The sequence below is a fragment of the Elephas maximus genome, chromosome 19, assembly GCF_024166365.1.
Source record: "Elephas maximus indicus isolate mEleMax1 chromosome 19, mEleMax1 primary haplotype, whole genome shotgun sequence".
Lineage (NCBI taxonomy): Eukaryota > Metazoa > Chordata > Mammalia > Proboscidea > Elephantidae > Elephas > Elephas maximus.
In genome coordinates, this window is record NC_064837.1 from 71733792 (window position 1) to 71851069 (window position 117278).

Consider the following 117278-nt stretch of genomic DNA (forward strand, 5'->3'; position numbering starts at 1 on the left):
GACCCCTTGCCCCACCTGGAAAGATGGGACTCTTCTCACAATCGCGGGGACCCACCTGACCCTCGGGGGGCTGTTTGAAGTTGCTGATTATTTGGTGGGGGGGGCACTGTGGAGCTCGTCTCTCTCCTAGATCTGGAACTACCTAGAAAAAACTTAACTCACACTTCTTTTTAGGAGAAAATATTACTAGAATGTGAAAGGCTTTTAAAATGGTTTTTTTTATTTGTTTTCTGTTAATAAGAGTAATGGTACCTGCTCAGGCTTGGTCAACGCAGGAAAAGATGCAGAAAAACCGCCTGCCACCGCGCGGCTCAGATTCAGGCTCTGCTACAGGAAGGGCACAGCCTCTACGTGTTTCCCACTTCTGAGGCTGAACATTCTCAGGTCCGCAGGAAAGGTGGAAACAGTGAGATGAACACCTGCACGGCCGTCTTCTGGATTCAGTGATCACTAAAGTAGCATTTCAGCTGTTTGCTCTATTGATTTATAAGTTTTGAATATTCATTTATATATTATATATAATTTATGTACATTTACGTTTGTATAATTTGTGTCTATGGTATATAATTTGTACACATTTATATTTATACACATAATTTACATGTTTATATATTCTATTTGTATTTTGTTTATATATTTATTATATTTTTTACTAATTCATCTGCATTCATATTCTCTATTTTCTATTCTTATGTGCTTATACTCATATATATTTATAAATAATACAGTCTATATATTACATATGTATTTATATTTACGTGTTGTTGTTGTGGGCCTTCAAATCAATTCTGACTCATAGCTACCCTGCAGGACAGAGTAGACCTGTCCCATAGGTTTTTCTAGGCCAGGTCTTTCTCCCTTGGAGTCTCTGGTGAGTTTGAACCACCAACCTTTACGCTAGCACCCAAACACTTAACCATTGTGCCTCCAAACCAAAAAAAAAGAGAAACCAAACCTATTGCCATCAAGTCAATTCCAACTCATAGCAATCCTATAGGGTAGAGTAGAACTGCCTCATGGGGTTTCCGAGGGGTGGCTGGTGAGTTTGAACTGCCAACCTTTTGGTTAGCAGCCAGTCTTTTGGTTAGCAGCTGAGCATCTTAACCATTGAGGCTCCTTGTATTTATATACCCAGTGCCATATGTAATTTGTATTTTTATTAATATATTTATATATCTTTGTAATAGGTATAAAATTTGTGTATTTACTTATATATTGTTTTTATATATAAATCGTGTATAATTTATATTTATTATGTTCTGAACCAGCAGTTCGAAACCCTATGGGGCAGTTCTACTCTGTCCTGTAGGGTGGATATGAGTCGGAATTGACACAACAGCAACGGGTTTGGCTTCTGGTTTATATATTTATTTATAATTTATAAATAATTTATATGTATTTATTTGTGTGTTATGTATATGCATATATTTATATATTATTTACAATTTTATGTTTATGTATTAATATATAAATTGCATATATAAATTTGTATATAATTGTTTATATATTAATTTGTTTACTTATGTATTATATATATGGAGCCGTGGTGGCACAGTGGTTAAGAGCTTGGCTGCTAACCAAGAAGTCAGCAGTTCGGATCCATCAGCCGCTCCTTGGAAACCCTGTTAGGGAGTTCTACTCTGTCCTATAGGGTTGCTATGAGTTGGAATCAACTAGACGGCAGCTTTTAAAAATATATATAATTTATATATTTTGCATATTTATTGATTATATTTTATTGATATATTTGTATGTAATTTATGGATTTATTTAATATATTAACATATTATTTGTGTATATAACTTATATGTACTATATGGAGCCGTAGTGGTGCAGTGGTTAAGAGATTGGCTGCTAACCATAAGGTGGGCAGTTTGAATCCACTAGCCACTCCTTGATAACCCTATGAGACAGTTCTACTCCACGCAATAGGGTTGCTATGAATCGGAATCCACTTGACATCAATGATTTTGGTTGTGGTTTTTATGTAATACGTGTTATTTATTTATGTATTATATGATTTTTATATTTACTTGTATAATATATACTTACATATAGTTTTATTGATTTTATATTATATGAAAGAAGGTCTGGTGGCACAGTGGTTAAAGTGCTCCACCGTGAACCGAAAGGTGAGTGGTCCGAACCCACCAGCTGCTCTGCAGGTGAAAGATGTGGCAGTCTGCTTCTGTAAAGATTACAGCCTTGGAAATGCTACTGGTCAGTTCTACTCCTTCCTGCAGGGTCACTGTGAGTTGGAATTGACCACATGGCAATTTTTCTTTTATTATATATTATATAATTTTTATATTTGTGTATTATATGTGTATACATACTTTAATATAACAGTATAAATGTTTTGGAATTCCCATTCTTTTCAATTTTATCCATAATTTGTCATGATCCACACAGTCAAATGTTTTTGCATAGTCAATAAAACACATAAACATCTTTCTGATATTCTCTGCTTTCAACCAAGAACCATCTGACATCAGCAGTTATATTCTCGTTTCATGTCCTCTTCTGAAACTGACTTGACTTTCTCGTAGTTCCCTGTCAAAGTACTGCTGTAACTGTTTTTTAATTACATTCAGCAAAATTTTACTTGCGTGTAATATTAATGATATCGTTGGATAATTTCTGCATTCGGTTGGATCACTTTTCTTTGGAATGGTACAAATATGGATCTCTTCTAGTCGATTGGCCGGGTAGCTGTCTTCCAAATTTCTTGGAATAGATGAGTGAGCACCTCCAGAGCTGCATCCATTTGTTGAAACATATCAATTGGTATTCCATCAGTTCCCGGGGTCTTATTTTCGCCAATGCCTTCAGTGCAGTTTGAACTTCTTCCTTCAATACCGTCAGTTCTTGATCATATGCTACCTCCTGAAATGGTTGAACATCGGCCAATTCTTTTTGATACAGTAACTCTATTCCTTCCATCTTCTTTTGATGCTTCCTGCATCATTCAATATTTTGTCTGTAGAATTCTTCAAAATTGCAACTTGAGGCTTGAATTTTTTTTTTTTCCATTCTTTCAGTTTGAGAAATGCCAAGCATATTCTTCCCTTCTGGTTTTCTGTCTCCAGGCCTTTGCACATTTCATTATAATACTTTACTTTGTCTTCTCACGCGGCCCTTTGAAGTTTTCTGTTCAGCTCTTTTACTTCATCATTTCTTCCCTTCACTTTTGTTACTTGACGTTCAAAAGCAAGTTTCAGTATCTCTTCTGACATCCATTCTGACCTTTTCTTTCTTTTCTGTCTTTTTAAGGACCTTTTGCTTTCTTCATGTATGATATCCTTGATGTCATCCCACAACTTGTCTGGTCTTTAGTCATTAGTGTTCAAGGTGTCAAATCTATTTTTGAAATGGTGGGAAAAGATTCACATTCAGGTAGGATACACTCAAGGTCGTGTTTTGGTTCTCATGGACTTGTTTTAATTTTATTCAGCATCAACTTCAACTTACATATGAGCAATTAGTCTTCTGTTCTGCAGTGGACCCCTGACCGTGTTCTGACTGATGATATCGAGCTTTTCCACTGTCTCTTTCCACAGATGTAGTCAATTTGATTCCTGTGTTTTCCATCCAGTGAGGTCCGTGTGTATATTTGAGGCTTATGTTGTTGCAAAAATGTATTTGCAATGAAGAAGTCATTTAGAAAAAAAAAAAAAATTCTGTCATGGGATCTCCAGTGTTGTTTGTATCACCAAAGCTGTATTTTCCTACTGCAGATCCTTCTTTGTTCCTAACTTTCACATTTCAAATCACCAGTAATTATCAATGGATAATGTATGTTTGATCAATTTCAGACTGCAGAAGTTGGTAAAAATCTTCAATTTCTTCATTTATATATTGTATTTATACATTTAGATAGTGTTTATATGCACTGGGGTTTTTAATATATATAATTTATTTATTATGTATAACTTAAAAAAACTTGCATATATTTATACACTATTTCTAGGTATATGTATATATAATAAACATTATATAAATATTTATTTGTTATATTTACATATTTTGTTTGCATATAATTGATGTTTTACATATTTCATACATTCATATATGTATACTTATTCATATGCTATTTACATCTATTTTTCTATACATTTTTTATATATAAATATGTATTGGAAACCCTGGTGGCGTAGCAGCTAAGAGCTACAGCTGCTAACCAAAAAATCCACCAGGTGCTCCTTGGAAACTCTATGGGGCAGTTCTACTCGGTCCTATAGGGTCACTGTGAGTCAGAATCAACTTGACAGCAATGGTTATGGGTAAATATGTGTTATTTACATAGAAACCTATTTTATTATATAAATACAATATATATTTCAATACATATTTAAAATATATATTGATTTATAAGTATATTGGGAAGAAGATATGGCAGTCTGCTCCCATAAAGATTACAGCCTTGGAAGCCTTATGGGGCAGTCTACTCATCCTATGGCGCTGCTATGAGGCAGAATTGACTCAAGGGCAGTGGGTTTTGGTTGTTGGTTATAAATATTTTGTTTATCATTTATCTTGCTGCTGTGGTAACACTTCCCCCCGAATACCTCAGCAAGCATCTCCCCAAAACCAGGCTATTTCTTTCCAGAGTCTCAAAACGGTGAAATTAACAGTGATTCCTTAATGTTCAAGCCTATTCAATATTCCCAACTGTTCCCAAAATTCATTCTCCAGCTTTTAAAATTTTACCAGGATTTGGCTGGGGACCCTGCCTAGCCCTGGCGGCACGTCGGTGGTGTCTTTTATTCTGGGGCTTCTTGTCCGAGCCCTGAGTCTGGAACGCCTGGCCAGTGGCCATGTAGACCGTCCATCCCTACACGTCTGCATTCTGAAGGCTGTGTCTGGCTTAACACATTGGGCAGGAAAACCTTGTAGGAGCCATGGAAGCAGCTGGTGCTATGCATCCAGAGCATGGGAGTTCCCACTGTCTGGCCTCAGGGGTGGCCCAGACTCCTCCCTGGCGTGTCCCCGGCCTCCTCCCCCAGCTGAGCACCTATCTCCGGGAACACAAGGACCCTGGTAAAAGACAATCAGTGGCTCATCCAATTTGAGATGCTTGCTTCTGATATTTCCCCAGTGGTTCACTTAACATCGGGTACGGGTTAGCGTTTGCTGTCACGTCTCGTACTTTGGGGGGCGATGTCCGAGCACCGCAGCCTGGGAGGTGGCCTTCAAGGGGACTGCTCCAGCACTCCCCCCCATCATCCATTTCCAGCAGAGGTGCCCCTCACAGGCGGGAGCGCAGTCCCCTGGGCAGTGCTGTTTTCACACTTCAGGAGGGTCTGTGCTTCTTGCTTCTTGTGTCCAGGCTTCTGGAGTTCAGCTCCCCAGGTCTGCAGTGGGTGCTCAGGACCAGGATGAGGGATCAAGGAGGGCGGGGGTGGAAGGAAGCTGACTCCTGCACCTCCTACTTGGTGACCACAGACAACTGGGACGAACCACATCCAGGCCACGCCTCAGTGCCCGCTCTTGGGAGCAGTTTTCCTGCCCCACTTGTGGGTCTGCTGTGCCCAGTGCTCCCCACCTCCCCACCCCCCGCATCACTAGGCTCCCTGCTCCTTGCTGCCTGGTGGCATGGGGGGGCGGTGTCAGCCCACCACGTTTTCACATGTGAAAACGAGAAAATCAGGTGTCTGAGGAGGCCTCGTGCACAATGGTGAAGCGCTTGGTGGTTCAAACTCTGCAGCTGCTCCACAGGGGAAGGATGTGGCGGTCTGCTTCCGTAAAGATTTACAGCCTGGGAACCCTATGAGACAGTTCTATTCTGTCCTATCGGTTCGCTGAGTTGGAATCAACTCGAGGTCAACGGGTTTGGTTTTTTTCTGAGGAGGCCAAAGACGAGAGGCTCAGAGGTGACCTGCTCGTGACAGGCCAGCCTGTGGTCTGCTTGTGTGCCCTTGCTAAGCTACTGCCTGGTTCTGCTCTAACAGTGAGTCCTTAGGAGGTGGAGTCTCAGGACTGATCCAGATAAAATCAACTGTCTTTGCTCTTCCACCACCCTAGCAGCCCTCTGTGGCCAGCGCCTGTCCTCACCGCCTGCTTCTGCCCAGACCACAGAAGCAGAAACCGGGCTGCTCTGTGGTTCAAGCAGCTTGCGGAGGGAGGGGCAGCCTGGGAACTGAATACGGCACCCAAGGTAGGACAGCTCCAAATTCCAGACAACCAGCCCTTGACTGCTCTACTGCGGGGCCACTGTGTCTTCTCAAGCATTTGCTAATTTCTCCCAACCTGCAAAAACCCAGGTTTTAGAGGTTAACACCTTCTCACCGTGTGGAAACAGAAAAGAAAAAAAAAAAATTTTTTTTTTTTTAGGTGAATTCAGTTGGAAAGAACCTAAAGTCAAGAGGGGACTGGCTAGTGAATTAGGGCACACCTGTGCCACGGGAAGTGCCCCTGCTGGGCTGGCCGTAATACCACGCCGTGGAGTGAAGTGGAGAGTTAGCACAGGAGACATGGCCACCCGGAACCTTCTGTCTGCAGGCACTCACTCTCAGATAAGACTATAAAAACAGCAGCTGTCGCGTCGACCCCACCCCACGGCAACCCCACGGGGGCAGAAATTGCTCCAAACCGCTTTCGATGCTGAGCTTTTGGAGTAGATTGCCAGGGCTTTCTTCCGAGGCACTTCTGGGTGGACTTGAACCTCCAACCTTTCAGTCAGCTCTTGAGCATGTTAACCATTTGCACCACTAAAACTCCATGGCTATATACCAAAAACCTGTTGCCATCGAGTCGGCCAGGCCCAAGAGAGCTGGCCTCTCTCTCCACATGCTGAATGCCTCCGCAGACATAGGGAGAGAAGGGTGAGACCCCCATCGGGCCTGGCCCACAAGTGTCACGTTTGTGGGCCCCAGAGCCACCCTTGATCCACCTGGCCTGCCCCAGACCGAGCAGTCGCTCTAGATAATTGTGCTGACGTCACCGTGGCAACCTGCCACCTTCTCTGCACAGAGAGGGCTTGGTCTCTAAGCAGCACCTCCCGCCTGGCCCTGACTTTGGCGTGTCAGGCCTTCCCTTCCAGCCAGGGGTCCCAGGCAGGGTTACTGCTGAGTCCTCGTGTGCCCCTCAGCCTCCTCTCCCGCTCCAAGCCCACGGCCCATGAGGGGAGTCCCATCTGTAGCCCTCCTGGGAAGCGAGAGGTGGAGGCTCCTCCCTAGGGACCAGTAGCTGCCCCTGGAGACCTCGTCTTTCATCTCTAGCCTGTGGTCACCCTTCTCTGACCGCTTTCCTGGGTGCGCGTGAAATGTTTGGTGCAGGCCTGAATGCAAATGCTCCTGAGGCCCACCCACCTGAGGCCCACCCATCTGCAATAGACATCCAGGTGCACCAGATCTCTGGCCCAATGAGCCCACTGGTGGCCATTTTCCCCACAGACATGCCTGCCCGCAGGCAAAATGATGCAGAAACCAGGCTAGTCACACTCCAGGCACCTTTGTACTTGGTGACCCTGTAAGCAACCAACTCCCTCCGGGGGGGCCGGGCCGCCGTGCCACCGTGCCGCCGTGCCGCCGTGCCAAAGGCAGCTCCCTGTGCGCCTGGAAGGCCCTCCTGGACATGGCATTAAGTAAGGAAGGAAGCAGAGAGCAGGGTGTGAAGCCACACATGTAAGCAGAAACACGGGTGTGCATATGTGTGTACTTCCTGGGTGATGTGTAGAATGCCTCTGGAAAGATCTGTGAGATGGCAATGTTTGATGCTCTAGGGAGAGGAACTAGCCGGCTTAGGGCTGGGCAAGAGGGGATATTTTTCATCACACCCTTCTGGGTCTTTTGAATTTTGAACCATGTGAACCTGGTGAAATAAATAAAATGAAAACTTTTAGGAAATGTTAGCCGAGTACAAGGTGTCTTTCTGGGATGATGAGAAAGTTTTAAAAGGAGAGGCAGCGGGTGCCCTAAATAGCGAATGTGCTGGCTGCCACCTGCTATGGATTGAATTGTGGCCCCAAAATATGGGCTGTAAATCCTAATCCCACACCTGTGGTTACAATCCCATTTGGAAACGGGTTTTCTTTGTTATGTTAATGAGGCAGTATTAGTGTAGGGTGTACTTTGAGTCAACCTCTTTTGAGATACAAAGGAAGCAGGTTAAGCAAGGAAGAGAAGAAGCAGATATGTGAGAAGACAGATGCCAAACCATAGGAAGATCACCAAGGAGCCAAGGAACAAGGACCTTCCCCAGAGCCAACGGAGAAAGCCTTTCCCTAGAGCTGGCACCCTGAATTCGGACTTCTAGCCTCTGAACTGTGAGAAAATAAACTTCTGCTCATTAAAGCCACCCACTTGTGGTATTTGTTACAGCAGCACTAGATAACTAAGACGCCACTGAACTATTCACTTTTACGTGGTTAATGGCATGTTATGTGAGCTCCACCTCAATTAAAACGAAGCGTCAGCTGTGGACATCTGTTAGAAAGTGGTGCCCAGGGAACACAACAGAGAATCCCTGAGGGAGCAGAACAGTGGGATGCAGATCTCAAATTCTTGTAAAAAGACCAGACTTAATGGTCTGACTGAGACTAGAAGGACCCTGGAGGTCATGGTCCCCAGACCTTCTGTTTAGCCCAAGACCAGAACCATTTCCAAAGCCAACTCTTCAGACAGGGATTGGACTAGACTATAAGACAGAAAATGATACTGGTGAGGAGTGAGCTTCTTGGATCAAGTAGACACATGAGACTATGTGAACAGCTCCTGTCTGGAGAGGAGATGAGAGGGCAGAGGGGGTCAGAAGCTGGCCGAATTGACACGAAAAGAGAGAGTGGGGGGAAGCAGTGTGCTGCCTCATTAGGGGGAGAGCAACTAGGAGTACATAGCAAAAAAAAAAAAAAAACATAGCAAGGTGTATATAAATTTTTGTATAAGAGACTGACTTGATTTGTAAACTTTCAGTTAAAGCACAATTTAAAAAAAAAAAAATTGTGGCACCGAGCTCTGGCTGGCCCTTGTGGGGCCAGGGTCCATTATTTGCTGAGTGGATAGGCAGAATGGGCCTCCTCAGGAGGGTCTGGATGGTGTCCCACTGAGCACCAGCCCCTGCAGGGTCTGTGCTTCCACGAAGTGGTCCGGTTTCAAGTCAGGGGTCCCCTGGGTCCCTCCCCTTCTCCCTGCCACTCTGCAGGTGGGGGGAGGGGGGAGGGGGAGAGTGGTCAGAACCCCCGTTCAAATAAACACATAGGCACAGTGAAGTTCTTTGGTTGTCTTTTTTTATTATTATTTAAAAAAAAATATTTTACAAAACAATATCATTCATCATATATTTCTTGCTTATTTTCCTTTTTTAAAAATTAAAGTAATAAAAAAAGTTACTTTATAAAATAATACAAAAAGGTAAGAGAGGTTGGGGCAGGCTGGGAGGGGCCTCCTGGGCTGAGGGGGCTGAGGAATCCAGTGCTTCTGGCTCCCCCTCCACTGCAGGCTAGAGGCTGGGGGGAGGCGATGGGCCAGGAGGGTCACCAGGCCACAGCTGGGCCAATGCAGGCTACCTGAAGGCAGTGGGAGGGGGCAGGGAAGCAGCTGGGGCCCTGTGTCCTGGAGAGGCAGAGGGCCTCGCGGGTGGGGTGGTGTGCCAGGGACCCCTAGCTCCCATTGCTCAACATCCCCAGCAGCTTACTGGGCTCCAGGCCCTGCTGCTGGGCCACGGTCTGCACGTCGAAGCCCATGTGCATAAGGAACTGGGCCACGTTCATCTCCTGGCCCGTGAACTGGTCCCGGATGGTGGGGCATGAGGGGTTGCAGTGGGGCCAGGGGCAGCTGTCCACCAGGTGGACTGGACAGCCCTTCAGGGGTGCCCGGCTGGCCTTGTGACTGTCGTGGAGGCTCCTGTCCCAGCAGTGCAGTGCGCGGGGCAGTGAGGTGCCTTTCACCTGGACGTCCGTCCAGTGGCTGCGGGCAGAGACCCAGGCGGGGTCACACGGGAGCCACCCAGGCTGGGGCAGCACTGCCCACTAGAGAGGGGGGCAGGAAGAGGTGAGCAGGTGGGTGGGGTGCAGGGGTGGCTGTGGGTGTCGGAGGAACAGGGCCGGCAGACAGACCTGCGGATGATGATCTCATGCGAGAGGCAGGCGGGGGCAAAGCTGGCCCTGGGGGGAGTCGCAGCGTGAGCACCACACCCCAGCCCCTTCCTGCCCCCAGCCCCTTCCTCACCTGTGCCCACAGGCATACCAGCTCCAGGCCCTCCCCAAGCCTGGCCTCTGCCTGGTGATGTTCCCGCCTCCCTTGCTCAGCTCTAGGGGTCTGACTCTGGGCCCGCCCGTGCTCCTTCTGCTCTGAGGGCCTACTGACCATGATGGAGGCAGTCCTAGGCTTCATATAGGCTGGCATATCTGGGCCTTGATTTTTAAACCGGGGCACTAATTGTGCATCTGTAAGGGCTGGGCTGGGGTTGCCTACACTCACACCACATCCTTGAGCGTGTCCCGCAGCTGGCGGCCCAGGTTCTGGATGTACAGCCACTGGCCCTCCTGCACCGGCTGCCCAGTGAGGTGCACGTTGTCCACGGTGAGTTGCGCCTCATCAAACAGCCACTGCACCACGAACACTGGGCCTGGGGGGGCACGGCTCAGCCAGCTCCTCCCCGTGGGGTGCCACCGCCACCCCGCCAGTGAGCACCCTCCTCCTCCTCTAAAACCTCCCGCTACAAGGCCCCACCTTAACCAATTACCCTTGTTAAACCCCTCATGAGGACCCCCCTTTGCCCAGCCTTGGCCCGACTCTCGGGGACTTGGCTGTGACCAAAGGTGGTGATGACACCCCATTTACTGAACCTCGGCCCCTGTATCACCACATGGGACCTCCCCACCTCCCAGAGTCCAGGGCTAGGGAGGATCAGGCCCAGGGGCCCATGGCAGAGACGGCAGCACCAGAAGTCTGGCCCAGACTGCCTGTTCTAAAGTGCACTCCTGACTACAGGGTGACCAACAGTCCTGGTCTGCAGGGGCCAAGCAGTCTCCCAAAATACGTGGATTCGCAGTGCTAATGCTGGGAGAGTCCTGAGCAAACTGGGCCAAGTTGGTCACTCAGGTGCAGATCTGGCCTCTTCCCTGGTACAGGATCCAGGTCCCCCTATCCTCAGCTGCCTGACTGGACCCAGGCAAGGATCTGTAGGCTTGGCTGCTGAGTTCTTAGGAGAGGCAGAGAAGTCAAAGTATTGACATCCTGCTGCTGCCCTGCACGCCCCTGACCCCCCATTCACTGCCCATGCCCCCCAGCCCCTCACTTATATTGCCCTGGGCCCCCAGGCCCCCCACTCACGGCGCAGGGTTGGGTAGACTTTGTATCCGAAGAAGCAGTTCCACTCCTCACCCTCCTTGAACTGGCGCCGGCAGCGCTCAGGGACCATCCCTTTCCAGTACCTGGGGCAACAAGCAGGGGTCAGGCTATGCTGGGACCCCAGCAGCTCTGCCACCACAGGCTCTACCATTCTGGACTCTGCTCTTTGCACTGGAGCACACAAACCCCGCAGGGTCCCCGGGGGCGTGCCTGGGGCCTGAGCCAGGCGGGGATGGGTACCTGATGCCTCGGCGGATGGCCTCAGTTGGGGCACAGGTGACAGTATCGACGCAGTCTGTACGGCGGTACTGCTTGTTGTCCAGGAACCAGCCCGAGTCAGCCAGGCCTCGTACCTGGATGGCCGGGTAGCCCAGCTCCTCCAGCTGCTCAGCCACGCGATCCACATTCAACAGCACACCTGTGCCACCGGCACTGTGTGGAAGGCCCATGGTGAGGCCAGGTGGCAGGGAGGGACTCCCCCGGGCCCACACCCCAAGCCAGCACCCCGACGACGGGCAGGGATCCCAATCACAGGCAGACAAGGTTTACTGCAAGCCTGTGAGCAGAAAGTTCTCCAGACACTCCCCTTTTCCTCTCTCGTTTCTTCCTCTCTACTTCAGTTTCCTTATCTGAAAAGGAACTGTGTGGCCTCAGGCCCTTTCGTCCACTCCTCAGACTTCTCCTGAGTGCTCCCCCACATGCCTGGGGGGAGGTGGTTCTGAATAGATGTGGTCCCTGCCTTACCAGGCTCCAGGGCCCAGGAGAAGGCACCTCAATCCACAGCTCACCACCCAGCCAACGCTCAGGTGAAGGCAGCCCACACCTTCCCTCCCATCCAACCACCACAGAACTTAGCAGTGCTGCTCTTCCAGCACAGACCACTCGGAGCCCCTGTTTCTCTCTGGGCCCAAACCTCTAAGACACCCTAACAACGCCTGTTAGCTCACCCACCCTGGCCCTCCAAGCCAACTGCCCAGGCTTGGCAAGGCTGAAGCCTCCGGGATTCATTACAACGGGCCTGCCCAGTTGTGAGCTTGGCCCCAACCGCCCCATTCCTATCTCCTACACAGCCCAGCTCCCGTTCCCGACGCCTCCCATACACAGCCTCCCCTCCCCCTCCACCAGGCTCACCTGCTCCCCGCCAGGCTCACCTGCTCCCCACCAGGCTCACCTGCTCCCCGCCGGGCTCACCTGCTCCCCGCCAGCAGCAACACCCTGGCCCCACTCAGCCCTTTGGCTAGGAGCTCTTGCACCACCTCCCGGATGATGAGGGCACCCATAAAGGCATACTCATCTGCATGGAGGAAAGGGGGGCTAGAGTGGGTCCCTGGGGCCTGGACAGAGAGCAAGGCCTCCCACCCCCAGGTTGATGTGAGGGGGGTGGTCTGGCTACAGCCAGGGTATACTAGAGGGAGGTGGGTCGGGTGCATGAGGCCATACAGGGGCTCCCTCCCCAGGGAACACCCCAAGAATAAGGACACCTACAGGGTGAGGTTCGCAATGGACACGCAGGTGCCCTGGTGGCCCCACCACAGGAGTTTGAGAATGAAACAAACCGCACCCTCCCTGCCCCGTCTTTTCCAAAATCCAGGGAAAGAGAGAGAGTGAGAGAGGGCACAGGACTCACTCTTCTCAGACTTGGAGGACGTCCCGCTCCAGACATCACTGGAGCAGTAGGGAATGAACCTGCAACAAGTAGAAGCGTCAGGAAGGACCACCCCCAGGAAGGACCGCCCCCAAGGACCACCCCCTAGGAAGGGCCGCCCCCAGGAAGGACCGCCCCCAGGAAGGACCGCCCCCAGGGCCACCCCCTAGGAAGGACCACCCCCCAAGGACCGCCCCCCAGGAAGGACCACCCCCCAGGAAGGACCGCCCCAGGAAAAACTGCGGCCCACGTAGGAGGACTACCCCCACAGGTAGGACAGTCTCCCAGCAGAACCCCCCACCCAAGCGCCCCTCGCACCCCTCTTACACCATGTTCGCGTTCCACCAGTGCGGATTTTCCTCCGGCTGCGAGGATAGGATACCTGTGCCTGAGGTGGGGGGGACAGAGGGGGTGAGTCTTTCCGGCGGGAGACGGTGTGCAGGGATGAGGACTACGGAGCGAAATGGGGGAAAGTGGGGACTCCACCTGGTCCCAACAGAGGGTGGCCGTGGTGCCAGCCTGAGCCCGGTGACTGGGGAAGTGGGAGATGGGGGCACGTACAGGCTGAGTTACCCCAGGGGGCACCCGAGGGCAAATGCCAGTGATATCTGACATGACCCCCGACCCCGCCGGCGGCTTCGACCCAGGGATCCGCGAGCAGAGCAGCCGCTATCGGCCCCCCAAAGTTAGCGGAACAAAAATGAGAGGGTGAAGGCGAGAGTCTCCTGACTTTATAGGAAGTGCCGAGAACAGCCAAGGCCGGCCGGGAAGCGCAGGTGGGGGCTCCAACTGGGGGACTTCTTCGAGGACTCCCAAATGTGGGCCCAGGACGCTGCTGCCCTCTCCCCTCCAGGAGGGGCCTCCTCGGCGGCGCGCGGCGGCGTCTGCGCCCTGCTCACCTGTGCGAGTGCGCGGCCAGTCCTTGGAGCTCATGAGGCGCCGCATGGTGTCGTAGCGGGAGTCGCAGTTCTCCCGGTTAAAGCAGTACCAGCCGCCTGCGCGCAAAGCCACCACGCTCAGGACCCTGCCTGGGGGGCCGCGCCGGGGACCCGCGCCCGCCCCGCCGCCTGTCTCAGGGACGCACCTTCCAGGAAGAGCAGCCACCGCCGGCTGCCCTTGGACTCCTTCAGGTAGTAGCTGCGAGGGAGGGCGGGCGGGCGGGCGGTCGGACAGGGCTGCAGGGCCGGGATCGCAGCGCCCCCAGCCCGCGCCCCGCTCCGGGGAGGAAAGCGTTATTCCACCTGTCGCCCGGCGGGTGGGCGCCAAGGCCGCAAGGGGGCGCCAGCGGCCAGCCCACGCGGAGAGAACAAGCCGGGCGAGCGCCGGCGGCCGGTCCCTGCGGGTTCCGGGAGGTGGCGCTCGTGGGGCGGGAAAGGCTGCGAGGGGCCGTGTAGTCCGTGGAAAATCCCCACGGCCCGCCCGGCGCGGAACCCGCGGTAACTTTGGCGTGCCCGGCCGTCGGGGGGCCTGGATTGGGCTCCGGGTCTTCGGAGGCGCTCAGGGGCACCCTCGCTAGAGGTGTGTGCGTGGGGCAATGCGGCTCGGGGAGCAATGGGGTGCGCCAAGGGGGCGCGAAACGGGCGTCGCAGCAGTGCCATCGAGGCCGACCTAATGGCCCGCTCCTTGGGCTGTCGTCCACCCGCGGAGGGCCTGGGCGCCCATGCCTCATCCACCCCGAAGCCTGGCATCCTTTCTGCGTGTACCTTGGGGCTTGGGGTGAGTGGGCGGGGTGGGTTAATGCTGCACCGCCTCCTTTGGTCCTACCTGCCCCTGCCAAAGGAGCTGGCTCTGGGATCACTGGCGGTCCTGCCCTCTTCCCGGGACAGGGAGCAGGCGGCGGGGGTCAGGGGGAAAACAGGGCTTCCCCACCCCCGTGTCACCTCCTCCTGCTGAAGCGGGGCCACTGGCGAACGGCGTTTCCCCGCCCAGGAACCAAAGGACACGCGCAGAGGGGCTGACACGGGTGGCCGAGGGGTCAATGTCCCGACTGGCCAGGGCCGAGGCCTGCAAGCGCTGTCCTATCCCCGCGCAGGGCATCAACTAGCCGCCCCCCAGCACCGCTGGGCGTTAGATGGGAGCTCTTTCCCCTGGAGGCGGGGAGTGGGTGCAGAACTGCCCGTAGGGAGGGTCCTGCTCAAAGCCCCGCGTGCCCCTGCGAGGACGTGAGGGCTGGAGGGTGCAGTGAGGGCTGGAGGGTGCAGGGGCGCGGGCGGACGGGCGAGCTCTTACCCCGCCGGGCTGCCGTCGTTGCAGGTAACCGACGTGTTGAGCAGGAGGTGCAGACGCAGGTCCTCATTGAGCTGCTGCGCAGAGCAGGGGTACAGGGACTGCGCCAGGCTCTTGACCTGCGCCATGAAGCTGTCCATGTTGCCCTCCACGGCCGTGAAGTCCAGCGGGAAGCTCTCCACCGGCTGTCCAGCCGCCTGCGCCGCCTCGGCTCGCAGCGGGGGCGGGGGCGGAGGGGGCGGCTGCTGTCCTCGGCGCCGCCAGGTCTTCCTGCCCTCGCCGCCGCCCCAGTGCAGCAGGCTTAGCAGCAGCAGCAGGCGCACCCCTCTGCCCATGGCCGCGCCGCTCCGGTCCGCGGCCACCTGCAGAGAACCGGCGGCTTGAGGGGCGGCGCGCTGGGCGTCGAGGCTCGGGCCGGCGCCGCTCAGCCCAGGCAGCTCGCTCGGCCCCGCGGGAGGGCAGCACAGGGTCTGGGCGCGCCGGCTCGGGCCGCGCCAATGAGCGCCGGGGGCCGGGCTGGGCGGGTTCGCGAGCCGCGGCGGCCCGGGTGCCCGCGCCTTAGAAGTGCCGCCGCCGCCGGGCGCGGCGAGGGGGAGGGGGCCGCGTCGCTGCTTTCTTGGCGGCTGCGTCGCCTCTTCCTCCCAAACCGCAAGCTGCCGGAGGGGCTGGGACTGCCCCGCCGCGGCCGCCGGAGGCGCTCCCGGCCGGCTGGTGGGGGGCAGCGCGGCCCGGCGGCTCCGTGCCCGCAGCCAGCCGGCGCCGCCGCCCCCGGGCCCGCTCGGGCCGGCGGCGAGCAGGGCTTTCCCGCCCGGGGAGAGTCCGCGACAGCGCCGCGGGCCGGGCCCGACGGGCGGGGGGCCAGGCGCCGCGCTCACCTGGAGCCGCCCGGCCTCCCCCACGGCCCGGGCCTGATCGCTGCCCCGAGCAGCCAGCGGGGCCTCGGACCCGGGCCCGTTCCCTCCGCCCCAAACGTCCCCGCGCCCGGGAGCCCGCGCTCACCGCGGCTGGCCCCGCGCCGGCTCCTGCGTCGTCGGCCTGCGCCGCCCGGCTGGTGCGCCCGGCTCGGCTGCGCTTCCCCTCTGGCGCTGGCGCGGAGCCGCCCGGGACTTTTATCCAGCAGGGCCCCCGGGATCAAAGCGGCGGCGGACACAGGGCTCCGCGCCGAGGGGCCGGCAGCAGCGGCGCCAGGGCCTCTGGAGGAGCGGACAGGTGCGGCGCGAGCCCCGGCGCCCTCGGCCACCCGCGGGAGGGACCGGGCGCCCTGGCTGGCGCCGTGGGGGAGTTTCCCTGGCCCGCTCCGGGGTGGGCAGATTCTGGGGCGGCTTCGGAGGATAGAGGGACGCCGCCGCTTACCGAGGTCGGCGGGCCGTGGGGTTGCGTCCTGGGCCGGCCCTGCGTGCGACCCCCAAGAACTTCGCGGTGTGGCCGTCGCTGGGGGTGGGGGAGGGGTGGGGAGCGAAGAAGCTGCTGGCTTGGTCTCCGCTTGATGACCTCCGCAGAACGTAGCGCTTTCTAACCCCATCGCCTGGCCTTTGAGCGCCTCCTCTCCCCACCCTGAGCTGGGGTCACTGGGGACAGAACGGCTTCCTCCTCAGAAATCCACGTGGGCAACTGTTTGCTCTGGAAGCTTCCTACCGGGTCCTGGGGGGTACAGGGGGTAGAAAGCAAAACATTTATTCACCCTTTGCCGGTGAGGTGCCCTACCCCTACCTGGACCTTTCCTCATTTATCTTCTCTTTTATGAGTATGGGGTGGGCAGCGGTCCTTGCACCTATTGCAGAGACAGGAAAGAGGCCTCGCCTTTGGGGCAGGGAGTAGGGGGGACAGGGGTTTTTGGAGCCTCTCCTAATTCAGGTGGTCAGGAGGCTGCTTCCCTACAAGTGGCTCTGCCTGCACCTGTGGTACCTCCTGGGGCGGGGAGACTGGCAGATGGGTGGCTGGAAGTGTGGGGTGATGGCAGCAGTGAGGAACTCTCTGATCTGCTCTGTCTCCTGCCAGAGTTGCACTGGACCACCCTTCTCGCTGTCCTGGACCATCCTTGCCATCGTGGGCCACCTCTCCTGCCAGGCCCCAGGCTGAATGAGCCAGAAGGAGGAGATCTCAACACCACCCTCCTGCTATACACCAGGCCGCTCCAGCCAGGCCCTGGCAGGACCAGGGAGAGACGAAGCAGCTCTAAGGGTGTCCCAGTAAGGACTTGAGGGGTGAAGGCACTTTAACATATACAGCAAAGCCTAACAACAGATTAGGTGCCTGGAGTCTGCCTGGGCTGGGATCCTCAGCCAAGGTGGAGGGAGGCTGTAACCCCAAATCTTCACAATAGGCCCTGTCCTTCTGGCCAGTGGTCGTGAGACTCAGAGACACCAACAGAGCTGGGGTTGGTGCCTAGCTGCTGTCCCTTCATTGGTGGTCAGCTCAAAACCTTGCTTGGGACTGGCCAGAGACAATAGCTTCCAGCACAGTCCGGTTTCCTGGTGTGCCCCTCACAGTCTTGGCCCCTGCGTGAAAGCTGACTGCCTGTACAGGATGTTTTAGGCAGATTTCACATTGGGTGAGAACCTGCCCCAAGTGCCTTCTGCCTTCCAAACCAGTTGCCATCAAGTCATTTCCTGCGCATGGTGACCCCACGTGTGTTAAAGTAGAAGTGTGCTCTGTAAGGTTTCAATGGCTTATTTTTTTGGAAGCAGATTGCCAGGCCTTTCTTCTGAGGTGCCTCTCGGTGGACTCAAATCTCCAACCTTTCCGTCAGCAACTAAGTGCGTTCCCTGTTGACACCACCCAGGGACTCTGTGCTCTAAGAGCTTGTTGTCCTGAGTCCCGAGTAAGTGAACACTACTCCCCACTACGTGGCACAGCTGTGTGGGGTTCTGCTTCCTGCCATCTGGCTTTGAGCCACATCCTGGCTGGCGATCTTGGGCCAGGCCATTGACCTCTCCAGTGCCTCCGTTTCCTCTTGTTTCAAGTGGGGCAGTGACCGTAGTCCCATTAGCAGGCCATTGCACTGATCACAGGAACTGATGTGTGAAAGTGCTCAGCACGGGGCACAGCAGAGGGCAGCGCGGTTGCCAGCGGAATTTCAGAACAGCAGTCCCACACACAGTTCCAGGGCTCACTGTAAGGCATTTAACCTGCACACTGAACCAAAAGGAGTTTGTGTTTTGGTTTATTCAACATCAATAACACAAGCAAAGCAGGGCTGGACCCTCCTTTCCCAGAACTTCCCTGCCCTTCGGGGTTCTACCTCCCCCACTCTCCTCTCCTGCAAAACCCCACCCACTGGGCAGATGAGGCCGCAGCCCTGTGCTAGGGGACAGGGCCCCGGGGCTCCTTGGCTGCTCTCACTAGCATCCTACTCTTGACCCAGACAGGCTGGCTCTGCCCTCTGCTCCCCCATGACCCTCCTGACCTCTGGGGCCAGCTCCACCATCTGCACTGGAGGTGCAGAGCCCCCACCCAGGGATTTCAGCTCCCAAGATCTGGTAGGATTTCCAAGGAGGTTGGGCACAAGGTGCTGGGGGGATGCCAGAGATCAGACTGCTCAAAGCTACTCCCGCTGGCCGTCCTAAGAGTGGCTTTGAGCTGGCCAGCAATGGAGGTCCGGACAGCAGATGTGGACTTCGGAATGAGCAGAGCTGGGTGCAGATCTCAGCTCTGTTAACTTTAGGGCTCCAGGCCCTTGGATTCAGGCTGCCAGCGCTGAGGTCAGCGGGCCTCTGCAGCTCTGATGTGTGGTAAAGGTGTACCTGGGCTCAACTTCAATGGGTAAGACTGATCAGGGACGGCAGGCTGGGGACAGGCCACCAGGTGGCGGGGGACAGTGAGGCCAAGTGAATGGAGTGCTCTTGCCATTGTATGCACTGGGCATGGCTTGTGATGGTCCTGCTCTGGAAGCCTCCTGTGATGTGGGGGTTTAGGGGGTTTAGTGCCCCATCTCTTCGTTAGACAAATGTCTGCTGAACTTGTCCATCAGGGGGTGTGGCCATGGCTGGATGCCTGCTCTCTGTGTGAGGGTCCTCGCTCTGCCTCTCACTGGGCTGTGCTGGGTCTCCCAGCTTCAGGCTCCTGCTCTATAAAATGGGCACAAGAACAGTCCCTGCCTCACAGGGTCATTGGGAGCATCAGACGAGGCAGCACGGACAGAGGGCTGCGCTTGGCATGGCACGCAGTGAGCTTGTGGTGAGCAACACGCTGAGATTACTCTGGGCATGGTGGATGCCAACAACCCTTGTGAACCCAGGTGGGCTGCTGCCCTGGGTACCAGGTGCTGAATAGGTGCCAGTGACCCCCTAGGGGACCCAGGTGGGCCAAGTTCCCAGGTACTAGGTGCTAAGGTGTCAACGATTCCTCAGGAACCTGGGTGGACTGCTGCCTCAAGTACCTGGTGTTGAGGTAAGTGCTGGTGATCCCTCGAGGATCCAGGTGGGCCGAGGTTCCAGGTGCCAGGTGCTGAGATAGGGACTGGTGATCCTTCAGGGACTCAGGTGGGCCGAGGTCCCAGGTACCAGGTGCTGAGACAGGGACTGGTGATCCCTCAGGGACTCAGGTGGGCCGAGGTCCCAGGTACCAGGTGCTGAGACAGGGACTGGTGATCCCTCAGGGACTCAGGTGGGCCGAGGTCCCAGGTACCAGGTGCTAAGATAGGGACTGGTGATCCTTCAGGGACTCAGGTGGGCCAAGGTCCCAGGTACCAGGTGCTAAGATAGGGATTGGTGATCCCTCAGGGACTCAGGTGGGCTGGGGTCCCAGGCACAAGGAGGCTGGCAGAATCTCTGGGAGGGCAGAGACACAGGCTGGGGACAAGGGGCAGGATCAGCATTCCATTGCCCTGCTGCACTGGTCCTTGGGAGCCCCCGCCACAGACATAGGCACCACAGATGCTGGACTAGGGGCGCCTCCCCAACTGAGCTCAGATCACGTGCCAAGCCTAGCTGCAAGGGAGCCGGGGAAACCAAGAGCCTAGAAGGGGGTTGCCCCCCTAGCAGGGGCATTCCAGATGCGGGATGAGGGTCCAGGGGCCAGTCCACAGGCCTCCCCGCCCCGGGGAGGAAATGCGCCTGCTTCTCTGGGAAAAAGACTCAGAGAGGGAGAGTTTCAGAAACTAGAGTTAGGGTCTGTGCTGGGGCAAGTTCCTGCCTGGTTAGTGATGCTGAGGGAGAGGGAGGAGGGCATAGTGGACAGGGGGTCAGTGGCCCTCAGAACGCTGACCTGACTAGAGCCTTTGCTGGACATGGTTGCTTCGTGCTACTGGCCACTTTCCCTCCAGGGCCCCTGAGGGCCCGCAGTCCAGGGCTTCCCAGCATGGGCTGTTCTGCCTCCAGCTGCTACCTGCTGTCTGGGGCCCAGCTGCTGCCGGCTGGCCTCAGCTGCCCACCCCACACAGCCACCTGGGCATCCTTGCGTCCTGACTGCTAACCTCTGAGGCCCAAGTGGGCAGGAAGCAAGACAACCACCGCTCTCTCCCAGCGGCTTTTTCCGAGGGGGGGCTCTCCACCCCAGACCTGAGAGGTCAACCCCAGTTCTCACGGGGAGCCTCAAGGCTAGAGGATGCAATCACAGTCTGGGCTCCCAAAGCCCCCTCCCAGTCCCCCATGTCAGAAGGAACCCCTTCCATCCCAAGGACCTTATGAGCAAAACTCTTGTGAGGAGTGTACCAGGGCAGGAAGAGCTGGGCGAGGCCACGGTCATTGCGGGACCCAGCCTGTAGAGGTAGATAGGGAGCAGGGCCACCAGGCCAGCCCACTGCTCCAAGGAGAGCTGCCCTCCCTGACCCCAGCTCTGGCTCCCGGGAACCAGGTGGCCCTTTGCAGGCCTGGTGTGGGCAGCCTCGGGAACCCTGGTGGAAAGGACCACAGCCCCACCCTAGGACTCCAAGCACATGGGGGTCGGAACCCCCTCACCCAGGAGTGAGGGGCCCCAAGCCAAAGGGGGCTGAGTCCTGGATGTTCCCCAAGCCTCCTCCAGTGGTGGGCAGAGGACCACCTGGGTTTCTCTGATCCCAGCCTCAGACCCCACTGGTCATTAGGCAGAGTGCCCACGCCTGGCACCCCTGGCGCTGCACTCCTCATGTGGCCTTGCCCAGCAGTGGATTCGGGAGCAGGACACTTTTGGATGTGGCCCTTGGCCGGCCTCAGCTAATGGGCTCACCCAAGTGTCAGCATTCACCAAATGGCCACATTCTAAGCTGAGGGGGGAGGGGTGTGGGATGGAGGGGTCAGGGGTGCCCCAATGTGCCCACCGGGTCCGAGGACCTTCACACTGTGAGGGGGGCTATTAGTGAGGGCCCCACACCCAGCTCCTCTGAAGTCCTAAGGAGCTGCAGGGCACTGGCCGCTGCTGCCCGGCTGGTCCCCATCCCTCACAGCCTTCAGGGCCCCACGCTCCCACTGCCACCAGGGCTTTGGGCCAGGCAGGGCCAGCGGCCATGTGACCTGCCCCTGCCCCTCCGCCCTGTGATCCGTGGCCTGGGGGAGGCGAGGCGGCACAAACTCTCAGATCTGCCACCGGGAGCCTCTCCGTGACAGCGACTTCAAAGGGGCCGTGGGGCGAGGGGGCGGGAGGCCTCTCTTAAAGGGCCAAGCCACCTCTAATTCAAAGCAGAGCCTGGGACAGCTGTCTGGCAGCCGCCTGGGGGGCGGGGGTGGCAGCCGCGGGGCAAAGGGGCCGCATGACTCCGGCTGCTTCCTTGACCCCTTAGATGTGGTGGGTGGGTGTGACGGCAGAACCAGGACTGCTGTGAATTCCTCATACTATCTCACTTCCCTCCCAGCCCTCCACCTGGGCAGCCTGGGCTCAGGCCCAGGGGAAACTGAGGCTGGGCACCATGGGTAGGGGGGCAACTTGAAAGCCAGATTCATTTAACGGAATAAAGGATGTGATTGCGCCTACACACCTGCATTCTACATGTGATGCTTACCTGCTCCAGGTGTCTGTACCTCAGGGAGGCCAGGGGCAAACCAGACACGTGCTGCTGCTGGGGTAGGGGTCCCTGATGTCATGCATTAGTTTGCCAAGAGTCTGTTGACTGTGTGCTGTGTGCTGAGAATTGTCCCAGGCTCAGGGATGTAAGATTAGACAGATGGACTTGACGGGGCTTGTCTCTTGGGGTAGGGGGAAGCGTCAGGAGAGAAGAGGGGAAGGGTGAATTAGCCAGAGGATGCCGGTGAGGGAGGGCCCTGAGGAGGTGAAGTGAGGCAGAGTCCCCGAGTGACAGGAGCTGAGGAAAATCATTCAGGACAGAGGCTGGGTGTAGTGCAAGGTGGCGGCACTCGAGGCCCGGGCTGGTGCTGGGAGGCCCAGCAGCATGGCAGCCAGGAAGAGCAGTGTCATCCAGGCCTCTGGGGGCCAGCCAGGAGCCTGCTTTCTATTGCGGTGGGAAGTGACTGTATAATCGACACTATAGATAATCCCCAGAAGGATCTGTGTCGGAAAACTTGGGGCAAGAACAGGTTAAATTAAAGATGGACTTGGCTGGATTGAGACCCTGGGGCAGGATCTGTGGGTCCTCCATCACCACTTCCTTCCCTAACGAGAGCATCCTTTCCCCATAAGACAGGTAAGTGGAGTGTCGGTCCCCAGGCCACCTGGTGCCTCTAATCCCTAACATGTGATCTGTGGTCCTGTTCAAACAACCCGAACTCACCCATCCACAGACTGGGACGTCATTTCTTTGGAAAATAAACTTTGGTTCCGTTGTCAACACCCAGGAGAATAACCCCCTGAAGGGCATGGTGTGTCCCTCTCAATTTCAGCTGTCACCACTACTTGTTTCCGGGCTTTTCCAACACCCTTATCAGAAGCCCAGCGTCCTGGGTCCCTCTGCTTCCCGCCTGCCCTGGGAAATCACTAAGAAACTTTGGTCTCTACACACTTGGCTGTGATGAATCTTATTTCTAATTGAACTTTCATTGAGGTGATCGTAGATGCACATGCAGTCCAGTCGTAGGAACTAACAGGAAGGGGTCCCTCTTATGCTCCACCCATTTGCCCCCAGGGGTAACACCTTGCAGAGCTGTAGTAGGAAGCTTTACCACTTGTTTAGACAAGTGCCTTCTCTACCGCAGTCGAGACACAGAAGGTCCATCCGCAGGGTCCCTCCTGCTACCCTTTTCTAGCCACGACCCTTCCCCACCCCCACCCCCCACACTTCATCTCTACCCCCTGGCGACCCCTAATCTGTCCTCCATTTCTAAAATTTTGCCATTTCAAGAATATGATGAAAATGGAATCATACAGCATGTGACATTTTAAGTCTGTCGTTTTTCCACTCAGCATAAGTCTCTGAAGATCCACCCAAGGTTTTGCGTCTCTCAGTACTTCTTCCTTTTCATGGCTGAGTAGTATTCTGTGATGTGGACGTACCAGTCTGTTTAACCATTCAGCCGGTGAAGGACATCTGGATTGTTTTCAGTTTTGGACTATTACCAATAAAGTGGCTGTGAACCTTTGTGTACATATTTGTCATTTTTTAAGATAGCAAACTGGGTCTCGTGGAATTCAGACTTTCTGGAGCCATTGAGGCTGGAAGAATGCCGGAAACTATTGCCCTGAGATAATCTTTAAATCTTAAACCTGAAACCAAAAATATCCCCTGAAGTCTTCTTTAAACAAACAATGGTTTAGCTTAACTAGAAAAGAATGTCTGCCTGGAGCTTTGAACTCTTTCAAGATCTATCCATCTAGGAACAAACTGACAACAGCAACCTGAAAGGTTAGATAGGAAGCTTAAGGGGCCAAGAGTTTATGTTAATAGGGGAAGAAAATTCAGAAAAGGAGGGTTAGAATGGTTGCACAACTCAAAGAATGTAGTCATTGTCACTTAATTGTACATGTAGAAATTGTTGAATTGGTATATATTCTGCTTTGTATGTTCTCAACAACAAAAAATGTAAAAAATAATAAAATCGGAAAAAAAACAAAAAAACATAGGAGCTGCAGAGAGAGCCTCCCTTCAGGCCCTGCTCTGAGCAGCCCAGAGCTGGGGAGGGGGCCCTCCCAGTGGTGACCTTGGACCCCAGGATCGCAGCCACGGCCTCCATGTGATCATGTCCTGGAATCTGGGCAGCTCAAGGCTGGTCCCTGACAAAGGTGCCAGGCCCCAGTGAGAAGCTGAGAGAGCACAGAAGGCCCACTCTTAACAAACCAGAACCTCATGGCTGACCTGCAGCCTCAATGAGCAGATGAAGCTCCTTCCTGCTGGGGGATTTCAAGCCACCTGAAATTTTGGCTCTGGCCCAAAATCAACCCCTGCCCAAGGGAGAGCCATTTCTGGGCCTTTCTCTGTGTCCTGGGGCTTTTCAAAGGCTGCTGCAGGTGCAGCCCCAAGGCCCCTCATCCCCTCACATATCTCTGTGGTTTGTTCTCATCACAAGCTGGGGCTTCTCAGGGGATATCTGGGTTGTTTCTACCTGGCGTTCCCCAAGTCATGCTCGGCCAGGCCGCTGAGGCGGGGATGGGCCTGGCTGAGAGCCGATGCTCCCTGACCGAGCCCATCCTCAGGGGCCGATTAACCAGTAAGGAAGAGTTTACTTGTGTTTACTTACTAACCTGTAGTGCACATTTCACAAGGGTTTCACTACATCTTTGATCAGTAAGTAAGGACAAGAAAGCCCGTGTGTACTTTGCTTATTGGGTACTCTGGCACACCCACCAGGGAGGCATGTGGACCGAAGGTGGCAGCTGCAGGGGAAGGTGTGTTTGGGGAGGAGTCACGGGCCCATTCCTCCCTTTTCGGCCTGTGCCAGGCTCTGCGTGCTGGGAGGTGGTGCACCAAGGGGCCAGGGCCCTGTCCCAGGGAGGAGACCCCTGGCCTATGTGTGCTGGACACAAAGGGCGATCTTGGTGGAGATAAGGCTCCAAGGGACCCTGAAGGGTGATGTGGTGACATGCCAGGCGGGGCTACTTGGGTAGCAAGGGGACCTGGCTACCACATCTGGTGGGCCAGAGCCTGGTGCTTGACACCCAAGACCGTGTGGGGCCTTAATGGACTGCAGGGCAGGGTTGGGAGAGACTAACCAGGCAGTGGCACCCAGAAATGCCCCCAAGGGTGCCTCCTCTGAAGCTCTGCCGTGCACTGGGTGCCACTGGACAGTCACACCCACCGAGCAGGTCTGAAATGACAGGACCAGGAGTAGCAAGGAAAGGACAGCTTCTCAGCAGCTGATGGGTTTGGTAGAGTCCCCCAAAGTTCATGACCACCAGGAGCCTCAGAAAGTGACCTTGTTTGGAAACAGGGTATTTGCAGATGTCATTAGTTAAGATAAGCCCATACTGGAGAAGGTGGGTCCTGATCAAATATGACTGGCGTCCTTATAAGAGGAGAAGAGGACACGCAGAGACACAGAAGTCAGAGAGTGGAGTAACATGCCACAAGCCGAGGAGCACCAGAAGCTGGGAGAAACAAGGAAGGGTCCACTCATGGAGCCTCTAGAGGGAGTGCAGCCCTGCCCACCTCCCGGATTTGGACTAAAGGCTTTCAAAACTCTGAGACAATAAATTTCTGTTGTTCCAAGCCATTCCATAGGTGGTGCTTTGTTACAGTAGTCCTGTGTAACTTGTACATGTGGTAATGGCGGGCTTCACCAGATGAACTCCTGAGCTACCGCACCCCCCCTCCCCCGCCCAGTACCTGAAATCCTGTGATTCTCCCAGGACCACAGGGGCAGGGTAGACTGATGGTGACCTGCTGACGTTTGCGGTGGGGGAGAATCAAGAGCTGAAGAGAATGCTGTGCCCCTTAAATAAGGTCACCTGACATCCCAGAGAGCGTGTGGATGGGTGGAACCACAAGGCCCCCTAAGCTGAGAGCGCCTCAGGCTCCATGTTTCCCTGAGGCTTCCTGGTTTTCTCAAACGTAGGAGTGAGTGTCTGTGGTTGTAAGTTTATAGGTGTGTGTGTGTGCGCATGTATATGGTGAACAGAGTTGTGATGGCTCCCATGGAGTGTGGTGACATGGGGAGGGTGGCCAGTTGGAACCTAGATTCCTTCAGCGGAATTAGGAACATGATTTCTCTTGCATATCTGTGTTCAACCTGAGATGCTTACCTGTATGGCCTAATAATGGCACACAGAGTTGAAGGTGAACAAGAGGGTTGCAGATGAGCAAGGCCCAGGGCTCTGGGGAGACAGACGGGCAGGCAGACACATCCACAGTGCGTGATGAGCCCAAGGCTGAGCTGGGAGAGGACAGGGGCCTGGGGCCAGGGGAATTACAAAAAAAAAAATCCAAACCCACTACTGTCGATTCCGACTCACAGTGACCCTACAGAACAGAGTAGAACTGCCCCATAGTTTCCAAGGAGCACCTGGTGGATCTGAACTGCTGACCTTTTGGTTAGCAGCCCTAGTAGTTAACCACTACACCACCAGCGTTTCCAGGGGCCAGGGGAATAGGGGGTGGGAATTGCCAAGGTGAGCTCGTGGGGAAGCAGCTTGTGCAAGTGTTGGAGATGGAAGCCACCAGGTACTGCAGGCTGCAAACGGTTCCTTGTGGTGGACCACGTGGTGCACGCCCCTGAGGTGGCCTGCTGAGGTGGAGGGAAGGGTGTGGGCAGATTCACCAAGGCCAGAGCAGGGAGGTGCACTGCTGGAGGCAGCCAGAGGGAGGGGAGGACCCAGGCCTCTGTTCTTTCCTTGTTCAACCACTAATCTGCCAGGTAAACAAATGCCCTGCCGTTGCTGAGGCTGAAGGCTTATGCTAGGGGATCATGGGGTGCAGGTGTGTGGGGTGCGTCTTTGGGGAGCTGGTATCTAACAGGGTGAGGACAGAGCAAAGGGAGAACCGGGCATAGCCGGACCAGGCAGGAAGGAGATGTGGAGCAGGAGAGGTGTCCCAGGAGGGGGGTGCATAGGACCTGGGATGCCTCCTGGGGGTGATGGCTTCGTGAGAAGTGGGTGAGGAGTCCAAGGGGGAGGGGAGGATGATGTCAGCATGCCAGCCATGTGCCAGCTGAGGTCCTGGCGCTGGGATGTCCCTGGCCGCACATCTGGGGGCCAGATGGGGGATGAGTGCAGGGATGCGAAGGAGGGGAGCATTTGGGAGTCCAAGAGCCTCGTGGGTGTCCTCCACCCAGCACAATCTATGAGAAGTGACCAGGATTGGAAAGGTGGAGGCACAGACAGAAGGATGGTCATGTGGGAAGGAGTTTTGGGTACAAGGGTGCCTCAGGGAGCATTTGCTGATGGAGCCATCTCCCTCAGGAGGCAGAAGGGGAGGAGGGAGAAGAGGGAGGACCTTTCTTCTGGAGAGAGGGGAGTGGGCCGCAGAGGCAAAGGATCACCAGGGAAAAGCCTGTAGAGGGGAGTGCAGAGGGCAGCCCGGGAGAAGAAGGCACCCGCCCGCAAGCAGGAAGGGGTGGGGGAGGGGAACGGCCGAGGTCCTCGGGATGCCAGCGACTGTTCTGGGTGCTTCTGCCCCCATGCGGTCACTGCCAGGTGGACCCTTGGCTGCCACCCCAGGGCTGGCAGAAGATGGCGCTAAGCTGAGAGTGATCAGTGGTTCCACGCATGAGGCCTGACCCAGGCCCCCTAAGGCGGCTGCAGACAGGTGGTGGGCACAGGGAGGGCACGGGGCGACCACTAGGGGCAGTGGGCCTGGACCGGGGCCCCAGGTGCTGAAGTGGATGACACTGGGGAGGGCAGAAACTCAAGGAGAAGGAGGGATGGAGGTGGCGACTGAAGGGGGTGGTGGACGCAAGCCGGGTGCCGGGATGGGGGGCGCTTCGGGAGCCAGGGGCTAGGTCCGGACAGCCTCGTGCTTGGGGCACCGCGTGGCGCCGGGGGGTGCAGGGCTGCGGCCACACGCGGACAGCACGGCGGGAGGCGCGCCCGTTGCGGAGTGACCGCGGCTCCCAGCTAGAAGCTGCAGCTGCGCTGCTCGGAGGGCGGGCAGGGCGACGCACTTAGAGGCCGACGCAACGCACTTAGAGGTCGACGCAGAGGCCACGGGCGGGGCGCCGGGACGGGGGTGGGGCCTCCGCCGGCCGGAAGCGCGCGCGCCCCGCCCCTCGGACGCGCGTCCGCTGGCGCCGAGACAACAGTTGGACCCGAGCGGCGGGTCACGTGAGCGGAAGATGGCGGCCCCGGCAGGCAGCGGGGGCTCCGCGGTGTCGGTGCTGGCCCCAAACGGGCGGCGCCACACGGTGAAGGTGACGCCGAGCACCGTGCTGCTGCAGGTGCGCCGCGGGCCGGGGCGGACAGGTGGCCGGGCCGCGGGGCGCTGGGCGGAGGAAGCCGACTCCGGGCCAGCCCCTTGCGGTTGGCCCCGGAGGACCGCGGGGGCGGAGCCTCGAGCTTCGGGGGCGGAGCTTTTGGGCGGGGCTGCAATGTCCAATGGGCGGCCTCCTGGAGCTGCGGGCCCGCCCACTGCCGCCGCCTGGGGCTTCTGCGGAGGGTACTTTCGGGTCGTGCCGGGGGCGGTACCCTAGGGGTAGTGGGCTGGCGCCGGGCTGAGGGTGGTGGGAGGGCAGCATCTCTTGTCGTCCCCTCCAAGTACCCCGTTCTTGGCGAGCCCCAGCTTCCGAGGGCCCCAAGAAGAGTGCAGCCCCAGGCACCTGTCCCCATCTGAGGGCGACCATCTGGCGTCTGAGCCCCGTCTCCCCCCGCGGCTAGATGGATTGGCGTTTGTGCTTGGAAACGATTTTTGATGAGTCATTTTTGCACTTTTACCTAGATTAGATGAATTTAAAACTATTTATCTGTTTTCAAACAGTCTTGGGGGCGCAGTGGTTAAGAGATCGGCTGCTAACCAAAAGGTCGGCAGCTGGAATCCACCAGCTGCTCTTTCGAAATCCTATGGGGTCGTTCTAGTCTGTCCTGTAGGGTTGCTATGAGTCGGAACCTACTCGATGGCAGTAGGTTTGTCTGTCCCTGCTGTGTAGGGGACAGACACCCAATGACACAGTCTGAGGCCCACAGGCCAGGGTGGTGATGGGAGACGTGCGAGAGGTTGAAGAACACGTGTGTGAAAGCAGCTCAGGCAGGGGCTCCCCAGGGGCTGTGAAGGAGCCTGGCACACATTGAAGCTGGCTCAGATGTGGAAGGGGCGGGGGCATTGTGTGAGGCCAGGGCCCCAGCTACAAAGTTTGGGCTTTATTTTTTGTGCAGGGGTATTGTGGAGTTTGGAGAGGGGATTCCCGAGTGTGTGTCCTGGCAGAGCTGGGCGTGATTTCAGAGCCACAGTGAGGAAGGGGGTAGAGTGAACGGCCTCTGTGGGGGAGCAGCCAAGGGACTGTGAGTGGGCAGTCCCTCGGTGGCCTTGTACCGGGTTCTGTGCCTCACTGTCTTCTCCTCTCACTTTAGGTCCTGGAAGATACGTGCCGGCGACAGGACTTCAACCCCTGTGACTACGACCTGAAGTGAGTCTGTCCCACTGCTCAGCCACTGGGTCTAGGCGCTCAGCTGGGCTGCCTGGGCTCTCGGGAGAAACGTGGTTGTGGTGCCAGCTATTCTGTTAATCCTCTTTCTTTATCCTGTTTACTGAGCAGCTACTATGTGCTGGCATGATGCCAGGCCCAGGGAGCCAGTGGTAAAGGGGGGAGGCTTGACCTTGACCCTCCCAGAGGGTGTAGGGTACAGGGCACAGATGCAGAGCGTGCTCACACACAGACGGCGTTTACAGGTCACAGAGACCTGAGCCAGAGTGCTGCTATGGGTGTGTGAGTACATGTGTGAGTGAACGTATGTGTGTCTCCACGAGTCAAGTGTGAGCGTGTGTGAATGTATTTGAGTGAGCATGTCTGTATGTGTTTGTATGTGGACGTGTGAGTGTGTGTTTGATTGTACATGTTTGTATTTGAGTGAGTGTGAGGGTGTATGAGTGGGTATGTGTTTGTACGTAAGTCTGAGTGAGTGTGTGATTGTATATGTTTGTGCTTGGAACACGTTTGTGTGTGAGCATATATGCCTGTACTTGAAGTGTACATGTGTGATTGTATACGTTGAAATGTGTGGGTGGCTGTGAGAGATAGGGCTTTAGATTACCTTTTCTGAGGAGGGGGCATTTAGGCTGTGACTGAGCCCAGGGTTCCAGGACCAGAGAGGAGAGAGGCCTGTGTGGCTGGGCAGAGTGTGTGAAGGCTGTGGGGGGCCAGCAAGGAGTTTGGATTTTAGCCTGAATACTGTGTCTTAGTGCCTCTGTTTGCTTATGCTTCTGGGGGGCTGGGCAGAAAGCTAGCTGGTCATGCAGAAGGGGCCGTCAGCAGGCTGTCTGCCCCTGGAGTTACATGCAGTTTTCCAAAGAAAGGGGCCTTCCCCACTCTCACATTAATGGGATGGGGTTCACACCCATGTGTCGAGTTGCCCACTGTGAAGCCTCTGGGGACGGTTTCTAGGTGGAAGTGTCCAGGAGGCATCCCATTCTTCCTGCCTCCTGTCCCAAGCCCTAGAGCCTCCCTCAGCCAGGTTCGCCCCAGAGGATGCTGGAGTCTGGAACTGTGCCTGTATAGGGCCGAGTGTCTTCCCTGTGGTGGCTGTGACAGGGTATGCCATCCATTGGCGGGGTCCCCGTCAGAAACGTCTTGGTCAGGTCTCTTGCAACACTGATTTTTGTTGAGTCTTCCTTTCATCCACCAACTGTGGGATTTGTCTGGAAGATGCCACTGCTGTAGGGCAGGCCGTCGAGCGTGTGTGTGACACATCCTTGTCCCCTGCCCTTGGCTCTCTGTGGATCTGCTGTCCCCGTCTTGCTGCCATGGCAGCTTCCAGACTCACTTTTGTAGCCCATTTCTCAGTTCTTCCGAATCCCCTCGAAACCTGTTTGTGATTCAGGAAATCATGAATTGTTTCCAATAGTCTCTTGGCCTCCACGCTGTCAGCTGACCCGTTTGTATATATTTGGATTTCACACACATTCTCTCTGTCTCTTTGTAGTTTTTCCCTAAAGTTTTATTAAAAATGGAGTGCAGAGTTTGGCTTTTGTGTGGCATGAGCAAGTTTTCGTTTGTTCTTCCTGTGGTTCAGCCTGCTCACTATCTGTCTCCCTCAGAACTGAGACAACCCAGCAGCAGGTTTTCTCAGATGCCAGTGACCCCTGGGGTCGACAGCAGTAGGCCTTGTTCTTGTAGGGCTCGGGGCGGGGGGCGGGGCACAGCGTCAGGGGGGCCCTGGGGGTTGTGGGATCAAGAGGGGTGTGGAGCCGGGGGGCCCCGGAGGGGCTCAAAGTCAGAGGGGCCTGGGGTCAGGAGGTGTGAGGCCAGCCACTGGCCAGTCCCCTCTCTGCACGCTGTGAAGGGTCCATGGAGCGAGGCAGCACCTGGGTCTCCTTGTCCCGCCACCTCACTCTCCCTGCATATTTTTCAGGAGTGGGGTTGCTTCCTTGTTCATCATGGCCAAAGTGTGAGCTTAGCTGGACCTCAGGCACCTTCTCTTAGCCTGGCTCAGCCTGGGCATGGCCATGGTTGGCCCTTCTCATCAGAGCTTCTGGTTTACAAAGCAGGGCTAAGGGTGGCCAGTGGTGCAGGTCTGACCCCAGAGCCATCTCTCTTCACACCCCCAGTTGCTTCTGAGAAACCCCGTGCCCTTGGGCCCAGGGGCCTTTGAGTCCTTTGTTGGCGGGAGCCACGCTGGCCTTGTCGTCTGTGGCCAGGCCCTCTGTCCTTCTCAGTAAATGTGTGCAAGGTGGGGTGAGGAGATGGTGAGCTGCTCCAGAGCTAGAAAAATAGCAGAAATATCAGTTCAGTCCCTCAGCTCTGGTTGCTGTGAGTGCCAGGCCTGACCCTCAGGACTTTGGGCCAGGTTTTCCTCTGGAACCTCTGCTTCCTGATGCTTGTTTTTGAAGTTGTGGCCCCACCTTGGGGACAGCAGGAAGCTGGCGTGATGGGGAGGTGCTCGTTTTGGCTGGGGGCCAGCAGTGCAGGTGAGCATGGCAGCTGGGTCTGCTCTGGGATGCAGCTTTGGGCCCTGGAGATGGAGCATTGTTATTCCAGAACATTCGAGGCAGAGCCAGGCTTGGCCCCCTCGGTTGTTTTTTTCGAGTCTGGCCTGGGCCTGGGCCTGGGCAGGGTTCTGAGGCTGAGGCTTCTGTGTTGTCCTGTGCTGGGGCTGAGCTTCCCTTTCCTTCTGGATGACCTGCCTGGCCTGGAACTTGCATGTTGTCCCTGCAGGTCTCAGGTGGGAACTCCCTGTTGCTGCAGCCCTGGAGGACCAGAGTAGGGCCTGTGAGGCAGAAGCGAGTGCCCCCCACCTGGCACCATTCCCGGAGGGTTGTGCCAGCCTGGACGGGCAGTGCTAGGCATTGTGGGTGGCCGTGGCCAACGTGCTGTGGTCTGGTTTGCAGGTTTCAGAGGAGCGTGCTTGACCTTTCCCTCCAGTGGAGGTTCTCCAACCTGCCCAACAACGCCAAGCTCGAGATGGTGCCTGCCTCCCGTAGCCGAGAGGGCCCTGAGAACACGGTAGTTGGGCCTCCAGGGGTAGCAGCAGTGCCTGGTGGGGTGTTGGGGCTGTTTGGACCATGGTGGGGGTAGTTCATCAGGGTCAGTGGGTGGGACACTGTGCCCTGGGGTCATAAAGGCTGGAGCTGGCCGGCCTGAGTCAGCCCCAGGCTCGGTAACAAGCCGGGGTCTCGGTTGGTGTTGTCTCACTTGGCTCCATGCATGTCACAGGATGAGGCTGGTTTATGGAAGCTGAACGTTGGCAGACTGATACTGTGCGGAGTCCCTAGGTGGAGGTAGCAGTGAACATGCTCAGCAGCTAACTGAAAGGTTGGAGGTTTGACTCCACCCAGAGGTGCCTTGGAAGAGAGGCTTGGTCATCTACTTCTGAAAAATTAGCCAGTGAAAATTCTACAGAGCACAGCTGTACTCTGACATGCACACCTGCGCACCACCCACGTGCATACGTGCACATATGCACACACGTGCACAACTTTGTGCATGAGTACATAAGTGTAGACATGCACACAGGAGTATGTCCACATGTACACACAGATAGTGCACACACAGGTACACGCACATGCATACACATCCATAGTGCATATACACGCATACGTGCACACGTGTACACCTGTACCGTGTACCTGTGCATATGTGTACATGTGCACGTGTGCATAGTGCACACAACGCACCCGTGTACACACGTGTAGCGTGCGTACACGCGTGTGTACACCTGTGTTGTGTACATGTAGATGTACACACATGTACACATGCATGAACACATGAGTAGTGGACACGGGGACACGTGCATAGTGCGCGTACATGTATACGCACGCACATGTACATCTGTACGGTGCACATGCGTGTGGACGTATGAGTATGCGTTTACTCATATGTATACAGGGTACACGTGTCATGTACACGCACAAGTACGCGTATGCATAGCGAGCCCCCACATACACATATGTACACGTATGGTTTGCAGAGCGTGCAGAGTGGCACCTGCTTATCTCCGCAAGCCAGTCTCAGGGTGCTCATAAACTTCTGGGAGGCCTGGAGGGGCGGGTGGCCTCCCACCTGTGTCTGAGAACCGGACTGCCAACTTGGTGCGCCCCCGGACTCGGGCCTGCCTGCTGGCTTCCTTCCTGGTGACGTGCTTCCTGCTTGCCCCTGCAGGTTCGCATTGCACTGCACCTGGACGATGGCGCCCGGCTGCAGGACACCTTCTGTGCAGGCCGGACGCTCTGGGAGCTCCTCAGCCACTTCCCACGGACCAGGTGAGCAGTGGGCGCCTTCGACTGGACACTGCCTGATCAGGCCACTTAGAGCCAGATACTGAGCTCTGTGCTGGCCGAGCTGAGCCTTCTGGTGCTTTGCGGTTTTCCATGGAGGGGAGAGAGGTGGGGGACGCTGTCACCAGCTGCGCCTAGCAGCCCCCTTTCCCACGGAGGCTCCCAGGCACTTGGGATGTGCTCAGTTCTCCAGTGCAGACTCAGGTGGCCTCTGAGGAGCCCTCGAGCAGCAGGGGATCGAGGGCTGGTGCCCTCCCCCTACTTGCCTGTCCCTGGGAGGAGCTGGGTACTCTGGGGTCCTGGGGTGGAACAGCCCTGGCCACGCAGTGATCTCAGCCTGAAAACCCGTAGGGTGTAAAATGCACTTGTAATGAGAATCCTTTGTCTTTAAAGAAACCTCAGTGATGGTCCGTGTGTGTCCTCTCTGGTCGGGCATGAGTGGTGTAGGTGATCCTGAGTGGGTCGGAGGGGCAGCGCTTCTGCTTCTGGCGTTCTGTCGTGGGGTGAGCATCTCTGACCCCCGTGAAGTTGTCAGCTAGCAGATGGGGGGACTCCTGCTGTGTGGGCAAGTTCCTCGTGAGCAGCATGGTGCCATGACAGTGAGCAGGGCCCAGTACCCACTCCAGCTGCCCATAAGGGAGACGCAGCTTCCCTGGGCATGCACATGGCCCCAGCAAGCAGGCACCATGGGGGAAGATGAGCCTGCTTTGGGCTGGTGGGAACCCTCAGGCCACCTGGCCCTGCCCCAGTCGGCCGTCTAAGTGGCCTGCTTTTTCTGAGCAGACCGCCTGCTTGTGTCCTTTGAGCAGCATTCATACCGTCACCTGGCAGTGCTTTCTGTCTTTTGTGGCATGCTGGCTCGTGTCTCCATGCTGTCCTTTGCACAAGGAGCTGGGGCCAGTGCCTTGGGACTCACAAGCTGAGCCCCTGGCGGCCCCTCCCCAGCTCCGAGGAGCCTGGGCCCAGGTGCCAGGACCACCCCTCCTGCTCCCTCTGCCGTGCAGAGAGGCGCATCCATGGTGCTTGCTCTGAGGTGTTACGGGGCCTGATGGCTCTGATGCTTCTGGAGGCTACCTTCCGTGGTGTGTTCTTGATGGGAAGTGGCTAGGGGTGTCAGGTGGCACTTGTGGAGGGCTCGAGGGCAGGAGGGGCCAATGGAAGCTCTTTAGGAGCGACTAATGTCGTAAACCGTGTGAAAACATTCTTTAAAACTGGAGTGGAGAAGGACGACACGGCTCCTAAGTTTAGTGGTGACAGGAGGTGACCGGGCGAGCATGGTCAGGCCCAAGATCCTGAGAGCAGGGCCCCTGCCGCCACCGCGCCCCACACAGGGCTGGAGAACATCTGGGTGTCTGCATGCCGGTGCGCGTGTGTGCCTGTTCACGTGTGTGCTGGTGTGCGTGTGTGTGCACTTTAGGCTATAAATAGGATTGCTTTGAATAGCAATTTGTGCCCTGATCCTGTTTGCTTATGGGCATGTGGTGAGTACCTTGTAGAGCATTCTCAAAGTGTCATTTTTTTGGCTGGCTCGTCCCCCGTGTGGAGTGTGGCCTGATTCGTGATGAACACCAGGCAGTGGTGGTTTCTGCGTTGTTGTCATCAGGAGCAGAGCTCAAGTAGACCGTTTGGCAGGAGATCTTTCCAGGCCCACAGGAACTCCCTAGAATATGCCCCCAAGGAGAATTGCTGCCCCAAAGCAGCCTTACGGCCCCGACAGATCGAAGCTGTGTGTGTGGCTGGGCCCCCTGCACCACTTCCTCGGGTGGACGCAGCTGGGCTTTTCTATGGTGGTGGCTTGTCTGGGTGGGGTTGTGTGGTTGTGTGGATGACCCTGCCCTGGGCCCCAGCATTGGGAGCAGCATCGGACCCAGAACCACCACGTGGGCCCTGTGGCAATTCCAAATTTTCCTGTGACCACGTTGAAAAGGACAAAAGACAGGTGGGATTAACTTTAGTAGCAGGCTTACCTTAACTCGGCGTATCCCAGATGTCACTGTCTGAGTGTGCGGTCAGTACTAGAAGCTCTTGCTGATACGGTCTCTGACTTGCTGCTCGGAATCTTTGGGTCTGGTATGTTTCACCCCCATCTCTCGTCTACCTCTGGACTAGTCACAGGGCAAGCACACAGGAGCTGCTCTAGGCTGGTGCCGCCACTGGACAGCGCAGCTGCAGCGGGACTGACCACAGGATGGGGCTTGGGGCCACCTGGTTAGCACTTTGGTGTTTTCCCTGTAACCCGAGGGTCCCACCTTTCGAGTGCCAAAAGCTGCTCTGGTTTGAGGGGCTGGACCGGAAGGAAGCTTGTGCGTACCGGAGACACTTGGGGTGAGGATGCCGGTTCCCCCCTGGTTTGTCTCTCCAACACAGCCTGCCTGGTGTTGCTCTCTGTCCAAAGTCACCTTGGCCACTGAAGCCAACTCTGCCCCAGGGAGGACTTTCCTGCTGGCAGACGCTGGCTGTGTTGTGGACCCCACCCTATGGGCCCAGGTCTGGTGCTGCTCAGGATCCCCCTGCCCAAACCTCCTGCCCCTACCCCTGATGCCTAGCCCATCTCAGCATCCCTCATCTTGCTGGCCTGGGACCCTCGGTGGGCCAAGTGGGTGGCTGTGCTCCGAGGCAGCCATCAGGCCTGGGACAGGCGGAGGAGGAGGGATCGGGAACCCTACTGGTTTTAGTTTTTTGTTGTTGATTTTGCACGTATCGACTCAACAATTTCTACACATATGGTCCGACGACATTGATGACCTTTTTCGAGTTGTGCAGCCATTCTCGCTCTCCTTTTCTAAATTGTTCTTTTCCCACTTACAGACTCTTTCGATAAACTCAAGTCTATGTTTTGTTCAGTTTTCCTTAACTTTTACCTGGTTTTTATGTCTGGTTGTGTGGTAAAATGTGCATAACAAAATTTACCATTTTAACCAGGTTGGAACATGTAATTTGGTGGCATCAAGCACACTCATTGAATCCCTGGGTGGTGTACATGGGTAACGTGGGTCCCAGGGCACCCTGCTTCTGGTGGGAACCAGCCTATGGTCACTCAGGCTGGTGTGTATGATTGGCCTGGAACCTTCCAGGTAGCCAGAGGTGAGTGCTGAGTCCTCCTGCTTGGAGATCCTCTGGGTGCCCGCGCCTCCCTTGGCATGTCTGGGGAGGCCGTTTAGGAGTCCTGGCCCCAGGCTCCACCGCCTGGACCTCAGGCACCCTGCAGCCCCAGCACTGTATCCTCGTGGCCCCGGGATGAGGCCTTGTCTTAGCACTTGATGTTCCTTCTGTTGGTCTGTGTGGTTGGCTGGCGGTTCCAGTCCTGGTGTGATAGCTGCCAGGTTTTCCTTGGGACTCCCCATGTTTGCGCCGGCCATCTTGATCAGCACCAGTGATGGCACACACAGGCCTCAGAGGCCCGGAGGGCGGCCGCTGTGCCTGGACCCTGAGCTCTGGAGGGAGGAAGTGCATCTGAAGCCACACAGCAGCATGACTGCTTGGCTGGTCCTCAGGGTCAGGCCTAGTTGGTCCTTGCAGGGCCGGTGGCATCTAGTGGGCTCTGTGTGCCCCCTCTCCTGCACTTCCTGCTTGGAGAGCGGTGTTCTGTGGTCCTGGTGGGTCTCAGGTGCGGAGTCCTCAGGAGGGATTTGTGGGGAGGTGGGGTGGGGAGGAGAAAGCAGCACCATGGCGCTCACATGTGTGAGAGGTGGGGGAGGTGTCCTCAGCTGTCACTGCTGCCAAGGGTCTGGAAGTGGTTGCAGCCACCCTCCCCTTGTGTGCCCAGCTCACACATGACATGTTTAGAGCCCCCCAGCTGGCCCAGGGCCTCATCTGACTGCTTGCCGGCTGGCTGAGGAGCCACACTTCAAAGACGGTGAGTGTTTGATGTGCCGGTGGCTGGCCATTTGTGATTTATGTCATGCCTGGACATGATGTCCGGGGAGGGCTGGCCAGAGGAGGGGCCGTGGGGGGCATGGTGTACAGCTCCATGACCCAGGGCTCTTCCCAGCATGTCTGTTCACCTGCTGTCTCTTGTGTGGAAGAAAGTAGACTTTCTCTTCAGCCCTGGCTGGTCTGAGCGTCTTGTTTCCCAGAAGGCCCCCACCTCCTCTGAGGCTTCCTTAGCGCTTCCTGTTGGGGTTGGGCATGGATTCCTGGGGTACAGTCACAGGGGTCCGTTGGGCCAGTTCTTGTCTCCTGGAAGGAGGGCGGATGTGAGGACTCGCTGATGAGTGGATAACAGGAGAGTACCTTCAGGCTCTCGAGCACAGGGACAGTGTTTGGGGTGCATGCTGGGCCCTGAGTGCAGGGAGGGTGCTGGAGTACATCCCGGCCCCGAGCTCAGAGCGGGTATTTGGGGTACATGCCAGGACCTGAGCTCAGGATGGGTATTTGGGGTGCTTGCTGGGCCCCGAGCTCAGGGAGGATGTTTGGGGTGCATGCTGGGCTCCTAGGGTAGGGAGGGTGTCTAGGGTGTGTGCTGGGCCCCTAATGCAGGGAGGATTTTGGGGTGCACCCTGGGCCCAGAGTGCAGGGAGGAGGGTGCCAGTGTGAGTGGAATTCACACTCTCTGGGGAGCCAGGCAGTATAGTCCTTGGAGGGATGGTCTCATGATGCTGGAACCTTCTGGGAACAGGCTTCATTGCAGTAAAGTGGGGGAGGGGGTGTGTCTGTGTGGAGCCCCAGCCTCTTCTTTTGGGTCAGCCCCGGACACCAGTATCCTTCCAACCTGGGGTCTGTGCTGTTGGGTTCTCAGGGGCTTAGGTCGTTTGGCGCTGCTATTTTTTTAAGTTGTGGTGAAATACAAACAACATGCAGCTTAGCTCTGTGTTTAAGTGCACAGTTCAGTACATTCTCAGTGTTGTGCAACCATCGCCACTAATTCCAGAACGTTTTCATTTTACCCAAGAGGAACCTCGTGCCCGTTAGCAAACACTCATCAGTATCCCCAGCAAACCACACCCCCCACACCCTAGGCAACCCCTTTTGCCTTTATAGATTTACGTGTTATATTTTTTGGGGGGTAGGCGTTTCATACACAGGCAGTCCTCAGGTTAGGAACATCTGACTTACATGTAGCCTGTGGTTACAAACCAACTCCGTAAAGCTTACTGTGTTAGAAATTCAAGGTACGTGTAGCAGTTCTTAATAACAAACAGGCACTACTTTGCTGCACGAATTGAAACGTTACTGCTTTGTTATTACGTTAAAGACGTTGGAGCGTATCTGTGTCTTTTTTAGTTTGTTAATGCGTGGAAAGGTCAACTGCATACTGTACGCTAAGACAAGTGTTTGACCAAATGACATCGGATGTGAACTGTAGCTAACTATTCCCACTTACGTACAAATTCAACTTAAAGACAGACTGAGGAATGGACCTTATTCGTAATCCGGGGATTGCCTGTAAGTGGCTCATACAACATGTGGCTTTTTGTGTCTGGCTTTTTTCACTTAACATAGTGTCTCTGAGGGTTATCCGTGTCGCGGTATGTACAGCACCTCGTTCTTCTTTATAGCTGAGTGATATTCCACTGTATGGATGGGTTATGTTGTATTTGCCTGGCATCTGTTGATGGGCATCTTATGGCATGTATCAGCATTTCATTCGTTTTTATGGCTGAGTGATATACCATTAGGAAGCCCTGGTGGCGTAGTGGTTAAGTGCTACAGCTGCTAACCAAAAGGTCGTCAGTTCGCTTCTTGGATACTCTATGGGGCAGTTCTACTCTGTCCTGTAGGGTCGCTATGAGTCGGAATTGACTCGACGGCACTAGGTTCGGTTTTTCGGTTTGATATCCCATTGTGTGGATGGACCACGTTGTGTTTGTCCATCATCAGTTGATGGATGCTGTGATGGTTGAGGTTGTGTGTCAACTTGGCTGGGCCATGAATCTCAGTGGTTTGGCAGTTATGTAATGGTGTATTCATCCTGCATGATGTGATCTGATGTGATCAGCCAGTCAGTTGTAAGGGGAGTTTCTTGCGGGGTGTGGCCTGTATCCAATATATATATATGGATGATCTGGTAAAGCTCGCTTTGTCACTCTGGATTCTGCATCTGGCTTGTCATCATCTGACCTCCAGTTCTTGGAGCTTGAGCCAGCAGCCCACTGTCTTCCCTGCTGATCTTGGGTTCATCAGCCTCCTAAGCCTGGGAGCTAGCAGCCTGCTATCTGACCTGCCAATCTTGGGTTCATCAGCTCCTGCAGCTACGTGAGTCAGGAGGAGCATCCAGCCTGACACCTGACGCACAGCCTTGGGACTTGCCAGCCTCTACAACTGTGTGAGCCATTTCGTTGAGATAAATTTTTGTATATATGCAGTCCTGGTGGTCTTTTTTTCTATGGGAATATGTATGGTTAACTGGTTTTGCTTCTCTAGAGAAGGCAGCCTACAACAGGTGTCTTCAGGTCCGTATCAGCACTTCCTTCCTTTGTACGGCTATGTGGTGTTCAACTGGAAGGAGTATAGCCAGAATGCTCCTTGGAAGTGAGGATGACAAGACTTCATCACGCTTAACTTGGGGCATGTTATCAGGAGGGACCAGTTTCTGGAGAAAGACATCATGCTTGGTAAAGTGGAGGGTCAGCAAAAAGGAGAAAGACCTTCAACAAGATGGATTGACACAGTGGCTGCAACAATGGGCTCAAACAGCAATGATTGTGAGAATGGTGCAGGACTGGGCAGTGTTTTGTTCTGTTGTATGTGGGCTCGCTGTCAGTTGAAGCCGACTCGATGGCACCTAATAGTAACAACAACTGTGTTCAACTGTGTGGATGGACCGCGTTGTGTGTGTCCATCTTTGGCTAATGGGCGCTTCCTGAGCTCATGTTGATTCTGTCTCAAGTCACAGTTCACTGGCCTGGAGCCATTGCTGGTTGTCCTGATGCTTCTGGCGCCCTTGCCCTGCAGCTTTGCCTTTGTGTTGCTCATTTCTATGGGGTCTGCCTTTGGCTGTGGCATTTAGTTCTGGAAGGACTCTTGCTGCTTTCACCAGGGTGTGAGCTCGGATCAGGGCTGTGGCCAGTGCCTGTCTGAGCCTGAAGCTCAGGGAACACTCATCCCATGGCAGCCGCTCCCACCCAGTGAGCACCTGCCGTGAGCTTCCTGTTGTGTGCTTGTGACTCCCAGCTGGGCCAGGTTCGGGCCCTCCCTTACCAGTGCCTCCTGGGACCCGCTCTTGCTCTTCAGGGTCTGACTGATGAGGGGGCATGGGATGGCCCAGAGACACAGCGGCTGAGCCAGTGTGGACACAATGCTGGTGACTGCTTTACAAACAGGGCTGTTCCTGCTATGTCCTGTCCTGGGGCCCCCGTGACTTCAGGGCAGGGGGGTGATCGGGGTTGGGCTTGGAGCCCCTGAACTTGCTGCATCCCCCAGGGTGGACCCAGGAGCTTTGGGACAGCACCCTCCTTGGGCAGGTCATAGGTGAAAGCTCTTGTGGCAGGTCCGGGACTGTTACCTTGCTGAGCTCAGCCCCCGACAGCAGCTCCTGTGGTGGCCAGAGCCACCGTGGCTGTCTGTTCTGGGGCTGCGTCCTGGCTCTGCCCCTTCATGGCCGCTCTGAGGGCCTCACCTCTCCCCCTAGTGGTGCCAGACTCAGGCGGGGACCCCTGGGTCCATTGGTTCCTGCCCCTGCAGTGGTTGTGGGGTCACAGGGGTGGCCCTGGGTGGGCTCTCCCAGGGGGCAGGGTGGCAGGGGCTGCAGTTTCCTGCACGGAACCAGCGGTCAGTGTGATGTTCCTTGTCTCTCCTTCCAGGGAGTGCTTGGAGCAGCTGGGCGAGGTGACCCCTGTCTGCGTGTACATGAGGGATGAGGTAGGTGAGCGCCTGCCCGGCCCCCTACCCACCTCCTTCCACCCTGGAAAACCTACTCTCCCCAGACCTGCCTTGCAGCGGTGGCTGGGGGCTTGGCTCCTGAAAGCACGGTGTGTTTCATGGAAAAAAACGCCCAAGCCGCCCCACTGGAGCGCCGCACCCCAACCTCCCTCAACGCCCTGTTTGTTTTCTCAGCTCCTCTCAAAGCCCGAGAGTCACAAAAGTGGTTTCATTTTAACAAATATTTGCTTTGCTCTGTGTTTTGATCTTTTTCAAAACTGAGAGTGGTGTGGGGCGGGCACAGCCCTGGCACCAAGGCCCTGCCGTCCGCACCCAGCCCTCGCCCGGTGCCCCGGCCTCACAGTGGCCTTTTGTTTTGTCCCTGGCAGGGTACCCCTCTCCAACCAGGGTGGCCGCCATCACTAGGGGATCCAGTGGACCCTGGTATGGACGGGACCATCCCGTTTGCCCACAGCTTGACATCCCCAACCAGGGCCCCAGACAGACCTGCGTGTCCTCTGGAACTGTGAAGGCGGGGGCTGCTGAGTTGGGAGTAGGCATGGCTGTTGGGCTCTCGGCCTTGGGGTAAATGGGGACGCCCAGTTACCCTTTCCTATGGAGGACCCAGGGAAGCCTACTGTGCTGCCCAGCCAGCCCGCAGAGGCACGTCCCCTCCTCAAGGGCAGCCCTTCTGTGTCCCCATCCCCTGTCCTCAGAGGGCTGGAATGAGCTGATTAGAACCAACCAGAGGGGGCAGAGTGGGGTCCTGAGGATGCTCCCTAGGAGATGGGGGTGACAAGGGCCTAGTGGGACACGTAAACCATGGGGAGGGGCCCTGTAAGGCAGGTGAACATTATGACCTGAGGCCTTGGGAAAGGGGTGCTGTGCAGCCTGCGGTGCCTGGTGGGGAGGAGGGTGCTCCACTGTGTGCTGGGCTTGGAGTAAGGTGGGCTGGCCTGGGGGGTCCTTGGGAGTTGAAGAGAGCGGGCACAGGCCTTGCCGGGTCAGGGTTATCTGTGTGCACTGGGGGCCACCAAGGGCTCCAGGTGGGAGGAGGGGGCACCCCATCTTCGAGGTCCTCACAGGCTCGAACTCCAGGTCTGACAGTTGGGAGGGCGTTTAACAAGGAAAAGCTGAAAAGCGCTTGCAGGTTATGTGGTTTTCCCGGGGCTAGTCCCTCAGGCTGACTGGCTTGGGGCTCCCATGAGTCCTAGGGTCCTAGTGTGAGGTCCATCTATCCCAGGGTCACCTGTCCTGGGGCCCACCTGTTCCAGGCACCACCTGTTGTGCCTTGGGCACACTTGTCCCGAGCTCCCCTGTCCCAGGCTCACCTGTCCTGGGCCCTACCTGTCCCGAGCTCACTTGCCCTGGGGCCCACCTGTCCTGTCTTGACCTCCCACAGGTGACTGGCCCGGCTGCCTTGCAGAGGACGACATTGCAGTCCTTGGGCCTCACTGGAGGCAGTGCCATCATCAGGTCAGGAGAAGGAAGTGCAGCTTCCGGGCCCTGGAACTGATTCTGAAAGTTTTTTTTTGTAAAAAATGTGTCTCAAAGAAAAGGGAAAAGGGTTCAGAGTAAAAAAAGACTCACTTCTCACAGCAGCCCCCACACCAGCCCGTTCATCAAAGGCTGATGCCCTCTGGGCCCTCCTGTAGGTGGCCTCATGTGGGATTTGTGGGGGTGGGCGTGGCGGGCTCGAGGGAGCTGGTGTGATGCGGGCAGGTACCCGTGGGCCGCACAGGGCTGGGGTGCAGCTGTGCAGCCCTCAGATACCCCTTTGGGGTCCTTCTCTCTCCTGGCATAGATGAAGTTGGTGGGGAGGCAATGGCTGTGCAGGCCGTCTAAGAGGCCGTTGGTTTGGTTGTCACTAGTAGGTGTGGTGGGGCTCCACACTGGGATGAGGCCTACACACCCAGCGCCTTTGCTTTCTGGGCCTCCTCCCACAGGTTTGTTGTGAAGCCAAGTAGCTCAGCCAGCAGACCAGAGTCCGCAGGCGCCAGGAGCAAAACTCCAGGAAGCCCAGTACCGTCCACCTCCACTGACCAGGCTGCCGGCCACCCTGTGCTTCCCCTGGACATTGGGGGGCTCAGCGGAGGTGATCTGAGCCGCCCAGAGGATGCAGGCCCGTCCAGGATTGGCCACACGGATGGCCAGGGCCCAAAGCCAGCGGACAGTCAGGCACAGCCGGACACGAAAGTGCCCTTGCCAACCCCTTTTGTTCCCTTCTCTGGCGAGGGCCAGCGTCTGGGTGGCCCTTCTGGGTCTGCACACTCCCTGATGTCACCATCCACCAAATCAGCCAAGTCCGTTTCTAGCCCTGGAGGCCCTTCTGAACCAAAGAAGTCGAAGCCTGGCCTGGAGTCCCCGCAGGAACCCAAGCCGGTAAGGGGATGTTGGGGCCTTGAGGGGCTGGGATCCCCTGGATGGTTCTAGGAAGGCTCTTTCCTAACCATGGGCAGCAGCCTTTGTGGCAGCTACAAGTGACCTCAGGCCTGGTCAGCCCGGTGCTGGGACAGGCCCTGGATGCTTTTTACTGTTAGGGTGATGTCTTTTTTGTTCAAATTAGCTATAGCAAGGTGCCCGTTTAAAATGTGTGGTTTGATGGGTTCTCACAAACACACAGACCCAGGTAACCAGCATCAGTCAAGATGTTGCTGTTCCTGTACTAACCTCCCCTCCCCCCCAGTTAGCATGTGGGTTTTGAGCCCTTTTTGTTCCTGGTGGTGACTGGGGCAGCTGCCTCTCCATCCTTTTGCTTGGTCTGGTGGTCTTGCTGTGGCTGCTTCAGGTGTTGCTTGTCCCCCGCTGAGTGTGTGACCTCGAGCCAGCCCCTACTGCCCAAGAGGTGTGGGGGCTGTGGGGTGATTTTAACGTCACCCTGATGGAGCAGGAGGCAGGAGGTAAATATGCTCATTGTTGGGAGACCTTTCATGAGCTCTCAGATGCTAAGTGGGTGAGACATTGGCTCCTCTGTGGGGCCTTGCTCTGGGGAAGTTCTCTGGCTGTGGTGAGCTGGCTGGGAGGAGAGTGCAGCTGTCACTGGGCCGGGTGACAGGCCAGCGGCCGGTCCATGGGGCCCTGTGTCCAGGCCCTGGAATAACAGTGCAGGCTTGCTGCGTCCCCATTAGTCGATTCCCCTGGGGTGAGGTGTGCTGCACACGGCTCCGCTTGTGGCTGGGTGGCACGGAGCTCTAACGCCAGCCCCATGCCTTCCGTAGTGTGGGCCCCCGCCCCATCCAGGCTCTGCTGCTGCGTGCTCTCCTGCCCGTGGTCAGGCCCACCCCACCATTCCACTTTTCTGATCACATACTGATGGGTGGGGGGTGTCGCCAACAGCCTGGGGATGGCACAGAGGGCGAGCTCCCCCCTGGTGCCTACCACAGGCAGCAAATGCAGGAGGCCTCTCTATGGCTTTGTGGCTCTCGGGGTCACACAAGTGCTACTTCCGCCCATGACCCCTTCCCCCTCTGTACCCTTCCCCTGCATCCCCTCTCCCCTGCTGACCCCTGCATCCCTTCTCGCCTGGTGACCCCCTGCCCCTCGTGTCTCCCTGCCCCCCCACACTCCCCCCTCCCCTGGCACCTCCCTCCCCCAGCATCTCCCCTTCCGGGGTATCCCCCCCCAGCATCCCGCCTCCCTTGGCGTCCCCCCTCCCCCACATCCCCCCTCTTCTGGTGGCCCCCCTCCACTGGCACCCCCCCCGCCACGTCTCCCCTGCTGTCTGATTTGCACTCTTAGCTGGCTCTCTGTGGCCTCCAGCTCCTGAGGGCTGTCTCCTGTCCTCTGTGGACCTGGTAGCCGCAGTCGTGAGGAGCTCTGGAGGGGAGATGTGGCCGGGGCCTTGTAGGCTGCCTTTTCCTGCAGGGCGATGCCTGGGGTGTCTCTGGGGCTTTTCCAGTTGGGCTTCAGTGAGTCACACAGCAAAGTTTCCGTGGGCCCCTGGGGAAGCTGTGGTGTGGGCTGGGCGGCCTTGCCAGCAAGGCATCTCCACGGGGCTCGGCCACATGCCACGCTCCCACGGCTACCTCATGTGACAGCCCCTTCAGAAATGCCCCCAGAGCCTCATCTCTCTGTCATGAATAAAGTCGTCTTTACGGACTTTTCCAGAATGTCCCTGAACATCCCTGACCCCTCGCCCTCCTTGGGCTTCGTGCCGTAGAGGGCTGCAGGTCTTCCTTCCTGATCCAGCCAAACAGGGCTCTGCTTCTGGTGCGCAGCAGGGAGGGTATCCACGGGGAGCACACATTCACGGTAACCGCTGGTGCAGCAGCCTGGCACCCTGGGTCTGGTGCCTGAAGAAAGAGATGGTTGAAGCGAGCCTTCTGCCCCAAGTCATGGATACCAGCGAAGGCTGCGGCCTGGTCTGTCCCGCAGCCGTGCGGTCTGGCACTGCTCCGGCTCTCCATGGTGCTGCCCTTTGGCTCAGCGTCACTTTGACCCATCTGTACTTACACTCAGTACCAACTTGAGATATTACTCTGTTGTGAAGGAAATCCTCTCTCAAGAGCTGCTGCTTCCCATGGTGCGGAGCCTCTAGTGGAGGCCTCAGGAAGTGCCCTGAGCCACTGTTGGGAGGTTGCTGGTGGGCCCTCACTGTGCGGCTGGCTGGTACTGCCATCCACATGTCTCTCAGCAGCCAGTGTGGCTCCTGTGCTGACCCCCATGAGGTCAGACTCCAGGGAGGGGGCAGGTCTGAGGGAAGTGATGCCCAGAGCAGCAGAGGTGGTCAGAGGCTCAGGTGAGTTCTGGGTTGAGAGCACCCTGTGGCTGTGGGTTTTTTCTATGGGTTTTTGTATTTCCGTAAGTGATATTGTACGTAGCACCCCTCCCCACTTTTTTCCCTGCTCATCACCATGTTTGTAAGACCCATTCTTTACCTGTCTGTTCCCCTGGCTCGTCACATTTTCTCTTGAGTGGGAGCCTCCACTGTGCTCCTCCTTCCGCCAGTGAGGGGCCCTTGGCTGCTGGGGCTCCCGCTATCCCACACAGCGCCATCGGGAGTGTTCCAAGGTGTCCCCCGCTCTGGGCTGTGGTGTGTGTGGGGGAGCTTTGTTAGACCACTGGGTGTGTGATTCTTCCCCTGTGCTCACCCCTTCCCCCGCAGCCTGGCGGTACCTTTGCCTGTGCTCACTCTCCGACTTCTAACTCGTGCCAGCGTAGGTGTGTGTGATTGCCTTTTGTACTGATTACAAATTACGTTTGTGTTTCTCGGGTTACTAATGAGATAGAGCACCTCTTAGTAGATCTGTCAGCCACTTGGCTGAGTTGTCTCCAAGTTACTGGCTCACGTTTCCTTTGCCCAGTCTGCTTTTTGTTAACTTGTGAGAGCACCTCATGTATTCCAGCAGTTACGGGCTCCTCGGTGTAAACCGTTGTGATGTTGGCGACGCGTCCCCACCAAGCAGAGGTCCTTGATGCTGGATGGTCAGACCCATCATGATTTTGTTCCTCTAGTTCGTGCTTTGGAGTCTTAAAAAGTCCTTGTTACCCCAAGGTCACAAAGATATTTCCTGGCATTTTCTTCTGTTAGCTCTGGGATTCAGTCTTTTTTTCAACGGTCCACATTCCTCCTGGGGGTCACCTTGGTAGATGAAGTGAGATAGGGATCAGTTTATTTTTCTCTACATGCTGAACCAGTTTGCTGTGAAAAGCTTTTATCGAGTTAAGAAAGCTGTTTTCTAGTCCTTTTTGAGAATTTTAGCGTAAGTAGGTTCGAGCTTCATGAGGTGCCTTTTCCGTGTCGGTTGAGACAGTTGTGGCTTCAGTCATGAGTGTGGCAGGTTTTGTCCTGGGCTTCCCCATCAGCCGTCTGTGTTCCAGGGGTCAGTCCTGCTTGACTGTGGCGCACTTCTGTTTTTGTTGTTGTTAGTCCCGGTGAGCCTTATCTCAGGTGTTTGCGTCTGTGTTCCAAAAGTAAAACGACTGCGTGTCACTTTCACCCACTTGTGGACTCAGGACTGGCTGGCATCATATGTGATCTGGGTGCCTGCCGCCTTTTCTGTAGAAGAAAGAGGATTGTTCCGGGAGGCTATTGTCACTGCTGCTCCAGACCTTGTACCTATGCCTGGCTCGTGGTGGGAGTATGTGCGGACCAGCCAAGGAGGCACACGCATGCTGTCGTGGTGTGCCCTGTATTACCTGGGCCGTGTGGCGCTGCAGGTGCTACGTCTTCTCCTCTGGGGACACTCGTGGGGTCCCAGCCCTTTCTGCTCTGTGGTTTTCTGCCCCTGTGGAGCCATCAGCACTGGCTCAGACCCTCGCCTACATCCACCCTGCAGTGCCCTTGAGAGAGCCCGGCGTGAAGACGTGTGATGACCTGTGAAGAGATGTGAAGGTGTGTTAGGGTGGGTCCTGCACAGCCTGCAGATCCGCAAGCATTTGTGACTTCTCTAATAAACCTTACGAGCTTCGTTTGGTGGCTCCCGAACCTCACCCACGGCCATGTAGGTGATGTTTCCAGGGTGCAGACAGCCCGCTTTCTCGAGTATGCGTCAGTACGGGCCTGGTGCTGGCTTTACCCTTTGTGGCAGCACCAGCTTTGTGGTGCCTTCATGGGAGGGTCCTCCATGGAGCCCCTGCCCACTGAGGGGCTGGACGGATGGATGTGTGTCCTTGTGGCTGCCCACAGTATTTACTGTGTCGGTGGCCGTGGCACTGCTAGGGGTGGTGCTCTGGGCTCTTTGTGGGTCTACTTTGCCCTCTGCTGGGACCCCCAGCCTGGCCTATGCCCAGCGCACACTGGCCGCCCCAGCCATGTCTGTGAGGGACGTGCAGGGTCCATGGGAGCCGAGGAGGACCTGGGCTGCAAGGGCAGCACTGAAATCCTCACTGCAAGGCTCCAGGTTCTCTCTGCACTGGGCTGGGCTGGGTCAAGCTGCTGCTGCACAGGGTGCGGTTCCAAGGTGGGCAGCTGCCTGAGTTCACTTGGAGCCCCCTCCTGACCATCCCCCCACTGGCCCTTCTGCCAGCCGCTCCTCTTGCCCACCTGCTGTCCCCCCTCTAGCCAGCTGGATTTTGGGCAGTCTTGGGTTCCAGCATCCCAGGGGCAATGTTCCCATCCCCAGGCCTGTCCTCAAGCTGAGTGTGTCCTCAGGCCTTAGGGATCTGGGCTTTGCTCTCCCTGCTTCTTCCCCTGTGTCTGCCTGTGGACGGGTCTGGCTTGGGTTTTTGGGGTGTGCAGTGTGGAAAAGAGGTGAAGACGCGCTAGCCTGAGGGTAGGGACGAACACTCTGCCAAGCGGGCGTCCAGCCCCCGTATCACTGTCCTTCTCCGAGTCAGGTTATTTCCTGACTCGTATTTTGCTGGGTTCTGGGTTTTAAAAACTCTCAGTTTTTCTTGTCTCTGCGCTCTGCCTGTGCTGGTCCCCTTTCAGGCTTCGAGGTATTGGGTGGTCACCACTGAGCTGGCAGAGGCCTTGGCATTGACACCCAGCCCTGGTCTACTCGAAGCCCTGGCCTGGCCCTTGAAGATGCCCGCACCTCCGTTGGCGGTGGAGCCTGCAGCTGAGAGGCCTGCCCCACCCGGCCCTGCCCCACCCTGTCCCGTCTCGTCCCAGTCAGTCCTTTCCCTTGCCACAGAGGCCACGGCCGCTCTGGCATCGCAGTGTACACCGGGCCTGGCCCCAACTCCTGGCTCCTCTTCCAGGGCCCCTGTGTCTGCCCCTCAGGGCAGGGCTGTTCCTCCTCTGGCTCTACCCTCTAGGCCGGCCCAAAGCCCACCGCCCGACCTGGCCAGGACCAGCTCCCCACTGTAGCTGGGGATTTGCTGGTAGCTCCCAGGGGCTTACCCTCACCCAGCGGGTGGCTGCTGTCCCAGGCCTTGAGGGCGGGAGCGGCCAGGGCAGGGAGGGCCCCCCGCCCCGCTATGCCACCGGCAGTGTGTGCTTCTGCCCATGCCTTTGATCAGGCCGTGCGGCTGATTGATTACGGAGCGTGCCTGCCGCCACTGCACCCATCACTACCAGCCACACCCGGAGGGCGGCCGGCCACACGCCATCTGCTTTGTGTCCCTTTCAGGGGAGGAAACAAAACAAAGCATTTTGGGGGAACTTCAAAGGTGCACTTTAGTAATCAGGACAAGTTTCCAGGTTCCCTATTAACGTCCTGTGTGTGGTTTGGACTTCAATAGGTCGGAAGGCAGCGGGGGCGAGCAGGCAGGCTCGCAGGCCGGGATGGTTTGCAGCCCGGCGGCTTTGCCTTTGATGTCGGGACGGTAATTATTAGAAGGTCGTTTGACTGTGATCAGAGCCGGGTGGGGGGCTGAGCCGGTGGCACCCCCTGGCCTGTCCTTTGAAGTTCCTGTCTCCCTGCCCCCCGCCCTCCTCCGTGGCCTGGCAACTGCATGTGAGCCGCTCATGGGTCAAAGGTGGGTGTCCTGCATTGCTCTCGAGATGGGGTCCTCGGGTACTTCTTTGGCACGGTGCACCCCAGGCTCATGGGCAGGGCTCAGCCTTAGCCCCACCGCCCTCCACTTGCCAGGGCTAAACATCAGGGCGTGGAAGAAACAGCGTGTGTGCCAAGAGTGGGCGGCCTGAGTATGCAGTGGGGGGCAGGGAATGCCACGGGGCATGGAGGAGGGAGGGTGGTGCCCATGCCTGGAGGGCTGTGACATCTTCTTGGGGGCTGGTATCTCTGGAGAGTCTAGGCCTCATGGTTGAGGACCCCTGGCTGCCTACCACCCCTCCTCCACCTGGCCTGGGGACTCCCCCGCAACATCCCTCCGTGGTGCTGGCCCCCTTTGGCCAGACCACAGTGTAGGCCCCAGGGTGGGCAGCGGCTAGGCTGGCCCAGGCACTGGGCAGCAGCTGGAGGGGCAGGCGTGACAGCAGCGTGGTAGCTGAGGGCCTGGCCCAGTTGTCCTAGAGCACCCCAGAATGTCTCTGCACTGCGGAACATCCCTGCAGCAGTGCCAGGCGGCTTCCTGCCACATGAGGGCCTGGGTCGCCACAGCCCCAGTTGCCCATCTAGCCCAGGTCCCACTTGTCTGGACTGAGGGGCTCTCTCCTGGGACTGTTTGTGTGTGATCGCAGACCTTGGGGTGTGGAATCCTTCCCAGGCAGCCTGGGGTTAGTTCACTGTGCAGGCAGGCCTTGTGGGGCCAGGCTCCGTGCCCTTGTCTGCATGTCCCCTCTAGGGAGTTTACTGTGTCCACGTGGAATGTGGCGGCCGAGCTACGGTGTGTCGGAGATGCTGAGCTTCAAACGGCAAGCTTGCCACAGCCAGCCTGTGTGTTCACTGGCTCTTGCCTTTCTGTAAATGCTCTTACCGCTTCATGTTAACTTAAACATTCATCCACAGTGGGAAAGAGAAGAGTTCAGGCAAGCTCTCACCACTGCTAGGTTTCCGTGAGCACACGGGCATCAGCTGCGTGTGGCCCCCTCATCACTGATCCATCGTAACGGCCTGGGATGGGCACAGAGCCCCATGTGGTGTGGGCCCCAGTCTTGTCCTACCCTCGCCCCGCCCCCGTGTGCACCAGGGCCTGGCCAAGTGGGTCACACCGATTCTTGCAGTTTACGTTCTAGCCACCCAAACAGGTGATTGGGAGCAGCGTGCCTGGAGGCCGCAGTGCAGGGCGGGAGGCAGAAGTGCCCTGGTGCCAACCTGACCCCAAGCCCCTGGCCCCAGGGCACCTACCCTGCCCTCTTAAGTTCTGGGACGCACCACAGCTCATGGGGACTGAGTGGCTTCAGGAGCTGACCCTGTGGGCATGCTTGGCGCCTCCTGTCCCCTGGGGCCTGTGGCTGGCTGGGGACTTTAGACCTGCTGCAGGAGGTGAGCCTCAGAGACCTGAGAGTGCTATAGTCCTCACGGCCTGGCCTTTATGAGGCTGGCCTGTACCGGAGCCTGCTCCTCGGCCCCCTAGCCTCTCCCGCTGCTCCTCCAGGGCTTTGATGCCTCCCCACCCTGGCAGCGTGAGTAACGCGGAGATTTGGCCCAGGCTCTGCGGTGATTCATTGAAGCCCAGCGCCTCGGGGAAACAACACATTTTCCTCCTCCCAAAACCACCGTTAGAGGACAGGGGTGGGGGAGAGGGAAAAACAAGAAACCCTCACAGTAAACCCCGGAAAGCCTGGAGTTGAGGTCACTTCTGGGTAGTTCCTGACATTTTTCCCCTGTGTGTCATCGTGTCCTGGAAAATTCCTCTTGCGAGGAGGAAATGCAGCTGCCCCACATGGCATGAGCCTCTGTGAGCCATGCAGCCAGGACACATCCACCCGGGCATCTGGAGCCGATGGGGCTGGGCGGCCGGGCCTCGCAGCCATGCTGGTGTGGGTGCGTGATCACTGACAGTGTGACAGCTCGCTGGCTGCACATGGCGGGGGGTTACGCTGGCCTCTGCCCTGCCCCGCTGTCCTGCACGCCCCCCACCCCAGGCTGTGGCTCAGGGTTGGGAGGGGGCCTTCCCCCCCTGCACCTTGCTCTCCCTTTCTGGTATCTGTGGTCCTCGAAGGCCATGAGGCAGCACAGGATGAGGGTGGCCTGGGTGTCTTCACATGGTCCTATGTTGGTAGGAAACAACCACCCAGACTAGGCTTAACACAAGAGGGACTTGGTCAGCAGGGAGAGGCTGCTCTCGGGTCCTGGGCAGGATAGAGGCCGGCTGCCCTTGGGAGCCTGCAGAGTCCGCAGTCACACCTGAGTGCTCAGAGCACTGGTGTCTGCCAAGTCAGAGCCAGCAGGACCCAGAAGGGTGGCACGGGGCAGCCAGGTGCGGGCGCAGGTGGAGGAACCTGCCCAGAGAGGCCGTCCAGGCTGACCTGGGACAGAAGGGACACTTTGAAGATGGCCGTTTGCTCAGCGCGCCACGGGCTGGTGCCGAGTCCTGTGTGACTCCAGCGTTGTCACTGAAGATGAGGCCTATTCTTAGGAGATGCCGCTCAAGGGTTTAGGGGAAGGTGAGACCTGCAGTTTTGTCTCAGGTGGTTCATGGAGGTGTGTGCGTGTGCACGTGTATGTGTGTGCTTAAGTGTAATAGTGTTTGCGTGTGCGTTTGAGTCTAAGTGTGCATGCATGTGCCTGCGTGACTGTAATAGTGTCTTTGTGTGTCTACGTGTGCCTCTGTGTGTGTCTGCCCGTGCCTGTGTGAGTATAATAGTGTTTGCATGTGTCTGAGTCTTCGTGCGTTTGTGCAAGTCTGTGTGATAGTGCCTGTGTGTCTGCATTTCTGGGTGCCTGCTTGTGTATCTGCTTGTGAGCATAATAGTGCTCGCCATGTATGTCTGTGTGTCTGCGTATGAAATAGTGCCTGTGCATGTCTGCGGATGTCTGTGTGTGTAATAGTGTCTGCGTGTGTGTCTGCTTGTGTCTGCATGTGTGCCTGTGGGTCTGCACGTGTTCCTGTGCATGTCTGTGTGCCTGCGTGTCTGCATATTGTTCCTGCGTGTGTATCTGCATGTGTGTCTGCTTGTCTGCGTGTTTGGGTGTCTGTGCGTGTGCCTGTGTGTCTGCATGTCTGCGTGTGTGCCTTGTGTCTGCTTGTGTTCCCGTGTGTATGTCTGGCTCCACATTTGCGTGTGTGCACGTCTGTGCATGCGTCTGTGTGTCTGCACGTCTGTGTGCATGTCTGTCTTCATGCATGTGCATGTATGCATGTCTGCGTGTCTGCATGTGTCTGCACGTGTCTGCATGTGTGTGTCTTTGTGCACATCTGCCCGTGTGTCTGCGTGTCTGTGTGTCATTGCATGTGCCTGCGTCTGTGAACATCTGTCTGCATGTGCCTGCATGTCTGCACACCTGTGTGTCTGTGTGTCTGAGTCTTCGTGCACCTCTGTGTGTCTCTGTGTTAAGAGTGCGCTTGACAGCTCCGCTTCCTCCTGGCGGTGCAGGGTGTTTCCAACTGGCTCTGCCACAAACACCCGTCCCTTCTCCTGGGATGTGATCCACCTGGGGCCTGGATGTCTAGCCAGCCATGAGATGGGGTTGCCTGACCCTTTAGACGTGGTGGGTAGTTCTGTCAGCACTTGTGGCACTGGCCTCTGTGGGCACGATTGTGCCCCAGGAGTGTCCATCCTAAGTCACCCTCCGGCCCTCTGAGGCCCTGTGCATGGGCTGGAGTCCTTGCTGCACCTAGAAGCAGCAGGTGGAGCTTAAGGGCAGGGCCAGATCAGAGGAAGATTTTGTCAGATTGTTTTCTGGCCAAAAGTCAGTAGCCCTTGGGCAGCAAGGGCTGATCCATCTGGCCTCTCCGTTCTGGAAGTGGCCAGAGTGGGCTGTGGGGCCAGGGCGTCAGCACTGCCTGGGGTGCCTGGAGGAGGGGTGAGGCTAGAGCGGCTGCATACTCTTTAGGACGGCATGTGCTCTGTCCAAGGCCGGTCCTGGGGTCACTGGTATGCCCAGGCTGTGTGGACTCAGTGCCCCTTGGGGCCAGGATGGTACAGCCACATGAGGCCCCCACACGCCCGTGTGCCAGGGCCCCGGCCCAAGTGCTGTGGACACAGTGGCCTGGCTCAGCCTGTCTGCTGCCCCCCCAGCCTGGGTGAGGCCCTGGGCCTCTGGAATGCAGGGCTGTGGCTGTGGGGGGTGGCCTGGCGCCCAGCACGTTATAAAAAGCTTTGGTGCAGATGGCGTGTGGCAGCCAGGATGCTTGTAGCCTTGAAAGGCCAGGCCAGGCAGCCTGGGCCTCGCCGGCCACCTGTGAGCCCCTGGTTGCCTGTCCGGACTAGGCCTTTCCAGACAGCACCAGGTGAGGTGAGATTTGGCCGTGTGTGGCAACTTCAGGGACCTGCCAGCCATGGGTCCAAAGGGTGAGGTGTCCAGGGCTCGGTTGGGGGCACCGACCCCTCCCTAAGTACATGGGGGTGCTGTGCCTGGATGCTGGGCGGCCCTGGCCTCCCACTCACCTGCTAGCCTGCCAGCTCTGGGTGAGGCCTGAGGGAGGGCAGGGCCTGCAAGGACACATAGGGATGGGCCTGACCTTTGATGCAGCAGAGGCAGCAGCGTGGTGTGTACGGACAGGAAAGAGCCTTTAGAGTGCCCCCCTGCCTTGCGTCAGAAGGCAGGATGGGTGGGGTCCCAGTCCTAAGGGAGGGAGTGTGGGGGACTGGCAGGAGCAGACAGGAACCCTGGGCCACCTGCCTGCCCTTGGGCCACTCAGGCTGGTTTGTCAAGGGGAGACAGGGCAGAGGGCACCCTGTGCCTGGGATGACACAGCCTTGGCGCCGTCTCACCACACAGTTCCTCTGACCCCTCCTGAAACCACCCCCCGAGCAGCCCTGCCTTGTAATTTTCATTGCTGTTGCTGCCAATTAGGAGCGACGCTGTCCCTTCCCACATCCCAGGGTGGGCAGAGGGGAGCACAGTCGCTCCCCCCCACTCCGTGAACCCCATGACGTGGACGGACCAGGCGCACTGTTCCCTGAGTTTGCCCCTGCCTCTGGGGACCATGATTGCAGGCAGCTGTCTGGACCTCTGGGGTCCCATACTGCTGGGGCCAGGCTGGCCACTTGGCCTTTGTCCCAGCCCCTCAGGCCAAGGAGGCAGGGGTCAGGTGCTCCGCTCCTGGAGTGGGGTCCTGGCCAGCGGCTGAGTGGGGGTGTGGGCTGTGGGTGCTGACGGGGTGGCCCTGGCCAGGTCCTAGCATCAGCTATGCTCTGCCTGGTATAGCCTGTGGACCGAGACCCCGTGGTGTGCCACCCCGACATGGAAGAGCTGCTGCAGGCCTGGCCTGAGGAGCTGCCGGACGAGTTCTTTGAGGTGACCCTGGATGACGTGCGGCGGCGCCTTGCCCACCTCAAGAGTGAGCGGTGGGTGCTCCTCAGGTCGCCCTACCCGGCTGCTTTCTTGGGATGGTGTCCCAGGTCCCGTTCCATCCCCGGGTTCCCATGCCTATGCTCGAGCACCTCCAGGGGGAGCCAGCCTGGGAGAAGTCCTGAGTCCAGCACGCTGGGCCTCAGCTCCCTTCCCTGTGCCACCAGGAAGCGCCTGGAAGAAGCTCCGTTAGTGACCAGGTCCTACCGTGAGGCCCAGATGAAGGAGAAGTTGGAGCGCTACCCCAAGGTCAGCAGGTGGCCGGGGTGGCTGAGGTCAGGCTGGGCTGGATCTGTGGCCACCCTTGGGGTTTGTGGAGCTCATGGGGCCCAAAGATGGGGTAGCCGTGAATCGGGGGCAGACTTGACAGCCGTGGGTTTCATCAAGGTAAGTGTCCAGCATGCTGAGTTTGAGAACAAATGCTGGTGCATTTTTAAGAACGCAGACAGCCATCTGCATGTGCTGGTCCTGACTGTTCATCCTCCCCAGCCTGTGACGCTGGCCAGTATGGGGATGTCAGGGCCAGAGGGGTGGCTAGTGCCTCCCTGCTCTCCACCTGGGGGTGGGGTGGGGTCTGGCCACTGGGGGTGGGTGCTTCGCTCCTCCCAACCCAGGCTTGGCACTGACTGTCCCTCCCTGGTGACGCTCCGCCTGTCCCGGCCCAGGTGGCCCTTCGAGTCCTGTTCCCTGACCGCCACATCCTGCAGGGCTTCTTCCGGCCCAGCGAGACAGGTGAGGGCCTGCCCCGTGGGTGCCCTGTGCTCTCCCTGACTGGGCTCTGGGGAGACTGGGCAGTTTTGGGGTGGGGCTGGGCAGAGGGTCAAGAGGAGGGTCATGGGCGAAGGGTAGCAGGGCCGGGCGTGAGGTCATAGGATGGACAGAGGGTCAAGGGGCCACTCATGCTTCCTACGTGCCGGCCCTGCCCAGGGAGCCCTCGTACCTGTGCTCATGTGCACGTCTGTCCTGGACGTGGGCTGGCTGAGGGCATCCCATCGCCCAATAGTGGGGTCTCTGGCCTGGGGTTGCAGCCACTAGGAACAGAGCCCTTGAAGACAGGGAGGGCACCCAGGCCTCGGGGGGCTGTCCTCTCCTACCTGGAAGCTCCTGTGCCCAGATGTAGGGTGAGGTGAGCTCCCAGGTTGGGGCAGCTTGAGGAAGAAGCAGGTGGGCCAAGCTCACAGCCAGATCTGGAGAGTGGGAGATGAAAGGAGGACCCCAGGCCTGGGAGGTGTCCCCGGGAGTGGGGCAGGAGCCTCCTGCGTTTGACCCCCCTCCCCTTGCTCCCCAGTGGGGGACCTGCGGGACTTCGTGAGGAGCCACCTGGGGAATCCTGAGCTGAATTTCTACCTGTGTGAGTACCTCCTGACCCTGCTGGCCCACCTGGCTTCCTCTGCCATGACCCCACACACCCTGCCCCAGCCACACCACCCTGGCCCCAGGGCAGGTGGTGGGTTGAGACACAGCCTGACTTTGAGGGCTTGAAGCAGCTTTTCCCAGACAGTGTGGGTCAGGGTGGGTGGCTGTCCCCAGGTGGCTGCAGTGTGTGAGGGTGCCCGGGGCCTGGGGGAGGGGCAGAAACAAGAGGCTCCCACCCCCTGCTCCCTTGGGAACCTCTGCTGCCCAGCTTGGCCTCTTCCCCCAGGGCTTCCTGTCATTCCCCGACGGGCAAGCGCCTCCTTCAGCAAGTGTCCCACCCCCCTGGGTGATTACAACGGACCTGCAGCCTGGACCCTGTGCCCACCCTGTTGCCTCTGGCTTCCTCATCCCTGCAAGCCACTCCAGCAGTTGGGGGTGCGGGGGTCTGGTGGTCTCAAGGGCACGGGGGGTAGGGGCTTCCTGACACAGACCCACCTTCTCTCCACAGTCATCGCCCCACCAAAGACCGTCTTGGGCGACAACACACTGACCCTCTTCCAGGTACCTGGACCAGCACCTCGCTGCGGGCCAAGGGGGCACTGCCTGGTGGGGACAGTGCAGTGGGAAGGCCTAGAGTCTGGTGCTGCCTTCAGCCCCCAGGCCTGTGCTAGGGCCTGCCCCCTCTGGGGAGAACCTAGGCAAGGGCAGGCAGCGGAAGCAGCTCCTGGCACCACCCCAGCAGTGGACAACAAACCTTTGAGAGCTCAGTGGGCAGATTAGCAGGTCAGGCGCCTCTGGAGTCCATTCTGACCAGCTCTTCGCCTCCTCCCCTTCCTGTCTGGCCCCGGGGTGGGGACACTTGGGGTTGCTCTGAGTGGCTGCTGTCCGTGGGAGGGTCTGGGTGGGGCAGGGCAGTTCTCCCCTAGCCACCAGCCTACCCTCTGTCCCCACCGGCCCACCAAACCCACTGGCCTCTCCTGCTGCTGCGGGTGCCCCTGCTGCCCACCCGACTTGGAGAACGTGTGCCCTGCTGGGCCGCGTCCAGAGTGGAGGAATGTCTGTCCTTTGCCCTGTGGGAGCACGGTCTGCTGTCCCAGCCCTCTGGCCTAATGGCTTCTTCTTCAAAGTCTTCTAGGATCATTTAATTAATAACAGGGCCTGGCTGCGGGCAGTGGAGGGGAAGGAGGGGGTAGAAGGGCAGGTGGGGAGCTCACCCAGGACAGCCTGAGCAGAAGCGCCCAGGGGCGAGGGTGCAGAAGGTGACAGCAGGGTGCCCTAGCCAGCCCCTGAGGCCCCCAGGAGCTTCTCCCGCCTTCCCTCTTCCCAGTTGGTAAACAAGGACCCCCGCCTTGGGCTGGCTGAATCGCTAGCTGCCCGGCCTGTGCCTACCTGGTTCCAGGTGACTCTGCTCCCTGCGACCACAGCTGTCTCCTCTTGTCCGTCAGCTCAGCGCAGGCCAGCATCACCACCAGGCTGCCACCAGAGGAGAGCTGGCAGGCCCAGGGGGAAGGGGCCTTCTTCCTTCAGGGCAGGGCTGATGGCCCCCAGCTTTCATGGCCCCGGGGTAGGGGGCAGGCATCCTCTCTCTGGGCCCAAGGAGGGCAGCCCTCCCCCATCCCACGTTGGTGCAGCTGTGCCAGGATGAGCCTCTCCTTGTCCCCCGTGTGTCCCCATCTGCCATCCCCCATCCGCATCCCCCCTTCTCCTGTCCACCACCCCAGGGTCCTCTCTCTCACACCCATCTGCTCCTCCCCAGCTAGTCTGACTGGGACAGCCCATCCGCGTAGTCCTGCTGGGCAGGGGGTACAGGCCCGGGGAGGAAGCCCTGTTCCCTTCCTTGTCCTTGGCTGGCAGCAGCCACAGGTGTGAGGGAGAGGGCCTGTGGGGTTGCAGAATGAGCAGAGAGAACCTTCTGGGTGGTTTGTGGTCTGCCGTCCACTCTTCTCTCAGTTGCGTATGTGGGCAGGCGCTTCTGAGGACTGAGGGGAGGAGGAAAGGCCGTAAGACTGGGCTGGCTGGGGACCCTGAGGGTGAGCCTGGGTGCCCCTCTCCATGTGCAGAGCAGAGGCAGGGGCAGGGCAGGGAGGTACCCACCAGGGTGGGCTTGCTGGGAGGACCCCACCGCCAGACCCTGCCTGGTGCATGCTGGCTAAGAGCTCCATACTTGCAGGTGAGATAACAAAGGGACCCAGCAGCCTTGTCACCCACAGAGGGCACTAGCCTGGGACCCATGGGGCTTCTACTGGGGTCTCCAAGCGTGTTGCATGGTGTCAGTTCCTGTGCCCCCGCTTCCCCTGGGGTGGTGCTGAGTGGCCCAGGCCCCAGGACAGGCCGGCCTGGCAGGGTGGCCTTTTTGGGGGTATTGACGTGGACTAGGGGGGCAAGAATGAGGCTGTGTTTGGACAGAGGCTGGATGCTCTTAGGGGTCGGCCTCTCACACTGGGGCCTTTGGATTGAGGGAGGAGGGGGCTGTGGCCTTGCTCTGGGTATGCGGAGGGTGTGAGCGAGGGAGCAGGATCCACTCTCTCCTTCCTAGGAAACCTGGTTGGGAAAAGGGGGTCCATCCTTGGGGGGATGCCTGCACTCGAGGAGGGATGTCTGGGGGCTGCAGTGCCCCTGGCTGTCCCACCTGGGCTTCTAGGAAATGCCGCTAGGACCCAGGCATCCTGGAGTCCAGACCTGACCCATGCTAAGCTCTGGCCCTTGAGCAAAGTGCTGTCAGTGGACAGGGTCCCACCTGCTGACCCTCAGGGAAGCTACGGCACTGCCTCTTCCCCCTTCCCGTCCTCCTCCCTGGCTCCCCAACTCTCCTGTGGGTCCGGGCTGAGGTCCCTGGGCTCCCGCGGTCCCCCTTGAAGCTCAGGGCACCCAGCTGCTCCCTCCATCAGGCTTTGATCCCAGCCTCAGTTGGGTCTCAAAGTGTCCTCTGCCTTGTGTCCCTCGGCTGAGGGAAGGCTGAGGTTTCCTGTTCTCGGCAGCCTTTGAAGCTCCTCTGGCTAATCTTCTCGTCCCCTCCCCTTCCCAGGCTGCCTCAGAACACTTTAAGAGCAGCTGCTGGAAAGCTGCGCCCCCAGGTGGTGTCCCCTTTGGCTCCATTTTGCTCCATTCCTCCCTTGGGTGCACGGAGGCTGGGGGTGGCAGGGGGGCTCCCCCCTCCAGCCCAGTCCTGGTGGCTGGGGCCTCGGAGCAGCAGCCCAGGGCTCTGGGGTGCCTGTGTTCTCTCTGCCCCCACAAGTGTGCCAATCCAGGGCGCTGTGAGGGGATCCTGGCTTCAGGCCTGTCAGAGAATTGGAGTGTGGGCTCTGCCAGGTGTAGTGAGGTGCCTGGGGTCTTAGCTGTAGCCTCTCTTATCCTGGGACCCCCCCCAAAGCAACCTGGCTCCAAGAGGCAGCCCCCTGTGCCCCTGGGCCTACTGGGGTGAGGGTCGTCTGTATGCCCACCACATCCCTGCAACCTGACAGGAGGGGACACCCGCTGCCCCCTTGGGGGCCTCTCAGCCCAGTGGTCCATGAAGTGCTGCCTACACCAGAGCCCCATCAGGTCTGGGCCAGGCGGTTCTGTGGCCTTGGGACCGCCATCCTGCTGGTCTGCAGCAACTGCAAAGAGAGCTGAGTGACCAGGAGAGCTGGGGGCCTGCAGCAGGTCCCCACAGGGCAGTCGTATGTGCACCTCAGGCCTGCCACTGTCCAGGGCCCCCAGCGGTGCTGTCTGTTGCCCACCACACAGTGCAGGCCTGTTTGCCCAGCATCGTGGGGAGTAGGGGGGTGGGGCAGATATGTTACCTCATGAGAACAGGTTAGAAAATATCAGAAGTCACACTCAGGATCCCCATTTCCAGAGGGCAGGAGGGTCTCCTGGTGGAAGGACGCTGGCCCTGGTGAAGTGGGGTCGGCCAGCTGGGGGACGGAGACATAGGAAAGGTGACAGATGCCCAGGGGCACTCCGTATCTGCCCCACTCCCTGCGGACCTCATCATGGGGGTTGGTTTGGCATCCAGCCTTGCCTTGGCACCCCTTGGGACTTGTGTCCAGGGGCAGGTGGCCCCCTCACTACGCCTCTGGGTGGAGGGCTTGCCTCCCAGGCGCAGCCCCATGAAATCTCATGGAAGTAGGGGTGTGCTCAGTCTGCCTCACATGGCCCTGTGTGCGGCCCGGCACCTGAGCCTCTCTGCCCCTCCTGCAGGCAAACCTCTTCCCCACGGCCCTCGTCCACTTTGGAGCAGAAGAGCCCATGGGTGAGTGCTGCCCACAGGTCAGGCCTCCAGCTCATCATGCCCCTGGGAGGGCGCCCTCAGTCCCTGCACAGCTGACCTGGGGTGGGAGGGTGGGACAGTGGCCCCAGCAGCCATGGCTGGGGAGCAGGGTGGGCCTGGCACAAGCTCAGTGCCTGAGTCTGGCCTGGCTCTACAGACCTCTACCTGGAGCCCAGGCTGCTGGAACACACCATCTCCCCGTCCTCAGCTGACCTGCTGGTGGCCAGGTGAGGCCCGGCCCGGGGTGGTGGGGTTCTGGGTGTGGCCACATCCTGGCTTTCCACCTCTAAATCCAGGTGCATGGCCAAGGCTGCACGCCCCCTGCCTTTGCTGCCGACCCCTGACCCTGGGGCCATTGAGTCTGAGCAAACCGCTGAGGAGGTACTGGGTCTCCCTGAGGCCACCCCGGGGCCAGCCCAGCCCATGCGGAGAAGCCTGGGCAAGGTGCCCAAGTGGTTGAAACTGCCAGGTATCTGGAGGGGTTGAGGGGCCCAGGGCAGGAGTCCAGGGAGGGCGCTCATCCTGTCTGTGCTTGCAGCCGGCAAGAGGTGAGAGCCAGGAGCCAGAGGAGCCCCGCCGGCCCCGGACCCCCACCCTGAGTGGGAATAAAGCTGGCGTACTTCTTGGGGTCTTCCTGTCATCCTTTCTGTGCTGGGTCGGGGACTGAGAGCTTGTCCCACCATTGCTGCTGGCCAGGATGAGAGTGTCCCAGCAGCTCCCTGAGGCCAGAGCCCCTGCAGCCTGGCTGGAGTGGGGTAAGGACCTTGCAGATGGCTGCTCAGGTCAGGTCCAGGGACCCTCCGTGAAATAACTGGGCAGCTGACAATGCCCAGGCCTCCTAATCCCTGGTCTGGGGGAACAAAAGACCTTCCTGGCAGTTGTCAGTAGCCACGGAGTGTGGGAGAGACTCAGGCCTGGTACTTGAGTCTCCTCACCAGGAGCTGCTCCCTTGGGTCTAATGGCTTCCACATGCCTCCAACAACGCTTTGAAGCCTAGAAACGGGGAGGGGGCTGGGAGGCTTCACGGGCAGGCAGCTGGTCACAGGTCACTTCTGCCTTCCTGGCATCCTGGTCCTTCCCCAGCAACAGAATGGTGTGACCCCCTGCTGCCCAGCCCCCACACCCCCTGGGTTGTTAGCAACACCCAGAGGCAGCTCCCTGGTGGCTGTGTGATAGGAGGGGGCACTTCTTGAGTTTCCAGCCACTGAGGGGCATGCACACACGCATGCTGGTTGCTACTCTCTTCTGAAGACAGATGGGAGGACCTGGGGGCCTGGAGGAGGCTTTGAAGCAACTGCATGTGTGGAACTAGGACACTCCTTTATGAAAACAATTTACATCTCAGGGAAGCACCGTGTGAGGGAAAGTCACAGACCAGCTCTGATACCAGAGGGCAATGCCAGAGTGTGGCAGGAGCGCCGGGAAGGAGGCAGCGCTCTGTTAGTCTGTGCAGATTGGTTGGTTTCGCCAGTCTTTGTTCCACACATAGACCCCCACTGGGTCCCCAGGGTGTGATGTGGTCCAGGTGGGAGGCTCTGGTACCAGTGTCTGTAGAGCTGGGCTGATCAGCTCTAAGCCCCTCAGGTCCTCCCCTGCCTGAAACCAAAGGCCACAGAAGACAGCACACACTGGTCCTGGAACAGGGATGCCAGAGCCTGGGCATAGGCAGGCAGGGAGCTCTCTAGAAGTCCAGCAGCTGGAAGGCAAAGGGGGCACTCAGAGCCTTGCCACCTGGCCCACCGCCCCTCAGCGTCTGTTCCCTGCTGGGCCTGTCCAGGGAATCAGGTGCCCACATACCAGCTGAGGGAGCACCTTCTCCAGCTGGTCCACATCCACGCAGGGCAGGTCCTCTGCCTGGGCCTGCCGGACCCCACGGACGGCAGCCTCTGCCATACACAGGGAATGTGAGAGACCAGGGAAGCTCAGGGCCTCAGTGGGGAGACCTCACCCACCCCATGTGTGCCCAGCTGGCACCCCTTGAATGGTGAGGTTGGCTCCCATAAACGGGGTTTGTCGGGCAACACAGCACTCAGGCACTTGTGGGGAGCTGGGGAAAATGGGTCCAAAGAAACCCTGGGCCAAGTCTGACATGGACCCATGGTGGCCCACTCACCTATGACGAAGATCCGCAGCATCTCAGCCACAAGCTGCAGGGCGTCTGTGCTCACTGTGGGGAGGGGGGTCACCCAGGCCACATCACTGGCCAGGAGACAGCTTCATCCCCTGTGGGGCATCCCTTGCCCGCCCCCCCCCCGGCCTTGGCCAAAGCACTGGGCCTGTCCTGAGGGCAGGACTATTGTCCCTGGACATTGGGTGCCCTGGCCAGCCACCCACCGTCGCTGAAGTACCTCTGGTTTTACTGTCCCTGAAGTGGAGATACAGCAGCTTGCTCACCAGCTCCTGGAGGGGAGAGCAGGCACTCAGGCGGTTGGGTGCCCAAACTGGAGTGCCAGCCAGGTGTCAACTTTTGGACAGAGACTGGTTGTGATTCCTAGCTCAGATGCCTATGTCAGTGGGACTCCAGGGTGGCAAAGCACTGAGTGGATGGGGCTGTCCTGGGGAGAGTCTGGGGCCAATCACGAGGGCCTATTAGTGACGCTGGAAGAAGGGGTTCTGATGTCCCCTGTGGGGAGGTACCCTGTGAGAGAACAAGAACCCAGATAGATGGTGGACAACTGGGGGTGGCCCAATGCTGCCTGCTTGCACCCCAGGGAGTGAGAAGGAACTAGAGAAGAGTCCCGAACATTCCTGTACCTCCTTAGGCCTCATGAGGCAATCCTTTTGTCCAGCCAGAGGACAAGGGGCCTCTCCCAGACTGGGGTGTCCAGGTGGCTCCCACAGGCTGGGGTGCCCCCAGCCCCATCAGCACCACTTGTGCCAGACTCAGCTGGGCACCTGCCTCTTGGAGCCAACACCACCAGCAAAGAAACACCTGGGCAGAGGGTGCAAGTCACGGCTGCCAGCAGAGTGGGCAGGAGGCTTATGGCAGAGAGCATGTCGTGCGGTGGCTGGTGTGGCTGGAGTGGGGTCAGCCAGGAAGGGCAGCGAAGGGCTGGGCTGGAAGCTGTTGCAGGGCTCAGAGGGAGAAGCAACACCACTAACACTTGGACGGACCCCTTTGTGGCCATGTGGGTGGACAGGCAGGAGGCTGCTGAGGGCATCAGGCACAGAGGAGGGGTGGGCAGGAGTACTTGATGGATGAGGGACGTGGGCTGAGATCCCCTGGGGCTTGGCCTGAGCCTAGCAGGCCTTGGGCTCCCTATAGGGTGGGAGGGCTATGGACAGCACATATACTTTAGGGGGGCAGGGAATGGGGTTCACTTTGGGATGTGTTAGGTATGAGATGTCTGAGCAATCTAGCAGGTAGGTGTCTGGCACTGAGGAACATTATTTGAGAAGTTTGTAGCTACTAATCAAAAGGTCTGCAATTCCAATCCACCAGATGCTCCTTGGAAACGGTATGGGTTGGTTCTGCTGTGTTCTTTTCACTATGAGTTGGAATCGACTCCACTGCAAATGGGTTTGGTTTGGGTTTTCTGCGTGTGGGTGGCATTTAAAGCCAGGGCAGGGACCGAAGAGCCCTTGCAGGAGCAGCGGGGTTGGGGGCAGACGCAGAGTGGGTGCTGTGCTGGGACAGGAGCTGGGGACAGGTGAGGTTCCTCTGCAGGCCCAGAGCACCTTAACAGCTGGAGAAGCGGGAGCTGGTGCATGGACACGGGGCAAAAACGTGTGTGCCGGGCCAGCCCCAGTTATCGGGGAGCGAGTAGTCCCTGCCAGGCGGCCCCCTGCTCCCCACAGGTGGAAGCCCTCTGCCGCGTGAAGCGCCCATGGGCTTAATGCCCCCTGCTCTGGGGCCAGAACCGGCGGCACAGAGAGTGGAGCTGCAGAGGGTGAGGCCAGAGGTCTGGACGCACTCAGCCTCTGTTCCATAGCTCGCAAGAGCCCTGGTGGCCCTGTGGATGCTTGTCCGGTGATGATCACAGCTTCAGGCCAGGGCCCTGGGCCGTGGATGCAGCCTCCAGGCACAGCTCCAGGGAGCTGGGAGGTCTGCCAGAGGGCCCTCCCCTCTCCGCTGGGCCCTTCCGGACCATATCCATTTGCAGATGGTGGAGATCCCACAGATTCTAACAATCCCTAGAGATGGCCCAAGCGGTTGGTGACTTTTCCCTCTAGATTATTAAGTCCTTCAGTGTGGGGGCAAAGCCATGTTTGAGGATGAGAAGTGGTTCGAGCAGGAGACAAAAGCCGAGAGAACTCCCTGGTGGGCGCAGGGAGTGTGGACTGAGGGGCCAAGGCCCCTTCCCCACCTCAAGGGAACTCAGGGCCTTTTCACCTTCGGGAGAGCAGCCAAAGAAGGCTCAGCCCTCACAACCTGCACAAGTGTGCGGGGCACCGGACCCTTCGCACAAGGTGTGTGCACATGGCACGGCGCAGACCCACGCCCATGTGAGCTCACACGCTAGGTGCAGTGGTCAAGGGCGAGGTCTGGAGTCAGACTGCCTGGTTTTGATCTAGTCATCTCTGTGGCTTAGCTGCTGTGTGCCTCAGTTTCCCCATTGTTAAACCGAGGATCATGCTCGTACCCAGCACAGGGTGGTGTGAACACGGTTAACGTGTGCCAGGTGCTCACGGCAGTGCCCGGCAGACATAGGTGCTGCGTGCGTTACCAAGACTGAAAGGCCCTGTGAGCCCCAAACACGCCAGCCGGCACAAGAGCAAAGGAGGCTGCCTCTAGAGGGTTCAGCTCCGCGTAGATGAGACGCGGAGCACGGGACGGCCGCTGTCGACACTAAGGGACGGGCGGAGCCACCCGCGCCAAGTAGTGCTGGGTAGGTCCTGCCCGGCCCCGGCTCGGAGCGACACTCCCTCGTTCGAGGACCTCCTCTTCCCTTAAAGGAGGCCCGTGGGTGCGGGGCGGGGGCACCCACCGCCCCCTCCCCACCAGGGCAGCAATTCTGGACGGCGTCGGCCGGCAGCGCGGGGCCTGGGCCGCCTGGCTCACGCGTGGGGTCAGGTCGCAGCAGGGAGGCGGGGCCGGCTTCCCCTCCGGGCCGCGGCTTCGCCCCCGGCCTCGGCCCCCTGGCCCCCACCGACCCCGGCCCCCCGCCTCCGCCGACCCGGGACCCCGGCCCGGCCGTCCCCCTGCCCCCTCACCTTCCGAAATCCGGCTCCGGCACCCTCCATGACTGTCGCCTCTGCGCGCGCCCCAGAGCCCCCACCCCGCCCTCCCAGCCAATGATTCCGGAGCGCGTCCTCCCGGAGCTCCGCCCCTCAGTCTAAACCAATGAGCCCGGAGCGCGCACTCCCGGAGAGCCCGCCCCTCGTGCCCATAGCCAATGATTCCGGAGCGCGCCCCATCCCTTCCCTCTCATTGGCCAGCGGTGAGACTCTTCTGCGCGAACCCCCCTGGGAGTTGTAGTCCCCACCGGCCCCCTTCCCGGCGAGCCCCGCTCTTCCTGGATACTGAGGCGCCGCGGCCGCTTCGATCGCCGTAGGGAGCGAGTCCGGGCGTCGGCCCCGCGCTCGAGGGCTGGGCCGGGGCTGCGGCTGCAGGGCGCAGAGCAGGGGGCACGCGAGCAGAGGCCCCGCTGGCGAGGCCCCGGCCCTGAGTGCCCTCCTGGACCAGCCGGCGGCGCCCCCAACCCGGCCCGGCGGCTGCCCCCATCCCGGTTCGGTGGGCGCCCAGCACCCGCTTCTCGCGCCTAGAGAATCGGCTCCGCTTGTTTCCCACCCCTCCGTCCCCGTGCCTGCTGGGGCAGCGTCTCCTGCACACGATCCGAGGGTCCCGCGCTGAGCTGGCGGGGGACCCTAGACGGGACCCTAGACGAGAGAGGGTCCCCCGCGTCCTGGCGGGCCGCCTGCGGCCCCGCGAGCACCCGGACATGGAAGAGTTCCGGCGCGCCTACAGCCGCCTGTGTCAAGAGCGCGGCGCCGAGCCCCAGGAGGCCGTTCTGCGGCGGCTGCAGGAGCCCCGGAGGGGCCGGCTGGACCTGGCCACCCAGAGCCTGACGGCCGACACCTGCCGGGCCCTAGGCCGGCTACTGCAGAGTCAGACGCTGTTTACCGAGCTGGTGCTGAGCGACTGCATGCTGAGCGAGGAAGGTGGGCGCCGGGGCCTAGGGTTGGGTCGAGCCTTGGATCCAGCATCCACCACCTGGGCTGATCCACTGGGAGTCCCTACACATACCCAGTCTTTCCAAGTAGGATGCTTCCTTGTGAGCGGTTCTCTTTCTTAGTTAAAGCAACCTCTTTTTGAGTGAGCGGCAGCTTCTTTCCTGGAACCTGGGGGCAGAGAGACACTGTCTTTGTGACAGGGAAGCTCTAGTGTCTCCAACTTGGCAAGTCGTGCTAGAAACACTGGCAGCCGGTGGGGGTCTCCCACTGACTGAGCAGCAGGTGAACATGCCGTCTTCCCTGCAGGGGCCAGACTGCTGCTTCAGGGGCTCTGTTCCAACACAGTTGTGCGGCTCCTGGACCTAAAGGTGAGGGGCCTTCGCTCCAGACACGCCCCCGAGGTCAAGATAGAGTGGGGATGAGGTGTCCCTGTAAATGGACTTGCATTCCAGGTGTGACCTGGAGGTCAGGATAGAGTGGGGACAGGATGTCCCTGTGAGTGGGCCTGAGCTCCGGGTGCATCCCCCAAGGGCAGCACAGAAGGGGGACAAGGTGTCTTGGTTAGTGGGGTGTCCCTGTGAGGGGACCTGAGCTCCAGGCATGCCCCCCGAGGTCAGGACAGAGGGATGGGGTGTCCCGATGACCTGGGGGCTATATGGTGGCCAGAGGTCATGTCTGTAAGTGTTCCTGGCACTTAGGGTCTGCACACTCATCCTTGTGAGCAAGTGTCCAGGTATTCACACATGTGACCTGATGAACCAGCACCAGGAAGCCCCCACCCACCGCAAGTCAGCGGAACTGGTCCCTGAGAGGAGCCGCACCTTCGGTCCAGAGCTCACCTCGGGCTGAGACAGCGCTACAGGCCTGGTCCTGGTGGCGGGGTGACTGTCCTGTCTTTCCCGTCCTAGGGTAATAATCTCTGTGGCATGGGGGCTGAGGTGCTGGGGAAGCTCCTGCGGCAGAACAAGTCTCTTCAGAGGTGAGGGGCCGTCTGGCCACACCCTCACCCCTCTTCTCTGCCTGGCTCAGGAACGGCCCCAGAGGACACGGCCTGTGGCCAGAAGGGCTCATCCTTCAGGCCACGAGCAGTGGTGGGAGCAGGCAGTCTAAATGGATCACGAGGCTCCATACCCCTGCACAGTGCCCCAAGATGGGCCGCCCCCTCCTCTAGCCTGGGCCCCAGGAGCAGGGGCAGCCTGCTTCTCTGGGCCACACCTTCACGGCCACCCTTCTGTAGCCTCACCCTGGAGTGGAACAACCTGGGCACCTGGGAGGAGGCCTTCGCCACCTTTTGCACAGGCCTGGGGGCCAATGCCACTCTTCGGCAGCTGGACCTCCGCAACAACCAGGTCAACCACAAAGGAGCTGAGGAGCTGGCCCTGGCCCTGAAGAGTAACTCCAGCCTCCAGCAGCTGGGTGAGGCCCAGGCGCAAAGCCTGTAAATGACTACGGCCTCTAGCGTAGGGACCATGATGTCTTGTGGCTGCACCCTGTTGTCTGTCCTAGCATTCCTGCTCTTCCTCTGTCTTTTGGGAAATGAGAGTGTGGAGGACGGGCTTGGGAGGAGGGGGCACCCCAGCCTTGGCTCCTCTGGTCAACAATCTGCCTTGCCCCAAAGGAAGCCTGGTAAGTGTCTGGGCTGGGCCAGCTCACTGCTGCCCCAGGCATGCTCTATCCATGATGACGGGTCTCCTTGCAGATCTGCGCTGGAACAACATCGGCCTCCTGGGGGGCCGGGCCTTGGTGAACTGTCTCCCCAGCAACAGAACTCTGTGGAGGCTGGAGCTGGCCGGGAACAACATTCCCAGCGATGTCCTCAGAGCTGTGGGTACGAGTAGCACACAAGCATTTAGGAGTGAGGTGGGAACTGTCTTCCAGGGAGGAAGGGGAACAACTCGGGACACGCAACTTGCTTTAAAAATAGCCTGACTTAGAAGTCATGAGGGAAAAGGAAATGCTAAGGAAAACAGCAGCAACAGCTCTCTGGCCATTGGGCTGCCTCACCGTAAGGGCCCTGTCCCCTCCAGCGCTCCCCAGCCTCCAAGTGGCTTCTCTGAGCTCCTCCCCCAGGCACTGCATAGGGTGGTGCAGGCTGGTTGGTAGACATGAGACAGTGCCTCCCACAGTCCCCCAGTCACCCAGGCTGGTGGTCACTTGCTGCCGCAGCGCCCGAGCAGTCTCTCCCACCCCACCCCCGTGGGTAACACAAGCCCACCTCCGACAGAGCAGGCCGTGGATCACAACCAGGATCGGCAGGCAGCCTTCCGAGAGAGCCAAGCCCGCACCCACATGCTCAGCAAGGAGGTACACAGCCTGAGAGAGGAGAAGTCCAAGCAGGTGTGTCCACCGCAGCCCCGACCATGCGCTGCCCCAAGCAGGCTCCTCCCCTCCTCTTGGCCCTGAGCTGAGAGCCCCCTCCCCTGGGCGCTCTCGGGTGGTCTGGGTCTCCAGGCACCCTCTGCCGATATACGTCCTCTGAGTGGGGGCGGGGCCGGGGACGCAGGTGGGCGTCTGTTCTCCTTTCCAGCCCAGCCAGGCAGCCGGCAGGGCTCCGCATACTCTGACAGGCTCGGCGGCTCTGTCCACAGTTTCTGGATTTGATGGAGACCATCCACAAGCAGCGAGAAGAGATAGCCCAGAGTAGCAGGTGAGCGACGGGCAGCAGGGGGAGGGATCGGGGCAGGGCTTGGTCTCCGTCTCTGGTCTCTAGTCCCGGCTCTGACTCTCCGTAGACTGACTTCCATGCTTCTGGCCACAAGACAGGGGCTGTATCGTGTGCCTTCTGTGGAAGCTGGCCACACGGTGGTTCCTGCTGGGGTGGGGCAGGTGTCCAGGGAACAGCAGTGGCTGCTGTTGGAGCAGAAGAGCCTTTCAAGGCACCAGTGTTGGGTGTCTGGTGGATCCTCTTCTCTGCCCCCAGGACTTCAGCTGCCCGTGTAGGCCAGCTGCAGGATGCCCTGAATGAGAGGCATTCCATCATCAACGCTCTCAAGGCCAAGTAAGGGAGTAGGAGGGCACTAAGAGATAGTCTCAACGGCTGAGGGAGCATGTTTTGGGGACTGAGGAATTGGCACAAAACAATGTGCTAAGTTACAAGCACTGGTGGAACTGTGCCCGTGGAAGCAGAGTGGGCTGGGGGGCCACTCCAGAAGGGCTCCCTAGAGGAGGCGTCAAGATGGGGCCTGAATGAGGGCCAGGCGAGGGTGAGAGGGCGGCAAGGTACGTGCAAGGTGTCTGGTGCTTGTCGTGGAGCTGGGTGGGGTCTGCTGATACCTCAGCCAAGGGGTCCTTCGCAGGGAGGGCCAGCCTGTCCAGGGAGTGGTACTGAGGGTGTGGGGGGTAGACGGCCCACAGGACCCTCAAGTCATTGGCCGGGGTGGCCACCTTGCCCCCCGCAGGCTGCAGATGACCGAGGCTGCCCTGGCATTGTCAGAGGAGAAGGCTCAGGACCTGGGGGAGCGGCTGGCCACTGCAGAGCAGGAGCAGCTGAGTCTGTCGCAGAAGCAGTCCAAGGAGCGGAGGCTGGAGCAGCAGGTGGGCCGGGGCAGGGGTGGTGGGCAGGTGGCATGCAGGGGCAGGGTGACTTAGTTGCTTCTCACCATCCTTACTCCAGGAAGCCACAGAGCGCGAGTCCAAGCTCCTCAGGGACATGTCTGCTGCTAGTGAGAAGAACCTGCTGCTGCGGAACCAGGTGGGTCGGGGTGGGGGGGGCGCCAGGGGCAGGTAGATGGGGCTGAGGTGCCCAGGTGGGTGGGTGGGGCCCTGGGTGCCTGGGGGCGGGTGGGGCTCTGTGGGGCAGGGAGCTCGAGCCCCCCACCTTATGGCTCTGCATTGCAGGTGGACGAACTTGAGCGGAAGGTGAAGTCCCAGCAGGAGCAGCTGTTCCTAGCCAAGCAGGAGCTGACCAATACCGCTGCGGAGCTGAAACTGCGGGCTGTACAGGCTGAGGGTGGGCCTTGGGACCTGGAGGGGTGGGAGAAGGGCGCCTAGGGTGAGGCCCCTGGGGAGTCTCACCACCTCTCCCTACCACACCTCCAGAGCGCCTGGATGCAGAGAAGAAGAGATTCAAGCAGAGCCTGGAGGCTTCGGAGCAGCTGCGCATCAGAGAGGTGCCTGTTTCCCCACCAGGGCGACCAGCTTCTCTGATCTTCCCAAACTTCTGGGATGTCTGTAGCGCGGGTCCACAGACGGGTCTTCTGCTGCCCACCCTGGGTGTTGGGATAATGGTTGGGCAGATATCAGGCCCAGTACTACCTAGTGGTGATATGAGGGGAACCCCAAACGCTTTGTGTACCCCAAGGTGCAGACGAGCCATTCAGGTTGTGCCCACGTGAGGCACATGTTCTGGGGTTGCCGACCTGGGTGGCTCAAGCGATGCCCTCCATCCTCCTTGCTAAGCCCTTTCCCAGAAGGTCCAGGGGCTCCAGTGTGGGTCAGGGGGAGCCCCCTCTCACCCTGGCATCCGGCAGGTGGAGCACATGGCCCGCCACGTGGAGGAGAGCGAGCGGGCCCTGCAGGAGCGGGTGCAGAGGCTGGAGGCTGCAAGGCTGACCCTGGAGGAGGTGTGTGTCCCTGTGTGTCAGTCAGGGAGGGGGCAGGGCCTTGTCAGGGCCCAGCTGGGGCCCTCAGAGACTTAGGTGTTCTCGGGTGTCTCTTGCCATGGAAAACCCTGCCCGGGAAGGAGATGTAGAGGTAGCCTCATGACTGTTAGAAGTCTGGTGGCTGGGGTGAGGAGCAGTGGGTTCCTGGTGTAGGGGGAGGCGGGGCAGTCAGGGCCGTGGGTGGTGTCTGCCATGCAGGAGCTGAGCCACGTGAAGGCGGCTGCACTCAGCGAGCGAGGGCAGGTGGAGGCAGAGCTTATTAAGGCCAAGACCCAAGTCCGCCTGGAGGAGGTGCGTGCACCCACCGCTAGTCCCCTGACAGATGAGGGAGGGAGCCGGGAACACGCTGGCCAGGCCAAGGCATCAGGGCACCAAGCCGGACTCTGCAGGGGGCTGAGCAGTCTGAAGCTCTGGGGTCCTGGTCCTATCAAAGTGGGGTGCAGGGAGCACATGAAATCAGAATGCCTGTCCCCCAGCATGACACCTCGTGCCCCCAGCAGGCAGCACGGTGTTCTCAGTCAGCCTGGCTCTGGCTTGAACACAGCCCTAGACCAGCTTGAGCATGTAATCTCAAGCCTGTGGCTGAATTAAGAGGGGGACCATCAGGCAAAGTTCACCTGGGATTAAAGGGGCAGCCCAGAAAAGGGCACTTCTGAGAGGCAGGTCCAAGGTGCACAGGCCCAGGACAGTACAGCAGTGACCTGAGCCACAGTAGGGCAGCCAGGTTGTGGATGAAAGCTGTATGCCATCACTTCACATGTTGAGGGTCTCTTGAGCAAGCTCAAGGCATCGGCCCCGGGGCAAGGGAGGGCCCACGGGTGCTCACCGTCCCCTTCCGGTGCAGCAACAGCGCCTGGCCCACCTGGAGGAGAAGCTACGGCTGCTGGCACAGGCACGGGACGAGGCCCAGAATGCCTGCCTGCAGCAGAAGCAGGCTGTGGCTGAGGCCCAGGCTAGGGCCAGCCAGCTCAGCCTGCAGGTGGATGGCCTGCGGCAGCGTTTGGAGGAGCTGCAGCAGGTGGGGCGACGAGAGGGATGGGGAGGTGTTCCCCAGCTGCACCTCATCCCCGCGCTCACCTCCGATAGCACCCCACCCCTTGCTGGCAGGAGCTGAGCAGCAAGGACCAGGAGAAGGTGGTTGAGGTGAACCGGGTGCGGGTAGAGCTGCAGGAGCAGATCGGGCACCTGCAGGCGGAGCTGACGGCCCAGGACGGGCTGAGGGAGAAGGTAGCTGCCCTGGAGCGCCAGCTGAAAGGTGAGAAGGTCCCCGTTGTGCCACTCTCCCGTAGGTGCCTGTGGTGGCCGGCACCCTTCACTGTCTCCTCCCTGCAGTGATCTCAGGTGACCACCGGGAGGCGCTGCTGGACAGAGAGAGCGAGAACGCCTCACTGCGGGAGAAGCTGCGGCTCAAGGAGGTGGAGATAGCGCGAATCTGCGAGGAGGAGGCCCAGAGGGCCAGCTTCCTGCAGAACGCCGTCCTGGCTTACGTGCAGGGGGCGCCCCTGCGGGCCCTGAGCCCCCACAAGTGAGGGAGGCCAGGTGGCCCCGGAGAGGCTGAAGCATAGTGCCTTCAGTGTCTGGAGATAATAATAGTGTAGAGAGAAAACTGCCCCTCTTCCCTGGCCTTAAGCAGCGTGTGCGCCATGCAGACAGACAAATGGACAGCTGAGTCCCTAAATCATCAGCGAGGCCTCCTCCCATCTGCCCAGATTGAGCTGGGGAACCAACACATCCGCCACCAGGGTGCCTGCCCCAGGACTGGGTGATCAGAGCCCTGAGTCCAGAGGGGCCCCTTCCACACCTCGTCCCCACCCCTGGAACCGTGTGCCTTTCGAGGGTGTCTGGTGGAGGGACGGCCTGAGCTAGCTCCCTGCCCGTCTGTAATCGTTTTTACAAGGTAGTCAAGACCACTGGAGGGCCAGCCGTCTGCAGCCCGGACTTGTGTGACTGTGGTTTAAAATACAGGACTTTTGCACTTTGTGATACATTTTGGCTCCATCTTTTTCTCCCACGGCCGTGGGGGACCCTCTGCCTGGACCCTGGGTGTGGTCCACTGCTGGCAGAGATAGGACAGGGGGCAGGGCAGCTGCCCGCCTTTGGGACACTGGCGACCAACTGCAAACCCCCAGTCCTCATCACCTGCCTCAAGGCTGGACAGAGAGTGGGTGTGGGGGGGTGGAGGGTGGGTGCGTGGGTTTCAGCTCCTCGGGTCTCAGGTGGTCTTCTTAGAAAGACTACAGACATACCTCCACAACAAGCACACGCTCAAGCTTGCCCAGAGCTCTGGGGCCACAAGTCAGAGCGGAGAGTAATGGGCGTGCCTGCAGGGAGCCCCCAGGGTCTCCTGCTCGGCCCTCTCCTTTGACTGTAGATTACATGGGACCCGGGAGCTCTGTGCACCAGGACCCCGGTCCCTAACCAGACCCTGGGGTCTCGGGGACAGGCCGGAGGGGCACTGCGTCCCGCCCCCTCCGCTCGGGAGTCGAGGGCCAGGGCGGGAGCTGAGCCTGCGCCCCCCGCCCGCGCCGCGCCGCTCGGCTGTCTCCGCGCCCAGCACTCGGCGGTGCTCGGCTGTCTCCGGCCGCTCGGCTCGGCTCTCGGCTCGGTCCCGCGGCCGCTGCGGCGCCGGGCATTTCTCCGCAGCTCGGCTCGCGGCCGCGCCCGCCGCCGCCCGGCCCCGGTGCCCATGCAGGCCATCAAGTGCGTGGTGGTAGGCGACGGGTAAGTGCCGGGCTGGGGGCCCTGCGGCCGGGACCGGGCGGGGGCGGCCCCGGGGACCCTGCTGGGCTCCGAGCGCGGCTTCGGGGCGCGGCCCGGGCAGAGGGGCCGCCGCGCGCTGGCCGAGGCAGGGGCGGGGTCGGGCCAACCACCGGCCCCGGGTACGGGCGGTGCGTGCCTAGGCCGGGGAAGCCGGGAGCCGCAGGCTGGGCGTCGGCAGGCCTCCCGGCGGGCCCACCTGATGCTGCCGGCCCTCCCCGGGGGCGCCGCTGCTCGCCGGGCCCCCGGAGCCGGTGCCCAGGACGAGGCAGGTTCTGCATCCGAGCCACCAGCCGGCCCTCTGCATGGATGAGGCCAGGCCTCTGCCCTGGGTGGACCCTCAGCCTGCGCCCCCTGCCCTCCCCACCATGCCCCTATTCTGCCTCCCGGGGTGCCTGGCCCAATGTCGGACGCTGTGCCGCACCCACCACCCCGCCCCTCAGAGACCGCTTGTCCAGGCCTCCTCCAGCTCTAGGTCATTGCGGGTCCCCACCCAGACACCTAAGCCGAGCCTGTGGCTCGATGGGAGGGGGTAGCTGCTGGTGGAGGGGCCGGCGGGCAGCAACGTGGCTTGTCGGTCCACAGCGCGGTGGGGAAGACGTGCCTGCTCATCAGCTACACCACCAACGCCTTCCCCGGAGAGTACATTCCTACTGTGTGAGCCGGGGTGCCAGGGCGGGCTGGACGGGCCACCAGGGCATGCTAGGGTGCCCAGGCCCCTCCCTGCCCTGACCCCTGTGTATTCCCCAGCTTTGACAACTACTCAGCCAACGTGATGGTGGACGGGAAGCCGGTCAACCTGGGGCTGTGGGACACTGCGGGCCAGGAGGACTACGACCGGCTGCGACCGCTCTCCTATCCCCAGACCGTGGGTGCCACTGCCTCTACCCCTGCACCCTGGGCCAGCTGGCACTGGGGGCCGGGGGCCTGAGGTCCCAGATGGGCTGGGGGTGGGGGTGTCTCTAAGGATGCATATGGGTCTTGGGGCTGGGCCACTGGAATATCCTTCCTTGCTCCCACCTGGTTCTTTGCCTTGCCCAGGACGTCTTTCTGATCTGCTTCTCCCTGGTGAGCCCGGCCTCCTTTGAGAACGTCCGTGCCAAGGTGAGCAGGGCTGGGATGCCACCCTGTAGGAAGAGGTCCCCAGGAGACTGGCCCTGGCAGGGCAGAGGGCACAGGAGTTTCTTGCCTAAAGATCTCAGACAGGCCAGGTGCCCTTTGGAGGCAGTCAAGGTGCCATTCTGCTTGGGTGGGCATGCCAGGTGAGGTCTAAAGGCAGCTGGGGTGGTAAAGGGAGAAGGGGTGGGGATGAGGTCCCCAGCAGGGCTCTCAGAATGGAGGGCCTCTCTGTGACCTTTAGGGGGGCTGGAAGACACTGCCAAGAGCCTGACTGTGATGCCTGGATAAGCCTGGAAGCTTCTGGGCTGCTTATCTCCTCCTCGGTCATTTCCCCACTAGAGCCGGGGTCACCCGTGATACAGGAAGGGCCAAGCATGGGGCTTCAGGCCAGCGAGGCAGAGCCCGTGGGGACCTGGCCCACTATGGGCCCATGCTGGGGGAGCAGCCCCCAGGGCAGGGGAGGCCTGGTCCTGAGGAATCAGAGTCTCTGGTCCCCACAGTGGTACCCAGAGGTGCGGCATCATTGCCCCCACACGCCTATCCTCCTGGTGGGCACCAAGCTGGACCTCCGGGATGACAAGGACACCATCGAGCGGCTGCGGGACAAGAAGCTGGCGCCCATCACCTACCCACAGGGCCTGGCCATGGCTAGGGAGATCGGTAAGCGGCACGGTGGGCAGAGGGAGAGAGGGGAGGCTGTTCCAGGGGGCACTGCTGGTCCATGCTTACCTCGCCCACACTACTTGTCCTCGCTGCTCCTGACTCCACTGCCCCTCGTCCTCCCGCCCCTCCTCCCCGCTTTGCCTTGTCCCCATTTCTCGTGCCTGCTGCCCCTGACCTCACTGTCCCTTGTCCTCACTCTCCGTCTATTTTCACTGTCCCCTCACCACCCCCGCCCTTACTCCCTTGGCCCCCAGGTTCTGTCAAGTACCTCGAGTGCTCTGCACTGACCCAGCGGGGCCTGAAGACGGTGTTCGATGAAGCCATCCGGGCTGTGCTCTGCCCACCACCAGTGAAGAAGCCGGGGAAGAAGTGCACGGTTTTCTAGAACCCACCTTGGCCGGGGCAATGAGGAGCAGCTCCTGTGGGCAGTGTCTACTGTTGTGTTGAAGTGTCTGGTGTCCCTGAGTCTGCTGTGGGCCGTGGGGGGGTGGGGGGAGCATGGGGACGAGGCTGCCTGGAGGGCACAGGGCTCCCGGCCTCCTCTTTTGGGGTGCGAGGCTCAGCCTTCCCCATCCCCCAGAGGCCGGGAGGGAGTGGGGTCTCCCTCAGGGCTGCAGGGCCAGGTCCAGGGCAGCCCTAGGGTGGGTTCTCTGATGGGAGGGCTGGGGCGGAAGGTCTGTCCATGTGCCTGGGACTGGGACGGTCTGCTCTTATTTTATACAATAAACATTCTCTACCAACACTGCCTGCCTTCCTCAGTGTTTGCCCCCCTCACCCTCCCCCCCACCCCAGGTGCTTTGCAGCACACACAACAGCACCTCGGGGTATGATTTCCCTGAAGGGGAGTCTCTCTGAGCCTGGCCCCATGCTCTGGGCAAGAGAGAAGAAAGTTTGGTGGGCTGCTTCAGTTTCCCAGAGGACACAGCCCAGGTCACAGCAGGAGTGGGTGTGTTTGGCCCATATTCAACAAGGCCCGGGGGGAGGGCATACAGGGCAAGTCTGGCCACTTACACACCTCACCGTTGCCATGTCAGGCCTCACGGAGCCCCAAAGCCCAGGCGGGGCTGGCCCACAGGCACAGCGGGGGAGACAGCAATGGCAAGTGGTCTGGCAGTCGGCATTGCCGTGTGACCAGGAATAGTGGGGGATGGAGCTAGGGTCAGCCTGAGTGGGGCCCAGGTGTCATCAGGAATAGTGGGGGATGGAGCTAGGGTCAGCCTGAGTGGGGCCCAGGAGGGTCTGGAAGCCAGTCTAGGGCCTCGGACTTCATTCCGGAGGCCACAGGGCACCACTCCGGACAGGCACGTGATCAGAACATACTCATGCTGGATCCAGCTCATACTGGTTTGGTGAGCCGACTGCTAAATTGTCTGGAATGGGTGCTAGCCAGTTGTTCCGTAGCCACTATTAAAGTTTAAATTATATAAATAGGAGAAAAACTGCATAACAACGGAATAGTCAAAGCTCACCCCTTCCTAATTATTTTTGTTGGTGTTACTGTCATCTGTGCCCTGAGGTTACCCCTGTCAAGGGTACATGTACGGTGGAGATGCCATGGAATGATGGCTGCTGCACTTACTCCAACCTCACTTCAGTGACATCAAATTGGTGGCTTGAAGTCATGCACAGTGCCATTATTTACACTATGGGAATTGGCAAATGCTATTAACTGGGAATTCTTGTTTTATCATCTAGACTTAAGAAACTGATGGAAAAAAGTTAATTCTGATTAAACCTAAGTGTGTTGAGTCTAGGGCTGTTAACGCTGTAAACAGCACACAAAGTCGATCAAACACTCCGCCAGCATTCAAAAACTATTTGCTGATCATAAAGATGTAGCTCAGTCGCTGACAAACGTTCTGGCCCACACACCTTCACTGTCTTACTTTTTCCTACTCATTAACTTGGAGAAATCTCAACCAGCTTCAGCTGGAGTTTCACGCCCCGAGCCGGTGCTTGTTGGACTCCTAGAAGCGCTCCACCACTTCCACACCCCCCCCAAAAAAAAAAAAATCTTTGCCGTTGAGTGGATTCTGACTCACAAGTGGCCCTATAGGACAGAGAAGAACTGCCCCCGTAGGGTTTCCAAGGACTGGCTGGTGGCTTTGAACTGCTGACCTTTTGGTTAGCAGCCAAGCTCTTAACCACTGTACCATCAGGGCTCCCCCCAAGGCCAAATTCACCGCTGCCTCCCAGAAGCCATCCTTCTTAAAGCCTCTGCCTCCTCGCCTCTGCCAGGAAGTCAGCCAGGTATGGGAACCAGGCGCCCACCTGGCCTGGAACATGAGTGGAATGGGATCCTCCCTGTGTGGACCTGACCCACGCCCAGCCCTGAGCCCAGTACCTCCTGGACACTTGCTAGAAGCCTAGGAATCGGCACCAGTATGAAGAGGGAAGAGAGTGTTTATTGGAGGGAGCAGGGGAGCGGGGCGGGCTCAGCACCTGGGACCAGGCAGGCTTGGGGAGGCATTCAGGTGGCCAGGAAGCCGCCATCCACTGGCAGGGTGGAGCCGGTGGTCATGCCGCTGCAGTCACTCAGTAGGAAGAGAATACTGTTTACCACGTGCTCCACCTCTGGGGTGGGGACAGGGCAGATGAAGGGGGCCACCCAGGCCCTTCCTCCCACCCTTCACCTGGGGAAGGAAGAGGCCACGGCTATCCCACCACTCACCAGCAAACTGTCCCAGTGGGATGCGGTCTAGCATGGCCTTGGCCTTCTGGGGGTCACTCCAGTTGGCCTGGCCCATGGGTGTCATCACCACTGTGGGGTTTACCGCATTGACGCGGATCTGCATGAGGCAGACGGGTTAGTGAGGCAGGCCAGGTGCCCCTGGGCATGGAAGCTGGGTGGGAGGTTCCCTGGCCAGCTCACCTTGTGCGGCCCAAGCTCCAGGGCCATCACCTTGGTCAGCATGTCCATGGCACCCTTGGTGGAGCCTGTGGGGAGGGGCGGCAGGGAGCCCAATGCCGCATGCTGGGGGGCACCAGCGTTCAGCTGGTGGGGCACATGGGGCTCACTCACAGTAGACGCTGTGGTTGGTCACGGCACGCTGGGAGGCCTGGCTGGAGACATTCACAATAGCACCTGGGACTCCCCGGGCGATCAGGCTCCGGACCACGATCTGGAGTAGCAGAGGGAGGGTGAAGCCGACACGGGGCATCCCCAGTCCCTGCTTCTGCCTACAGGGTAGCCCACCTGGGAAACCTGGATGACAGCACGGAGGTTCACATGGAAGGACCTGGAGGTAGAGGGACAGACCTTGGTCAGGGCCCGGGACTGCTGCAGGGGCAGCCCCTCCCCCGGAGTTCTTCCTCCCCCCAGGACGCCACTGCCCCCCAGGGCTCCTGCAGCAGACTCACATGTCACAGGCCTCCTTGGTGACGTCCAGGAAGGGCTGCAGCAAGGCCACGGCAGCATTGTTCACCAGCAGGTCCACAGGACCCACGCCACCCAGCGCCTGCTCCGTGGCCTCCCAGTCACCCAGGTCCACACACACGGGCTCAATGCCTGGGCACTGTGGGGGTGGGCAGCTAGCAGGGGCACCATGCCCACAAAAGGGCACAGCTGGGCCTCTGCCACTTGAGGGAGGGGCAGGGTCTGGGTGATCTTTCAGCTGGACAGGCGAGGGGTTAGGGGTCCCAGAGGGGCCAGCTGCCCTCTTGGAGACCAGACCCCAGGAGGTTGAGGCGGGAGGGGAGGTGTCATGGCCCTGGCCACTGGGTGAGCCCAGGGCCACTGACCAGGCGCCTGGCTGCACCTGCAGCAAGTCAACTTCCTCCCTGTCAGAGCACCCTGGCCCCAGCCTGCTCCACAGCCATTTCTGCCTCCTTCCAAGCTTAGGGGGCCTCTCTACCCCTGGGGAGGGGGTGCTGAGGGTCCTTGGTCAGCCCCAGCCCTGGCGCCCAGAATGGGAGGGTGGGTGGGCGGGGTGGCCGTCTCCAGTCCCACCCCGGCCCGGTTCAGCCCTCCCTCCGAGCAGGGGACCGGACAGCCTCGAGCCGGCGGCGCCTACCTCGCGGACCAGGCTGTCCAGGTCGGCCCGGGTGCGGCTCACGGCCACCACCTGAGCGCCCGCCGCATGCAGCGCCTGGACTGTGCTGCGCCCAATGCCTGCGGGAAGCCGGGAGCGGGGCTCAGTGTGCGCCTTCCCCGCCCGCCGTCGCCCGCCGCTGCCCGCCGCCGCCCTCCGGGCCCACCTTTGCCTGCCCCGGTGACGAGCGCCCGACGGCCCGCGAGCCCCAGCTCCATGGTGGTGCGTCTTGGCCTGCGCGCCGGGACTGGACTTCGAGCTCCGTGCGGGTGACCAGGGTGGGGCGCGGGCGGGGGGGGGGGGGGGGGCGAGGCGGGGGGCGGGACCATGCAAATAGCGACCTCTCCGCCACACTGACTGGTCGGAGCGAGTGGGCGTGGTCGAAGGAAGGGCGTGGGGGTGAGACGGTGCCTTCAATCGGAAGACGACATGCGGGGAGGAGGCGGAACCATGCAAATCGAGCTTCTACCTTCGCGAATGCCAATGGCCAAAATGGGGGGGCGTGTTCGAGGGCGAGTGCGCGGGAGAGGAGGGGTGGAGGGGCAGGTCGCTAGGTGGGGCGGGTCGCGGGGCGGGGCGGCGTGGCCAATCGGAAGGCGACGTGCGTCCCTGGGGGTGGGGTCATGCAAATACAGCCCCCCCCCCTTTCCCGCTCGCCCCACACACACACCACGAGTGCGATTGGCCAAAATGAATAGGCGTGTCCGGGAACGGGGCAGGTCGCTGACTGCCCTGCGCGAGGTTTTTCAAACTCAGAGCGGGGGCGTCCGGAAGCGCATTTCTTCTTTGCCAAGATTATTACGAAAGACATATCTGGGAGTTAATGCCAGGAACCTGGGGCTTTACGCGTGAAATGGAAAGCTCAGGGCTAACGTTTCTTGTTTTGTTTCTGAGAAGAACGCCTGTCCCCGCCCCACACCTGGGAGTGGGTCCCGCGGCCTCTCAGAGCAACCGCCCGGCTCGGGGTCTCAGAGGGCAAGAGCTGTGCTTTAGCCGTCCGAGGCCACCAGGAGGCCGGCAGCACTTGCAAAGAATGGCCTAGGACAGGAAGGGGCCGCCGGGGACAGCGGAGCGCGGGCGGCCAGCCAGAGCGCAGGTGCGCGTGCGCGTGCGCGGTCACTGAGCCCCACGTCAAGCTGCTCTGTCCCGGGCAGCGGTGGGGCCTTCCGAGAGCCGCGGCTCAGCACCTCCTGCGGCTGGGCAGTTGGTGGTTGCAGGGCCCCGGGCTCACCTGGGGCTCTGGGTCCAAGGGGTGGTCAAGGTGAAGGCGAGGGTGCCCAGGGGCAGCAGGAGGGGCAGATCTGAGGCCAGGTGGAGCCTCCACTCCCTGGCCGCCTGTGGCTCTGCCTTCTGCTCCTAACCCAGGACCCTGCCCTCTGCCTGCTGAGACCAAGGGAGGGACAGCCCCAGCCTGTACCTCAGGAAGGCGTGTCTGACCATATGCCCTCAGGGCGGGGTCCCAATCCTTCCATTGCCCAGGGACCCTCACAGACCAGCCCAAGCCAGCTCCAGTCAACCCTTGCTCCTGGGAGGCCCTGCTCCCTGGTCAGTGTGCCCTCAGGTTCCATTTGCCTGCAGGCCCCCCATGTCCCCTTCTGTCCCCCTCCTCAGGGTTGAGCCCTGGGCCAGTCCCACTGACTGCCCCCTCAGTCCATACTCCAGTCTCCCAGAAGGGCACTCGCTGTCCCAGCCCTGGGCCAGAAGGTACAGCTGAAGCCCCTATCCTCTCCGACAGGGAATGAGGAGCTGGAGGGTGGGCGCCACAAGGCGGGGCCACGGTGACTTCGGGCTGGCCTTGGATCTGTCCTCATCACTCTGGGAAGGTGACACATCCCCCCATCTGTCCCCTCCCCCCCCCCAAGCTTTACCTGCCCCCCCAGGACTCCGGTATGCTCTGGTTCTGGGAGAATGGCCTCCGTTTATTTCGGCAAATTTCACCGCTGCACAGCCTGGACACAGGTGGGGGTGGGGAGGCAGGGGCAGTGAGGGCAGAGGGGCGGGTCTGAGGGCAGCTGCCTGCTGTGTGCGGAGCTCGGGGACAGGATTTGAGGCTGGACAGGCTAGATGGGGCAGGCAGGTTGGGCAGCAGGTGTGGGGTGGATTGGGGCTGAAGCTCTAGGCAGTCAGGTACCCAGCATCCACAAGGATGCCAGAGCCGCTCGTGGAGGCACTGCTGTCGCTGAGCAGGAACAGGATGCTGTTCACAACGTCCTCCACCTCTGCAGGTGGGCAGCGGGGGTCAGAGCAGGGTCAGGGGTCAGGGCAGGGTCGGGAGTCAGGGTGCGGGTGGGGTGAGAGTTAGATGGGGGTCAGGGCAGCTTGCTGGCTGGCCCTGCCCCACCACTGCTCCGGGCACCCCACAGTGCTCCTGACCTGGGAACTTCTGTAGGGGGTGGCGCTCCTTCAGCTTCCGGGCAAACTCCAGGTCTTGGATGGCTTTCTGGCCCATGGCCGTCAGCACCACCGTGGGGTTCACAGAGTTCACCCGGATCTGGGGCCCAGGGGCGGGAGGTGTGGCCTCAGTTATGGGACCAAAGCAGCCCTCATACCCCCATGGCCCCCAGAGCTGAGCTCACTGTTCAGTCAACCCTGACCCCACTGCCCAGAGCCTGTATGGCTCCAAGGCCTATTGCCCTCTCCCCTGTGTTCATTCTCCACTCCCTCTCCCACCTCATGTGGCTGCTCCAGCTCTGGCCCCAGTCCCTGCTCCCAAGCCCTGCCCCAGCCCAGGGCCTACCTCAGGCAGCCCTCGTGCCCACCTTGTGCAGCCCCAGTTCAAAGGCCATGGCCTTGGTCAGCATGGTCATAGCGCCCTTGGTTGAGCCTGTAGGGGGAGGGCAGAACTGAGGGTTCTTTGGGGTGCAGATCTTGCACGGTGGCCCAGCCCTGGAGCCTGGTAGCTCCTGCACACAGTGGACACAGGACTCACTGTAGACGGACACAGCAGGGAAAGGAACGTGGGCCAAGATGCTGGAGATGTTGACTATTGAGCCGGGCACTCCACGCGCAATCATGCCCCGGGCCACGATCTGGAAGAGAGGGAACTGCTGACCCACCCAGCCTGCCCAGCACACTCCCCACTGGGCCATGCCCCCCCACCCCCACCAGCTCACCTGGGACACCTGGAAGACAGCGCGCAGGTTCACGTGGAAGGACCTGGTGGGGGGCATGGAAGAAGCCCAGTCAGAGGATTGCGGCCACCTCAAATCCCCTGCCCCGCCAACCTGCTGTCCCTACCTCCCACCTGTCAAAGGTCTCCTTGGTGACCTCCAGGAAGGGCTGCTGCAGGGCCACGGCGGCATTGTTCACCAGCAGGTCCACGGGACCCACGCCACCCATAGCCTGCTCTGTGGCCTCCCAGTCGCCCAGGTCCAAGCACAGGGTCTCAATGCCAGGGCACTGTGGGGGGAGAGTGGCTGGGCAGTGGAGGGCAGGCCTAGCCACAGTGGGCACACTGGGGTCTTTGGGGGGGTTGAGGGGGGGCTCAGGCCAAGTGACTGCCTACCTCCTTGGCCAGGGTGACCAGGTCCGCACTGGTCCGGCTCACTGCTACCACTCTGGCTCCGGACGCATGCAGCGCCTTCACTGTGTCCCGCCCGATCCCTGTAGGGGCACCCACATCACACAGGCCCCACATCGGTAAGGCTGGGAAGGGGAGGGGGCTGCAGCCCCAACAGCCAAGAAATTAGCAGCAGGAGCAGATGGAGGGCCCAGGATAGCAGTCTGAGTTGGAGGCTCAGCCTGCCGGCAAAATGCAGCCCAAGGAAGCCCCCAACGGCAGCTCCCTCCCACTGGGCCCGAAGGAAGAGGGCTGGACCCCCATCTGCCAGGCTGGGTCTGGGGGCCTCCCTGGGATCAAGGCAAGCTCACCACTCTCAGGGTGGTCTTGCATTCACTGGGAGGGGCTGCTGTCCCATCCCAACCGGTAGGGCACAGAGGCTGCTGGTCGGGTTGTGACAGGCACACAGTGACTCCCCTTGGCCCCATGTGGGATGGGTCTGCTCACTGTCCCACACAGGCCCCATCTGCAGCCCACCTGCCCACTCACACCCACCTTTTCCTGCCCCTGTCACTAGGGCCCGTAGGCCACTGAAGTTCAACTGCATCATGCTGGCTCTGGGCCTCCTTGGGAACCCAGGACCCAGGCTGCAGCTAGATTTATAGCCCTGGGCTGGCGGTGACAGACGGAGGGAGGGCTGAGGGCATGCGGGTGGGGCAGACAGCACAGACCTTCTCTGCTCCTTCATAGGAAAGCTGAGAGTCCCCAAGGGGCAGTCCTTCTCGCCTGTACCCATAAGGCACCGTCCAGGCCTCCCTCTGGATCTTGGAGAAGAAATAAAAAAGTGTGGATGCATGTTTGTTTATATATATGTGTGCGGGAGTGTGCATATATGTGTATGTGTGTGTGCGCATATGTGTATGTGTTTGGGTGTATGTGAGTATGTGTGAGTGGGTGTTCATACAGTCAACTGTGTAATGAAGGGAGGTTGCAGGGTGATGGAATTTTGTTTTTCCTCTTTTCTTGCCTGGACGGAAGCATTACCCAGTAACTCCGCTTTTACCAGAAAAGGAGCCCTGGCCTCCCCAACAGTTCAAGGTACTCCAGGCTGTTCCAGGCCCAGGCAGCCAAACCCCTGGGAACAGGGGTCATTTATCTCTGGCATTGCCAGCTTCCCTGTAATGCTCCTGAGTGGACATTAGCCAGGGTCTGCCATGTTCCTTCCTGGGCCAAGTAGGGCAGACCAACTAGACCCCTATAGTCCGTTGCTCTGGCCCTCTGCAAGCCCCTAGGGGTGGTCCAGGGCATGTCATGCTCTCCCAGCCCACCCATGCTCCCCCACCTCTCACCCCCACACTGCTCCCCAGGGCTTGGCTTTCTGCACCCCTTCCCTCTGGATCCTCTCCAAGTCCATTTCCTTCTAAAAGGAAAACCCCCAAATCCTCTCCTGCCGCACCTCCCCCCCCCCCCCCCCCCGGCTACCACCTTTGCTCTTCTTTGCAGAAAAGCACTTTTGAGAGAAGCTGTTGCGTCATCACCTGCCCCTGAAACCCACGGATGGGACATTGCCCATCCCCCACCGCCCTCCCTCTCCGCCACAGCCACTGCCACTCGGTCTCACCTGCTGGTCTGGCCTTCCTCAGCTGCTGGGCTTCTTCCTAAAGCCCTTGTTTGCCGGCTTTCACAGGCTCCTGGTGCTGCTCTGCCTCCGTCTCAAGCGTTCTTGTCCCAGGGCAGGGTCCTCACCACGTTTGTCCACAGTCACTCTGTCCACACTCACCCTCTGTCCACATGCACCCTCTGTCTACACTCACCCTCTGTCCACACAAACCCTTTCTCCACACTCACCTTCTGTCCACACCCACCCTCTCTCCACACTCATCCTCTGTCCACACCTACCCTCTATCCACTCACCCTCAATCCACACCCACCCTCTGCCCACACTCACCCTCTGTCCACATTCCGCCACTTTCGACACTCGCCCTCTGTCTACACTCACCCTCAGTCTACACTAACACCTCTATTCTTACTCACCCCTTGATCTACACTTACCCCTCGGATAACACTCACCCCTTAATATACACTCACCCTCTGTCTACATTCACCCTCTGTTTACACTCACCCTCTGTCCACACTCACCCTCTGTCTACACTCAACCTCTGTTTATACTCACCCTCTGTCCACACTCACCCTCTGTCTACACTCACCCCCGTCCACACTAACCCTCTACACTCACCCCTCTGTCCACCCTCATGCTCTGTCTACACTCACTCCTCTGTCCACACTCACCCTCTGTCCACTCTTACCGTCTGTCTACACTCACCCCTCTCTCCACTCACTGCTAAGTTTACAGACACCCCTCTGTCCATACTCACCCTGTCTACACTCACCCCTTGGTCTATACTCACCCCTTTGTCTACACTCACTCCTCTGTCCTCACTCACCCCTCGGTCTACACTCACCCCTTGGCCTACTTTCACCCCTCAGTCTACACTCACATCTCTGTCTACACTCGCCTTCTTCTACACTTACCTTCTGTCTACACTCCCCCTCTGTCCACACTCACCCTTCTGTCTACACTCACCCCTCTGTCTACTCTCAGCCCTCTGTCTACACTCACCCTCTGTCTACCCTCACTCCTGTGTCTACACTCACCCTGTCTACACTCACCCCATGGTCTACACTCAACCCCCTGTGTACACTCGCCCTCTGTCTATACTCACCCCTAGGTCTACACACACCCCTCTGTGTATACTCACCCTATGTGTACACTCTCCCTCTGTCTACTCTCACCCCTCGGCTACACTCACCCCTCCGTCTACACTCACCCTGTCAACACTCAGCCCTCTGTCTGCACTCATCCTCTGACTACACTCACCCTCTGTCTACAATCACTCTCAGTCTACACTCGCCCTCTGTCTACACTCACCCCTCGGTCTACACTCACCCTCGGTCCACACTCACCTCTCTGTCTATACTCACCCCTTGGTCTACACACACCCTCTGTCTACACTCACCCCTTGGTACACTCACCCTTTGCTCTATACTCGCCCTCTGTTAACACTCACCCCCCAGTCTACACTCACACCTCTGTCCACATTCACCCCATCTACACTCACACCTGTGTCCACTCTCACCCTCTGTCTACACTCACCCTCTGTCTACACTCACCCTTCTGTCTACACTCACTCCTCCATCTATAGTCACCCTCTGTCTATACTCATCCTCTGTTTACACTCACCCTTTGTCTACACTCACCCCTCCGTCTACACTCACCCCTTGATCTACACTCACCCCTTGGTCTACACTCACACCTGTGCCACACTCACCTTCTGTCTACACTCGCCCCTTTGTCTACACTGGCCCTCTGTCTGCGCTCACTCTTTCCCAGTTTCCTTACTCCAGCCCCAACTCTTCATTACTTAGTTGGTTTCTTGCATTGTGGTGGGATTGGTAGGGCTCACACCTATACACTCAAGCATGCACACCCAGTGTCCACAACCAGTCTGCACACTTCTGGCCACTGTACACCTGAAGTGGGGAGACCTGACCAGGACAGCAGGATGAGGACACTGCATGGGCATTGCTCCCGTGGGTGGGGGATCTGAGGATCCAGAAGGACGGAGGATGGAGCCACGTGATCAAGGTGCACCTGGGATGGGTGAGGCCAGGTGGGGGACCTCACTCAGGAGACCACTGTGAAGCAGGTGAGGGTTTGAAGAGCGGGCCAATGGCTTATAACTGCCTTGTGTGTGCCTGTGATATGTGTGTGCATGTGCAGGTGTGTGTGAGTGCATGTGTGTGCATGGGTGAGCATGTTTGCATGTGTGAATGTACATGCAATATATGTGTTTGCATATGCATAAGCATGTGATGTGTGCACACGTGTGTCCACATATACATGTGAGTCCACGTGTGTGTGTGCATGTGACAAGGGGTGAGGTAAAGCCCCTGCCCCCGATGGAGCCTGTCTCTAAGGGAGGGGCTACAGGGACAAAGGCCCTTCCCGATAAGCTGCTAAGATTCCTTCTCAAATTCCCTCTGTGGTCACTTGGATGAGATGTTGTATTTCCTTTTCTGTTTTTCCTGTTTCTGGGTTTCTTAGGATGGAGAGGGCCCTTGAGAAAGTTTCCTGAATCCGGACTCCTCTGGCCCACAGGGGGCACTTGAGTGGGGGTGGGAGGGGCTGCAGTTGGAGCAGGGATTTGGGATAGGAGGGTCTGAGAAGCCCCTGGGGAAGGGCTGTGCACTGGCCACATGGCGTCATGGGAGGACAGTGTTGGGGGAGTAAGCCAGCTCAGGGTGCTTGCCCCAGCAGAGCTGAGGACGTAGGGGGTGCAGGGTGTACAGCCTCCACGGGCGTCCAGTGTGCCAGGGATGCTGGGCAACGGGGCTCCTCTGAAGCTGGCCTTGGGCAGGGACGGCTTGAAGCCACCTGGAAACTTCCGCATCTGGGAGGAGAGGGCAGCCATGGCCTATGGCCATACTCCTTTGACCCCAAACACAGCATGGCAGGGAGGGGGCGTTCATGGAAACTGGGAGCAAAGTCTGGCTCCAAACATGGGTAGGTGTTCCCTGGGATGCAAGAAGCTCTGGGCACAGGGAGGTGCATGAGGAGTGAAGGGCTCCAATCCTACTCTGACACCGGAGACTCGGGTCCTGACCTACAGTCCCCAACCTGGCCTTCCTTCCTGAATGGCAGCGGCCTGGAGCCTTGCCTGGTTCCAGACCCTTCCCTGTCATTCACTGGCCACCTGTGGCCACCAGGCTGCCAACTCGACTCCACTTACTGTTCACGTCCTACCACCTTCTCCCACAGCCAGGCCCCTCAGTGGCCTCTGTGCCCCATGCTGGGCCCTGCCTGCCCCCTGTGGCCTCACAACAGAGCCTGGGTATGGAGTCTCTTTGGGCCTAGACTCTAGCTCTGTGGCTACTCTTGGCCACTACGGCGGCTCCAGTTAGCTGCAGGGCTGCCGCCCAGGCCAATACTCCCCCTGCCCTGGCACAGGCCTTCTCTGCCCAGGAGTCACCCCCTACTCCTGCATTCAGAGTGCCCTCACCACTGCCCTGGCTCATCCTCACCCTCTCTGCCCCTCCCCATGGACCGAGAGCCCCCAGGGCGAGGCTGCTTCCTCATGGCCATCCCCCAACGCAGGCAGAGAGCTTTCAGCACATGCCGTCGAATGAGTGATGAGTGAGTGAATGGCACATGCCCTGGACAAGGGGCGAGCAGCAGGCACCAGGGCTGCAGAGGGAGCCGGCCATGGTGGCCAGCCCAGGGAGCTGAGGATGCAGCATGGAGCACAAGTGTGGGCGGGGTCTGAGATAACGGGAGAAAAGCCTCTGTTGGCCACCAAGTCCCGTGTGGACGCCTGGCTGGCCTCCAAGGCTCCAGCCTTATCTCTGTCATTCTGACTATTATCAGGACTCATGGTCCCATGGAGCTTCCTAGACACAGGTGCAATGAAACTATAAATTAGAGATGAAAGCACAAGAACCTCACAGCACCACTGGGGCCACAGCCATAGGGGCTTCCTGGGGGAGGCATAGGCCCCAGGGGACGCTGGGAGGATAAGAAAACCTACTCCCGACACTGGTTGCCATGGTTCTTCTCTCCTGTGTGCACACCTGGGCTCACACACACACACACGCATATGGATGTGCATGCAAGGCACACACAGACACACATGGACGCATACATGTTTGCACAGGGCACACATGGTGACCCCACACACACGTGCACACATTCACGCATGAAGACACATGGACACATGTGCACAAGGAGCAATGGAGACACAGCACATCTATGTCCACAGGCATGCATGGAGATACGTGGACACATGCATGCATACGAGGCACACAGATACACGCGAACATTCACAAGTAGAAATCACATACACACGTATGCACGCACACAGGCTGCATCCCATCATCCCCTGAGGGTCCCAGCCCACTCTGCTGAGTTTGGGGAGATGGCTGGAGTGTCCTGGGGTGAGCAAGTGCCAGGGGGTCAGGCTGCATGTCTCCCCCTGAGCCAGGGTCTGTGGCCGTAATAGGGTCCTCCCCCTGCCCAGGCTAGAGCGCTGGGACCCCACATCCTCAAGGCTCCTGGGTCCCAGAGGCACAACAGAGGTCTGAGTCACCCCCAGGACCCAGGGGAGTGACAGTTTCTCTGGCAGGTAACGGCCTGCAGATCCCCTTGCATGGAGGGGCCCATTTCTTCTAGGCGTAAGGCGGGAGGAGCCACGCACATGAAATTAGGGGGTGCAGGGGGTGCCTTTGCTGTAGGCTAAGCCGTTCCAGGTGGAGGGTCTGGCCAGGGCTAGAGCTGCAGTGACCAGGCACAAAATCTCCGTGGGAGGTGTAAGGTGATGCCACTGGAAAAAAATCCCGGCAGCTCCCAGGGTTAGACCTGGGGGGGGCCACAGTGGGGTAGGGGGATCAATCTCCCTCCTAGAAAGCTGCCCCCACCTACCCACCTCACCTGTGGGGGCACTGAGGTTCCCCTCTGGAAGTGGTCCACAGCTCCTAGGAGTAGACCCCAGCTTTCAGGCACAGGGCCCCTATACTCATGGGCCCTGAGTTTGGGGTCCCCCCTCAATGGCCAGGCCACCAATCTTCCTGCAGGAGCCCAGCCCCAGCCTGGGACGGCGTCCCTCCAGCAGCCCCTCAGGGTCTTCCCAGCTCAGACAAGGTGCTGTCTTGGCCCTGCCAGACTCTTCCCCACCACTCCTCCTCTTGGGCAGGTCCTGGAGGGGCTGCTGCTGCTGGGCCCCCCAGTGCAGAGGGGAAGGAGCCGAAAGCAGATGGAGGCGGGTGGCTCCATCCTCTGCAGGCACTGGAGTGTGTGCAAACCTCTCAGACGGCTGCCTCCAGTCACGTGCTGCAGCCACGTGCTGTGCCTGGTACCCGCAGCCGTCCCCGAAAATAGCCATGCTGATGTTAGGTGCCATAGAGCGGATTCCGACTCATAGTGACCCCACGTGACAGAGCGGAACTGCCCCATAGGGTTATCTCTACGGAAGCAGATCACCAGGTCTTTCTCTCGTAGAGCCACTGGGTGGGTTCCAACCACCAATGGGTTAGCAGCAGAACCCATAAGCTCACCAAAATACACCTGGCAGCTGTCTCCAGGGACAGGTGGCACAGGCAGCACAAGACTTGCAACCCCAGGGGATGGAGACCCACGAGGGGAGAGCTTCCTGCTATACATGGGGAGCCCAAGCAGTGCCTGTGGGGCTCTGGGCTGAGGGGGCAGAGGTCAGAATTTGAGGCAGGGATCCAATGGCATCAGAGAGGAGGGGGCTGCACCCGCCCAGACGCCTGTGGTTGAGGACTGCAGCACATGCGCAGGGCCAGGTGACCCTGGGGACTGAACAGGCTCCTGGCACTGGAGCCCCTCGCTGGGGACTTGGGGTTTGGGCCCAGACAGAGGAGAGGGCTCGTTCACACCTAGTTCACGCTCTGCCATCAGCTGAGACCGAGTCTCTGGTTGGTGGAAGCCTGGCTTTAGGCACATGCTAATCCACTCTCTTAAGTGCTTGGCTGCTAACCAAAAGGTTTAGTCCACTCTCCTGGTGCCTAAACCAAGCTGAAAAGGCACCTGGGCAGCGTTGGGGTTTGAGGCCCACTAAGTTAGAGGGCTGCGTCTCTGCCCCCCAGAGGTGGGTGGGGCTGACGTAGGCATGTCCTCTACTACCCCCAGGGCTGCTGGGGGGCTGCGATGTACACTGTTCTCGGGTCATTCACACTGCGGACTTTGACTGGCGTGATGCTATGGGCCGCCACGCTGGGACCCATCCTGTCTGTTTCACAAGCCGTCTCTGCCAGTGGGGTACCTTCCCTCTTTAAGGAGATGACCCGAGACAAGACACCTGCAAATGCTCTGCCTTGGCAAGCTGGACTGCAGGGTCCTGAGGCCATGGGGCAGATCCTGCTCCTTCCTTCCTACCCCAAATCCTGCAGGGCTCAGCCGAGGCCACCGGCAGGGCCCCACGAGGCAGGCAGGTGCTGTGTGAGTGAGTAGCCCTGGCTATCTTCACACAGCCCCTTTCTCTGGTGCTTAGCCAAGCAGGACAGTGGACCCCTGGCTCCTCCTGCCGTGGGCCAGGTGACAGCATCCCAGGCAGGCCCTTGGCAGTGCTCTGTGGGCCCCACAAGCTAACTGAAGACCCACATCTACCTCAGTGCCGGCACCCAAAACCAAGCTTCCTTCTCCCAAGACCTGCCCCCCACCCCCTGCACCTGGCACTCAAGTTGGAAAGCAAGACCTTGACTTACCAGGTGGACAGAGCCGGGAAAAGTGCAGTGGCTCGAGGGCAAACCCTGCCCACAACCTGGGGTTGGGGGGCTGGAGGGCCCGGGACCTCACAGGGCATCACTTTCTCCACCTGTAAACTGGGCCCTAAGGCATAGCCAGTACACTAGGTCTGGCCTGGGGAGGGTACCCGGGAGGTGGACAGTGCGGACAAGACCAGCAACAATGCCGGTGAGTCACTGATGCAGAAGGAAACAGTAACCCGGATCCTGACTTAAAATTCTGGTATTTTGTTCATCATGGGCATTTTTGCATCGTTTGATTTTTTTTTTTAAATATTGCATTAAAATACTGTCTCCGACAGAAATGGGGAGAGTGCTGACACATTGTGGGAAATGAAACCAATGTCTTGGAACACTTTAAGTATGAACTATTGAATGGGAAATGAATTTGCTCTGTAAACTTTCACCTAATACACAATTAAAAAATATGTCTATGTCTTCATTACTGGGATTTTGGCACCCCCTTAGATTGGTACTCCCTGCTACCACCTGCAAGTCCTCGTGTAAGCCACCCCACTCTGCCTCTCAGCTGCTGGGAGGAGCAGGACCAGTGACATTCCACAGAGAGGTGGGTTTAAGTGGGATTCCGTTTACCTTTGTTGCCCGTTTGTTCAATATGACCGTGTTATTTTAGTGGTCGTTTTAGGGCTTATTGTCTACTTCTTCAGCTTATCACAGACCCCCACTTTCAGCATAGCCCGAGGGCCTTACAACTTCCCTTCCTATCCCCAGGACTTTGTGACACCGTCCTACACTTAACTAAGTTTGTTATAAACCCCATATTACCCTGTCATTATTTTTGTTTAAACAGCCAATTATTTTTTAAAGAGTTACATAAGAAAAAGTACACACTTCCCCACAGTCAGCACTTCTGGTGACAACCTCCTGCCTTTGTGCAGGCCTGTGTGGCCACCTCAGGCGTCTGTCTCCCTCTGCCTGAAGGACTTCCCTCAGCGCTTTCTGTGGTGTGGCTCTGTCGGTGGGAAACTCAGCTTGTCTGTATGAGTCTGTTTCCGAAGGCTAACTTGGTTGAGTATAGAATCCTAGGTTGATGAGGTATTTTTGTCTTTTTTAGTACTTCCAGCTTGTGGTGTTTCTGATAAAAAAAGCTGTTGTTTTTTCCTTTGATTCTTGCTACATGTTTTTTTTTCCTCTGGGTTTGAAGCTTTTCCCTTGTTCACTGCTTGGATCAATCTGACTGCGATGTGCCTTGGTGGATCCCCTTTTCTACAGCGTGTGGGCTCCTGAGCATAGAGGCTTCCCAGGCCCAGCTCCGCAGCAGCTTTTTCCTGCACCTGTCTCGGCACTTGTGCAGGAGTGTCTCTGGGAAGGCACCTCCCTGTGAACAGCCTTCCCTTGCACCCCAGAGGGCAGATGTCCAGCACCACAGCTGCCTCGCTGCGACCCAGTGACCCCGGCCGTCCCCTTCCAACAAGGCCTGTGTCTCAGCCCTGTGGGGGTGTCCTCTCTGGCACTCTATTTCAGCCCTGCGGGTGGCAAATACTTATACGTCTTTATACCTGTTAGTCCTGTATTCTTCAGAGTGTTCCTTGTTTGTTACTAAACAATTCCTCCTTTCTCCAACCACGTTACAGATGAAAATTCTTTATGTTTTCTCTGTTCAAGTTACTGGGTGGTTTCTTTTTTCTGGTTGGACCCAGACTGATAGAGTTCTGATTCCTCAATTATTCCCCTCATTGTGGGTTGTATTTTCCTGTGTCTTTTTGTACCTAACTCGACTAAGGTAGGCTGAGGAAGCCGAAGTGGAGAGAGAGGCCTGGCCCAAAGGCTGCTGGGAACACATCCATCCCCAGAGGAGGCCACAGCAGACTAAGGCTGAGGGGGCATGCATCAGGCCGAGCCGCTCAAGGGCCTCCTTCCTTGGGGGCAGGTCCCCCAGAGGGCCAGTGAGGATCCCTGACAACTGGGTCCAGCAGTTGAAGCCACCTCTGCACCCTCTTGCCTTAGCTGTGGGGGCTGCTGGAGAGTGGGGAAGTGAGTCACTGCGGAGCTCAAAGAGGGTTTATTGGGCAGGAATCCAGAGAGCAGAGGGGCCGTGCCAGGGAGGCCTGGAGACAAGGGTGATATGGGCGAAGGACCCACTGGGACCCACCATGGGGGGTGGAAGGCCCAGAGCAAGCTGGGGAGATGGGGTGGGAGGTGGACGCACTGTCCCAGGGCAGAGCCACTGTAAGAAGCAGGATACCGTGGCCTCAGCCTACCCTGGGAGCACAGTGCTGGCCCCTGTGGTGGCCTGTTTGGGTGCCCCCCAGGGCTCTGCGGCCCCTCCCTTCCCTTCTCAGGGCAGCGAGTGGCACTAGAGCCTGGCCCCAGGCAGGACACGCTGCCCTCTTGTTGCTGAATGCTTGGTGCAGTGCCCATCCCTAGGCGGGACACACTGTCCTCCTGTTGCCAAATGCTTGGCACAGTGCCCATCCCCAGGCAGGACACGCTGCCCTCCCATTGCTGAGTGTTCAGCACGGTGCCCGTCCCCAGGTGGGAAATGCTGTCCTCTTATTGCCAAATGATCAACGAGATGCCAGTCCTCAGGCAGGACGTGCTGTCCTCTCCTTGCCAAATGGTTGGCACAGTGAGTGACCCACTGGCCACACTGTGGAGGTCAGACAGAACATCATCTGCCTGCACTCGGGTCAGAGTTTGTGGGTCACCAAGGGGCTGCAGTCAGCCCCGCTGCTGTGCAGGGCACCAGTCCGTGTCTGGGTAGAGGAGACAGTGGACCGACTTAAACCTGGGAAGGCAGGAAGTGGGTGTCAGGCTGTGGGAAGTGGGGCTGCTGCCACCTGAACTCCTGCTGGCCTGAGCTCCTCCATCCCACAGCTGCCTGCTTACCGAGTGGGGTCCTGCTGCAGGCTGAAGCCTCCGGCCACATTCACCACATTATGCAGGTTCTCTGGACCCCCATAGCTCAAGGTGACCTGGGGCGGGGCAGGAGTAGAAAAGTGAGGGGAGCTGCCTTCTCAGGGCCCACCCTGCCTCTGCCTGGGTCCAGAGTCCAGCCAGGAGAGGCTACTTGGCTCCCAGTTTCCCCTCCTGGAGGGGCCTGGTAGCCCTGGTGGGCCAGGCTGTGGGAACAGTACCAAAGGGTGAGGAGATCAGCTAGAGGGGTGCTGGCACCAGATACGGGACAGGAGTGGAGGAGCGACAGAGTGGAAAGAGGGAAGAGAGGAGATGCCGGTAGCCTGGGATGAGGATTCGAGGCACAGCCATCTGCGGAAGGCAGCGTACCTGCTGGAGCACAGCATCGGCTGGGAGCTGCGGCAGGTTCTCCAGGTGTGAGTGGAAAAGTGGGCTGTGCAGCAGATGCGCGCCCAGCAGCCCCTCCACGATGTAGCCCACGGTACAGTCGTCCGGGAGCCGCACCCGCTCAGCCGTGCTCATGAAGCTGCCCAAACTGGGAGCAGGGCGGATCAGTGCTGCCCGGCACCCTCCCCCACAACCTGGCCTAGTTCCTGCTCCCCACTTACCCGGCCCACGGGCTCATCTTGAGGGCAAGGCCTCTGCTGAGGCAGAATCCAGCCCCACCAGTGGCAAACCAGAACTTGACTGTGGTGACCTGTGGGGTGGGGGCCTGGGGTCAGGGCTGCCAGGCCTAGGGCTCTGCGCCGACGTCTCCTAGAGCTCTCAATGTCCTCCTCAGGCCGCCCCTTGGGAGCTCCAGGATCACCCTCAGGGGTGTGAGGTACTGCCCACCATTGCCGTGGGACTCCAGCCTGAGCCCGGCTGTCAGGCAGAACTCTAGCTTGAGCCATTTCTCCACCTGTTGACTGTGGCCGCCCCACCCTTGGCCTGGGACACTCACAGTGCCGCCCCCTGGGGCCCGCTCAGTGGCCTCGATGGGGTGGTCCAGGCTGGGCCGACCCAGGTACACGTCCTGGCTGGGTGAGAAGGAGGCCAGCAGCCGCAGCAGGCTTCCAAGGTTCACGTAGTTGTCATCATCCACATGGCAGAACCACCTGGGCGGTGGAGAGGGTTCCAGTGAACGCCCAAACCCCACCCACCAGGCCAAGGCAAATGGGCACCCCAGGGTGGGATGAGGCCTCACATACTTGCGCCCCGACTCGATGAACGTGTCATATTCTACCGCCATCTTGCAGCAGAGTGCCTGGCGGCTGTGTACGGCTGAGCAGTTGGTGTTGATGACATGACTGCCTGCGACACAGAGACAGGGGGAACACGGGTGGGCACCGCCACGGAGAGGGCAGGGCAGGCTCCTGCCCTGGGTCCAACTACAGCCTTGCTTAGCCCTCTCTCAGCTATACCCATTGGTGACCTCTGAGATCTAAGCAGGTGGCCATTGCTTAAGAACACATGAATGGAAACCCACTGGAAAACATGACTGAGGAGAGACCCTCGCCCCCTAGCCTGGGAAGGATGTGGTCTGAGGCCCTGGAAGTCAGCCAGTGGCAGGCAAGATACACGGCATGGTGGGCGGCGAGCAGGGTCCTGGGACCTGGCTGGCCACTGGTGGGTACCCAGGCTCTGCCCCTTGCCAGCTGTGATCCTGGGGGCGGGGGGCGGTCACTTGCCTCCCTGGGGCTATCATCCGTAGAAGGAACACAGTGAACACAGTGAGGCTGTTGCTTCTCTAGGGGTGGGAGAAACCCTGTGCAGAAGGATCCCGTGGGCAGAGCTAGGCTGGGGACACTCACCCCACTGGAGCTGTAGCTCAGGGTCATCTCCGTCAGTGAAGATGAAGGTCTGGTGGGAAACATGCCTGTGATCACCTAGGGCCACCATGCAGGGGCCTGGTGCAGTGTGCCTAACAGGTAGGGGAGGCACCTCAGGAGAGAGAGCCTATTGGGGTGTTTGGGGTGCCCTCAGATGCCCACTGCTGGCTGTCATCCTGCCGCCCCTAAATGGCAGCTTGGCCCTAGGCCTGAATCATTGGAGAAGCTCTTCAGGTCTCAGGCCGGTAGGTTGGGAGAACCCCCCCAGAGTACCGGCTGAGCTGTGGCCCAGGAGGGCGCTGATCCGGTAGTCTGCGCGCTGGGTCTGGTGAGCTCAGAGACTGGGGCCGCCCTGCGAAGTGGGGGTTCGCGGTTCGGGACCTAGATCCGGCGGACACAGCAGGGGACAGGGGAGTCCGCGGCCTGGCCAGGACGGCGGGGTGGCCGGAGCCAGGGGTGGCCGGGGGCCCGGGGCGAGCCCGACCTGCTGACTGGCGCGGGAGATCCAGGTGCGCAGCAGCAGCCCCAGGCGCGGCCCGTGGTTCTTCCGGGTGGTCTTGACGGCGATGAAGACATCGTCGGGGCGCAGGCCGGCGGTAGGCCCGGGGAGGGTCGCGGCGGGGGCTGGGGCCAGCGGGTCTGGGGCCGGGGCGGGCAGACGGGGCAGCGGCAGCAGCAGCAGCAGCGCGGCCAGGGCCGCCGAGAGCGCGAGGCAGGCCCTGCACGGCGCCGCCCGCGCTCGGCTCATGAGGCCGCTCGCGACCTCCGGCGGCTGCCCGCGACCCCCGGCGCCAGGCGCGGCGTGCACGGCCGGAGCCGCAGGTGAGAGCGCGGCGGACCCTTTAAGAGCCGCGGCCTCTGGAGCCCCGCGACCCGGAAGCGGCGGCTGCGCTAACCCGGAAGTGGACGGCACAGCCGTGGCAGGGTGGGTAGAAGATGCCGTTGCCGGTCCAGGTGTTTAACCTGCAGGTAACGAGCCGAGGACCAGCCGCGCTTCCGCCGCCGCCCTCGGGGTCCGGGCGCCGAGCCCGGGCGGGGCCTGCCCACAACCCCCGGCCCGGTTTGCGCCCGACGGTGCAGGGCGCGCTCGCTGGCCGCCCCGGGCCCGGCCCTCCGCAGGGAGCCCCGGGCAGCGCAGAGCGAGTGTCGGCGAAGTCCCCCCGGAGGCCCGATCGGCGCGGGGCCGGGCCGTGTCCAGGGCCGCGCGGTGAGCTGCCCAGGAGCGCGGCCCGCTCGGGGTGTGCGTCCCGCGGGCCCCGGCCTAAGAGCCTCCTGCCCGGCTGCGCCGTCGGCCCGACATGCCGAGGGGGCGGGGGCCGCGGTGCAGTTAGCAGTCGCGTCCCCGGGCTCCACCCGCTGCGGCTGCGTCTCCGGCGGGAGCCCTTTGGGGTCACGCCCGCCCCCCCCAGCTTTCGGCCGGGCGGCGCCCCCTCCCCTCCCCCGCCCCGCCCGCCCGCCCGCCGGCCAGACTGGGGAGAGGCACCGGCCCCGACGCTAACGCTCTTTCTCCCCTTCAGCATCCAGCCAGCTCTGTGTCAGGGTCGGGGGGTGCAGAAAGTCAGGACAGAATGAGGGATAGCTCGGCCCCCAGCTCGGCCTCCTCGTCAGTGACAGATCTGTGCTGCACCCCTCACAGCAGTAGGTCAGACCTCTTTCTGCCGGGCACGGCCGGAGACTTCAGCCTGAGCGCCAGTCTGTCGGCCTGTACGCTGCTTTACGAGGTACCTTCCAGGAGAGAGGCCCCGGCGGAGAGCGAGCCAGGGGGAGAGCCCCGCCGCCCCGCCAGCCCGAGGACAGGGACTCAGCACCAAGCAGAGGGGCTGGGTGGGCGCTCTGGCCGGCAGCCTGAGCCCCTGCCCTTCCAAGAAAGAGGCCTGGACCTCGGGGTCTCCGACAGGCGTGGCACCAGCCTGCTTTGTAGATCTTGAAACTGAGCATCCAACCCAGTGTCCCCCCTCCCAGGCCTGTGGGGTTCCCCGAGTTGACTCCATCCCCTCCTGACCTTGCGGCGTGACTCTTGCCCTGTACTGCTGCTCCAGCTGCTTGGGACAGGTTCTGGGACATTCCAGGGGCTGGCCTGAGCCTGCGGGCAGGCCCCCTGCATCCTGGGATTAAGGTCTCATGTGCTTCTTCTCTATGGCTTTGAGGAAACCACATCAGGACAGTGCTTGGAACCATGTAGGACAGCCTCAGAGGCCTGTGTAACAGCCCCCCTGACGGGGTTACCATCAGGCTAAGGGCTTTTTGTGCACAGCCCTCCCTGACTCTTCACTGGAGACTTGCCAGGAAGGGGGCTGTGGAGGGCACTCTTGGGGTGCAGCAGTAGGAGCGCGGGCACGGTTGCGCCTCAGAGGATAGAGGGGCAGGTGACTGTGGGAGGTGGTGAGGGTCTGTGCAGCCCTCCCGGGCCTCTCCTGCATGAGGTGCCAAGGTACCCTTGTTGCAGGGGGCAGTGGAGCCCATGCAGATTGACGTGGACCCCCAGGAGGACCCACAGAATGCACCTGATGTCAACTATGTGGTGGAGAACCCCACCCTGGTACGGAGCCACAGGATGTCCCTGGGTGGGGGCAGACAGTTGGCCCTTCTCAGCAATGCTTGGTGGGGTGTCTCTGACCTGGAGCCCTTGATACTCGGTTCTCCCCTTTCTCCACCCACCGCCTCCCCCAACCCACCTACCCCCCGTCTCCTTCTTCTCAGCACCTGGGGCAGCATCCTGTTCTGGGCAGTCAGGACGGGGGGTTGGGTCCAGGGTCCTGCCTTGCAGGCGTGGCCCGAGCCCCCTGTGCCCATGCCCGCCCCAGGACCTGGAGCAGTACGCAGCCAGCTACAGTGGCCTGATGCGCATTGAGCGGCTGCAGTTCATTGCCGACCACTGTCCCCCGCTTCGTGTGGAGGCCCTGAAGATGGCTCTGTCCTTCGTGCAGAGAACCTTCAACGTGGATATGTATGAGGAGATCCACCGTAAGCTCTCGGAGGCCACCCGGTGAGCAGGTGGTGTGGGGACAGGCTCCCGCTGCCTCTGCTGGCTCCACATGTCTCCGTGTCCCAGTCAGGAAAGGGGGCAAGCGGAGGAGATGGTGAGGTCTTGCCCTCCTGCTGAGAGTTGACCCGTGTGTGTGTGTGTGTGTGTGTGTGTGTGTGTGCGTGTGTGTGCGCGCGCGCGCACGTTTAATTCTCTGACTCCTAGAGAAAGGCGTGTGTGGAGGTGGCCCTTTCATTCAGCCAGGCTGCAGGCTCCCCTCCAGGCTCTGCACTCTGGGACCATCTCTGGGCCCAGCACCGGGCTCGATGCAGACTGGGTGCCTGTAGCATGGGCAGTGTGGCAGGTGGGGGCTGGGTAGGAGGTGCCTGCAGGTCATGACCTCCAAGGGCCAGCCTGTGGCCGGGGACTCTTCCTACGCCTCCCCAGCCCCCACACCAGCCACTGGACTGATGGCCGGTCTTCCCCCAGGGAGCTGCAGCATGCCTCTGACACTGTCCCTGAGAGTGGTGTGGAGCCCCCGCCCCTGGACACGGCCTGGGTGGAGGCTACTCGCAAAAAAGCTCTGCTGAAGCTGGAGAAGCTGGACACGGACCTGAAGAACTACAAGGGCAACTCCATCAAAGAGAGCATCAGGTGCTGGTTTACCTGGGGAGGCGGGCGGCCTGCCTGGGATCTCCTGACCTGGGCCGCTCATGGTGGGCTTGCAGGCGTGGCCACGATGACCTGGGTGACCACTACCTGGATTGCGGGGACCTCAGCAACGCCCTCAAGTGCTACTCACGGGCCCGGGACTACTGCACCAGCGCAAAACATGTCATCAACATGTGCCTCAATGTCATCAAGGTGGGACCACGGGCAGACATGGGGAGCCTGGGCAGCAGCGGGGGCACTGGCTTCAGTCTGCCTGCTCTGTCTGGCAGGTCAGCGTCTACTTACAGAACTGGTCTCACGTGCTGAGCTATGTCAGCAAGGCTGAGTCTACCCCAGAGATCGCCGAGGTAGATGGGAGCCTGCTCTGCCACCCCCTTTTCCCACGGCACTGCCGCCCCAGGAGCCCCAGCTGCCTGCATTCCCTCTGGGCTGGGGCAGGGGCACGGGGGAGAGATGCCGGCAAGCGGGGTGATGCTCATTCGTTTGTGTGATCTTCCCCTGCAGCAGCGTGGGGAGCGGGACAGCCAGACCCAGGCCATCCTCACGAAGCTCAAGTGCGCCGCAGGTGAGGGCCAAGTAGGTTGTCGGGGCCCCATGTGCTCTATCGCGGCAGGATCACATGACGCAGCATTATCTGTGGGTGCAGGTGATGCCTGCCCCGCTCAGGCCCACTCGAGGGGCTGTGGGGCAGGAACCATGGTCATGAACAGAGGCCCTGCCTTCCAGCAGGCCTCTCCCCGCTGGTTTCCCACCTGTGAGCTGTGCAGCCTGGCTCCTTTGCACAAGTGATAACTTCATTGGAGGCTTTTCTCAGTCACGTGGTGGCGCTGTTGTCTAATCACTGCTGTCCCCAATGTCCCTAAAGTTCCTGATGCTGAGGAGCGGCATGGGGGTCGGGGAGCGGCGAGGGGGCACCGTTGGCCGCTGAGCCTTTGCTGCCCACAGCACTCTGGTGGCCTCACAAGTCTCTTCGGCTCCCTCTGCCCCAGGCTTGGCCGAGCTGGCTGCCCGCAAGTACAAGCAGGCTGCCAAGTGCTTCCTGCTGGCCTCCTTTGACCACTGTGACTTCCCCGAGGTGAGGGGTCATGGGGGCTCTGGAGGAGCCTGGTTGGGTCTTGAGCAGTGGGGGTGTGCTTGGTGGGTTAGGTGCTGGTGTTGGGGTCTCCCTCCGGTGGGCATCTAGGAGTTCTCTGAGATGTCTACACGGACCCCACCTGGGCTCCGGGCCTCATTCCTGGCCACCATCCTGACTACCACTGGTGGTTGGGGTCTTGACCCCCTCCCCTCTTGCCCTCAGCTGCTCTCCCCCAGCAACGTGGCCGTCTATGGGGGCCTGTGCGCCCTGGCCACCTTTGACCGCCAGGAGCTGCAGCGCAATGTCATCTCCAGCAGGTGGGTGGGGGCACGGCCCTGGCCCAGCAGCCCCTCCCCAGCCCTGATGTCCCTTCAGCCTGGGGCTGATGCCCAGCTGGCCTCTGGCGGCCCCCGTGGCCCTGGAGGGCAGAGGCCGTTCTCTGAGGAGTCTGGTCCCTACAGCTCTTTCAAGTTGTTTCTGGAGCTGGAGCCCCAGGTACGGGACATCATCTTTAAATTCTACGAGTCCAAGTACGCCTCTTGTCTTAAAATGCTGGACGAGATGAAGGTGAGGGTGGGGCCAGGCCAGGCTGTGGGAGGGGGTGGTCTACTACTGGGGGCCATGGGGCAGCAGCAGGCACCCCTGACCCGACTTGCACCCAAGGACAACCTACTCTTGGACATGTACCTGGCCCCCCATGTCAGGACCCTCTACACTCAGATTCGCAACCGTGCCCTCATCCAGGTAAGCATGGGAGCAGGGGGGTAGGTGCTGCTGACAGCCTGGCAGACCACTGGCAGGTGAAGCAGCTGCTCACATCTCTGTCCTGTAGTATTTCAGCCCCTATGTGTCTGCTGACATGCGCAAGATGGCCACCGCCTTCAACACCACAGTGGTGGCACTGGAGGATGAGCTGACCCAGCTGATCCTGGAGGGGCTTATCAACGCGCGCATTGACTCTCACAGCAAGGTGGGCGATGCCAGGCCCTGGGAAGGGGGTGGGACCCCTGGCCCTGCTGACCCTGCTTCCTGCAGATCCTGCATGCCCGGGATGTGGACCAGCGCAGCACCACTTTCGAGAAGTCCCTCCTGATGGGCAAAGAGTTCCAGCGCCGAGCCAAAGCCATGATCCTGCGAGCCGCAGTACTGCGCAACCAGATCCACGTCAAGGTGGGGAGGCCAGGTGGTGTGGGCTGGGCCGGGTGGTGTGGGTGGGGCTGGGCTGAGTCCCACCTCCCTGTCCTTTTCTGGGGTCTCCTCCCTGGAGGGAGCCGGTGGGGGCTCAACGGATGGTTGTGGCCAGGCTGAGCCCCACCTCCCCATTCTTTACCAGTCTCCTCCCTGGGAAGGAGGGAGAGTGCAGGGTGGGTGGTGCCAGACTGAGCCCAGTCTTCCCACCCTTTCCGGCAGTCTCCTCCCCGGGAAGGGAGCCAGGGGGAGCTCACACCCGCCAACAGCCAGTCTCGGATGAGCACCAACATGTGAAGTGCCCAGCCTCTGTGGAACACTGCCGCCTGCTGGCCCTGCACAGGAAGCCTGGTGCCATCAAGCCTGTTCCAAGGGCTGGCCATCCACCCACCCATCCACAGCCCCTGGCACGCTCTCTCTCTCCCCAGCTGTGTGGTGCTGGCCCCACGGGGTGCACAGGGCGCTGCCTCCCAGTCTCATCCCCCTTCCTGTGTCATCTGGAGTGAAGGCGTCCATTAAAGAGCAGACTGCAAACATTCCCCTGGCTCTGCATCTTCCTGCTCTGGTGGGGTGGGCCACCCCCCTGGCACTGACAATTTATTGTTCACTTCAAACACAGACTCAAATGGCAGGACGATAGGGCAGGACCGGACTGGGGCCTGCCCACTGGCATCCTCAGACCCCAGTGAGGGTGGACTGGCATGCTCCCGTCCATGTTAAATAGCAGGAGATCCCTGAGTAAAGGTATGTGCTTAGGGAGCTGTGTCCAAGCCTCAATGGCAGTCCTGTCCAGGCTACAGCTGGCCTCAGGCCACAGCACTGCCCACAACTTCAGGGAAGCCACCCGGTCCCCCAGGTCCTGGTGGGGGTGGCTCCTGCAGCCTAGGTTGGTCCCCTTTCCAGGCCAGAGACTTTTCCAGTTTGGTCTTGAACAGCAGCCCGTGACCTGGGGGAGCAGAGGGACAGAAATGGGTCTGTGCTTGGCCCTGCCCTGGCACCCCTGCCCACCAGCTGAGGGCCACCAGCTGCCCCTCACCTGGGCAATCTGCAGACTCTTTGAAAGCTCTCTTCTTGCAGCAACCCCGGCACAGGTTAAAGACGCACCTGTTGCCCTGGACATAAAATGGCCAGTGAGCCTGTTGCCCTCCCCAGTGTGGCACCACCAGAGGTGACCAGGGAGCAGCCCTGGTGTTTTGGTACCACAGCCTGGGAGGGGCACAGCAGGGCTGCGCCCAGAGGGCACTTGTCTCCAGGTGACAGGCCAGGGGCTGTCCTGGGGGCAGGGCCTGGAGCTGCAGCGGTGTTCACACTGTTAGGGACCAGGCCGCTGCACTGGAGACTCCTGGCTCCCCACCATGGCCTGGGGCCCTGCAGCCTGGACATGGGCAGCAATGGACAGAAAGAGCCACTCACCTTAGGGTTTCCACACTGGTCACACTTTGCGTATTTTGCTAAGAAAAGAACAAAAGACATTAGGGGGAGCACAGGTGGCCGGGCTCAGCAATGAGGGTCCCTCAGAGCCGTCACAGCTGCAGGCTCAGGGAACTGCGGTGGCCCCGGTCTGCTCTTCCCTTTGGGCAAGGGGTAGGGGCAGGATGAGGTGTCAGCAGGATGTGGGAGGTGATAGGTGGATGGGAACCCAGAAAACGCCCTGTCCATCCGCCCTGAGAGCTGCGGCGAGATGGGGGCTCAGCCCACACCCCCACCCCACCCTGGCTGCCTCCTAGAACAGCTAGGGGTACAAATGGCAGGCAGGGCCTGTTTGGGGGAGGGGTCTCCAATAGTGGGCTGCCAGCAGCTGTCAGAGAAATCTGATTCGGGGGACAACCGCCAGAAGAAGCAGGGCCCAGCGGGCTTAGCCCCTTCACCTACGGGTCTCGGGGGGAGTGGTACAGGGCTGAGAAAAGCTCTCAGGGAGTAGACGAACGGCCTTTTGGGTCCTAACTCACTCCTCCCCCACCGGTGCCTGATCCCACCACACCTGCCCCTCATGCACTCTCAGAAGTCCTGTCTCACAGCCTAGATGGCTCAGGAAGGCTGCCACAGGTGCCAAATGATGAATGCCATGTAGAAGACCAGGCTGAGACAAGAAGCCCCTTGGAGGCTGGCCTCAGCCCACCCACTTTCCTGGCCTGGCAGGCTGGGGGGATGGCTTACGCTTAAGCGAGGGGTCGAAGGTCTTGTGGGGGTTCCTCAGCTTCTTTTTCTGTTTGTTCTTGGACAGGACCTCAAGGCGACCCCCCTCCTCCTCCTCCTCTTCTAGGGCCCGCTTGCTGCCAGCACTGCTGTTCTTGCTCCCCTCCCTGGGCCTGACAGAGAGGCATGGGTAATGCTGAGTGTGCTTGAGGGCACCCGGCCCTACCACTGTGGTCCAGGTGCTCTGACCCAAGTCAGGCCTTAAGGGGAGAGCACTGGGGGCCCTGAAAGACCAGGTCCCCTCAGAGCAGCTGAAGGCCAGAGCTTGCTGTCCGGGGCCACACAGCGAGCAGACAGCGGTGAGGCCAGGATTCCTCTGACAGCTGTGCCTAGGCAGGGCTAAAGCCACACAGCACTACCCCGCATTTGAGGACCCAAGGAAGCTGAAGGGTCACCCTCCTGACCCCAAGGACCAATCCACCTGGATCAGAGAAGTTTAAAGCAACGTCCCATGAAACTGATCATACAAACCTACAAGCCCCCAGATGGGGTGAGGGTACCACCAGGGCCAGGAGCTCAGCTGGGCTCCCACTGTGAGGCTGGTGGTGTGTGGGGCTAGGACACACCACAGGAGAGGCACACCTCATCTGCAGTGGCCACACCTGCCCTTCCTTGTTTCACGTTCCCTGTGAGCAGCCACTAACCTTAACAATCAAGGAGGGTGCTGGCCAGGCTCAGGGGCAACAAGCCCCAACATCCCCAGGCCGGCACCTATGCAGGGCTCACCCGGGCCGGACGTAGGGCTGGCAGATCCAGTGGAAGAACGGCAGACCTCCCGAGGGCTTCTCCCCCTCCTTCTGCCTGGACATGTCCTCCTGCAAAAGCCCAGAGGCCCCTCCGTCAGGAGTCATGGCCTGAGCCCCCACCCCACTGGCGACACCCTACCACGCCCACAGGGACATGCCTGACACTGCAGCCTTAGTGCCCGGCTCACTGTGGCCACATCCTCCAAGGTCTTCGCCTTGGCGAGTTCCTCACGGAGCTGCTGATGCACCTGCAACCTGGGACAGATGCCCGTCATGGGGGCCCCTGCGCCACCTGCCCCACCAGACACATGATTGCCCTGTCTCCCTCCCTCCCTCATTCTCCCACCCGCACCCCCTCCCCAAGCTGCCTGCCTGGCTCGCCTTTGCCAGCCCCCGAGCCCTCAGGATGCATACAGCCATCTCCAGTGTGGGCTTGCAACGAGTCCCCATACGTCTCAGGGGGTCTGCGACAGCAGCGCCAGCCGGGGTGCTGGGGGCCCCCCACTCACGTGTGGTGCCAGAGCTTGAAGAGGTGGGCGCGGACATAGGATAGTGGGCAGGGGTGCTGCCGCACCAACACCAGGTACTCCTCGGCCAGCTCCCACACGGCAGGGCTGCGGCCCTCGAACAGGGCGGGGTTGTGCAGGTTGCCCTCTGCGGGGGATGGGGACTTGAGGGCTGAGGGTGCAGACAGGGCAGCCCCACTGGGCTCACGAGGCCACTCTCCCTGAGCCTGGGGCATCCTGGACGCCTGTTCCCCCCACCCTCCCATGTCCTGTGCTTACGACCTTTGCACCCCCTCACCTGTGCTCATGACCCTGTGCCCTCCCTCATCTGTGCTCATGACTCTGACCCCTGCCCCCCTCACCTGTGCTCACAACCCCTGCCCCCCTCACCTGCGCTCACAACCCCGTGCCCTCCCTCACCTGCGCTCACGATCCCTGCCCCTCACCTGCACTCACGACCCCTGCTCCCCTCACCTGCACTCATGACCCTATGCCCCCTCACCTGCACTCATGACCCCCTGCGCCCCCGTGTCCTGCAGGCAGCGTTCCACATCCCGCAGGCACTGGATGTTTCCGTTGGCAAACACTGGAATGCTCACAGCCTTCCTGTGCAGAGCCCGCACAGACGCTCAGTTGTGAGGCAGTGCCTGCCCTGTCCCCCATTCTGGGAGGTGGGCACCCACCCTCAACTCCATCCCAGCCTGTCAACCCAGCTGCCACCCCACTCACCGCACAGCGCGGATATGCTCCCAGGATGCAGGCCCCGGCAAGGGCCCCTTCTGCTCCTTGGTGCGCCCGTGCACGGTCAGCAGCTGGGATAGGGGGCCCGGTCAGCGCTTCAGTGCCAGGTCCCACAGCCCCCTCCCCGCCCCACCCTGGGTGAGAGGCCCAGCCCCCTTTCCCCGTCAACAGGTGGCAGGGCCTCCAGTGCCCCCGGCAGAAACGACCAGGCAGCCTGACCCAGGGGTTGGGGTGAGTGACAGCTTCAGGAGAGGGACAGGAAGGCCGAGCCGGACACCCATTAGTGGACCTGCAGGGCACACTGACTGACACCCTTGGCTCAGGGAGGCCAGGTTCCCCACTCCTGCACACCCCCAGCCTCTCACCTGGCAGCCAGCTTTCTCCAGCATCTGGGCGTACCTCACGGTCTTGTCAATTTCTGGGAAGACACGGATTTTGCACGTGACTGGAACAGAGAGCTTCTCGTGGGCCAGCAGAACTGTGGACGAGGAGAAGCGTTTCTGAGGGGTGGTGGGGGAGCGTGGTGTCTGCCAGGGCCTTTCCCCTGGCCTGGCGAGTCTGAGACCAACAGGGCTAGCGCCAGCCTCCCCTGCTGGCAGCTGGCAATCTGGCTCTACTCCCCAGGACATGGGAGGGCCAGGGCTAAGCTTGAGGCACTGCCCACAGCACCTACTGTCTGGTTCTAAGGCAGCAGCTTGTACAGGCTGTGACCTCTTCCACGGCCCCTTCCTCTAGGAGGAGACACTTGGCCACCAGGCCCCCAGTGTCTCGGGACCTTACAAGCCAGCACCTCTGCTGAGCCCCCCACAAGACTGCCCTGGGCCCCCCGCCCCTTTTCTGTGATGTGGCCCAGCCCTCCCTGCCAGTACAGCTGCACGCAGCAACTCACTCATTCTCTGCAGCAGGTCCCACTCCTCCTGCAAAAAGGCGCCATAATGACCTGTGGAGGGCAAGCAGTGTGTTGGCTGCAGCTCGAGGTAGGCAGGCTGAGGCCACCCCAGCTCCACTGTCCCTACTGAGCTTTTGTAGGCCAGGAGCCCCCACCCCCAGCTCTGCTCAGTCCCATCAACCAGACAGCTAGCTGGGTGCTCTGTGCCTGCAGACTCCACTGGTGCACCCAGACTCCAAGGTAGGACTGGCTGGTGCCATGCCTTCCAGGTGACCCCCTTGGAAGGGGTCCCTGCGTCTCACAGTGTGAACTGGGACCTGGTGCCCTGCACAGTCAAATGTTCAGAGAGTACCTGAGCAGCACCAACCCAAGCTGCAACCAATGTGCTGCGCTGCCATCTGGCACCGTGCGGGCTCCTGGTGCTGCACTCACCCCTCTTGGCTATCATCTGCGGGCAGCCCAGGTTCAGGTCAATGGCATCACAGTAGTCCTGAGCGAGGAGAGCCGCCTGCACAAACACTTCCGGGTCGTTGGCACAGAACTGGAAAAGACAGGTAAGCAGCACGATGGCCATGCATCCCGGGGCAGCTCCCAGGAGAGGGTTAATTTTGGGCGGGAAACAGCCTCTGATGGCTCCAGGTGCATCTGGCAGCTACGTGCTTCCCCATGGGCCATTCCTGCTGTGGCCCAGCCCCACCCTGCTCCCCTTGAATCTGTTTCTGGGAAGGCTGGGGGGTCCCATGCAGAGGCATGATCTCCTGGGCCCACCTGCACAATGAGGGGCCGGTCCTCAGGGCACACCTCACAGTACAGGTTCTCCTTCCGGTAGTTGGCATCACGCACGAAGACCTGGGCGTGCAGCATGGGCGTATAGCAGAGCTGTGCCCCATGGCGGCGGCTCAGCAGCCTCCAGGCCAGCTCGCTCTGGTCCACCATGGGGGCTACCACGTGGCGGGCCCCCCCCAGGGTACGGCTCCAGAACTCGAAGCCCTGCAGTTTGGGCATTGTCTCCACCCTGCAGGAGGGGAGGGACTAGACACTCAGCCCACAGAGAGCCTAGAGTGCAGAAGAAAGGGGGTGCAGACTGGGACCAGGGGCTCAGACACACCCTCCCCCCGCCCTGCCCGAGAGCCCCGTGTGGACCCGACCCGGTGGGCACGTAAGAATAGACTCAGAGGGCACGACAGCTCTTTCTGAGGTCACTCCAAGGCCCACTGGTGGGATTACTGCTGGGCCACAAGGTGGACCGTGTCAGTAGGGGTGGGCCTGAGAGCTGAAACCCCAGTGCCGTCACCTCCCAATGGTGGCCTCAGACAAGTCACTTGACCTTCTGGGCCCAGCCCCTCGTGTGTTAGCAATTGAACACGTTTGCCTGGCAGGACTGAGGTGAGAGTTAAAGCAGCACCAGGTGCAGTAGCCTTGCTGAAGCCCCGCATGGAGATGGAACGACAAAGGGGAGCCGTGACCCAGGAGACTCTCAGGACCTCTACCATACAGGACCACCCTGTGGTGACATCACCTAGAGTCTGGGGCTCGGCTTGCCCTCCCTGCCCGCCAGTGGGACCACACAGGCTGCCTGGACTCCATGCCCTTCTCTGGGGTGTCAAGAGGTTACGTTCAAAAATGGAGCAAAGGTCTCGCTCTGAGGCCATCTCAGCGGGTGAGGAAGGCCCTGAGGATGTTCCACCAACTCTTCCCTTATAGGAACGGCTCTTAGACCCACACCAAGTAGAGACAAAGCAGACTCTCCTTGGGCTTATCTTTTCTGCGTCCAGCCACTAAGCCCCACGGGAACTATCCTTCCGTATCAGTGACTTAATACCAAGCGGCCAAGGTCCGAACACAAAATTAAATACTAAGAGAACAGACTGAGCAAGGATTACTTTGAGAGAACACTCACTCCACGTACCTTACTCCCCGAGCAGACTGCCCATGTTCTAGAAATACTAAGTAGATTCACCTGTTTAATACTTAACTAAGGTCCAACTACTAGTCTGACATTTTCAAGAACAGTAAAATTACACAGAGAAATCATCCAGGCCACCAATGTCCTCACCAAAGTGACCGCCCAGCCTAACCAGCCAGGTCTTCCCTCTGCCCCAAATGGTGCCATTTCTGCTCACTGCTCTAACCCCACTGTCGCAAGGGGCTGCAATGCCAGAGTTGGGGCCACTCCCTGGCAGCCCAAATGGAGCTCGAGTTTCAAACAATTGCGAGCCGAAAGCCTCCAAGACGCCCCTCTGTTTGCCTAAGTTTAGGTTACCTGGTCAGTCAGTGGACAGCCAAGCAGGAGCTGCGCTGGGGGTCCCTGCCCGGAACGCTGACGTCCCTCTGGGGCCCAGGGCGCACCCTGCCTGAGCCTCCGTGAGGGGTCCCACGCAGCCTGGGGGGGCGCCGACCCGCGCGGCAGGGTGCACGCTCGGGACCCCGACCCGCAGGTGCAACGGGGGCTCCGCGGGAGCCGCGGGACGCTGCAGTCCCCACCGCCGGGTCCGCCCGCCGCAGCCCGTACCCGCCTGCCCGCCTTGCGGGTCCCGTGTCGCCTGGGGGTCGCTCCCCCGCTGTTACCGCCGCTAACCGCCCGCACCGCGCCGGGGCCGCTGCCGAGCCGAAGCCGAGTCCATGGCTCCGCGCCGGGGCCGCCGGAAGGGGCCGCTGCCGCCGGAAGGGGCCTCTGCCAGGGCGGTCCGGGCGGCCCGCGGTACGGCGGGAAATGCAACCCCGGGAAACCGCTCCCGGCCTCGGAGCGGCCCGAGATCGGGGAGGGGGCGGTCCGCGCCACACGTGGTCCGCGGTCAGAGGCCGGAAGTCGACTTGTCCTACCCACATCCCGCGGGCTTGCTGGGGCGCACCTTGGGGTCGTCTGGTGACTGGTAGTTATGCCCGGGAACGCCAGAGTCCCGGCCCCGGCCTGCAGCTGCCCGGGGGACGGGGGGCGCCCATTTTGAAATCCGCGTTTCCTCCTCTGTGTCTCCTCCGACGCCCGTTCGGCTGTCAGCTGCCTGAGGTCTTCCTTGGTGAAGCGCCTGTTATGTCCTTTGCCCGTCTTTTAATTGGATTACTTGTCTTCTTATTGTCGAGGTGTTGAGTTTTCCTATTAGACCTTTGTCAAATATGTCATAGCCGAAAATTTCTTCCCGTTCTGTGGGTTCTTTTTATTCTTTTGGAGAAGTGTTTTGATAAGGATAACCCATTGCGGTCGAGTCCATTCCGACTCATAGCGACCCTGTAGGACAGAGTAGAACTGCCCCATAGGGTTTCCAGGGAGTATCTGGTGGATTCGAAACTACCGACCTTTTTGTTAGCAGCCAGCAGGGCTCCTTGATAAGCGTTAAGTATTTCAGTTTTAGAAGATCCCATTTATCTTGCTTATCTTATGGTGTTTATGTATTGTTAATGATGGTTTATACCTGTTTATGCCATTTATTGGAGCCCTGGTGGCACAATGGTTAAGAGCTTGGCTGCTAACCAAAAGGTGGGCAGTTCGAATCCACCAGCCACTCTTTGGAAATCATATGGAGGAGTTCAACTCTGTCCTATACGGTTGCTATGAGTCGGAATCAACTCGACAGCAACAGGTTTGGTTCTTTCGGTTTCAGTGGCGCATTGATTAAGCGTTTGGCTGCTAAATAAAAGGTGGGCAGTTCGAATCCACCAGCCACTCCTTGGAGGCCGTATGGGCCAGTTGTACTCTGTCCTATAGGGCCACTATGAGTCGAAATTGACTCAACAACAGTGGATTTGGGTTTAGCGTTGACCCTAATTATAGTTTGTGGTTTTATAGTTAGGACTTTGATCCATTTTGAATTAGTTTCAGGCGGCTAACAGACACATAAGGGAATGCTCAGGATCACCAGCCATTAGAGAAATGCTGATAAAAACTACAGTGAGATACCATCTCACCCTGACATTACTGGCACAAATAAAAAAAACAGAAAATAACAAATGTTGGAGAGGTTGTGGGGAGATTGGAATTTTTATGCACTGTTGGTGGGAACGCAAAATGGTACAACCACTTTGGAGAATGATATGATGCTTCCTTAAAAAGCTAGAAATAGAAATACCATACGATCTAGCAATCCCACTCTTAGAATATATTCTAGAGAACCAAGAGCTGTCACACAAATAGACATATGCACACCCATGTTTGTTGAAGCATTATTCACAATAGGAGGAAGATGGAACAACCTAAGTGTCCATCAACAGATGAATGGATAAACAAACTATGGTACATACACACAATGGAATACTATGCAACAATAAAGAACAGTGATGAATCTTTGAAACATCTGACAACATGGATGAATCTGGAGGGCATTATGCTGAATGAAATAAGTCAATCCCCAAAGAATAAATACTGTATGAAACCAGTATTGTAAACACACCTGAAAATGTTTCTACACAGAAAGAAGCAATTTTTGATGGTTAAGAGGGAGGGGAAGGGTCAGAAGGGAAAAACACCAGATAGTAGAGAAGTGGTAAATTTGGTGAAGTGTCGGATAGTACATGATGCTGGGGAAGTAGCACCACTTGACCAGGGCAAAGTCATAGAAGCTTCACAGACAAACCCCAACTCCCTGAGAGACTGAGCTACTGGGTTGAGAGCTGGGGACCATGGTTTTGGGGGACATTTAACGCGGTTAGTGTAATATAGTCTATAAAGAAATTGTTCTACATCCAACTCTGGTGAGTAGCATCTGGGGTCTTAAAAGCCTGTGAGCGGCCATCTAAGATACATCTACTGGTCCCATCCTGGCTGGAACAAAGGAGAATGAAAACGACCAAAGACACAAGGGTAAGATTAGTTCAAAGAACTAATGGACCACAACTACGGTAACCTCCAACAGACTGAGCCCAGAACAACTAGATGGTGCCTGGTTACCACTACCGACTGCTCTGGCAGGGATCACGTTAGAGGGTCCCGAAAAGAGCAGGAGAAAAATATAGAACAAAATTCAAATTCACACACACAAAGCAAAAATCCAAGAGTATGATCCCTGGACACCTTTTTAACTTAGTATTGAAGTCACTCCTGAGGTTCATTCTTCAGCCAAAGATTAGACAGGTCTGTAGGCCAACAATAACACACGTGAGGAATGGGCTCCATAGTTCAATTCATGCATAGCAGACTCATGGGCACACCAGCCCCAAAACAAACATGAAAAGGCAGGAAGGGACAGGAAAACGGGACAAATGGAAATAGGGAACCCGGGGTGCAGAAGGGGAGAGTATTGACACATTGAGGAGTTGGCAACCAATGTCACAAAACAAGTTGTGTATTAACTGGTTAATGAGAATTTAGTCTGCTATGTAAACTTTCACCTAAAACCAAACCTGTTGCCATCAAGTTGATTCCAAATCATAGCAGCCCTACAGGAGTAGAGTAGAACTGCCTGATAGGGTTTCCAAGGAGTGGCTGGTGGATTTGAACTGCCAATCTTGTGGTTAGTAGCTGCTCTCTTAACCACTGGGCCACTAGGGCTCTGAGTGTCTCTTTCTCTCTCTTTAATTGTGTTTTAGGTGAAAGTAAACTTTTGCCTAAAGCACAATAAAAAAAAGACATCCAGAGGGCCTGGAGCCATCTGAGGGGCTAATGGCCTTTGTGTTTGCCCAAACACACAATAGCCACACAAATGTATCTAAGTGATTGAAAATAACATTTTGTTTGGAAAAGTAAACATCCAGCAATCCTCATCTCACCCCCAGCTTCCACAATTACTAGCAGACAGCAATGTATTTTTCACCATACCCACGATTCTCCCCTTAGATTATTTCAGACCAAGGTTCAGACATTATTTCATCCTTAAATATTTCAGCATCTCTAAAACATTGTGTTAGATATGCTGAAATATTTAAGGATGAAATAAAGCATTGTTTTTTGTTACTAGTTGCTGAGTCGATTCTGACTCATGACAGACTTAAAAAAACAAAACAATACTATTCATATATCAAGGATTCTTAGTGGCGCAGTAGTTAAGCACTCCGCTGCTAACTGAAAGGTCAGCAGTTCAAACCCACCAGCTGCTCTACGGGAGAAAGATGGGGCAGTCAGCTTCCATAAAGATTACAGCCTTAGAAACCCTATAAAGCAATTCTATCCGGTCCTATAGGGTTGCTATGAGTCAAAATCCCCTTGATGGCAGTGGATTCACACATCAGAAAAATAACAATAATTTCTTGATACAAATATCCATCCCTGTATATCCAATATGGTAGCCAGTAGCCACTTAGTGAGTGCTTGGATGTGGTTGGTCCGATTTGAGATGTGCCATAAGCGCAAGAGGCCCTGATGGCACAGTGGTTAAGCATTTGGCTGCTAACCAAAAGGTCGGCTGTTTGAACTCACCAGCTGCTCCTTGGAAACCCTGTGGGGCAGTTCTACTCTGTCCTATAGGGTTGCTGTGAGTCGGAATCTACTCAACAGCAACAGTTTGTTTTTTTATATATATAAAAAAATAAATAAAATAATTTTTATTGTGCTTTAAGTGAAAGTTTACAAATCAAGTCAGTCTCTCACACAAAAACCCATATACACCTTGCTACACACTCCCAAATACTCTCCCACTAATGAGACAGCCCGCTCTCTCCCTCCGCTCTCTCTTTTCGTGTCCATTTTGCCAGCTTCTAACCCCCTCCACCCTCTCATCTCCCCTCCAGGCAGGAGATGCCAACATAGTCTCAAGTGTCCACCTGATCCAAGAAGCTCACTCCTCACCAGCATCCCTCTCCAACCCATTGTCCAGTCCAATCCATGTCTGAAGAGTTGGCTTCGGGAATGGTTCCTGTCCTGGGGCAACAGAAGGTCTGGGGGCATGACCACCAGGGTCCTTCTACTCTCAGACCATTAAGTCTGGTCTTATGAGAATTTGGGGTCTGTATCCCACTGCTCTCCTGCTCGCTCAGGGGTTCTCTGTTGTGCTCCCTGTCAGGGCGGTCATTGGCTGTAGCCAGGCACCATCTAGTTCTTCTGGTCTCAGGATGACGTAGTCTCTGGTTCATGTGGCCCTTTCTGTCTCTTGGGCTTGTAATCATCTTGTGTCCTTGGTGTTCTTCATTCTCCTTTGACCCAGGTGGGTTGAGACCAATCGATGCATCTTAGATGGCTGCTTGCTAGCGTTTAAGACCCCAGACGTCACTCTTCAAAGTGGGATGCAGAATGTTTTGTTAATAGATTTTATTAAGCCAATTGACTTAGATGTCCCTTGAAACCATGGTCCCCAGCCCCCTGCCCCTGCTACACTGGCCTTCGAAGCATTCAATTTTTTCAGGAAACTTCTTTGCTTTTGGTTTAGTCCAATTGTGCTGACCTCCCCTGTACTGTGTGCTGTCTTTCCCTTCACCTAAAGTAGTTCTTATCTACTATCTAATTAGTGAATGCCCCTCTTCCACCCTCCTTCCCTCCCCCCTCGTAACCACAAAAGAATGTTTTCTTCTCAGTTTAAACTGTTTCTCAAGTTCTTATAATAGTGATCTTATACAATATTTGTCCTTTTGCAACTAATTTCACTCAGCATAATGCCTTCCAGGTTCCTCCATGTTATGAAATGTTTCACAGATTCCTCACTGTTCTTTATCAATGGGTAGTATTCCATTATGTGAATATACCATAATTTATCTGTTCATCCGTTGATGGGCACCTTGGTTGCTTCCATGTTTTTGCTATTGTAAACAGTGCTGCAATAAACATGGGTGTGCATATATCTGTTCATGTAAAGGCTCTTACTTCTCTAGGATATATTCCAAGGAATGGGATTGCTGGATCATATGGTAGTTCTATTTCTATTTCTAGCTTTTTAAGGAAGCGCCAAATCGATTTCCAAAGTGGTTGTACCATTTGACATTCCCACCAGCAGTGTAGAAGTGTTCCAACCTCTCCACAGCCTCTCCAACATTTATTATTTTGTGTTTTTTGGATTAATGCCAGCCTTGTTGGAGTGAGATGAAATCTCATTGTAGTTTTGATCTGCATTTCTCTAATGGCTAGTGATCGTGAACATTTCCTCATGTATCTGTTAGCTACCTGAATATCTTCTTTAGTGAAGTGTCTATTCATATCTTTGGCCCATTTCTTAATTGGGTTATTTGTCTTTTTGCAGTTGAGTTTTTGCAGTATCATGTAGATTTTAGAGATCAGGCGCTGATCAGAAATGTCATAGCTAAAAACTTTTTCCCAGTCTGTAGGTAGCCTTTTTACTCTTTTGGTGAAGTCTTTGGATGAGCATAGGTGTTTGATTTTTAGGAGCTCCCAGTTATCTAGTCTTTCTTCTTCATTCTTTATAATGTTTCATATACCATTTATGCCATGTTTTAGGGCTCCTAACATTGTCCCTGGGAAGTCGGAATCGACTCGACAGCAGTGGGTTGGGTAACGTTGTCCCTATTTTTTCTTCCATGATCTTTATTGTTTTAGATTTTATACTTAGGTCTTTGATCCGTTTTGAGTTCGTTTTCGTGCATGGAGTGACGTATGGGTCTTGTTTCATTTTTTTGCAGAGGGATATCCAGTTATGCCAGCACCATTTGTTAAAAAGACTGTCTTTTCCCCATTTAACTGTTTTGGGGCCTTTGTCAAATATCAACTGCTCATATGTGGGTGGATTTATGTCTGGATTCTCAATTCTGTTCCATTGGTCCATGTATCTGTTGTTGTACCAGTACCAGGCTGTTTTGACTACTGTGGCGGTATAATAGGTTCTAAAATCAGGTAAAGTAAGGCCTCCCACTCTGTTCTTCTTTTTCAGCAATGCCCTATTTATCCGGGGCCTCTTTCTCTTGCATATGGAGTTGGTGATTTGTTTCTCCATCTCATTAAAGAATGTCATTGGGATTTGGATCGGAATTGCATTAAATGTATAGATCACTTTTGGTAGAATAGACATTTTTATAATGTTAAGTCTTCCTATCCATGGGCAAGGCATGTTCTTCCACTTACGTAAGTCTCTTTTGGTTTCTTGCAGAAGTGTACTGTAGTTTTCTTTGTATAAGTCTTTTACATCTCTGCTAAGATTTATTCCTAAGTATTTTATCTTCTTGGGAGCTACTGTAAATGGCATTGATTTGGTGATTTCCTCTTCGATGTTCTTTTTGTTGTCGTAGAGGAATCCAACTGATTTTTGTATGTTTATCTTGTATCCTGATGCTCTGCTGAACTCTTCAATTAGTTTCAGTAGTTTTCTGGAGGATTCCTTAGGGTTTTCTGTGTATAAGATCATGTCATCTGCAAATACACTTTTACTTCTTCCTTGCCAATGTGGATGCCTAATTGCTCTGGCTACGACTTCCATGGTTTTTGTTTTTTTTATAAGTGCCAAGAAATTTGGAAGACAGCTACCTGGTCAATCAGCTGGAAGAGATCCATATTTGTGCTCATTCCAAAGAAAGGTGATCCAACAGAATGCAGAAATTACCGAACAATATCAGTAATATCACAAGTAAAATTTTCCTGAATTCAAAAATGGTTGCAGCAGTACATTGACAAGGAACTACCAGAAAGTCAAGCCAGATTCAGAAGAGGACGTGGAATGAGGGATATCGTT

General features: G+C 58.5%; 11 protein-coding genes and 1 long non-coding RNA gene across 45 annotated transcripts; 6 read left to right on the forward strand and 6 right to left on the reverse strand.

Moving 5' to 3' along the window:
* Positions 1–9217: 9217 nt before the first annotated feature.
* On the reverse strand, positions 9218–17016 carry NOTUM (notum, palmitoleoyl-protein carboxylesterase). 7 transcript variants are annotated; one of them, XM_049860703.1, is made up of 13 exons: positions 16516–17016; positions 15166–15524; positions 14021–14073; positions 13836–13931; positions 13264–13324; positions 12919–12977; positions 12483–12585; positions 11532–11723; positions 11274–11374; positions 10419–10566; positions 10055–10102; positions 9634–9905; positions 9218–9505 (listed from the first exon to the last, which is right to left on the reverse strand). In XM_049860703.1, the coding sequence occupies exons 2-13, from the start codon at positions 15495–15497 to the stop codon at positions 9288–9290; spliced, it is 1683 nt and encodes a 560-aa protein (XP_049716660.1). In that variant the 5' UTR covers positions 15498–15524; positions 16516–17016; the 3' UTR covers positions 9218–9287. The 7 variants fall into 7 exon arrangements, with proteins under 7 accessions (XP_049716660.1, XP_049716659.1, XP_049716661.1 ...); XM_049860702.1 differs by lacking the exon at positions 16516–17016 and adding an exon at positions 16162–16235; XM_049860704.1 differs by lacking the exon at positions 16516–17016 and having other exon boundaries at positions 15166–15851.
* On the forward strand, positions 15660–21358 carry LOC126063202 (collagen alpha-1(III) chain-like). The gene is made up of 2 exons (XM_049861383.1): positions 15660–16371; positions 17161–21358. The coding sequence occupies exons 1-2, from the start codon at positions 15660–15662 to the stop codon at positions 17361–17363; spliced, it is 915 nt and encodes a 304-aa protein (XP_049717340.1). The 3' UTR covers positions 17364–21358.
* Positions 21359–27684: 6326 nt separating this feature from the next.
* ASPSCR1 (ASPSCR1 tether for SLC2A4, UBX domain containing) lies at positions 27685–61742 on the forward strand. Of its 9 annotated transcripts, none has more exons than XM_049859819.1 (16): positions 27685–27703; positions 29458–29513; positions 32432–32546; positions 33702–33802; positions 41560–41617; positions 43020–43093; positions 43564–43999; positions 55222–55361; positions 55533–55614; positions 56031–56097; positions 56654–56716; positions 57230–57282; positions 60904–60955; positions 61131–61200; positions 61270–61354; positions 61512–61742. In XM_049859819.1, exons 3-16 carry the CDS (start codon positions 32505–32507, stop codon positions 61638–61640), a joined length of 1452 nt encoding a protein of 483 aa, XP_049715776.1. In that variant the 5' UTR covers positions 27685–27703; positions 29458–29513; positions 32432–32504; the 3' UTR covers positions 61641–61742. The 9 variants fall into 9 exon arrangements, with proteins under 9 accessions (XP_049715776.1, XP_049715771.1, XP_049715773.1 ...); XM_049859814.1 differs by lacking the exon at positions 27685–27703 and adding an exon at positions 28174–28331; XM_049859818.1 differs by lacking the exon at positions 27685–27703 and adding an exon at positions 28512–28549.
* Positions 61743–61881: 139 nt separating this feature from the next.
* CENPX (centromere protein X) lies at positions 61882–66182 on the reverse strand. 2 transcript variants are annotated; one of them, XM_049859821.1, is made up of 5 exons: positions 66128–66182; positions 63322–63373; positions 63087–63140; positions 62771–62859; positions 61882–62669 (listed from the first exon to the last, which is right to left on the reverse strand). In XM_049859821.1, exons 1-5 carry the CDS (start codon positions 66155–66157, stop codon positions 62655–62657), a joined length of 240 nt encoding a protein of 79 aa, XP_049715778.1. In that variant the 5' UTR covers positions 66158–66182; the 3' UTR covers positions 61882–62654. The 2 variants fall into 2 exon arrangements, with proteins under 2 accessions (XP_049715778.1, XP_049715777.1); XM_049859820.1 differs by having other exon boundaries at positions 62645–62859.
* A 242-nt stretch (positions 66183–66424) lies between these two features.
* LRRC45 (leucine rich repeat containing 45) lies at positions 66425–73675 on the forward strand. 3 transcript variants are annotated; one of them, XM_049860412.1, is made up of 17 exons: positions 66425–67075; positions 67394–67455; positions 67996–68066; positions 68325–68503; positions 68787–68915; positions 69312–69424; positions 69676–69734; positions 70008–70085; positions 70486–70621; positions 70701–70778; positions 70925–71036; positions 71126–71196; positions 71557–71649; positions 71887–71979; positions 72533–72706; positions 72796–72943; positions 73021–73675. In XM_049860412.1, exons 1-17 carry the CDS (start codon positions 66856–66858, stop codon positions 73215–73217), a joined length of 2013 nt encoding a protein of 670 aa, XP_049716369.1. In that variant the 5' UTR covers positions 66425–66855; the 3' UTR covers positions 73218–73675. The 3 variants fall into 3 exon arrangements, with proteins under 3 accessions (XP_049716369.1, XP_049716370.1, XP_049716371.1); XM_049860413.1 differs by lacking the exon at positions 71887–71979; XM_049860414.1 differs by lacking the exon at positions 66425–67075 and having other exon boundaries at positions 67786–68066.
* A 242-nt stretch (positions 73676–73917) lies between these two features.
* Positions 73918–76709, forward strand: RAC3 (Rac family small GTPase 3). 2 transcript variants are annotated; one of them, XM_049860418.1, is made up of 6 exons: positions 73918–74409; positions 75031–75102; positions 75196–75313; positions 75487–75549; positions 76065–76228; positions 76482–76644. In XM_049860418.1, exons 1-6 carry the CDS (start codon positions 74375–74377, stop codon positions 76543–76545), a joined length of 516 nt encoding a protein of 171 aa, XP_049716375.1. In that variant the 5' UTR covers positions 73918–74374; the 3' UTR covers positions 76546–76644. The 2 variants fall into 2 exon arrangements, with proteins under 2 accessions (XP_049716375.1, XP_049716374.1); XM_049860417.1 differs by having other exon boundaries at positions 73923–74409; positions 76065–76224; positions 76482–76709.
* A 649-nt stretch (positions 76710–77358) lies between these two features.
* Positions 77359–80537, reverse strand: DCXR (dicarbonyl and L-xylulose reductase). 2 transcript variants are annotated; one of them, XM_049860415.1, is made up of 8 exons: positions 80425–80537; positions 80241–80338; positions 79588–79742; positions 79424–79466; positions 79250–79349; positions 79100–79164; positions 78899–79016; positions 77359–78801 (listed from the first exon to the last, which is right to left on the reverse strand). In XM_049860415.1, exons 1-8 carry the CDS (start codon positions 80474–80476, stop codon positions 78698–78700), a joined length of 735 nt encoding a protein of 244 aa, XP_049716372.1. In that variant the 5' UTR covers positions 80477–80537; the 3' UTR covers positions 77359–78697. The 2 variants fall into 2 exon arrangements, with proteins under 2 accessions (XP_049716372.1, XP_049716373.1); XM_049860416.1 differs by having other exon boundaries at positions 78665–78752.
* A 353-nt stretch (positions 80538–80890) lies between these two features.
* LOC126062955 (uncharacterized) lies at positions 80891–83862 on the forward strand. Its single transcript, XR_007514181.1, has 3 exons — positions 80891–81354; positions 81870–82483; positions 83776–83862. It is a non-coding gene; the product is annotated as an uncharacterized LOC126062955 (long non-coding RNA).
* On the reverse strand, positions 82374–84800 carry LOC126062954 (carbonyl reductase [NADPH] 2-like). The gene is made up of 8 exons (XM_049861024.1): positions 84313–84800; positions 83764–83861; positions 83503–83657; positions 83372–83414; positions 83188–83287; positions 83018–83082; positions 82632–82749; positions 82374–82477 (listed from the first exon to the last, which is right to left on the reverse strand). Exons 1-8 carry the CDS (start codon positions 84611–84613, stop codon positions 82374–82376), a joined length of 984 nt encoding a protein of 327 aa, XP_049716981.1. The 5' UTR covers positions 84614–84800.
* A 7393-nt stretch (positions 84801–92193) lies between these two features.
* Positions 92194–97615, reverse strand: RFNG (RFNG O-fucosylpeptide 3-beta-N-acetylglucosaminyltransferase). Of its 3 annotated transcripts, none has more exons than XM_049860123.1 (9): positions 97249–97615; positions 97038–97145; positions 96747–96795; positions 96144–96246; positions 95897–96050; positions 95562–95650; positions 95323–95488; positions 94927–95012; positions 92194–94825 (listed from the first exon to the last, which is right to left on the reverse strand). In XM_049860123.1, the coding sequence occupies exons 1-9, from the start codon at positions 97510–97512 to the stop codon at positions 94759–94761; spliced, it is 1086 nt and encodes a 361-aa protein (XP_049716080.1). In that variant the 5' UTR covers positions 97513–97615; the 3' UTR covers positions 92194–94758. The 3 variants fall into 3 exon arrangements, with proteins under 3 accessions (XP_049716080.1, XP_049716082.1, XP_049716081.1); XM_049860125.1 differs by having other exon boundaries at positions 92195–94825; positions 97038–97116; positions 97249–97426; XM_049860124.1 differs by lacking the exon at positions 97038–97145 and having other exon boundaries at positions 92196–94825.
* A 16-nt stretch (positions 97616–97631) lies between these two features.
* Positions 97632–103202, forward strand: GPS1 (G protein pathway suppressor 1). 6 transcript variants are annotated; one of them, XM_049860118.1, is made up of 14 exons: positions 97632–97689; positions 99211–99303; positions 99569–99750; positions 100219–100383; positions 100458–100593; positions 100671–100748; positions 100906–100966; positions 101391–101476; positions 101699–101793; positions 101938–102043; positions 102140–102220; positions 102309–102446; positions 102512–102646; positions 102887–103202. In XM_049860118.1, exons 2-14 carry the CDS (start codon positions 99226–99228, stop codon positions 102959–102961), a joined length of 1416 nt encoding a protein of 471 aa, XP_049716075.1. In that variant the 5' UTR covers positions 97632–97689; positions 99211–99225; the 3' UTR covers positions 102962–103202. The 6 variants fall into 6 exon arrangements, with proteins under 6 accessions (XP_049716075.1, XP_049716079.1, XP_049716074.1 ...); XM_049860122.1 differs by having other exon boundaries at positions 97637–97733; positions 100189–100383; XM_049860117.1 differs by having other exon boundaries at positions 97637–97733.
* A 92-nt stretch (positions 103203–103294) lies between these two features.
* Positions 103295–110449, reverse strand: DUS1L (dihydrouridine synthase 1 like). 8 transcript variants are annotated; one of them, XM_049860115.1, is made up of 14 exons: positions 110255–110434; positions 108511–108757; positions 108175–108283; positions 107743–107793; positions 107219–107331; positions 106842–106924; positions 106615–106718; positions 106116–106284; positions 105765–105861; positions 105587–105675; positions 104822–104973; positions 104078–104115; positions 103701–103776; positions 103295–103610 (listed from the first exon to the last, which is right to left on the reverse strand). In XM_049860115.1, the coding sequence occupies exons 2-14, from the start codon at positions 108745–108747 to the stop codon at positions 103471–103473; spliced, it is 1458 nt and encodes a 485-aa protein (XP_049716072.1). In that variant the 5' UTR covers positions 108748–108757; positions 110255–110434; the 3' UTR covers positions 103295–103470. The 8 variants fall into 8 exon arrangements, 2 of the variants coding, with proteins under 2 accessions (XP_049716072.1, XP_049716073.1); XM_049860116.1 differs by having other exon boundaries at positions 106116–106260; positions 110255–110423; XR_007514079.1 differs by having other exon boundaries at positions 103524–103610; positions 103701–104115; positions 108544–108757; positions 110255–110449.
* Between the last annotated feature and the right edge of the window lie 6829 nt (positions 110450–117278).

Bases quoted from the DNA above. Each gene is read 5' to 3' on its own strand.
- NOTUM (XM_049860701.1), bottom strand. From the start codon at position 14,605: ATGAGGCATGGGCGCCCAGGCCCTCCGCGGGTGGACGACAGCCCAAGG. The intron at 11,724-12,482 runs GTGAGCCCGGCG...CCTTCCACACAG, and splicing joins TTGCTGCTGGCGGGGAGCAG to TGCCGGTGGCACAGGTGTGC. The intron at 9,906-10,054 runs GTCTGTCTGCCG...CTCTGCCCGCAG, and splicing joins CATGAGATCATCATCCGCAG to CCACTGGACGGACGTCCAGG.
- LOC126063202 (XM_049861383.1), top strand. From the start codon at position 15,660: ATGAGCGCCGGGGGCCGGGCTGGGCGGGTTCGCGAGCCGCGGCGGCCC. The intron at 16,372-17,160 runs GTGCGGCGCGAG...GTCTCCTGCCAG, and splicing joins GCCTCTGGAGGAGCGGACAG to AGTTGCACTGGACCACCCTT.
- ASPSCR1 (XM_049859810.1), top strand. From the start codon at position 29,190: ATGTGGAAGGGGCGGGGGCATTGTGTGAGGCCAGGGCCCCAGCTACAA. The intron at 55,615-56,030 runs GTCAGCAGGTGG...GTCCCGGCCCAG, and splicing joins AGTTGGAGCGCTACCCCAAG to GTGGCCCTTCGAGTCCTGTT. The intron at 56,717-57,229 runs GTGAGTACCTCC...TTCTCTCCACAG, and splicing joins TGAGCTGAATTTCTACCTGT to TCATCGCCCCACCAAAGACC.
- CENPX (XM_049859820.1), bottom strand. From the start codon at position 66,157: ATGGAGGGTGCCGGAGCCGGATTTCGGAAG. The intron at 63,374-66,127 runs GTGAGGGGGCAG...TCTCCCCTCCAG, and splicing joins CCGGAGCCGGATTTCGGAAG to GAGCTGGTGAGCAAGCTGCT. The intron at 62,860-63,086 runs GTGAGTGGGCCA...TGTGTATGGCAG, and splicing joins GCTGCGGATCTTCGTCATAG to AGGCTGCCGTCCGTGGGGTC.
- LRRC45 (XM_049860412.1), top strand. From the start codon at position 66,856: ATGGAAGAGTTCCGGCGCGCCTACAGCCGCCTGTGTCAAGAGCGCGGC. The intron at 68,067-68,324 runs GTGAGGGGCCGT...ACCCTTCTGTAG, and splicing joins CAGAACAAGTCTCTTCAGAG to CCTCACCCTGGAGTGGAACA. The intron at 72,707-72,795 runs GTGGGGCGACGA...CCTTGCTGGCAG, and splicing joins GTTTGGAGGAGCTGCAGCAG to GAGCTGAGCAGCAAGGACCA.
- RAC3 (XM_049860417.1), top strand. From the start codon at position 74,375: ATGCAGGCCATCAAGTGCGTGGTGGTAGGCGACGG. The intron at 75,103-75,195 runs GTGAGCCGGGGT...TGTATTCCCCAG, and splicing joins GGAGAGTACATTCCTACTGT to CTTTGACAACTACTCAGCCA. The intron at 76,225-76,481 runs GTAAGCGGCACG...CTTGGCCCCCAG, and splicing joins GGCCATGGCTAGGGAGATCG to GTTCTGTCAAGTACCTCGAG.
- DCXR (XM_049860415.1), bottom strand. From the start codon at position 80,476: ATGGAGCTGGGGCTCGCGGGCCGTCGGGCGCTCGTCACCGGGGCAGGC. The intron at 80,339-80,424 runs GTGGGCCCGGAG...GGCTTCCCGCAG, and splicing joins CGTCACCGGGGCAGGCAAAG to GCATTGGGCGCAGCACAGTC. The intron at 79,017-79,099 runs GTGAGCTGGCCA...TGCCTCATGCAG, and splicing joins TGGAGCTTGGGCCGCACAAG to ATCCGCGTCAATGCGGTAAA.
- LOC126062954 (XM_049861024.1), bottom strand. From the start codon at position 84,613: ATGCATCCACACTTTTTTATTTCTTCTCCAAGATCCAGAGGGAGGCCT. The intron at 83,658-83,763 runs GTAGGCAGTCAC...CTCCCCCCACAG, and splicing joins TGGTCACCCTGGCCAAGGAG to TGCCCTGGCATTGAGACCCT. The intron at 83,288-83,371 runs GTGAGCTGGTGG...CCTCTCTTCCAG, and splicing joins CTGTCTTCCAGGTGTCCCAG to ATCGTGGCCCGGGGCATGAT.
- RFNG (XM_049860123.1), bottom strand. From the start codon at position 97,512: ATGAGCCGAGCGCGGGCGGCGCCGTGCAGGGCCTGCCTCGCGCTCTCG. The intron at 96,051-96,143 runs GTATGTGAGGCC...TCCACCGCCCAG, and splicing joins TTCATCGAGTCGGGGCGCAA to GTGGTTCTGCCATGTGGATG. The intron at 95,651-95,896 runs GTGAGTGTCCCA...CCCACCCCACAG, and splicing joins GGGCCCCAGGGGGCGGCACT to GTCACCACAGTCAAGTTCTG.
- GPS1 (XM_049860121.1), top strand. From the start codon at position 98,333: ATGAGGGATAGCTCGGCCCCCAGCTCGGCCTCCTCGTCAGTGACAGAT. The intron at 99,751-100,188 runs GTGAGCAGGTGG...CCCCCACACCAG, and splicing joins AAGCTCTCGGAGGCCACCCG to CCACTGGACTGATGGCCGGT. The intron at 100,594-100,670 runs GTGGGACCACGG...TCTGTCTGGCAG, and splicing joins TGTGCCTCAATGTCATCAAG to GTCAGCGTCTACTTACAGAA.
- DUS1L (XM_049860115.1), bottom strand. From the start codon at position 108,747: ATGCCCAAACTGCAGGGCTTCGAGTTCTGGAGCCGTACCCTGGGGGGG. The intron at 108,284-108,510 runs GTGGGCCCAGGA...TGTCTTTTCCAG, and splicing joins ACCGGCCCCTCATTGTGCAG to TTCTGTGCCAACGACCCGGA. The intron at 105,862-106,115 runs GTGAGTGGGGGG...CATCTGTCCCAG, and splicing joins TTCAAGCTCTGGCACCACAC to GTTGCAGGTGCATCAGCAGC.